Here is a 144,179-nt window from a genome sequence, read left to right on the forward strand (position 1 = left end):
ATGATGTTGCAAATCAAAAATCTATAATGTCAAGAAGAAAAAAATCCAAAAACTCATGAAGTTGCCATCAGCTCAAAGGCTCACAACCATGATATCTGATAGCATCATTAGGAAACTTCCTTCACCACATTTAAGAAACACACACTAGTGGTTGTCTCATTTTGGATGAGTGGAAGGAGGAAAACCAAACAGTAGATGTAAGTTGTTGTCAATGTTATATTTTTATTTTGATATGGTAGTAGTTTCACTGGTATTCTTACTGAACATAATTTAATAAATAAGCGTTTAGAGGGGTGGGATAGGGAGGGTGAGAGGGAGACGCAAGAGGGAGGGGATATGGGGATATAAGTACACGTATAGCTGATTCCCTTTGTTATACAGCAGAAACTAACACAACAATGTAAAGCAATTATACTCCAATAAAGATGTTTTAAAAAATTTAAAAATAAAAATAAAAATAAATAAATAATAAAAAATGGAAATATTTATATAGGTCAGTGATGAGAGTATGTGAAGAAACAATGATTATGATTCCAAAGAAATGAAGGAAGAGAAATGCATTGATAAGGAGAGCAACCCATAGTTCAAAAGGACAGTATGGGATGTTCTGTCTAGTCCAAGGATGAATATGGATGGCTCTGTGATTAAAATGGGATTTCAGTTATCAATATGATATGGAATCCCAGGAGAATTTAAGCCAAAAAACTGCATTTAACCACCAGAAACAAGATGTATGTGGTTACAATAATAGACAGTGTGTATATACATAATACATAATATATGTGCACATATACATATAGAAAGAGAGAGAGAGGATATTTTCACACAGGAATCATCAGATGTGACTAAATGATTTATGGGAAATTTCAGTTGGAAGTGGTTGGGCAGCATTTTAAGGCACTGGCTCTTTGTGTAACCAAAACCAAATCCTCTTCATGGGGAGACCTGAATTGAGTCACCATGATCAAAAGTGGTGGCTCCTCAAACAATTCCCATGCCTAAGTTAAAACAAAGATCCAAAGGCAAATAATTAAAGGGAAGAGGGTAATCTTTGAAAAGACCCTTAACATCATGAGAACATTCACTAAGTATTTTCATAATCATTCCTAATGGGGTCCAATATCGTTTATTTGGTAAATATGCCACTGGAGAAAAAGAATTGTCCATAATATTGGAGTGTAAGAGAACATTGGCTCTGGAGTCATTCTAGTCACTACTGTCCAAACAAATGTGGTCCCATATTCAGTGTGGGGACTTACGGGAATCAAGTGGTAAGTGGATTTGAATGTAAGGCCATCCCTAGGAGTTCAGTGATTTCATTTGGTGTTTATTTCCTTAGATCTGAAATGTGTAGCTTAAACAGACATACTTAGAACTTAGTTGACAAAAATACAAGATACTCTGGATTTCTTGGGGTACAAACATACTGTTCTCTATCTCCACTGTTGAACAGCAACTCTATTTCCCCTTGATACTCAGATAAATTACCCCAGCCAATACAATAAAATGTAATGAACACCCCCTTTTAAGGACAAATACATATAATAACACTAATTTGTCAATGAATTCAAATTTCAAATATTATATTACTTTTATGCTAATTTGATGTTATGAGTCATCTATGATTGTACAATGTAAGTCTCTATGTCATGTTCAGTGTCTGATTCAGACTCCGCTATCCCTTTATGTGAGCATACCACAGTGTTCTAAGTATGGGAAGGAAGAAAAATGACAGATACTACATTAGGTGTTATATTCAGGGTGACCTTGTATCCTTGTTTGCCTGGGACCATCCATCTGTCATTTTGTAGAATTTCCCAGCAATCTATCCATTTTAGCATTTGTCTTACATTTTTCATTTTTAAAGAAAGTATCATTAACATTAAACTAATTATAAATGAACTTGGTGGTCCTCCACATAGTACATGGAACTTCTATCATGACCTCATGCAACATATACTAACCTTTTTCTTACTCTGACTCCTTTCAGATATTCCCACAGAGACCCTGGGAACCCTGTTGATAATATAAAGTTAGGTGCATTAAAATTGTTACAAATGGGATAAGCAGCACCTTGACAAAGCCTCAGTAGTGATTCCAAAGGTAGAAGTCAGGGAAGGCTACATAAAGAATATTGGGATCTGTGGTTAGTCACAGCGAATTTAGGGCAGAAGTTGGTAAGCAAAGTCTGAGAAGAGATTAACTACACGGTTACTGGAATTGCCAGAGATCTTATTTTCGGAATATAGTAGTCGAAGAGGAATTACTGTTGATGTGTCTTATCTTGGAACATTCAGATATGAGCAAGGTGGTATTAAAACAACTTAGATACTTTGTGCTGAACTTTATGATTCGATATAACTTATTTTGCACCTCATAAATATTTTGAAAATTGTGGTTTCTCTTTCATTTCTCTACACAATGTAATGAATAACTCCCTTTTAAGGACAATACATATAGTAACACTAATTTGCCAGTCAAATTCAAACTTCAAATAGTATATAAATTTAGTTGTTTTAGTGTTCTTTTTTTACTCTTAAAATTTCCCATTTTAAAAAGATAAATTATATTTTATCCTACTTATATTGAAAGGTGCTATTCCTATGTTCATCCTTGTTCTCAGATCCATGTATTTAGACAATAGCAGATATGAATGGCATCATACGTCATCATGTACCTCATTCTGTAAGCCAGGATCCCAAATTTTCATGACATTGTTTTCCAGTTGGTATTATAAATGAGGCTTCAAGGGGATATTCCATAATTCTGTAAATCCAGCTTCACCTGGATAATATAGAATATAGATGAGAACATTGAAGGTTGTGGACATTAGCGCATAACCAAAGTTCTTTTTTTTTTAACAAAATTTCCTTGTTCAGATGTCAAGTTGCATCAGATAACATATTAGGGGTATAATTTCAATGAAAATAAAAACAATGGAATTTTTACAAAATTAAAAATGTACTAAGAGTTTAATACTTAAGACAAATCTACAAATATCAACCCAAGGGGAATGGAGCCAGACTGTGGTAAAACAATTCCTTTTATTCTTGATTCCTGGTAGAGCTTTGAGCCTTTATGATCTAGAATTGTCTACTTTACAGAAAACAGAAAATGTGGTCACTTTAGAGATGTGGTAGTCTATTTAGACTAATTACAATTAATAAATTGTAAAAAGAAAAAGAGAAGGTATAAACCATATTAAAGGAAATAAATATTTGTATTTTGTCTAGATTCAAAGAACCTTTTTCACTGTGAGCCAATTATTTCCCATTCCCCTTTCTACCTGTAAGAGAAACCTAAGTGTCTTCTGGGAAACTATCCCACCCCCTACTCTGTTTTTGCTGTTGGTGAAGTTTGAGGTTGACTCTTCCACCATACTAGTAAGCATTGGAATCAAGACAGGCTAGACAGCATCTCATAATTCCTTGGCCTCACTGACTGGTTCAGGAAAGAGGCAATACACCTAACTATTCTATATATTGATAATGGTGAACTTCTCAAAATTTACCATAAATTTGAAATATTTCTCTCCACTCTTCTCTCTTATGCCTTATGACTCCTTTTCTTCCTTACCCAGCTAGTCTAATTTTAGAGGCATTTGGGAAATGTATTAGAGATACTCTCTACTCACATTCAAGGAATAATGACATGTTCTGCTGGAGTCTTTTCTCTCAGTCTGGACAATTGGTGGTGTGCCTTAAAGCAATTATTTCTGATCTGGGCATAAAGTCCTTTGCCAACTTTGATATGAATATACTGTCATTTCAGTTCTTCAAAGAAAATATTTCTCAGATTCTTACTATATGGATAATGCATAATAATTTTTGGAGTTCTTGCGAGTTGTTTTATTTTTCATTTTTCTCATTTCATGAAAAATTTCCAAAAAAGCTAAAAGAGAATGAGCTAAAACATATTTGTACAGATCATCATGAAATCTTTTTACTTTTGCAGTTTAGTAGAAATCCGGTGTTTTATCTATTTATTTTTTAAAATATTAGCATGGTCATTTTCATAGCTTTGTCATATTTTTCTATTTTCTCTATATTTATATTTTATTTTCAACTCAAACCTTATATATTTCTTTTTTCTCTCTTTTTTATTGTTTATATTATAGGAGTATAAATCTATTTATACAGGTTTTACAACTTTTAAAAAAATTTTTCTACTCTATATCTATATTCTGTTATTTTCCATTATCTTATATTTCTCTTTTGTCTTGCTATTACTTTCTATTTCCTATTATCTTATACATTGAAGGCCATAAATACAATAAATCAAATTATGCATTTGTATTAAATCATAAATGTACCCATGTCATTTTTTGCATTTGTTTGTTAATTGATAATACTTTAGTCTCCTTTAATCCATTCTTTGCTTTCTTGGCTGCTGGACACTTTCTCTTACAAGACACAATATCACAAGTCAGTTGGTTGCTGCATTTTGTTCCTATATCAGTTTCCAGTGTCTAAAAAATAGCATTTTGGCCCAAGATGGGATTTGTACATTCTCTGACTACGTGATCTGTATAAACTCTAAATATATCATGTAAATAAAAAGCTATAACATAAAATCTGCCCTGGAAATGGGATTCTTTCTGCCTCTATAACTGCTGTACGTAACACCTATAAATCTTAAAATGTAAATTTGTGCTTCTGCCACACGGCAATTTGGAATATGTAGAAAATAAAAAGACTAATTGGGGAAACATTCTGGATGTGACAAAATGGAGAAATCATGCAGAGAAGAAACAGCATAACAGTTGTCAGTTGAGTTTTTTCTGACTGTCTCCCCATCTCTTAATTATTGGTATAATGTGGATTAAGAATGAATATTTGTGTTTCCTAGCCACCCTGTTTGTTGTAGCAGAGCACACAAACAGTATGCACCAATCCAGGTGATTCATTCTAGTAATAAAAGTGTCTTCTAAATTTTGGCAATAAGATTATTTTACCAAACTTAATTTTTAGTGCTGTTGTTCGAGGTCACCTGCCTGCATCTTCATCTGTATATTTTTACTCACCATTTGGGAGAGACTGGCACCAGGACCCAAAAGCCAGGTGATGTCTTAAAACTGAAATCTCACAATTAAAACAAAAAAATGGAACAGCCAAAGCAAAACAAGAATCGCTTCTTCAATGTAATTCAGTTCAGTTCAAGTTAACATAAATTATATTCAGGAAGTACTTATTGTTCCCCAACTCTAACACAATTTGCATAGTGATTTGATACCAATTTGCAATCAGACATATACTTATATTCATACATCCCAATAAGATAAAAAAGAATACCATATGATCAGATACACATTATTTACTTTCCCATCTTACTTTCTGGAAATTTCTTTTCTTTTCTTCCTTAAACTAACAAAGTCCATTATCATTCGATCTCCCCACGGTGCTTCTTCTCAAAGACTCTTTTCTCATAATCTCACAGAGTAAACCTTGGGCTACTTGACACAACAGCCTAATAAAAGCTGTTTAACCCAGGGATGGACCTTTAACTCAAAACAGACACAACAGAGACACTTGTTCCCAAGAATTAGGAATGAGAACACAAAAGTTACCACTAATAATATGAACTTTAAGAGACAACACGGGTATGTGACTGCTATAAAGGGAGGAACAAAGCAGATCAAGAAAGAGGAGCAATGGGACAAGACAAGTAGCCTCAGATAAAGGAAGGCAGAACTCAGAGAACAAGTCTGGTCCCTGAAGTATTGCCAGTTCCTTAACTAACTACATGAAAAAGCCAGGCTCAGCTATTGTTCTCGGGTTCTCTAACACTTCTGTAACCATCCAACACACTTTCTATTTGTCTTAAGCTCACTTTAGTAAGTTTTTGTTCCTGGTAACCAAGAACCAGGAACAAAAAGAAAGGCAGTAACCTTATTTCCTTATATTTCCTTTATATATAAAATTATTGTATGTTTATATAAAAAAATTCTTATTCTGATTCCTCTGTATTACTTATTGCCTTCAATGGCTAATGATCATTGTTTACACTCATTTCTCATAATCCCACGTGATGGCAAATTATCACTCTTCTTATGCAGTGTTGGCTACTTTAAGATGTCTCTTTCATATACAAAGGTTTTTCTATAAAAATCCTCTTCTTTAATTTTCTAAATAATAATAGAAATATAGAATGTATCCAAAAGTAATTTCTGAAATGAATAAATTGAGGTTTGATAAATAACCTAACCTACAAAAATAGAAATTATTTTGTTTTAACTTGTTTTTACTTTCACATCTGTATTTATATTGAAATTAAAATTTGAAATGAATTTTTACAACATGAACTACCATGTGGGAAAAACCAACAAAATTCTACTCAATAAGTATTTTTAAACTGAGAAAACATGACATCAAATTGCTCCTGTTTGAGTATTATGAAAAAGGTTTCATTTATATATGTCGAGTAATAGTAGAAGAGAGAACAGGCACATATGATGGAGGAATGGAAAGATGAAGGAGAATGCAGGTTAGGGATTGATTGTGGTTGCATTGCCTATACCTCATGAAATTATTATATATTACATTTTATATCTAAAAATACCATGCATGTCCATTTCTTTCAACCTTAAGCTATCATTTTACAGTTGAATGAACTGAGCTTTAGGAAACATGATTTACTTTATAAAGATCACAGAACTGGTTATTAACAGAGCACAGTCTCTTTATCCTTTGTCCAGAGTTTTTCTACTTTGTAATTCTATTGTAACCTAAAAAAATCGTAATTCTACTTTCCAAATTTTCCTGTTCTTACTCTTTTAATCTATCACAGATTTTAAGCACTTGTGACTTAAAGTTCTCATGTAATAATAGGAAAAAAAAACAATGTTGGCTTGTGATTCATCATGCAGTGCATGCAAATTAAAATATTCTATCATATTTGAATTGGCAGTTGTTTTGTTATTACTATAAAATTAGGAAAAATGTATCCACAGCATTTTAGTACTATTGAAATGCCCAAAATCATCATAATAGAAAAGATAGTTATATATTCTTGCTATATGATACTAACAGAATATCTGTTTAGAATTACAAGGCACAGAGAACATAAGCGTAAGTATCAAATTGCTCAGTTCCTATAAATCTATTGCATTTTTGCAAGCATCAAATCAATGCATTTCTTCTTTCAAATCTACTAATTTATGGTAATCTGTACTGCTAGCAGGCTCTCTGAATATCTTTGCATATTAAATGCATTTGGATAATACAAGACCAGTTTTTTCATCACTAAAGTAAGGGAGCTCTTTTTTCTTTAATAACAAAAATAAGATACTTTTCTTCTGGTAAATACGGTTCAAAATATTTCCTAAAAGATCATCCTTCAAGAGGAAAAATGACTTCAACATTCAAGGGAAAAAAACATTCTGAAGATCCCAGGTCTTTCATTTTCGTCATTTGAGATAGCCCATGATTTATATGGAAGGGTGTGTATCATGTCCTCATTTCACATGTGCACTGTTCTTCTGTACTTAGTGCAGAAGCTATGTAAATTTCTAAAGACTGTTACTCTCTAGCAGGAAAATGCCAAGGAATAGACCTTTGACATTCCCTGGGGGCTATAATACATGAGACCCTTCACTCTTTAGGTTTTCTGAGATTGCCTTCTTCAGTCCCAAGAACTCAGGTCAGTGCCTATTCAGCCAAATGCAAACTTCACAGTCTGACATTCTCCAGTGGTAATGTGGCTTGTGGCAAGCAAGACGGGATGCACTGGAAGCTATTTCCCTGAAATTAGGGGATAGTGTCACTGGGGGAAATCTCTTCAGCTATGTTGATGACAGATATATAGATGATAGATGATAGATACATAGATAGATAAATAGATAGATAGATAGATAGGTAGATACACATAAATTGATGTAGTATAGATATAACTAAAGCCAAGAGGTTTTTAAAACTTATTCAACTTAGACAATAAACATGTAGTGACCAACTCAAGAGGTTATTACCTAATTTTCTGATAAAAATGATGATTCTCTTTAGAACTAAACTACCCCATTTCCGTCATCTCCAATATCAATTTGCTGTAAGTATATAAGTTCTCCCTATGATTATGACATAGTGTAAAACCACCAGAGGATTTCTACTGCAGATAATAATTTTCAAATGAACACATAATTAATAGAGACCCACAATGGCCTCCACACTGTGGCAGGCATTATGGAAAGCAAATAAATATATGATTCAATACTTAATATTGAGGAGTAATAATGCAGTTACATGCCAAAACATAAAGACAAAGAATTCCATTCTGAGTAATCAGGAAGATCCCTGCTTTCCCCGCCCATACAATAGGTGAAGACTGAAGAGCTGCACAGAGACTATACTTACACAAAGGTTCAGCTTCACTTTCCTCCCATGAAACCTTCCAACAAACATGGGGGATAATTAGTCACTAAGGACAAATAAGCTATGATGATCATGATCATTTTAACAAGTGAGCATAAATTATAAAAGGAACATTATATTTCAAATTAAAAGTTAATTAAAAAGGCTAAAAGGTAAAATCATTGCTCGTGAAGAGGTTGTTTTATTTATTTTTTCGTATTCAAGAAATGTCTGTTTTTAGACCACTGCAACCATTTTGTGTTTAGCTTTGACTATCACTGAAAATTCTGATTTTGAAATTTCTGCAGTAAATTATAGGGACAGTCTTCTGTATGCTAGGTACTCTTACTCAATTATGTTACTGAGTCCTCAGAATTCTCCCAAGGTTGTACTCATTTTTCATCTTGCTAATACCCATTCAAGAGGATAGTAATAGTCTTAGGTGGGATGTGAGTGTTCAGGATGAGGTAGATGGAGAGATGACATCAGTCGGAATCAGCACATCAAGGAAACATGATTTTGAAGTGTTTACTAGGAAACTCCCAAATCATTCACATACTCCTCTCAAAAAAATTAGCCTTTCTTATCTTCTGCACAAAAGGAAGAAGCCAGAAATGTTATCACAATCAACAGAAAGGACAGCAAAGTTGTAAGCAACCAAGAGACACTAACCTTTTTTTCTTCTCTTCCTTGTCTAAACCCAAGTAATCTAGAAGATGAAGGAGGAAAAGGTGCATGTCTCAGACAATGCACCCTCCCCTCAAAGCTGAGGAGAGGAAAGAATAAAATAAGTCACACTCCTATTCACACCAATGCTCAGTGCCAGGGAGAAGGTATCATATTTAAATTGCATATGAGATTAGAGTTCATAACTAGAAACAACTGAAGTTTTTTACATAACCAAAAACTCTAGGAAAATTATGGTATTTTCCTAAATACTGATAAGATCTTCTACTCAATAAGGAGGCAAAAGTACTCAGAGTAGAGTGAGGGTTAGTGGAGAAAAATAAAAATATTTTTATTTTTGTTTTTATATCTAGCCTGAAGTTCAGACTGTTCAATAAATTGTTATAAAATTATTCCAAAAGAATAAATAAGTGCATGATTTTCTGTTCTAAATTTACAAATATTTGAAATGATTTATGTACTTTCTTTGAACTAGGTTTTAAAAATATTGTTTCTTCATAAATCATATCTGAAGGTCCCGCATAGGCTGTTTAGTACAAAGAGCATTCAATTAGAAGTTGGAAAACCAGTTTCTAACCATAGCTCTGTCAATAAGTAGCTCTGTGGTCTCTGACAAGATTAAACCTCCCTTAGACTCAGTTTCCATATCTTAAAAAATAAGGGTATTGGGTGTAAGGAATTTTCATTGCAAACATTTTATAATTCAAAAAAAAATTATTTGTCTAATGGATACCCAATGATATTGGAGAAATAAAAGCATGAGGCAATTTTAAAACTAGTGGTCATTGATCTTAAATGTGTAGTTTTATTAATTTTTTTACAAATATAGATAAGAAAATATAATTGTCTAGAAATTTATGGGAATTCAAATTAATTACTAAATATTTTGGTTGGTTAATGTATGAATATTGTCTCTGTAGTTATTGAAAGAAAAGAGATAAACATAAAATATAATTCCCTCCCATAAAGAGAAGCTATCATAGCCACCTAAGCATAATTGAGGAATCCAAAGAGTATATTTTAGCACAGTAAAATGGTATAAGCCATATCAACAAGCAGTGTGAGATTACTTCAAAATGGGTTGTATAGCAAAGAATAGATATAAGAATTTACATATAAAATAGGATGGAGTAATCACAAAAAGCATCAAAGAAAATAAAGAATATGAGACTTTTGCTAAAGACAGGTGATAATTCGATATAGCAAAGATAAGGGAATTAAAGCATTGCAAGAACAAAAGCATGAATCCTGGAAGCCAGAGATACACTAAGTGAATAATTTTTTCTTTTATACCTTCATAACTTGGGCAGTTCTGGTTCCAGTCGTGATAGAAGAATGCTTATCCAGACTTAACCATCGTAAACAAAGATAACACTAAACACATTATATGAAACAACAGTTTTTCAGGCCTCGGACACGGAACACTCCAAGTCTGTCATTCATTTGATAAGGAAAGCGTGTAAGCTGGGGTATAATACAGCATGGCTTTCTGCCTCAGATCCTATTTCATACAACAGCACAAAAAGGTGGAATCCTGACTGAGATCAGCTATCTTAATGGCAGAAGAAACATATCAAAGTTTGGGAGTCTGGAGATGAATAAAATTTTCAAATCAGGGTTCTGGAGAGAAAAGAGCAAACAGAATAAGAGTACTAAAATTTTGCATAGAACAAATGGAAGAAGAGTACCAAAAATCCGCATAGAAGTCATTTTAAGTGTTTGGCCAAATACATAGCTGTGCATGTACAGAGTGAAACACTGTGATGCCTGGGAGAAAATTGCTACTGGAGGGCTATGAGCCAAATGGTTGGTTCACACTGTTCAGAAGACATGGGCGTTCCAACCTTCTAGTGTTTAGAGATATCACTAAAAGCTCACTGAAACGATTGCAACTACAAAAAGACTATGCCTTTGAAGTGAACTCATCTTGCCCCAGAATAAGAGCTGGGGCAAGTGCATATATGTATGCATGTCTATATGTATGTGTGTGTGTGTGTGTGTGTGTGTGTGTATGTGTGTATATGTGTGTATATATATATATACACACATATATATACATACACACATTGCAAACTAAATTATTTCAACAAAATTCTGATTTTTTAAAAAATAAATTAAAAGTCACCCTTCAAACTTGAGCAATGACTTAGATGTTGATTAATTTTTGTCTCTTCTAAAATACCTTGAGGATAGCATATGAACATTTGAAAATACTTTGTTTTTCATTCAGATACCTTTAGTCGAAGATGAAATGTTGCTCAGAAAAAAAAATTGTTTTATCTTTTGCCTTATTTTGTTGTGTATGTGCTTTACCAAATCTATAGCATTGTAGGCGTGAGTTTCCTTTATTTTTCTGTTTTCTCTTTTTACATTAGTGAGTTATTGTCACTCTGATTGACTTTTGCTTTGGCATGTACTCATTTATCTTGCTTGGTTAAGAAATGTTTTCTGAAGGTCTAGAATTTTCAAGCTTGTTAGACGACAAGGAAGGCTACTTACGCTTTTCCCTGGAACCAATGCTACTGTCAAGAGTTTTCCTTTTCTCTCATCTTACACCAATCTGATATCTACTTAATGAGGTTACTAAATACAGACATTCATAGATAACTTGAGTCAATGTGACATTGACTTTTATTACAGTATACTTGATTTACAATGTTGTGTTAGTTTCAGTTGCACAGCAAAGTGAATCAGTTATACATATACATATAGCCATTCTATTTTAGATTCTTTTCCCATATAGGTTATTACAGAATACTGAGTAGAATTCCCTGTGCTATACAGTCCCTATGAGCTTTGAGTACTAGCACCCTAACTGCTTTGTTCATTGCTATTGCCTCGGTGGCACAAAGAATACTTTTAATCTAGGAAGGATCAATAAATATTAATTACAAAAAGGGATTTGTAGAATTGTCAATTGTATGGCTCTCTTCTCCTGACTTTTTTGTCCACTTGAACCTATTCTCTTTCATGGTTGAAACACGCGTCTGCTTAGATGTTTATATATGCGTAGAACTGTATGTGTCTTAACAGCTTTGGTAAATCAAATTCCTCCACTGGGTGGGGGGGATCCAGTTCATTAGTGTTGAAAGCCATTACTGAATGTAAGTGTTTTCCTCTGTCCACATATAGAAAACTTATATTTCTTGAGTCAAGCATACATTTGTGTTGGTTACATAGATGTATTAGAATGGGCACTGTATAGTCTAAAAGATGGATGTAACGTATGTTTGGGAAAATACAGGTGAAATTTTAGTATATAGTGATTCAGATCTTGCCCCTACCAAATTATATTATGCCTTAGCTTTTTGCATTTTAAACCCATTAACCAACCACACACACTCAAAACCTGAAAATAAGATGTATATTTGCTTGTTTATTCCATTTAAAAATTCAGCTATGGGTTGCATGTTCTCATCACAGATAAACTATGTTCAATAGTTTATTCAGTATTATTTTGTTTTGTGTGAAAATCCTAAGGGGCATACTGCATAGCTGAGTATTTCTTACAAATTATTGCTCATGTTATTTACCTCTACTTTGTAACATATCTTCAAGAGAAAATATACTTAAGATTTTTTTCAAATTCCTCTGGCAACAATAGAATAGATATATTTGATTTACCTATAATGCATGTAGCCATTTTGCAATTGCTTTAACATATTGCGTTCAACATTTTGAAAGTTCTGTACACTTAGAAATAAATTTTTACTTGATTTTCTCCATTTTGGGCATAACCTGCCATAACATTTGATTTACCAGTCTGTAACTAAATATATTTGACTTCTTTTCTTTACTGCAAATCGTAACAAATTTGCAAAATTCCTACATACCAGTGTACTAGACTATAGATTGAATCAACACCATGGTTTTACCTTTTCCAGCCTCTGGATCTGTTCTCAAAATATAATTTTTTTTTTTTTAACTTTTTGGGTTTTTATTTATTTATTTATTTATTTATGGCTGTGTTGGGTCTTCGTTTCTGTGCGAGGGCTTTCTCTAGTTGCAGCAAGCGGGCGCCACTCTTCATCGCGGTGCGCGGACCTCTCATTATCGCGGCCTCTCTTGTTGCGGAGCACAGGCTCCAGACGCGCAGGCTCAGTAGTTGTGGCTCACGGGCCCAGTTGCTCCGCGGCATGTGGGATCCTCCCAGACCAGGGCTCGAACCCGTGTCCCCTGCATTGGCAGGCAGATTCTCAACCACTGTGCCACCAGGGAGGCCCTCAAAATATAATTATTATTACCACCTTTTATCTTAATACTTGGGTTTGTAAAATTGATGTGTGTCCTTATTAACATAACTGGTCTTACACGTCAATAAAACTTGAACCTTTAGCAGAACTTCCTTTATCTTCTTCCATCCATTACCAACCCTCACACCTAACATCAGTAAGTAAATTATAAATTATACATTATTATATAATTTATAGTTATAGATTATAAATTATAAATCTGATTAGTTTATAAATTGCTAACTGATTAATTGTTCTACACTTTCATACTCCTTTTTAAAAAAGTTTTCTGAGAATAAGAAACAGCACACAAGTTAAGGAGTTTGGGAAATTTTATAGTGTTATGAAACTGTGTGAGCCTGCTTTTTAAAATTCTCTCAACAATTCCCTTTTCTCATCTTCTCAAGTTGTGACCCATTTCACTTTGTCTATGTGGACATAATTGAAACTAAGTAAAACCTTACTTCCTTGTGATAAAGACACTCATCTACTTTTGATGTCAAAATAAACACCATACTTCATACTAGCAATTTAACTTGAAGTTGGAATATAATGTAATTACCCAGGACTGCATATGGATAAATTTGGAATATAATGTACCTTTGGGGCATAGTATGTTTTCTGCCAATATCAGATTTCAGTACCAAGAATGGATGAAAAATGTTGTAAAAATTGACTCTTTTCTATATCTTCTTTTTCTCCACTAGAATATCAGCAATTTTTTCTTGCTCATCTTTGTATCATCAAGATGTAGCACAGAACCTGAACCTAAGCAAAAAGATAAAGAGTGAATATTTATTAAGCACTTTATAGGGTAGTGATTACAGGGCTCTTGAAATGACTTAATAAATGTAGGATTTAAGAAAATTACTTAATCATCTTTGTGTCAAATTTATCACCTGTAAAATGACAATAATAATAGAGCCTCTATCAAATAGTTGAGAGAAAATTTAGAGAAATGACCTGAGTCATTGAGCAGAGAATTTGGCATATAAAAATTCCTTAAACTATAAACCAGCTATTCTGCACCTGATATAATACTTGGAATTTTACCTCTATTATTTTATTTCCTCCTTACAACAAATTTCTGCAAGATAAATATTTTATTTTATTTCCTCCTTACAACAAATTTCTGCAAGATAAATAAAGTAAGGTTTTCTGCAAGGTAAATAAACAAAGTAAATTTATATGACATAGAGCCAGAAATTAACCAGAGAAGGCCTACCCCAAAGCTTCTACTATAACTATATTTCATCCCTGTTTAATATGGCTGACATTAAATGATTAAATAGATACAGAATAGATAGGATAGGATTAGATAGGATTCCTTATGATGCAAAACTAGAATCCATTTATGCAAACCCCACACATTTATTTAATACCCACTACATTTTTTTAAAAATTAATTAATTAATTAATTTTTGGCTGCATTGGGTCTTTGTTGCTGCACGCAGGCTTTCTCTAGTTGCAGCGAGCAGGGGATACTCTTTGTTGTGGTGCATGGGCTTCTCATTGTGGAGGCTTCTCTTGTTGCGGAGCACAGGCTCTAGGCGCGTGGGCTTCAGTAGTTATGGCTCGCGGGCTCTAGAGCGCAGGCTCAGTAGTTGCGGCGCACAGGCTGAGTTGCTCCACCGCATGTGGGATCTTTCCACACCAGGGCTCGAACCCGTGTCCCCTGCATTGGCAGGCAGATTCTTAACCACTGCGCCACCAGAGAAGTCCCCACTACATGTTAAGTATAGGCTAAGGAAGCAAATGTGATTATAAATTATTTTGGAAGGTGTAAATCCATGAAACATAAAGATGCCAAACAGCTTTTCCCACTCTAAGGTTCTGGCTGAGAGAGGACACATACAAAGCCAAAGCAATATCAACATATAAGCTCTATCAATGACCATCTAGTTAGAACAGAATTAGATCATGAAGATGGTGCTATTATTTTCTATTTCAAAATCAAATCACATGACTAGCTATAGATGGATTAGTAAGATAATGGTGTATTCCCCCCAAGTATCTCCAGAAGGACCTCTCTGGAGGGAAAGGGCAGCAAGGCTAGAGCACCTACTGTGTTCAATTTTAAAGGAAGCAGGAAAAAAACACTCCCTGGGTTACATCACCCTAAAAATGGTAGAAATATGAATTAAATTGTATATTTCTCTTACCTTGGGAAAGTGAAAGTGGAAGATGCATAGGGAAAACAGACCCGGTTTCCACAATGACACTCTCAGGGAGAAGAATGGTGACATCTGAAGTCTCTCCTGTGGAAATGTTAAAAGGAGAAATTAACAGCCATCACCCCACAGTCTGATAAACTTTCAATTACTCGTTCAGGAAGTACTGCTATACAGGTATCAGATGAATGAGAGCTCCTGGTATACTGTGATGACCTAAATCGGTTTTGTAATGTACACTGGAAATTGACTTGAAATAATACATGAATTGGGGAGAAAGGGAAGAATATCAAAGCAGAGATAAACCTCACAGATTTAGAAGGGAAAAGGGTTTAACTTGGTTGAGCAGATTTTTTAGGTGAGATATAGATAGAAAAATTTAGTGTAGACAGCAGTCATTTTGGACCAGGCTTTGTCTCTCTCCCTCTCTCTCTCTCTCTCTCTCTCTCTCTCTCTCTATATATATATATACACATACATATATATCATTTTTATACACATATTATTTATATGTTTAAATACACATGTTTTGGGCTTCCCTGGTGGCGCAGTGGTTGAGAATCTGCCTGCTAATGCAGGGGACATGGGTTCGAGCCCTGGTCTGGGAAGATCCCACATGCCGCGGAGCAACTAGGCCCGTGAGCCACAACTACTGAGCCTGCGCGTCTGGAGCCTGTGCTCCGCAACAGGAGAGGCCACAATAGTGAGAGGCCTGCGCACCGCGATGAGGAGTGGCCCCCACTTGCTGCAACTAGAGAAAGCCCTAGCACAGAAACGAAGACCCAACATAGCAATCAATCAATCAATCAATCAATCAATCTTTTTAAAAAATAAATAAATAAATAAATACACATGTTTTAATATTTAATTAATTAATCATTTGTTTATATAATGTTAATCTGTCAAGATTGGGAATAATAGAAGGAGAAATTGGAAACTGCAGGATTTCTTAGGGAAATAACTACTAGAAAAATAAATAAAAGTGTCATGATGCACACCTTATACACACAAGATTTGATGTGGGTATCAGATAATCTTTTATTTAGAAAATAAATAATAAAATTACAGGTGTAAAAACGAAGATTAGAATGAAATAATTTTTGACACATAGATTAGTTTAAACTACATTTACTTTCAATAAAAAGAAAAATTTAACATCATTTGAAAAATATATTTTAGTATTATTTAGATGTGTATGCATTTTAACGCATTTTCCCAATGTGCTATTAATCAAGCAAGATTTCTAGAATGTCAGGAGAATTCTGTGCAATCTAAATATGTAATCAGTGACTAGTAGCAAAGTTTATTTATGTATCCATGTAGTTTCTGGTCATTTTTATCTGGCACTTGTTTGATTGAGGAAACAAGAAGACTTTTGCTTCACTGCTTAATGGCCTCTCCTTTTCCAGTTTGCAAAAAACCCTTTTGGCTAATTCATATCTGCAACTATGAATTATTTGTGTTCTTTTACTTAACTTTCTATAGAATACTGTCTACAAGGATAATGAATGATAATATGGATAATAATAAGGTAATACTAGCATGTATTCTGTTTAATAGTTCATTCTGTATGAGGCATTGTTTTAAGCACTTTATAGGCACAATTATTTTACTCTTCACAACCAACAAGTAAGGCATACATAGTGGTTTTCCAAAGTTCCAAATGCGGAGACTGACTCAGATTCATTTTATTTTGCTTTCAGTGTGCCTATCACCAAGTTCAACAGCTTAAACTTGGCTTTTTTGTACCAGTGGGAGTCAGTTTTCTTCAGATGCCAGGACCATAATTCCACTCTTTGGTTCTAAGTCTGACTTCACTGAAAACATCTAATTAAAAGAAAAATTTTTTTAAATTTGGACTATTAGGTTTATATGCTGGATTTTTTTTGATTTTTGTTTGTTGGTTAGTTTTTTATCAAGCATCATAGTAGAATTCAGAAAAAAAAACGATTAAAATGTGAGAAAAATATTCTTTATAAGATACAATAAGAAAATAGTGTTTACTTTTTATTCCCATTTTATTTTCTTTCTTAATTTTATTTTTAAATGAGCATATTTAAATGACAGAAAATATTATAATTAACTCTCATGTATCTATTGCTTTGATGTAATAATTTAACATTTTGCCATATTTGCTTAATCTATTTTTTTGTTGTTGCTGAAGTTTTATAAAGCATGTTTTTAATATTGTGGCACTTTACTCCACAATACTTGATTATGCCTCTCTAAAAGTATAGATATTTTCTTATAAAATCAAAGTGTCATTATCAACTCTAACAAAATTAACAGCAATAATTTAATAATCACATCTTATACCCAGCCCATATTTAAGGTTTTTTTCTGACTTTTCTCTATGCACACTATACATATTACAATTGGTATAGTCTAATCAAAGTACACATAGTACATTTAGAGGTTATGTCTCTTAAATCTGTTTTAATTTTGAGTATCACCTGCACCCAATTTTCCTTCCATTGACTTGCTGAAAGTCTGAGTCTTCTGAATTATCTTATTGTGTCCTCTGTTGATTTTTGGCCTTTTTCTCTACCCCCATATATTCTATAAACTGTGAATTAACACTAAAATTTTACTTATTATTTTTCCCTTTGTTTTTTTTCCCAAAAAAATTAACAAAACTTCATGTAGAGTGTACTTCATGTTATATCAATCAAGAGGAATAAAGTATCTGGTTGTCTGACTGGGGAAGTTAATTTTGTTGGTGGCTTTAGTTGCTGAAAACTGGATTCCTAGGTGGTAACGTTTCTTTTTCCCTATGACCAACAAATAATCTGTGGGTAAACTTTAGCATGCTACGAAGAACAATTTTCTTACTAACATTCGACCTAAATTTTTTAGCATTCACTCATGCTACTTTTCCACATCAATTATTTCATCAGTTTTTGCAAAATGGTGATTTTGTTAATTTAATTTTTCCTTCCATGTTCATTAACTGACAATATTCTAAAAAGAGAGGCTTAGTCTGATCAGAACATATTCTTTATAAATCATAAGCATAAAAGTAAACAGCTGCTAACATATTTAAGTATATTTGATGGTAAAAAAATTATTTGGACATCTCAAACTAAAAAAGAAAAAACTTATTTAGTTTTTTTATTTTTATTTATTTTTTATTATTGCTAACCAGTTCCTCAAATTCATTCCTTTGAACTCTCTAAATTTAGCACATGTTCTTTTTATAATAAATATTGCAGATTTATATACATAATCACAATAAAATCCATACTTGACTTTATATTCCTCACATAAATAGCCATATATACATTTACAATGAATAAGTGTTGAGAGAGGATATACTTTGAAACAATCTAAGTAACATCATTTTAAAGGATCAATCTTAAAATGCTATATATCTTCAAATAATTATGTTAAAATCTCACTGTGATTAATTATCTCCCGGGAGTATACTTATTATTTTAGAAGCATCTGCTAAAAGGAATTAGATAAGAAAAAATAACTTTCTGAAACCTGCTTTTTATCAGCATCATTTTGACAGATTCAGGCTACCTACAGCCTCAATTCTCCCGAAAGGCAATGATATAACATTTATGTCAAATGTAATATAAGCAAATAATCAGTAGTGAAGCTTGGAAGAGTAACAGGAAAATATAATTTGGGGTATATGATTTTGTTAAATCAAATAATGCCAAACTTTTCTTAATACACAAGAAAAATTGAGGTGATGTTGAAAGTTGGCAATATTAAAGATATATTTGTATAGTTAAGGAGATATTACAACTGTATTTCACTCTAAGTTTTTAATCTTCAGTAATTATGGCTATCAAAAATCACTAGTTATCTTTTTAAGGCATGTAACATGATCATATTTGCATTATATAAATTTAACACATTTGTAGAGAATTTACACATATCATTACCTGGTAGTTCAAATTTACTTCAAATTAAGCATATTTTTAAAAATTCTTTTAGCCATCTATTTCATTAAAATGACTTAAAAATTAAAATCTAGTAAGTAGTAATTAGACATTCACTGTCTAAAAAAACAAAGTGCCACAGAAGCCACAACAGTGAATTAAGCCATGGCAATAAAAATGGTCAACCCATAAAGGATAAGTGATATGTCCACACATCTGCAATATAAAGAAGTATGGGTGTATTGCATATTCTCATAACCAAGGTATATAAAAAATAAACAAATCTTACTAACTAGAGCCAAGTTTCTCATTTTTGGAGTGAGAGATTATAGATAAACTGAATGATCAAGTGGTAATAGATTAGTGCTGGCGACATCAGTATAAACTCGTGTTACTATACATACAGGTAGATACATTTAAAATACTCATGAATATGTGTATATACACAGGTTAGCATATACACATATATTTCCTTCTGGTGGAAGCACATTCTGGAAGCCATGACGTCCCAGCAGCAACAAGCACATCCAGTGCCTAGAATTCTGTTTTTAATGTCATTCTCCAGTGAAAGTGGACCAGGGCTTCTAGAAAAATGGCTAGGATTCTAGGGCTGGGGCAGCAGATAACAATATAAGCCTGCAGTATATTTTAATATCAGAAAGTAAGAAAATATTTACCCCCCCAAAAGTATATCTATCAAAGAAACCAGTGAAAGAGTTGCAAATGGCCAAAGCTGACAATTTGAGCTACAAAATACTGTGGTATTGGATTGTAAGCCAAAGTATACAGTAAATATCCATGAATCTATACTGATATAAGTAAATAATTGAATAAATAAATAATATGAGGGAAGAGTTGGCTGCACATATTACTTCTTTCCAAAGTGTACTGTATGGAAAGGGAGAAAAAAGAGTAATTTTAAAAAGAAAAAAACATAATGAATTCAGTCAGGTGATCAAGGTTAACATCAACAGTAATAAGTCATGTTGATTATATATGTGTGTGTGTATATATATATCTCCATCCTAACCTATATCCTAATATCTGTATCTATATCTATATCCAGCTATCTATCTATCTATCTATCTGTCTTATTTGTTCTGTTTCTCTAGAGAACCCTAACTGATACGAAATGAGAGTACTAATATTGTTATTCTTCAATTTGCCATGGTGTGTACATTTTATGGGATATTCTAATTCTTCAATCCCTGTATCCTTGAGAACCAAGATTTTCAGTTTGGAAAAAAGGAGATACAGATACAATACAGAGGTGTTTCAGTAAAAAGCTTGTAGTTCAGTGTTTCAATTGAAACTACCTGTATGAACTCAAATATTTTAGTGTGTGTGTATCATATATTTTCCTATGTATAACAACTGAAATGCCTAGAAATAGTGATCAACACAGTAGCAATGAACATTCCTAGAGATGGGATTATGGTCATAAGATGCCATCTCATACATAAAGAAAGTAGTGCTTCTTAGAGAAATGACTACTCCGGTTCTGACACGCAAAAAAATGTGTAAGATTAGCCTGGAGTTTCCTGTTAAATCAGATATCAAAAAGCTTTCATTGTGTATTGGGGTACTGTCAAAAGGCTAGAAAACCAGCCTGAAAAGTTTTCTGCTATCAAAGACAACACCATTTGAGCTCATTAAGAATAGTAATTGCAGTGAATTAAAACCTATCAAATGTGTTCAAATCCATCAGTTTATAAAGATATTAAAAACATTAACCTTTATAGAATAATAAGCAACAATTTTAATACCTTCAAATATAGAGTACAAAACATACAAACAAATGAAGTATTTATACTGCCTTTTCTCTATGAGACATACCACTGCATAAACAAAGGAGGATAAGTAATTATTTATAAAATTATTCTGTATATAAATAAAAATATATGACAGGATTACAATATTACCAGTTGTCAACCTAACAAATGAAATAATCTGTCAATGAACACCTATGACTACTAATGTCATAAAAAGAAGGAATAGCAAACCTATGAGATTCCTCATGAAAGAACATTGCATCTCCCAAAATCTGGATAAAGGAATACAGTTGGAGTCCTACGTAACTTCTGGGCCTATATGTCAATGCTCAGGAACTACAAAGGACAGAGGAACATGCAACATGACATGAGTATGTAATCAACAAAACCCAGACCATGGGAAACTCTACAGGCCAAAGGGTACAAGCGCATCATTAGATAAGGTATAAGAAAGAAGTCAAAGAATGGAGGGTGAATCTGTAAATTAAAATATACCTTAAAAATAACAACTAAGAACTTTGGCGTCTAGGTTTACACATTTAGATAGTAAAACTGTAAAGAAATGTAAGAATTGATGACTAAAAAGGACTGGGTTGTGGTTAGTTACGTAGGAAAGGGAGGACTCGATATTGGGACAGGACACGGGGAGGCTTTTCATGGATGGTTGCCAAAGTTTTATTTCTTGAACTGGTATTGGTTAGAGTAGTATTCACCTCATAAAAATTCATTCAACTATATTTTATTGTGCATATTTTTTCTGTATCTGTGTTTTATTAATAATAAAAAAGGTTCATACCAAATAATATATTACAAAGTCAGTGATTATATACAATAATCTCATCCATTTATTCCAAACTGACTTATCCAAAGGAGATGTTTTATACCTCAATGTAATTTCAAAGATAGGGATATTTTATATCCCTCTAATTATTTGATGTTTGATAGGGAATGTTCCATTAAATATTTTAAAATCTTCATGTGCATTTATAAAATTTTAAAGAATACTTTTTATTCTTAACTAATAATTTAACTCTTTTCTGTAATTTAGCATCATTTCTAAGGTGTACTTTCCATGCATTGGCTGAGTATTAAATTATTCACTATAAATACCATTCGTAAGACAGAATACTTTGGTTTGGGCCTACCTAACATCCTCAATTCCTTTTTGGAAATGTCTCCTGTCAGCCCACTCTTAGAGTCCAGAAGAACAATGTGGTTCTCTGTCCCTGGCACCAGGCTTGGGACATGTAATCCACATTTAGCCAAGCCAAGAACCAAATCCTCTTGTCCACAGTGTTTTTATTGGTGAAATACAAGATGACACAGTCTTAGTAAATCTGTATAGAACTAGCTCCTGGCCACAGTGGTAATTTCAGGAATAGACATATTATCCACTTTGTAAGCAAAGTAAACCATGAAAATGTGTGATAATATACTAAAATAGAAGCCCTCCTGGTTTGCTAGCTTGCTACCTACAAAGACTTCGAATTGGGACTGAGGGCAGTAATTCTGCCTTCATTAGATGCTGGAGAAAAGCCAATATGAATAGAAGTATGAGATAAAGAGAAAGGACTCTGTTTCTGGTGACAGTGTTTGACACCCAGATTAAAACAGAACTGCTGACATTACAATTCTTGGCTTTCCATTTAAATAATATAATTGTCTATTTTGCTTAAATCTATTTGAGTTGGATTTTGTGACAATTGCACTATTATATTTGCAATGTTTCATTCAAATAATGGCATGTCCAACTAGCGTAATTGTTTGTTATGACAGTTATCCTTGAATGTGTTTGAACATGTCACGAACAACTGATAAAAACGTTTGATTAAATATTTTGTCAAACACTGTGGTAGATAAATAACATTTGACAAGATTATTGTTACATTTTCTATCCTATATCTTTGTTCATTTATTCAAAAGGCTTGTAATCTCTACTATGTGAAGTACGTGGCTCCAGATATGGGACATGTGATCTGTGTGGGATCACTCTAAGACCGAAGGGATATAACAGCAAGACATATAAAGTTAAAGGTAAAATTCTTGCTTTCAAGAAGCTTAGGAACATACACACACACACACACAAGTCCTAAGAAAACGTGAGTTTGTAATTGTTACTTGCCTAATTGTTAATGTCTCCTTCATTCAACTATCTCACCTCTTCGGCTTCTACTAGTACCTTGAATACACCATAAAATCCAGTCTCTAGGTATCATGTGGGTTTGGTACAGTATGTCTTTGGCTGGGTTCCCTAGAGGCAGAGCCTGAGATAGAAACTATTGTTCAAATATTTAGCAAGATACTCTCAGAAAAAGGGAAGTGAATAAAACAGGGGAGAGCAGGGAGAGAAAAAGTAAGCAGGAATGAGTTCTTGGCTGGGGACTAACTAGGTTGAACCGCCTGAGGTTTATGGAAGACAATTGTTACCATAGACTTAACTCCTTCTTGAAAGCAAGGGGGAAGAAATGTGCACCCTGCGTGTCACTTAGTCACTGGCTGAGGAGGTCTGCTTCCAGAAGTAGGGGTGGATGCAGCTCTGGGGAGGGCAAGGCACAGGGGCCAACTCACTGGACAAAAGAGCATCTGTGAGTGGCTATTAGCCAACACTTGCAGCAACTAGGAATGAATATCGTGGCCAAAGGGGATCTAGCAAGGTACCCTCAGAGTCTACGCCTCCAGATCCATCCAGGCTAACATGGCTGCAGATATGCTGTTTCTCCCCGTCTAGGCTGCCCATCAAAGTCTGCTGTGTCAGAGAAAGTTGAGCACAGTTCATTTGTTGTTTATACAGCACTTCATGACTCAATGATCACTTACCACAGTATAATATAATAATGTGCTTATAAGTGTGTCTTCCCCAGTCTGAGAATTAATTAAAGGTAGTAATTAAGTGTGATTAATCTTTATTTCCCCAGTGCCCAACACAGTGATGTGACCTCATGTTATTATTGATTGCACATATGCTAATTTTTAATTGTTTGAAGGACTGAGAAAACGATAAAGACAAAGCTGAAATTTTGAATACATAGTTCCCTTGATATAGAACGCTTTAGAGCTGGGTCTCTCAAAGTAAACCATTGACCAGACAGATGACCTGGAAGTTCTTTTAACTCTCCAAGCCTTAGTTTCTTAATGTAAAATGCAGGGATGATAAATATTGCTACAGACCTGTTACCAGAACTAACGAAGTTAATGCATATAAAGGGCTTTTCACAATGAGTAATAAATAGTAAGTGTTGAACATATACTAAGTAAGATTTAGCTTGTATTACTGATGATTTTACTGAAATCCACAATGATTGCAATAAAATTTTAAATTTCAAAATCTCGTGCTGAAATTTAATCATTTAAGTGTTTTTAAAGAGTCAACAGAAGGGTGAGGAATGTTAGGCGTGAATTTGGTATTTTCTGTGTACTGTGCTTTATTAGCTATTCAAATTTGTGGCACATGACAATATGTATCATAGAAGTTGCTGTTTTGCTGTAGCTCCTGGTATCATATATCCTCTCATTGCTGAGGCTAGAATTCATCTTCACTGAGGTCAATTTAACAGACTAATGTCATCCTGTTATTGGTCCCCAAAGGAGAGTTTCATCCTTTAATCCCAAGTAGCTCTATTAGTTTATAAAAGATATCTAAGGAGTGACAAAAAACATGGAAAAGGAAGTACATTGTATAATAAAAAACCTATCTCAGCTTTCTTATTTAATTCAGTGTTTTTAATCAATTATCCCATAAGATTGTGCTCACTATATGAGTCACACTGCTAGACCATCAGATTGCTGCTAAAATGGTTTTTTGAATGCTGTTATAACCTAAAAATGTAGTTTCAAGAAATAAAGTTCCCCATCTTAAATTATACCAAGACATTGATTTTAAGACATTGATTATTACAATAAATTATCTTTCTTCTGAAATCTTTACTAAGAAACATTATTAGAAATTTAAACATCTAATTACAGATAAAAGGATTCTAAATATTACACTTTGTCTTTTATACCCTATTTCATATACTCTATACTTTCTCTACAGCTTATTATGAATCAAAATTTGGGAGTGTATCGATTAAAGGTTTAATTTATATGTGTAAATCAGAGAATGGTAAGAACTGCCTAGTTTTCCATTTTCATTAAAAGCTAGAAGTGAATTAAAAATAGAGTAAAATGTGTTGGATTTAACCACAGTTTGTTGGTCTAGAGTACTATAATATGCATGTGTGTGTATGTGTCCTCTATCAGCAGAAATCTAGAAATATTACTGTCCATGGAGCTTGAAAAAAAATGCATGTCTTTGTGTTGAGTCTATCTTTTTTTTTTTTAATTTTTTATTGGAGTATAGCAGATTTACAATGTTGTGTTAGTTTCTGCTGTACAGCATAGTGAATCAGTTATATCAGTTACACATACACATATTCTTTTTCTGGGGGGCTGCGTTGGGTCTTTGTTGCTGTGCGCGGGCTTTCTCTAGTTGCAGTGAGCGGGGGCTACTCTTCGTTGCAGTGCAGGGACTTCTCATTGCGTTGGCTTCTCTTGTTGCGAAGCATGGGCTCTAGGCGCACGAGCTTCAGTAGTTGCGGCACACAGGCCCTAGAGCACAGGCTTAGTAGTTGTGGGGCACAGGCTTTGTTGCTCCGCGGCATGTGGACTCTTCCAGGGCAAGGGATCGAATCCATGTCTCCTGCATTGGCAGGCTGATTCTTTACCACTGCACCACCAGGGAAGTCCTGAGTCTATAACTCTTAATCTCTGTATATCCATAACCATACATATGGTTATTACTGTATATCCAGTACATAGAGGAGAACTGGACTCAGAAGTTGCTCATTGAATCCTTGTTGACTGACTCACAGATTGACTTAATACAACATGTTTTCATGTAAATAAAAAAAATGTAAACAAACCACATTTTTGTTATTCAATCTAGCTATTAAGTCTATTCATATCTTCACAATCCATTGTCTAACGCCTTTTTGCATCATCAGTCTTTGTTTTGGCCTTTTGCAAACTGTAAATTTCATTTTTCATAGCAAAAAAACTTTTTTGATTCATTCATTTATTCATTGAGTCTGGTGACAAATACCTATTGAATATTTATTACTTGCCTGACACTATGCTAAGTGCTGAGGGAAAATTACATAATTCTAAATATTTACAACAAAAACAGAGGAATATCAAGTCATTAACTAGTAACTTTGCAAATTAAAAACTAATACAGATGATTCAGGTCTACTAATGGATGACTCCCATTATCTGATCATATATGCTGGAGTATTTATACAACAAATTGATTAGAAGGCAGAGCCAATGATGCCATGCCTTTTCTAATCCTACTTTCAAAATTCACCAAGGAGCAGAGTGGCTGTTGTAGAATACTTTATCAGAGCTGATTTCCATTTTCTTATCTCACCTACATGATTCAATAAATTAAGCATGCTAAAATAACAGGCGTTGAAAGATATTTTTAAAGGCTCAGTTTTTACATGTGGGCACAATTACAATACTGAATTTACCCATTTTGGCCCCTTCTCTGAATTCTACCTCCCAATTTTCAGGATTTATATTGCATATCTATCTTTTCAAGTTGTTTTTGAGTATTTTTTCTTTCCCAGGCTCTGATCTGGGCAATATTTCCCAGATATATTGTGAATAAGATATCCAAAGTTTCTGGTTTAAGGCAACTTATATTTTAATTGGGAAGACAAAATAAATTTAAAAATGGAAAAGTATCAGGTCATTATAAGCTCTGTGGAGAAAAATGCAGGGCAAACAGTCCGTGTATTGTACGCAGGATGGGGGATAGTGAGCAGGGATGGCGGTAGTGAGGAGTTAACGTTTGATCAAAGACCTGAGTGATGTGAGGGGGAGCATTGCTTGCTGGGAACATAGTGTCTATAGGCCCTAAGGTGGAAATAAACTTGGAATACAAGAGATACAGGGAAAATGTTCCATATGTGAGAGAAGGGAGCCTTAGGGAGAGCAGGAGAAGGACACAATAAAGTTCTCCTCTTGGTTATTGTTGGACCTGCATTTATTCACTTTTTATAACGTTGGCAAGCCCCAGACATACTCTGATATTCTTCCCATTTCTTTATCATCCAAAGCATTTATTTCCTTAAACATCAAGCCTGCTCCTAAGTAGCTCTAAAACCGTTTCATATAAATTAGGGGCTTCTTTTTCACTGGTCTGCTTAGACCTAAGGAACAGTCAGAGAAATGGGGAGTCTAAAGTTATTCCTGGATCCATAAACCTCTCTTTTCTTAGAGATTTAGAATTTAGTAATACCTAAGAAGATCATTCTAACAAATATAAAAGTATGCGTAACCAACTCACTTTAAAATAAAATGCCATGCCAATCTGATACTTACAGTAAGATAATGAGGTTTTCACTTTTCTTTTGCAAGAGGAGGAAATTATTAAACGTTCTTTAGGGAAACTCTCTAAACTTATGCTGCCCTTCATTTTCATCCTCCAAGTTAGATGTTCACAATGGAACTTTAAATAATATTCTGTAGGATGCAGAATAGTATTTCTATCCCTTTAACCACTTTCCTATCACTAGACAGTTATTAGTTAATTATTGAAAATAGAGTTCTTATCCTGAATACTCACAAACCAGGAAATCTTTGAGGGTCCTATCATTCAGCCTTTGTTCTTGAATACGCCATCCACGGCCATAATACTGATACTGTAAGAGTAAATACAAATAGAAAAAGAAAAAATTCTCCCAGTTGGAAATGAAGAGATTCCCCCGCCTCACCTCGCCCTGCCTTCCTTTTATTAAGAGTATTTACTTAAGAACACTTGCAAATGTAAGTTCTTTCTCTGTGAAATGTATATAAATATTTTTTTTAAATTAAATAAACCTCTCCTCGGTTTTAAGACCCAGGGATGTCTTTCTAAAGGACCTAGGAACCATCTCTTTGAAACGCAGTCATTAAGACAGATAGCACCCCAATCTCCCACTTTCTGTGGGAAGGTAGGAACCTAACTTCAGCAGACACCTTGCTCAAGTTGCAAAATGACCTCTTGTCATAAAGGTAAGAGTAGTTTTTCTTTCTCCAGGTAAAGCCACTTAATTAACAGAGATATCACCCCTATTACCAAGTAAAGTTAAGATGAACTACGCGTGACCAGTGGGGCTGTCAAGTCCTCTTACTTGAGGACGGGTTATTATTTATCTTGAGAACATGTGCGTAATGGATGGTATCTGCTTGGCTGTATAAAGGTGTGAGATTTCTTTAGGTCTTTGCAGTCTTAGCGGATTGCCTGGGATGTACATCACATTCTGGTCTAATGCTTCTTTAATAACAATACTGCTTTCTTTCTCTTCTAACTTGGTGGTGAGGTTTTCTTGGTTGGGAGAAGATTTGGGCTTTAATTATATTTCTCCAACAATCCTGACCCAGGTCTGAGATGGGGGAATGGGGTGTTGTTTGATTGCGAGTGATAGAATGGAAGCTGACAGATATTCAAAGAAACAAAGTCGCCAAATTGAGGAAAGGTATTATAAGAGTGTGAATCTAAAAGTGCCGATACCAAGTTCAGGAACTGACAAATGAATCAGACATATAACAATGGATTCCAAATTGTGATTTGAAGACTGAACATAGATTTCCTAAGGTGCTGTAGCCGGGGGTGGGGAGTGGTGACTTCAGCCCTGAGGAAGAGCAGTAATATTGTTCTGACATAGTTGAGGCTTTGCTGGAATCTTGTATCTAAGAAGTACATTTTAAAAAGCAAAGTCCTTATTTTTTTTTCCAGGAATAAAAACCTTTATGCAGTTCACTTTTGAGAGTACATCAGGAAGGAAGACTTCATCAAAATGCCAAGATAGTTTTCCAAATAACACTTGATATACCCAACAGGTAAAATTAAATAAATCAATCTTTGAATTAGTAATTTTATTTTATTCTTTAAAATTAGCAAAAAGGAAAGATGGATTCAACCAGTGGAAATAGACTCGGGGAAATAGAATATATTTGTCCTCATTCTCCCTGACGTGATGGTAATAAAGGAAAGGCAAGCAATTATGTGGGCACTCTGAACATGTAATTATTCTTTTTCTTGCCATTTCTCCTTCTCTCTAAAGGGACTCACAACTTAAGTCCCTTTAATGAATGACCTTAGGGGACTCTTACTAACATACAAGTCAGCACATAATTTTTGGGGGGGGGGAAGGGAAGCGATTATTGCCTGATTTTATACCACAAGAATAAACTTGGGTTCCACTTTTATATAGATGGGATTCTAAGTTCTAAAGGAATATCCTCAAACCATAATATCTCAATTGGCTGTCTGTCCTTACTGGCAGGAGGACTAGAGAATCTAGCCAAAGTCTGGGAGATGAGCAAAGACAGAGTGAACCAGCAGGTCACAGAATAAATAGGATTTGTGGTCTAATAGCTGGGAGAATTTGTGCTCCACTCCAGCTGATGCGCCCTGATGTATCAGTGGGCACAAATTCACAGGTGTGTGCTGTGTGTGTGTGTGTGTGTGTGTGTGTGTGTGTGTGTTTGTGTGTTTTCTCAGCCAGTAAGCAGTTAAGTTATAGTTGTCCTTATTTATAGTAGTGCTGGGAGACTGGGATTTCTTGAGATTTATAATCAAACGTGTGACAGGAGATATAATTGGAACAGGAAAAGTGAATTTCATGTGTGTGTGTGTGTGTGCACATATGTATATAGTATTTATCTTCTTATAAATTGAATAATTTGAAGTTGCATTTAATCCAAGCTCATTACAATTATTTATATGTCTGCCTTGCATGCTAAAGAAACAATTTAAATTTCCATTCTTATTTCTAACATCTCATGGAATAAAAAAATAATTCCGATTGCCCTAAATGACTTTGATTTTCTCATAATGTGAATGTCTTGTATGTATGTTCAATTACCTTATTTTGCATAAATTTGACATAATTAAACTTTATTGCTTGTAATTTACACCCGTGGTTAATCATAGCTCAAAGGCCATGCTTGCATTCTACACAATGATTTAAAATAAAATGCCTTTCCAAATGAATAAATGTTCAGTATTAATAATTGCATTTGGAAGTGCTTTTATCCAAAACTACTGGTATGATTTATTAGAAATAGTCAATGTCAGTAAGCGGCATTTTAACAGATAAATTACTTTCTATAATAGCAAACCATTTACTAAGTAGAATATAAAAGATTTGGGAAAGTAACTCCTGTCAATTAATGCAACTTTTGTATGTAAATTTGTTTATTACTGAAAAAAAACCTTGCCAAGTTTTTCTTTTTAAATATTTGACACCTGTAGTTTTATATCTGACCATTTGTAAAACATAAAAGTATTAGCAAACAGCTACACATCTGAAACACTTAAATTGTGTAAATAATATAGATGATGATCACATTTCAGAAATTTATCCTAAAGCATAAGTCCATCATTTGGCAATTTATCCATCATGAAAAGGATACCACAAAGAAGAAAACAATGCTATTTTGGGAAATATATTTTTGGTTACTCTGGAATATGTCAAAAATGTGTAGCACACTTGATTTTGAAGGCATCATAACACTCATTAAAACACAAACTTAGGCAAGTACTTTAGGCAATCACAACGCAGTTGTGATTGAGGAAAAGCAAGCCGTGGGGGGTGGCCAGGTGCGTCTCTGCCACCACTTCCCTGAGCTGCCCCTGCTTGAGGAAGGCAGCAGTCCTTAGCTGCCAGCAGCAGCACCCTGCTTCTCTAACCGAAGGTGAGGAGGGTAAAGTTAGAAAAGCAGAAATCACACTAATGATTAAACAAAGATAAATTAATATTGGTACAAGGTTAAACATATCAGAGAACTAAAAGGAAAAAAGGAGCACTGAAGCAGCTGCAGATAACCCTAAGAAACAAAGGAAACACGCTGGCATTGCCAGATCTGGAACCGTGGTGGAGGAGACCTTTGACCCTGTTTCTGGGGCAGAGACGGCTGATAGGATGCTGGCTGGTGCTGGCTGGTGCTGGTACCTCTGAAGGGATATGATATGAAGACGACTCTGGCAGGGCAGCAAGAAGCTGTAGCTAGGATCCAAAGGCCGCTTCAAGGTGAAAGTTTATTGCTATGGCAACAGCCACAGACAAAGCAAAAAGGGAGGGCATCTCCCTTATCCCGTCCTCTTCTCTTTCCAGCCTTTTTGTATTGCCCGCACTTAGGCCCCTGACAGCCACCAAAGCAGACATCAGCCTGCAGTCTCCCAGCCCAGCATCACAAAGGGGCATTTAAAAGGTTGGATTTGGAGGAGAGAGGAAATAGCTTAATTATCTGCCCTGTACCTTGACTGAGAATCAATCACCCGAGGGAATTAAATGCTACAGTCTCCAGTGTTACAGTTTTTTGGAAGTGGAATAGATTTAAAATCAGGCTTCCCTAGTCTTACTCACTGCCTTGGGCTATGGCAGGGTTTTTGGCTAAATTGGAATAACCCGACCTGGATGAATGAGAGGCTGTATGCCCACCAGGCAACCCTAAAGCAGTGAGTGCATCACCATGACAGGGTGTTAGCAGTGCTAGGAGCAAAGGTCAGGCACAGGCTGACAGCCAGCAAGAAGCAGGGGCTGAATTCACCCAATAACCTGAGTGAGCTTGGAAGTGGGTTCATCCCTTGACCCCACAAAAAAGGAAGCTGTGGCCCTCTTGACACTTAGTTTCAGTCTTGTAAAACCCAGAGCAGAAAAAGTAGGTGAACCACTCTGTGTCCTAGACTTCTGACTCACAGAAACTATGAGATGATGAATGAATGCTGTTTTAAGCCACTGAGTTGGTAGCGAGTTTTTAGGGCAGCAGTAGAAGCCTAACACTGAGGGCCACCAGGGGGGGTATGTTTGCTTAAATCTTCATCCCCTGCTTCTCGTCACTTTGGAAAGGTTCAAAATTCTAAGAAGAGAAAGAGAAACCTCTTTTGTAGCTAAGAGTGCAGTGGATACCCTCGAATTACAACCTGGGATGTCCCTTCAGAAGAAAAAGCTTCACAGGTCCCACTCAGCCTCGGTTCTGCATATAAATTATTCTCATACTCAGCTGTGAGTCTATTCTAGTAAAATGAAGACTAGGAATAAAGCCGATTCCCTGTTACCCTGAACCGGAATGATGGCTGTGTTCTCCAACTCATATACACCAAAAAAAACCAAAACTGAAACAAAAACAAAAAAACAGAGGTTGCCAGTTTGGCAGGCAATTCTGGGCTTGCTTGGAAAGAAGCTCAAATATCTATTATTCCTAGAGCTAAAGTAGTGCTTTGATAAACAAATTCCCCTTTCAGCATTATAAAATGTCATTACTTTTGGCCTAGAGACAGCAGTTACAATTATTCTGGGGGTCCTGGATTCTTTTATTAGATTGTGATTGATGGCCATTTGATAAATATTATTTGATCTGAGCATTTGGGGGTATGTAAGCCAAGTACAAGCATACAGAGCTGCTACCTGGAGACACTCCATGAACTCCTGCTGGCACGCTCCATAACTGTATTTGTGGTGTATTGCCAGGTACCCACTATACTTATAAAGCTTGTCAACATTATATAGTTGAAATAAGAGAAGAAAAAGTACTCGATCTTTTAACAAAAGATTTAACATAGACAGGGTCCTGTGCAAAACTATTCCATTAACAGTGGACATCACTGATGCTTGGACCCCCTTCTGCGGAATATCAAAGTTGAAACAGGAAAATAGCTACTACTGCACAGACAAGGTCTAATATCACAACTGTGACTGAACAGACTGCTGCCATTATGGTACCCGGGATGAAGCCTTGGATATCGCCAACATTTTCTTTTTTGTTTTCTTCCCCCAAAAGATCAGGATCAATTGGCTTCCACGTGACAAGGCCTGCAATATCTCTGTGCACTCCTTTCACAAAGCTATTTGAATTATTCTACAGTATTTCATCAGTGGATCAGACACGTTTAAACACGATATGAGCTATTGGTAGGTGTTGTTGAAATGTTCCTTTGCATTGAAGGCATTCTGATGCTGACTTGCACTGAGGAAATTGCTCACACTGCAGTGATTAAATGAAGAGGAAATTCAGACCCTGTTGCTCCTATGTCCTCCACTATGAAGTGGAAATGGCACATTCCACCAGGGGCCAACCCAGGTTCTTAAGGCCTTGGTCAATTTCAAGAAGAGGCGGCAACATACTCATGAGTTGCAGAACCGGTTCCACTCACTGTATTACCTAAACTACTTGTACAAAAGGACCTTGCTTTTGAAACTTGCCAGCTGATAAGATAGAATGATTCACTGATAAAACCAATGGCCAGAATGGGGTATCTAGTGGAATGCCATACCTTGAATATAAAACAGCTAAAGCCATCTTGAGACTGATTGAAATATGTCCTCATGTAGACTCACAGATCATCACTAATAATGGCTTTAGCTCTATGATAAGACCATTGGGACACCAAGATAGTGATGACTAAATATATAGTGATATGATGTACATGTAACTTTTAGACACACACTCACTCTCTCTCAGCTGGAATCACTGTGTGTCTTGGATAACAGTTCTACAGAATCCCCGTGCTCGTGAAGGGCATGGCAATATATTCTCATTTTCCATTTAGATTATGAATACCTTGAACACTAAAGGAGAATTTCACATCCTATATAACCTAGAAATGTCCATGCATAAACTATTCATAGGAGGTATTTCTAGATGAAAATTATAAATTTATATGTCACACATTTAAATTTTCAAAAAATTATATAATACCTCTCCAACTTGATTGTATGCACTATGGAAACAGAAACACAGTTTACCTCTGTATGATTTCCTTGAATCGACTACTTCAACTTTTAAATATAGTAGATAATAAATGTACATTGGTTGGCAGGTGCACAGGTTTACCTGTGTTGTGGCCATATTCAGTATATTTATAGTAGAGTTTTATTATTCTAAGTAATGTACTTATTTAGGTGTATATAACACATATACCTGATACAAATAGAATATACCTTGAAAGTACAATAAAAGATCTTCTCTCATTACAGTCATCCAGAGTTCCTCTACTCCTCCCTGTGACCATTCTTTCTGTTTGTATACAGATATATTCCAGAGTAAACTAAATATTTTATCCATCAAAATTATGTTTTACCCAAATAAGAGCATAGAGGCACATTTCCCTGCATTTTCCATTTACTACTGATATATATATTTTTTTCATTCCATGTTAATAAATATAGAGCTTAGAATTGCTTCAGGCTATTTTACCAGCTACATAATATTTATTTTGCATTTCTTGTGTGTTTATTTGTGTGTATAGAAGTGAATTAAACAGACAGAATTCCCACTATCAGGGAGCTAGCAATGTAATTAGGAGAGACAGTCATTTAATAAATATATAGTATATTTGATGGTAATAAGTGATGTTCAGGGAAAACCAGAAAGGTAAGAGGAATGTTCAGAGATAAAGGTGATAGTGGGTTTGCTAGTTGCTGCCCCAAAACTACGAAGGTCTCACTGAGAATGTGACATTTGGCAGAGATCCAAGAGGAATGAGGCAGTGAGCTGTTTGGCTCTCCTGGGGCTTTTGCATCTCCCAAGTGGGAAAAGCAGGTAAGAAGAACCACAAACGTTCATGCTGCAGCCAGGAGGGGAGACTGGGGTGCAAGGAAGAAGAGAAGGATTCTTGGAGATCAGGTCTCAGAATGCACTAGAGTCAGCTCAGGTAGGCTTTTAAATTATTTTATTACAGTAGCTTTTACATTGAGGGATAAGAGGAATAATGGAGTCCTGGATAGGTTTACATGAGAGGAATATCCTGACCAGACTTACACACTGTCAGCCATATTGTGTGTCTTGTGTAAGGATAGACTATATAAAGGTAAGGGCAGAAGCAGAGAGAGTAGGTGGCAGGTAATTTCAGAACTCCAGATGAGAAATGACGGTGGCTTGATGGGGTGTTATCAATAGAGATAGGGAGACGTGGTGTATACTCATCTGCATATATTTTGCAACCAAAGCCAGCAAGAAATAAGGGTAGATGAGAAGTGGTATATGAAAAATAAAAAAGAGTCAAGGATGAGTTCTCAATTTCTGCCCAGAGGAAATGGAAGGATGGAGCTGAGAGGAAGATAAGAAGCCTTACTTGGGGTCTGTAAAAAGTTTAGGGTGACTATTAGTTACTCATATAAACTAGGTAAAAATGGTAGTGAAGGCGTGAGTGTGGTGAGAGAACACAGAGTGAATATACTAAGTTAGCTATGGTTTGAGGAACAGTAGAAGGAATGAGCTAAAAAGAATATAGTGATTGAAAAAGGAAATAGTTGAAATTGAGATTATTAGGGGTTGAAGTTATTGGCAATGAACAGTTTGACTAAATCATTACTGTGGAGGTTGGTATTTGAGGCAAGTGGTGTAACATCAGTGGAGAAGATGAATCTAAAAACTGAAAAGAGGGTATTGGAGGAATCACTTTGAAATCAACAAAACTTATGAAATGATTAATACAAAATTAAGCAATTTAGTTGAATAATGCATGTTCATCTACAATTACAGCTAAAAATACAGTTGATATATATTGAATGCAAACATATATTGAATTCTAATTGTAGTTAAAAGCTAAAAAAAATACTATAGATTTCAGAGAAATAGTGTTTTCTGAAAATGAGTAAAGTACAAAGAAACTTTTTTTTTTTTCCCCCTTCAGGATGTCATTTTCACATTTTGGCATTATCCAAGCACATACTTGTCATGTCTATCTAAAGAAGAGCAGTTCTGATTTAACTCATGTAATCCACCATGGTCTTGCAGTACTTGAGATTAAAAGAAAAAAGCTATGGAAGACCTTTGTTCATATAAAGACTCCTGCTTTTATTGATGTTCATCAGTTAACACAGCATCTTATCTTTCAGGACCACTACTTATCAAAGGTCAGTTTAATAATCTCCATAGTATTGTCTTTACCTAAACTTTCGGACATCATTAATTTTACTTCCTTATTATTCATTTTCCTAATATTCTGATTAAAGTCCCCTGTAGTGACCACTTATTTGCATCCTATTGGTACAGGTGCACACACATGTGCGCACACACAAAAATTTTGTCCACACGCACCACCCGTCTCCAGTTTTACCATGCTGTTCCTTTGTGATAAGGACCTTATTCCTTTCTATCAAATTATACTATTTAGATTTTTATTGCTGCTGTAACAGGTTAACACAAACTTAGAGGCTTAAAACCATGGGTATCTGTCACCTCACAGTTCTGTAACACAGAAGTCCTGGTGGACTCATTAGCTCTGCTGTTTTCTCTGCTCAAAGTTTTACAAGAATGAAAACTGAAACAAAGTGTCCATGTTGGATAAGTGGGCTCTTATTCGGAGGCTCTGGAAAGACTCTGATTCCAAATTCACTTAGGTTGTTGACAAAATCCAGTTCCTCAAGGGACTATTACTAAGGTCCCCATTATCTTGCTGGCTGTTAGCTTGCAGGCTACCCTCTCTGCTCCTGGATGCCTCTTTCTGGTCCTGGCACATGGCCCTTTAACCTTGGAATCTCTCTGACTTCCACTTGGCTCTATCTCTTCTGCCTCCAGCTAGAGATAGTTTTCTGCCCTTGTGATTAGATTGGCTCCATCTAGGTAGCCCATAACACTCTCCCTAGTCCCTATTTGTAGATCCATAACCTTAAATACCTCTGCAAAAATCCCTTTTGCCGTGTAATGTGACCCATTCCCAGGTTCCAGCGATTAGAGTGTGGACATCTTTGGGGGACCATTCTGCCTACCACACATACACATCTCCCTCATAAGCACTTTCAGACTCATCTTTAACATTTCATCTTTGATTAGCACCTTCTGTGCTCTTTACCAATGCCTCTGTGAAATCCAGCCTTAGTAATTTGGATCTAACTAATCTTTGAGCTACCGACCTTTCTGTGTATGTATATGTGTGTGTGTGTGTGTGTGTGTGTGTGTATATATATTTCATTTCCAAGTCTTCATGTTATTAGCCTCTTCCATGTCTATTCCTGTGCTGTTCCCCTTAGTAATTTTATTGACGATAGGAATTGTGCCTTGTTAGTAAACTTTTGCTCTTCAAAATATACAACAAAATCCAGAATCCACATCTGTCTACTACCAGCTTTCTGTGGTCAAGACATTTAATTCCATCTTTGATTCAGTTTTAAGAACTCTTTAAATGCTTTTTGCCTATGCACACTATCATCATTGTAAGTTAGTGATCCTATAGATATTCTCTGTGCCAAACATTCTTATACTTTGGGCAACATCAGTATCTTTCATTTTTTTCTCAATTCTAAACTAAGTTCACATTTCTTTATCTGCTTTCTGAAGTGTGATTTACAGAAAACTTGCCGAATGTGGCACCAGATGTGCAGGACCCAAAGGCGGAGGAGTGCAGAGTGCGCTGCTCTACAGAGTGTATGAGACCTGAAGACAAACAACAGATCCCTCCACGCTATTCATAAGCCTCTCACAGATGTCACTGTGAGGATGACATCAGAAATGCACATTAGGAACAACTTCCAATCTAAAAATTACTAGGAATGTTTTCAGTATCTACATCACTTCTTTACTAGAAATCCTAAATCCAGATCCTACCCAGTTTGATAGTTTTAAAATAGAAAAAACTATTTTTAATTATAAACAATTAATTTTAAAGAGTATTGAGACAACAGAGGTGTATAATATGAACATGAACTAATCACCCTTAATATTTTGATGAGTATATTGTATATTGATATACACTTGTCTATGTACATACATATATATGTGTGCGTGTATACATATGTGTGTACTTATTGATAAGATACATATTTAAATAAGCATACACATAACCACCTAATATGTATATTTTTATATACAATCAGCATATTATATATATATTTTTAAATTAGCATCTATTGTGACAATATTCTTTAGCAATACATCCTGAGATAAATTGCTGTACTTATCAGCTGAGTCGTTGTGCCTGTCTGTAAATATTTTATAGAAATGCAATTTGGGATGCAAGGAGTATGAACATTTAGAATCCATAAATGAATTTCTAAAATCACTTTAGTATCTGAGGAAAAATGAGAGTTTTAGTTTGTTTATTAACTGTAAGACCTATAAGAGGAAGAGAGCAAATATTTCTAAAATAGAGCACAGTATTATGACCACAGAATGTTGAAGTATTTAGTGTGGTTAAATATTGTCTCATCACACTTTTCAATAATAATTATACACTTAGTTCTAATTACCACATCCTCTGAGTAAAGAAACCAATAGAAGTAGCTCTTCATTTTCAAAAATAATTTATTTTACTGGAAAAATAATGCTTATGACAGAGAATTTATGAATTACCAAAATATACCCCCAAAAAGGTAGCAAAATAAAGTTAGTGAAAATCCTATAACTACAAAAATTATCACCACAACAATTTGGCCACTTTAATTTCAGATTCCTTCTTTCTTCCTCTCTCTCTCTCTCTCTCTCTCTCTCCCCTCTTCCCCTATCAACTTCTGATGTCACATTTCCATCTCTATCTCTGACCTTCCTCCTTCCTTGTTATAAGGACCCTTGTGATTGCATTAGGCCCACCCATAGAGTTCTGAATAATCTTCCCATCTCAAGATCCTTAGCTTATAATCACATCTACAATGGCCCTTTGACCATGTAGGGTAAAATATTCACAGGTCCTGTGGATTATTCTGTGGACATATTTAGGAGGCCATTATTCTCTCTACCATGGAGTCTAAATAAGAACAATTTGGAAAGATAATTGGCATTTTATGTCATGGTAACTAATAATACAATCTCTAGAATCAGATTTTTGGTTTCTAATCCTACTTTAATAGCTGCATTACTTTCTGTTACAATTAAGCTATCTAGGCCTTAATTTCCATCACATTATCACTTATAGAATTTATTAAAATAACTTCAAAACACAGTACAGTAAAGGTACCTGACTCATAGTAAACTATCGTTACTATCAATATTAAGCAGGAGCTGAAAAATTCCTATTTTAATAGCCTGGATTTAAGAATGTTTAATTTTTTTAAAAAAAAGAAGAATGTTTAATTCACACCACCTACATGGGTGTGTTATAAAGAAAGAAGGAAAGAAGGATACTTTCAGCATCATTTCCTAGGAATTCACCACTAATTATTTGGAGTCATTACATTAAATGAAACATTTGGCATTGGTGCTCTAAAGAATCTTCACAGGATTTGTTAGAAAATGAACAAAGGCAAAACCAATGTTTCTCTTTTGTTTTCTCTTAATTTTGTGCTAAACAATATATTAAAGATAGGTGATCATCTATTTTATCATTCATTCCAGGCCAGCTTTGAGAACAAATGTGAGGATTATTAAAAGTGAGAGTTATTAAAATTATGCCAAGGTGCAACTCAGGATATTTGGTCACTTTAATTACATAAAAATAACGTAATATTAAATAATATCACTCATCCTATCAATATTTTATTTTCAGTGCATATTAAGGCATTTTTCCAAAAAAAAATTAACTATAAGTTTTCTTACAATGGCTGTGTATTTGAGCAATTTTGTTTGCCATGATTTCTAACGCAATATAACCTTAATTCAAAATTCTGTGCTTTGGGGGCTTCCCTGGTGGCGAAGTGGTTAAGAATCTGCCCGCCAACGCAGGGGACATGGGTTCGAGCCCTGGTCTGGGAAGATCCCACATGCCGCGGAGCAACTAAGCCCGTGCACCACAACTACTGAGCCTGCGCTTTAGAGCCCGCGAGGCACAACTATTGAAGCCCATACACCTAGAGCCCGTGCTCCGCAACTAGAGAAAGCCCGCGCACAGCAATGAAGACCCAACGCAGCCAAAAATAAATTAATTAATTTAAAAAAATTCTGTGCTGTTCTTTACATCCCTTAGCTCTTGTCACTTTCAATCTTGGGTGCCATTATGTTCAAACCCTGAAATTACTTTTATTAATAAGTGAATTGAACAGTAGTGTCTCCATATCCCTATGACATATTAAATAAGACATGAAGTTATTGATCTTATCAAGAAATTGAAAAAGGTTGTTTCAATGTAGCATTATGTAATGTAATATGGGTATATTCTGAATCCCTAATGGTCGTCAGTTTTTACTCATATTACAGAGCAGAATCAAAGATGCTAAAAATGTCTTGGGTATTAGGTATAGGACATAAAACAATTTTTTCTCAGTGATATTGTGGCAGCTCTAATCTATGCACATGTGGATTTTGCTCAACTTTGTATCAAAATACAATAAAATTTTGTATTTTGAAACATACTTTGAACAATCTAACACAGAGAAAATAGATGTTATTTATTGGGCCTCCTCCAAAGCCCAGCCTGTGTCAGTTATTCTCTTCTCCCAATTTGTGTATCTTGGATAAAAATATAATCAAATTTCAGTGTAGATTTTTTAAATTGCAATTTAAAAGTTATAACAGTAAAAGTTTCCATCAATCTAAAGCTTTTTCCTTGAAAATTTACTTAGCTGTTACATACTAGGCTGGATTTTTGAACAAACTTAAATAAAAAGAAATCATAGTGACCATTTTTTCATTGAAACATATTTTTTCATGTATCTAAGACCCTGAGCTTAGTAAGGGTCAGAGTTATGCTTTAGAACTTTTGTGTCCAGTAAACAAATACAATGCTTGACTCAGAAAGATTTATGCATAATAAACAAATGAATGCTAGCTTTCTACAATTATTCTGCTTAAGAAAACCCTACTGTGTGCTGTTTGGGGGACAGTGGTTTAAGCTGGGGATTTTTGATTTGGTTCCACAGCTCCAGCCAAAACAGATCTCTGAATTGAATCTAAATGCTCTCTTGGAAAGATGTGAGAATGCAGTCTGCTTAGGTGTTGAGGTTCAAATCCGCATTTGAGAAAGGATTTTGAAAATTTACATATAAAATACTCAAATAAATCTGCCATTACATGATCATTCCCAATGTGGAAGTCACTTGAAGAAACACATTTATTTCCATGACCTCTCCTATAAATACAAAGATTGCAGTTATACATCAAGATTTTTATTCATTGTGAATATTATCTAGGAGGCAAATGCATTTTTATTGAACTGCAAATCAATGAAACAGAATTAGTTAAAAACTAGGTGACAGATTTTAATTAGCTTTAAATCCAATTATAGATGCTGTATAACAGTTATGATAGATCACCTATTTTTTTAAACCTTAATTCTATTTTTAAGAGAGATTACTAAACACATTCTTTGGTTTATTTTCCTTCATTATTTCTCTCTTTACTTTAATATGGCTAACAATCTTCCTAACATAAAGATTAGAAAAACACCTGTAACGTTTTTATCTTCTGCTAGTTATTTGTTACCTGTAATCTCACCTGACTGGCACCTTTGACTTCACTCTTTCTCTTACACCAACATCTGCCAGTTATGGTTGGCTATACCTTCAAATATATCCTGATACTACCAATTCTCATCGCTTTCACTGCTAGTGCTATGACCATCAATATCACTCATCTACACCACTACAAAAAGCCTTCTCACCGGTCTTTCTCCTTTTACCCTGCTCTCTACAGTCAATTCTCTACAAAACATCCAAGGTAATTATTTTAAAACATCACACTGTAGCATTTATCCAACAAAACCGTACTGTGCCTACTCATCTCATTTAAAGTAGAACCAGAAGTCCTTACTATGACCCTGAAGTCATGACATGACCAAGCCCCACCCTGTTTCTTGGACTACCCCTCACCAACCCCAGGTTTATGACACTAATCTGCTCTCTTTGCCTCCTGTCAGCAGAACTGGGTTCTGATCCCCAAATATCTAACCCATAAAGGTCTTTATACAAGCATGAAAACATCAAACTCTCCATAAAGCAGGAGAGGTAACACTGGACTACAAAATGTTCACCGTGTGTCTTGTGCAATTGGGTGTGACCACATGACTCATCTCACAAGAGAGAAGACAAGAAGAACATACCATACCTAGACACAATTTGTCACAAACTATCACACCTCCCATCTGTTCTTCTAAGGCCCATTCATCTTTCCTAAAATCATTTACTCTCCCCTAAGAGGTCTACCTCCCCTTTCCCTTTCCCTTTCCCTATTAAGATGATATTTAAGCCTGAATTCTAAGCCATCTCAGATAGTTACTCTGAGATGATTTTTCCCTGGGTATCTCCTATGTATACATGAGGAATACATGTTACTAAACTTGTTTGTTTTTGTCTTGCTAATCTATCTTTTATTACAGAGGTCTCAGTATTGTATATCTATAGTACTGATGCATACTTCTCTACTAATATTTGAAAATAGAATGCTATTATTTTTAAGAGACATTGCTTCCTCTATAGGAATCTCTGTCTCCTTTGGGATGAGGACCATTTAAAATGTGGTCTTTCGAATACCTATACTTCTCTACTCTCCTCTTCCTATCAATGAACACTGAAATTATTTTACATATCATCGTCTTCCTCAAAGTCTTAGGTTTTTTTGAGAAAGAAGGTCTAGTATTTTTAGGTATATACCAAGGTTGAATTTTTTTTCCCGTAGAGGGCCAAAAAGTAAATATTTGGGGTTTGGGGGAATATACTATCTATGTCATCACTACTCACATTTGCTGTTGTAATGCAAAAGCAGCCATAAACAATACATAAATTAGTGGACATGCCCTTGCTTCAGTCAAAGGTTATTTATAAAAAACAAGCAGTGGGCAGGATTACTTTGCTGACTGCTGATCCGGATTAGTAACTGAAACTTCCCTATACTACATCTCTTTTCAAAACTTCTTTAGAATTTAAATCACATATTCCCATCTATCACCTTCCATTTATATTTATTATGAGATTCTTTCACAATTATTGTTTATGAGTCTCCTTCCTTAAGTTTCAAGACTATATATATAGTCTTTTTCAGATTCTTTTCCATTACACGTTATTATAAGATATTGAATATAGTTTCCTGTGCTGTACAGTAGGTCCTCATTGTTTACCTATTTTATATATAGTAGTGTGTATATGTTAATCCCAAATTCCTAATTTATTCCTCTCCACACCCTCCCTTGCCCCTTTGATAACCATAAGCTTGTTTTCTATGTCTATGAATCTATTTCTGTTTTGTAAATAAGTTGATTTGTATCATTTTTTAGATTCCATATACAAGTACTATCATATTTGTCTTTCTCTGTCTGACACACATCACTTAGTATAATCATCTCTAGGTCCATCCATGTTGCTGCAAATGGTATTATCAATATTTCATTCTTTTTTTATAGTTGAGTAATATTCCATTGTGTATATATACCACATCTTTATCCATTCATCTGTCGATGGACATTTAGGTTGATTCCATGTCTTGGTTATTGTAAATAGTGCTGCAATGAACACTGTGGTGCATGTATCTTTTCGAGTTAGAGTTTTCTCCATTTGTATTGGCCATTGATATTCAGAATATCAACACATACAAGTTCTTTAGCAGCCAACAGAGTGCTAGATGTATGAAATAAAGTGTCTTTGTATGTGTGTGTGTATTTGTCTGTATGTGTGTGTGTGTGTAAGTTCGTGCTTAGCCTAGTTTATATGAATATACTCAAAGCTTTTGAGAAGCCTCTGTTGATCTTCTATCCATATGATGAAAGGACTTGTTGACTCAGAGCGTTTACCCTTTTGTCACCCTGCTGAAGAACCTCTGGTCCCATTCTCAGCACAGCTGCACCACTGCCTGCTTTACCTTCCCAATATTTCTCCCCACTTCTCCATCTTATTTGTCAAGGTTTTATGGAAAGGATTGGCTATGTAATGTTTTGAGTAACTGAATTTAATTTTTATCTCTTCCTTAAGATTGCATGTACATTAATTAGCTAAATTGTGTTTTTAACTCCCATACTACAATGCTTTGCACATCCTAGTAGATAACCATGTCCACCTTTAAAATAGGAATGGTAATGCCTGTTTTATCAGTTCTCAAAGATCATAATATATAACAAAGATGAAATTAAAAAGAAAAGTGATTTTAGAACTGTAAACTAAAATTTAAATGCAAGTAAGATTTTATATATAGATATTGTAAAGCATTGGTATAATAGGCAATATGAGATTAGATTATAAAACACAAGACTACCATTTGCATATTGTTCATACTAATTTATTATCATGGACTATACTTTTCTCAAAGAAAATGACACTTCTAAATAGAATCTCTTGAACAACTGAAGATATTAATGATATTATTAAAAGAATGTCATATAATATATGAAAACTGTATTTTAAAAGACATTTCAAAAAGTGAACAATAGAAATAACTTTTGGGCAGTCAAAAATACTTTAAAAATCTCGCCAATACTTTTTGAATCTTTCAAGTCAGGAGAAGAGCACACGTAGTTTTAAATTACATTCATTTCCCAGAAACAGGTATTACCTATCATCTTAACTCTCTCTTGCCTGTCAAGACATGTCACACTACTTTTTAAGAGTAAAGCAAAGAGATCTGTCCGTAGGTATCAATTTTTATCCCATAAGTATTTACAAAGAAAAATGTGTTTTTTTAAGAACTCACAGATCAGTCTTGAATCAAATTGCCATTTCCTCCAAGCCCTATGAAATTTTATGGTTTAAAAAAAATGAAACAATTTCAGTCACTAGAGAGAATATCATGTACCTTAAGTGAAAATACATAATTTTTATAAAGATTTTGTTATCCTTTTCACAGAAAGAGAAACTTTTCATGTTAAGATGATGATGAAAAGACAGTGCTGGTATACTTGCAAGGGATCAGAGACAAAATACTTTTATTTATATTTCTATATTCTGAGATAAAGAATATAGTTATATAATTCAGTGTTTTCTTTAACATGGTATAGATGGAAAATCATGTTACTCTTCATCACTTTTTATTATTCCTAAAATATTTAAATAAGCCAGTGTTAGGTAGATTAAGAGAAATAAAATGTACTTTCAGTTACCTAAGTAGAGATGAAAGTGATGATTAGAAGGGAGAAAGTTGGAATGAAACCAAAAGTTATAGGATTTCAAATGGAAATTCTCTTTAAAGTTTCTGCTGTGTAGGAACCTATTTCTTTTCATCCAGCATAGTTCCATTTAACTGTGGATTTTAGAGAAATTATACCTATATCTGTATTAATGTCTGTATCTATAAATGTCTCTTTATCTGTCTATTGAAAGAACATATCAATGATTTTCATGATTTTATGCATGCGTGTGTGTCTTTGTGTGAAAATCTAATAACTGTATGGCAAGAACTGTATGAACTCTTTTTGTGTCATCATAGTTTTCATCACCTAAGTAATCATAATGTAGAACTTGGTGTGCAAGACCTGTAGTGAAGTGGAATACAGCCTATTCTTACATAGGCATAATGTGAGTGTTATTTACTGTAAAATTAATAATGTGTAAGTTTTCTTAATGTTTTATAAATTTGCTTTCAAAGAATTGCATTACCATACAGTTTGCCTTTCTCTCTCTCTCTCATAATTGGAGAAACTGTGTTATCAGCCTATCATCACAGGTTATGTGCTTTTAAAAAATGTAACAATGTTTCCAATACTGTATTGTGAATAGAACTGTAATACTTTATGTCACAAAAATTTTATAACAATTCATTCATTACTGTATAGATTAATGAAGCAATCATATCAATTACACTAGGCTACCATAAAGAAATCATACTGCTGCTTCTTCATTATCAGTACGTGAATTGTTATACTTGTAGATAAATATGAATTTCTTTTTCACATTATCTTTTCAGTTTTGATGTCCAATGTTAGTAATACAGATAACATCTACAGTGTTTTATATCAAATAAGACAATATTGATGTAGGTAATAAAGACAGACAATTCATCTTGTAAACAGATGATGAAAACTTACAGTATCAGTAAATACAGAACAGTATTGTGAATGTATTCTCTCTTTCATGTGATTTTCCTGATAACATTTTCTTTTCTCTAGCTTACGTTGTTGTAAGAATACAGTATATAATACACATAATATACAAAATATGTGTTAATCAACTGTTTATGTCATCGGTAAGACTTCTGGTCAACAGTAGGCTATTAACAGTTAACTTTTGGGGGAGAAAAAAGTTAAATTAGAGTTTTGGGATGCACAGGGGTTGGTTCCCCTAACCCCTGAGTTGTGCAAGGTTCAACAGTAATGCAGTAAATAGCATGTTTTAATGTTTGTTCTTGTTTACATATTATATTAGCTAAAACACCTCCAATCATGATCAACATTAATCCATTAAATATATATCTGGTTCTTAAACAATAGGCAAAATAAAATGTGAGCTGAAAGGATTATCAAAATCATCTAATCCACTGTTTTACAAATTCTATTCCATGGTACCCTAAAGTTAGGGTATTTTTAGAAGTAAAAGTTTTAATTAAGGTAGTCATTGAGGAAAGGCTTGTTGTGTTTCTGTAGCTTAAAATTGGGGACTGAACCTTTTGATATCTTCTGATGTTCTTATTTTACTGTTGAGAAACCTTAAGACTCCAGAACTTCCTAAATCATCGGCTATTGTCTCAAAATAGCCACTTAATAGCTGAAATTTTGTATCAACTTTGGGTCACAAAAATAATAAAAGAACAATTTTTATTCTCAGATAGAGCTAATTGAATATTGACATATTGTCTAGTTCTTAGCAAACAGGTATGTTTAACTATTTTGAAGAAATGACAATTTTATTTAATTTCATTTTTATGTGCATAATTGTGGCTAAAAGCCAAAATATACATTCATTGAAGAAAACATATTTTTCACTTTTACTATTTGGAACCAAATTGAAAATTTCTTAATGCAGCTTTCAAGTGTGCATTTTACTCAGAGCAATAGTCAAGGATCAGCCAATAGAGATTAAGAAATGGTCCTTGAATATATGTACAATGTAAAATGGCCATTTGCAATAAAACAGTGTTTATCTTGTAAATTAAGAATAATATCATGACCTGAATCAGTAGCAGGAATTAGTAAGAATTGTGTAAATGTAACTGTGATTTCTTGCTATCTACTTTTCTAATTTTTGCCAACCACATACTCCTTTGACTGTGGACATCCATATATCCATGCATCATTTTTTCTTAGAATTTTGAGTCGTTATACATGTAATTACATGAGTGTTTGTGTGTGTGTATGTGTGTGAAAAAATTGCTACAAAAGAAGCTAGCAAGCATATTTAAAAGAGTTTGTATGAAGCGCTTTTAAACATAGTCCAAAAACTATTTGGCTGTCATGACTGGTTATTACAACACAAATCATGTGTTGGCCTATAGCTGTTGAAATCCCTAGCTGCTGAATGTCCTAGAAATTAAATTATATTTTTCTTTTTCTGCACTCTACAGAATTTGAGGCTGATCTCTGAGGTTAAATCATTTTTTTGACCTTGAAGATCTTTCAAGAAGTATTCATAAGAAGCTGTCTCTGGAGCCTTCCACTTTAAGGTAACAAATGATGTGAACTATGTCCCTAGTGAAAAAAAAAAGCAAGAAAATGTTCAGCTAACAGAATCCAAGCTAACACGATTTAGATTCCTTTTCCTAAATGTTTTCCCTTTGTTCATTTTCTTATTTATAACAATTACTCAACTTCTTACCAAAATAAAATAATAATAATAGTCCCTAACACTTTAGTACCCTGGAAAGATATATGAGTGCAATTAAAGTAGTAAGCATAGGCATTAGGGGAAATGTCTGTCTCCTACTTATGATTTTCTTGAAAAGAGGTTTTCTTTAAACATCCATAGGCTTGAGTTCCAACATTCATTTCTGTGGATGAAGATGATCTGAATTCTCTTGAAAGTGAGCAGCGATGTTTAAATTTCTTAGTTGGTTAGAACTAGTTTATTAAAAGTCCTGTATGTAGGGTGAATTTGTCTTTTTATCTTTTTGTTTTTTTAAGTAGATACATGTGGGAAGTGATATTGTTAGTAAATAGGTCTTCTCTACAAATTCAATTTTTCCCTCAGAATTTTCCAAAGACTAGACTGGGAATCTAATGATCATATATTTTTTCTCTCACAATAGGTAATTTTAAACTTCAGTTTTATCAGTAATGTAGGTGATATTAGGGTTCTCTAGTAGTTTTTCTCTCTTATTTTTAAAATTAATTCTATACTAGATTGGGGAAGGGGTCTAGTTCTTCTTCACTGGGCTCAGTCATAGAAGTTTATCATAATAATAAAAATAAAATATTTACTTAATTCTTCATAAGTTTTATGGTAAACTTTAAATTACATAAACCTATTCCCAATTTCTCTTATGAAAACTGAGTAAAGAGTTTATATATAGTAAGCTTTTTTCCAGTTTTATTGAGATTTATTGACATACAGCATTGTATAAGTTTAAGGTGTACAGCATAGTGATTTGACTTACATATGTCGTGACATGATGACCACAATAAATTTAGTGAATGCCCATTATCTCATATAGATATAAAATTAAAGCAAATCTTAAGATTTGTTCTCCTAACATTTTTCATATATAACATACAGTAGTGTTAGTTATATTTATGTTGTACATTATATATATATATATATATATATATATATATATATATATATATATATACACACTAAGATTTTATTTCTTCTTTTCTTAGTAAGGTATAGTTAAAAGGTACATGTCCTGGTTAGTACTTGTTGTCAATTCTATTTTTTCTGTTTTACACATAATGGCTGTTCTTACTGTAGATTATATAAGAACAAAAATCATGGAAAGTCCTAAGGGGATTCTTGGGTGCAGCTCACATACCATAAAATAATGTGAAGTTAGTAAACAGAGCAATGAATAAGATAAAGTGCTTATGATGCAGATATGATCCACATTTGTAAATGTAACTATTTAATAAGTGTATATAAACTGATGTGCATTATTATGTTAAAGTACCAAATATGATAATGTACAAAAATCTGCTGAGAAAATCTAAAAGCTTCATGAATCCTGTGTATTTGCTTAAAGAGAATTCACATAGTGGAGCAAAGTATTTTTACCAAAAGGACTGTTAAGTCAATTTCCTGATAGTGGTCAAGGGAATATATCTGGTGAGTGATGTATTTTTAATTTTGTATAAGTGAAATAAAAATTGCTTTTGTATGTGTGTGTTCATGTATGTGTGTCTCTGTGTGCATTGCACTATGAGTGAGACTGCTCTATCAAATCTGCGTGACTTTTAAAATTAAGAATTAAGGCTTCAAGACATGGATTGACCTAGAGAGTATTATGATTAGTGAAGTAAGTCAGATAGAAAAAGACAAATACTATATGTTTCACTTACATGTGGAATCAAAAAAATAAAACAAACAAATGAACATAACAAAACACAGACTCATAGGTATAGTGGACAAACAAACAAACAAAAAAAAAGAATTAAGGGTTCAAACAACTAGAAGAAAAATAGTGACAATGATTTTTTAAAATTCTGACTATATAGAGTGCTCAACTAACAGTACTACTACTACTACTACTACTAATAATAAAACAAACAAAAAAAGAGAGATGTCAAAATGGGCCCTATCTCTTGAGGGCAACATGGTATTTTGTTATTCACTGACATTCAGCTGGGTTTAAACATCAATTTGACTAGCACTGGCCTTCCAAAAGTATTTATGAACCTAATCATTTTATCTTAGTTCAGGATATATCACTCAGGTGCAATTTTTGTCCCCAAAAGAGCATCAAAATGTGGTTGTAATGCCTTCCCTGTAGTGCATAAATCCATCAGACTAAGGACTTTGTATTTAATTCCCCATTATGAGGGGGCAAAAATACTAACAAAAAGACACAAAACCTTCTCAAAACCTTTAGTGATAGTGCTTATTCCCCAGACATCCTCATGTGGCCACAAGGCCCCACTGCATTTGTAGGTGTTGTATAGATAGATAATTGTTTGTCCTTGAGGTATTAATATTTAGTTCTCTGGCTGTGATACTCTTATCAATTTGGATTGCTTATGTGGAAAATATACAAATTTTGTTTCTGGAAATCAGGTCTCAACATTGCTGTCTAATTTATCATCCATTTGGGGAAATCCAGAATTTCAGCTATATTATTGGTTTTTCATATTTTACCCCTGTATTGATCAAGACAATGGAAATCAAAATAAGACCATGGGACTATACCTGTTTTGCGCATTATGTAAAGCTCAGAATATGTTCACTGAAGTTTACTAATTCCTTAATCATTCTTTTGTTTAAAATATATTTTATAATCAAGATCTCTTATACTAGGAAAACACTGACTTAGCAAATACCTGAACTGCTTAAATGATATCAGAAACAATTCTCCTTAAAGAAAAAAGTTATATCTAAATCTAGGTAAAGTAGTGTGATAGGATATTAAAATGAAAGATTGAGCTGAAGCACAATAAATAATATATTTTGAGGTGATGTATTAGAGACTATAAGAAGTATTCCAATATATTTTATTTTTTCTTTATTACTAAAACTCCTAAAGCTAGGCTGTGTTACATTTACAGAATATAAAAGGCCACTTCTCAGTTTCCCTTACTTTTGGCATAGTCATAGAAACAGGTTGTAGTAAATGGGGTGAGTAAAGAACTGCAATGGTGTAACTTTGGGGAAGAGGTCTTAATGGGAGAAGGCATGCTCTTTCCCTTATGTTTTTCCTCTTTACTGCTGGATCTCTGGATACTTACCCCCTAGAAGTCCTCATGTGGCTTGAAGGCAAAAGTGCATTTTGGAGGTAGTTATTGGTAGTTATTTCTAGATTCAGATTCACTGTGGTCCAGGCCAAAAGAGACCCATGTAGATGATAGTAGACAGCTGGAAGAAACGTAGATCTTTGAAGAATCATAGAAATTGACCTTGTGACATTTTGCAAGTGATATAGCACATATCTTAAATCACCATTTAATGCTTCTGGGGGAATGCAGCAGTTAACTGTATTTCCTCCCAGCTAAGCTCCCTTGGTAAAGCCTCCAATCAGTCTCTCTCTGTTTCTTTAGCTCTGATACGTACTTAGGATGATCTTTATTCCTTCTACATTTTCTGAACTCCTTCTTCCAAGATTCTTTGGTTGAGTAAATGAGCTGGAAATTTTGGAAAATACCTCCAAACAATTTTTTTACCACTTCATATCCCCTTAAAGGATTAATTCATGTCTTAGAAACTAATTTAAAAAGTTAATTTTGGTGACTATCAGCTGGTATTAGCCAAATATATATTAGCTCTTAGGTAACATGATAACATTTAAATGGTCTTTCTATTCATTACAAGTGAAGGTCACATTAAACAGTGTGAACATTTCAGGCAAGTGGATTATCAGTCACAAAATGAGTTAAATTTCTTCTCCCATGTGTAAGTATAGAACTGCTATAAAATAGGTGCAAATTAATAACTTTCCAAGGTTACACATCCTGTAAAAATATATATCATTTGACTTTCACCTCAGGAACAGACACCCTTACTCTACAAGCATTGAATTCTCATACTTCATACTTAGACTGCCGACTGGTACTGAGTAAAATGTCAAAGAGAACAAGGGCCCATTTGACAGCCTAGAATACTCAGCTGACGGTGACAAGTAGGCAGCTCTAACATAAATAGCTCCTAGCTATGCTTTGGAAGGGTTATTTTCCTTAGATGGCTCTGTAGAAACCTCAGTGACAAGCTGTTATATCTTTTACAAATCTGCCAGCTACCTTTTATGAGCTTCAGTTGCTCTTTATGACTATAATAAAAGAAGAGTAGCAACCACCTGGGTATCCAATGGTCCCCAAAGCAAGCATCCTTATACAGAGAATGTAATGAGATTTTTGGATGTTCTTTCCCTTCAGCAAACTGGTTGCTATCATAACTCTTCTTTCCAAACCATTCCATTGTTACTTTAATAAAAGTAGTATGTATGAAGTATACTTAACAATTCTCATTATTGTTATTAATCTAATAATTAACATAATAGTATGCCCACTATCAAAAAAAATAAATCAATAAGGAAATCAAAATTTCCAGTAATCTAAACAGTACCCATTAACTAAACAGTAATAAGTTTAAAGGTAATCATTCACAGTGCAATAAAATTATATGATATTTTCAGTAATTATTTTTGTGTCCTAAGTATAAATTTGAGACTGTAATCATTTTAAAAGGACATAGTTAAAATAACACCATGTGTATAAATGTATCAACTCTTATTTCAGATTATTACAATAAATTCATAAATTTGTACCATCCTTTAACTCTACATCTACATAGATGACATTACAGAATTTTAATCTCTCATGGATTACCAAACTAAGTGTTGCCATTAAAAAGGTTGATAAGAAACTATGCCAAAAATTCATTAATTCACTGTATGCCAAATCTATTTTTTTTTTTTTTTATGTGATGATCCATTTATTTATTTATTTATTTATTTATGGCTGTGTTGGGTCTCGTTTCTGTGCACAGGCTTTCTCTAGTTACGGCAAGTGGGGGCCACTCTTCATCGCGGTGCGCCGGCCTCTCACTATCGCGGTCTGTCTTGTTGTGGAGCACAAGCTCCAGACGCGCAGGCTCAGTAATTGTGGCTCACGGGCCTAGTTGCTCCGTGGCATGTGGGATCTTCCCAGACCAGGGCTTGAACCCGTGTCCCCTGCATTGGCAGGCAGACTCTCAACCACTGTGCCACCAGGGAAGCCCCCAAATCTATTTTTTAAAAGTAAAATAGAAGCAATATCCACTGTCTCAATTCCAAAAATTGTGGTTATTTTTTAAAATTTGCATATATTTTATGGATACTATGTTTAAGTTGCTAATGTTTATTTCTTTAGTGCCTAGAAAACTCACAGCTGACTTAGTGTCTTACATTTTGATGACATGCAGGAACTTTATTATGTAAATTTTGAACCCCGCCTTTATTCCTAATCAATATTATATTTTAACTTTATTTTCCTTCCTAATTTCCTGTTTCTCTATTTATATGTTTCCTTTGTTTTGTTGTTTTTAATTATAAAAAAATATAGTTATATGTATTTTTATAAGTCATTACAAATTTTTTCTAAATGAGGTACTGGTGTAAAGCAAACAGACGTATTCAGTGCATCTGACGAGACTTTTTTTTTTTTTTTCTTTCTTGAGGTCAGCACCATGGTTTTTATTTCTCTATCTGCATATGTCTCCATTTTTCATAAAATAAAATCTAAATGCAATAATTGATATACAAGTACCTCTACGACATTCCAGGCATTACTATTTGTTACTAGTTACTATTTGTTACTACTACCAGTTTGAGGCTTGCTTTAGACCTTAGTATCATCAAACTGCTTTTAAATCCTCATACAAAGAGAATTTTTGCCTCCTTATTGTACCCTATACCTACAATTCTTTATCCATTTGTCTTTATTTTCCAGAATTCTACTTTAAGATTTAATTTAGGCATCACCTTTTTCACTGAAGTTGTTTTTGGCTTCGTTTTGAGTTCAGTTTCTTGAATACATTGAGCATTTTTTCACAGTGCTCTTGCCTCTGTATGATCAGTCCTTCCACATTACCCGATACCTAAACAATGACCTCCCGGCCTGGTCTCATCACCATTGCCTTAAATAGTTTTTTTGTTTGTTTGTTTGTTTACTTTCCTTCCTTTTCTCCATCTACATTTTTCTTTAGATCTCTCCATTCTCTGTGCTTCCCTCCATTTTAATTGCCATTCAGGTCTCACCTCCTCTGTAAATCATTCCTCAATGTCCAACATTTTTCTGACCTTCCATTCCTCTGACCACTACAGTCATTACTGGTCATGCCATTCATCTAGTGTTTCACATGTACTGTTGGCTACTGTTGTTAAGTGCTGTTAATTGCTTTAAAAGTGTGTTCTGCATCTTCAACTAGTTTGAAACTTTCAAGTACTGGCTCTTAATCAGGAGTTCACAGCTGATCTGTGGGTGTTCTCCTGAAGATCTATGAACCTTTTAAAATTACACATAAGAAAATGTATATATGTGCATTTTTATATATACTTTCTTTTTCAAAGAAACGGTGTCTAAAATTCTTTATCAACTAAACAAAACACCCATGTCTAAAATCCATGGATCTAAAAGATTAAGAATCATGGTTTACACTGTTTTTTTCTTCTTCCATCAGGCATACAAATGAAATGTATTTGTATTTATATTGTATTTGTGTATTTGTGATTAATTCCCCAAACCCCAGGCTGTCAGTTTGGATCACTACAGAGCCATTCCCTAAAAGCAGAGAAAAACCAGAAACAGATCAAGACTAACAGAAAGTACAATAAAGCCATGGATTAGCTCAAATCCATATTTTTTCTGTCTTGGGTTATATTAGTCATATTATCCTCTCAAGGATTTTTTAAACATTTTATTTTATCACAAGATATAAGTTACAAACACAATTGTGTAAAATATATATGTATAATTTAAGGACTAATCAAAGATCAAGATATAGAAAATTACCTGTACCCAAGAGGTCCCTTAGAAGACACTCCACATAGCAATTCCCTTTTTTCTCTTAGAAATAATATTTATCCTAAATCTAGATACATTAAAGTAGACATAAATAAAAATTGAGATATACTACAATCATAGATTGGGAGATTCCTGTTAGGAACTAATTCTTTTTTGGTCTCTCATGTTTCTGCATGTTTTTCATGCAGAGTCACAGCTCTGTTTTTTCTGGAATACCTTTTCAAGGATGTTTGTGATACAAACATCCTTGGAAGACAGAAATGGAGTGTCTTCCTCCTGAGTAAAGAGAGTTTATCTTCCAGTGTAATAAAGATAATGTCTCCCTCTTGGGCAAAGATTAGTTAGGCTTATATTCCAATTCAAGACAGGTACCCTGAATTAACTCTAGCTCTCCTTGTACATATGCAGCAAAGGTGTTAGAAAAGTTTGTAACAGTATTGTTTATAAAAGCCCCAAACTGAAAAAGACTCAAATTTCCAACAACAGTAGCATAGAAAAATACATTGGTGTATATTGAGGTAATACTTTCTACTAATGGAACTTAATGAAATATAGCTAGCTACACACAACATGAATGTATCTCACACACATATGTTTTGGAAAAAGAAGCGAGTGCAACAGAATACATAATAGACAAGTTCGTCTATATAAACCAAAAATAAGCCACAAGTAAATGCTATTATCACCATGTGTATATGTTTGTGTGTGCATGTGTGTGTGTTTATACGTTAGAATGATAATGAATAAGCTGATAAACATTTGAGAAACTGGCCAAAACCTGTAGCCCATTGTCAAATAGAAATACCTTTGATGGCATTTTGTTTCTTTCTTGATTTCAAAGAGAAGATTCACTTCACAAGTAATAAGATGTTTGTTGTTGGCTTTTGGAGATAACTATTTTCAGGTAGTGGAAGTTCTCTTTTATTCTAATTTGCTAAGAGTATTTTTAAATCATGGATATACATTACAGCTAATCAAAAGCCCTTTCTGCATTTTACGAGACAGATGTAATATTTTTCTGTCGCATAAAATGCAGAAAGGCAGAATATAGACATCTATATCTGAAATGTCTTACAATAATTGATTTTGTAATGTAAAAATCAATCCAGTATTACTGAAATTAAGCAAACTAGGCTATGATGTATTTTTTTTATCAGTTTGCAAAAATTTTGCTTAAAATTTCCATTTTTATTCTTGAATTAGAGTTGCCTGTAATTTGCTTTCCTATAATGTTATGTCGGTTACTGGTGATAAAGTTGATGTAAGCTTCATAAAATGATTAGTGATATATTCACTATTTTTCTATACTCTGCAAGAGTTTATAAGCTAGGTATCTTGCTTTTACTTTAGTATTTTTAGAGTTTTTAGGGAAAATCATATAAGCAAGGAATTTTATTTGTAGTAAACATTTTTAATGTTGTTTTCATTTTAACATAAACATTTTATAATTGAATTACTCATTATTCAATTGTTTTATGATTGAATTAATGTAATTCAATTACCTTATAATTTAAGGTTTTATGTGTTTTCTATTACATCTTTTCTTCTTGCCTAATAAAGTTATATTTTATTTCATTAATAAAAATTCTTCATAATATAGTTATGTTTTACTTTTGGCAGCATCTATAGCTAATGTCCCATTTTCATCGCTGATATTGGTTGTATATGTTCTATCATCTAGTTCTGATCAAGTTTTCTACAAATTTATCAAATTTTTGTCATTTGAAAGTTATATTATAAAATATTTATTTATATATGCTTGGTTTCAATTTTTTTGCTACATTACACGTTAGTTTATTTTCACCATTTTTAGTTTATTTTGAATTTTTTCCAGCACCTTGAGTGACATTCTTTTCAACACAATGATTTTCAGCCTTCCACTTTTATAATATATACATTAGATGTGATGACATTTCTGTTAAGTATCAACTTAGCTGCATTGGTTTGTCATTCATTTCAAAATATTTTCTAATCTCCAATATATTTTCTTCTTGGGCTCTTTTACTATTTAAAAGTATATTTCACAATCTCAGAACACCTGATGGTCTTACTTAGATATTCATAAGTATTATTATTTTTGGTTTATTACAATTACTGCATATGATTTCAGTCCTTAGGAGATTGTTGAAATTTGCATTATGAACTATTAAATAATCCGTATTTACAACTTTTGTGTATTGCAGTTGTTAGGAGCAGTGGTTTATGTATATAATATATATATAAAATTTCATATATATTGAGTTATATTTAATAATTTATATAACATACATATATTATATAAAATTCAAATATATATACATATTAGGTGTTCTTAATGAGGTTCATAACCTGTATATCCTTACATAGTTTTTGTTTGTTTTTCAGATTACAATGATTATTAAAATCTCCCAATGTGATTATGAATTTTTCTGTATCTCTCTCTAGTTCTGTCCTTTTTGATATTTTCATATTTAGGCAGTATTTAAAAATTCATACTAATTTAGAATCATAATATATTTAATTACTAAAAAGGGGTCCTTTTATATCTAATTTACCTTGTTTAATGTAAAATCTCATTGTCTATTAATAATATAGCTACAGCATTTTGCTCTTACATATTGCATGTATATATATTAGATATGTCTTTTCTAATCATGAAATAATTGTGTTCTATTTTTAATTTTAATCTCCTAGCTGGAAACTTTAGTGTATTTATTTTTATAAATTTACTGATACATTTATATCAAAATTACTTTTTTGTGCCTTCTGTTTGTCCTCTATATACTGTTGCTTTTTCCATACCTTTTATACTATTTTTATCATTCTACTCTTATATCATAATATTTTCTACCAGTTTGAAATCTTATCTAAGAAATTACAACATTAATATTTAACCTATAAAAGCCTAATTATAATGTATTTATTACATTATTCCTGAGCCAAAAAAAGAGACTTAGATAACTTTAATCTCCTGTACTACCTAGCTCCACCTAACTTATATTTTATGGTTATTTTACATTATAATTTTATCTTGTTTATTATAGCAAGACATTATTTTTTTATATCTACATTTTTTAAGTTAAACGTGTTCTCTCTCCCTTCCTTCCTCTCCCTTCTCTCTTTCATTCTTTCTTCTTATTATTTTTTTCTAAATCTCTGACCTTCTTTGTGGAAGTAGTATCCTTCTAACAGAGGTAACTTCTTCATATCTTTACTTTTAGTTATGGTTGTTTTGTCAATTTTCTCAGCTTTTTAGAATTAAATATTTATTTAAGTAATCCTAGAATTCTTAAAGGTTTTTTTTTAATCTGTTTATATAATAGAATTCAAGTTTAATACTTATTTTCTTACAACATATTGATGATATTATTTGTCTATCATCTGTTATTTGTCTATATGATGACTTTCATTGCTTCTGAGAAGTTAATTGTCACAGCCTTTAAATTGTGCATGTTTTTCCTCTGGATATTTTTGGATCTTTTAGTTACCTTTACATTTCATCAGTTTCTCTCTTATGTGTCTTGGTGTAGATTTTTTTTTCTTAACTAACTACTCTTTGTATTCATCAAATTTCTTGAATCTACTGATTAGTGTCTTTAACCAATTTTGGAAAATTCTTGGTCAATAACTCTCTCAGTATCTCTGATGCCACATTTCTCTCTCTTCTCCTTCTAACTGCAGTTAAATTTATGTAATCCCTACTTACTCTATTCTCTTTGCCCTTTTATTTATTTTTAAGCAAATTATTCTTCCTGATGCTCCTGAATTTCAAGTAATTTATTTTTCATATTTTCCAATTCAGTGAGTCTCTCTGCAACTTTTCCTATCATGCTGTTAAAAAAATGAATTGTTGGAGAGTAACATCAGGAAAATTGTGATGCAGGTACCTTCAGATTCCCATCCATACACAGAAACAAGGAAAAAAAAAACAAGCAGAAACTGTTGGAACCAACTTTGTCAGAATTCCAAAAAACAGTTGAGTTTTACAACATCCAAGCAAATGCTGAATCAACAGAAAAACAACTTAAAAATGGTTGGACTGTTTTGTTGGGTCCAGTCCAACAAATGGTTAAGTGGTTTTCCCTGCACTTGACCTATCTCCTCCCCAATTTGGCAACTGTCTTAAAGAGACCAGCCCACATCCCTAGTGGGATCCTGTTCACTGCTTCTAGAGGAAGCAGAGAAGCCTTTATTCTCAAATTATTGTGTTGTCTGTTCTAAAATATCTGGAGGCTACCTGAGGGACTGACACAAAGCACTAACCTCTATTTTGCCTACCTTGGAAACCGTTTAGAGTAGAAAAGCTGTGAGCATTTCTCAAAAACATTGTAAGATGATTGAAACTGCAGCACCCAAGGGCAAAATATTATGGTTGAAACATAAAAGAGGCTACATAAGGAGTGGAAGGAAAAGCTGTGGAGAGTTTTATCTGGAAATTAAGGCATTCAAAAGTGTTCTCATACATCTGGGGATTTAGAAAGTAATACACACGTCCAGGATGGGACACATGCTCATAAAAGACCAAAAACACACTAAGTTTTTACCATTGATTGATTTATAAGCTCAGAACAAGCAGGAAGAGCAGGCTGAGGCTGAAGCAGAATTGTAAGTGGTCTAACCAGTGTTAAAGGAGGATCCCACTACTGAACTAATCTACATCGATTGGGAGAGAAGTTTTTGTTTTGGACTATTTTGTTTAAACTTCTGGCATTCAAGGAAATCTCAGTCAAAAAACTGGCTGAACAGAAGCAACAATCAACAATATCAAACCCTGGAGAAGGGGGAGAATCTGATTTATAATGTTACCAAATTGTAATATTCAAACATCTATTTTAAACAAACAAACAAAAATACAAAACATACAGAGAAACAGGAAAGTATAGCTCATTTGAAGAAAAAGTAAATGGACAGAAACTTTCCACGAGGAAACAAAGACGTTGAACGTACTAGATAAACACTTTAAATAAACTGTCTTAGGTGTACTTGAAGAGCTGAAGAAATAAGAAAATAAGGAAAATGATGTATGAACACAATGAGATTGTCAATAAAGAGATAGAAATCATGAGAAGGAACCAAACAGATATTCTGGAGCTTAAAAGTACAATAACTGAAATTAAAAATTTACTAAGGTGTTCAACAGAAGATTTAAGCTGTCAGGAGAAAGAATCAGTTAAGTTGAAAATAAAACAATTGAAGTTATATAGTCTTAGTCGTAAGAAGAAAAACAAATGAAGAAAAATGAGCAGTCTAAGGGATCCCTTAAGTGGACCAACATACACATTGTGGGAGTCCAACATACACAGAGTGAGGAGAGAGAAAGGGACAGAAAGACTATTTGAAGAAATAATGGACAAAAACTTTTCAAATTTGATTAAAGATGTTTCAAATTTGATTAAAGACCACTGAAGTTTGTGAGAATTTATGTTAATAATCCAGGCATCTACCAGTATTATCATTCTTGGAAAAGTATCAAAATCTATGGCTTGTAGTGTTTTGGACCACCTAGGAAAGTGGATTTGGGGCTGTCATTCCACAGGATTCAATTTCTAGTTCTATTTCTCAATGACTCTTTTCTCTTCCTGTGCTCAGTACCAATGCAACTTTCCTTTCAGATTCCTCTGGGTAAGGGAGTAGGATGGTTTTACTTCTGGCTCACATTGAAGTTATAGACCTTTAATGTCTAAACTTAAGTAGAGTCTCCTACTAGAATCCCACCTAGAACAGACCTGGAATTTTCATTTCTGTCCCTTCAAACCTAAGTACTGTTCTGCTAGGTGGTAAATATCCTTAGAGAATAATCAGCTTGGTGCTTCACTTTCCTCTATGGAGTCCCAAAGTCACTTAAGATTTTGGTCAGATAATTCCTTATGATTTGACAGAACTCTCACATTTATAAGAGGATTAAAAACCTATTTTCCCAGTATTGTATCCTAAATTCAGTCTGAGGTTAACCCAAATACCAAAACACCATATTACTGGAAAATTTCCCATTTTCTTTCCTTTTTAAAAGCATGTTCCATCCTCGTGCATTTGATATATGCATATGCATATATATGTATACACATACATATATATATGTATACAGTTACACATGTGTACATATGTATATGTACATAATTATATGAAACCACTTACTTTAATTTCACCTTCATACAATTTACATAAGGATATTTCCTTTCTGTGGATTCCAAATGAGTTTTGGAAATAGCTGCATTTATGTCTGTGTTTGATTGTAATTATACACTTCCTTGGCATTCTAACACTCACTTTCCTACCACACACAATCCCTATCTACATGCCTGGTGCATATCATTTTAGAGGCAGAGGCAGAACCAGAATGTTTGCAATGCCAAGTTGATTTTACGAATTACTGAATGTTTTAAATGTGTTACTTTGATTACAATTATTTAATTTTATACATTTTAATGATATGCATATTTTCTCTATAATTTTCATTAGTTTTCAAACATTTGTTCTTATTTTTATTATTTATAATATAATGCTACATAAATGATATTTATGTTAACTAAATTATTTATAGCCTTCATATATCAAGGCATTAACAATTTAAATTTAACTTTAAAAATTATATTACTTTCAAATTTTCTGACCAATTCCTTGTTTTTAGCCCTAATTATTATTAATATATGGTCCAACAGCCTCAAGCACTTTGATGATGACAATTATATTTTATAGTATGGATTGTTGCTCTCTCTATGTCTCTTTTGAATTACTTTTGTTTATTCTTGCTTTGTATCACCTTCAAACCGTATAGGAATGACTATTTTTCTCAATCCAGCCTTCGTTTGGATGGAGTAGAACAGGAGCTCTTTCTTTTTCCAGTCTTTATGTCTTCATCCAAAAAAATCACATTATATTTATTAATATATGAGGGATCATATTATGTCAAAAGCAGGAAATAGGCTTTACATCTTTTTTCTGATGGATCAATAACAAGCTCCCTTCAACTTTTTTCTTCCATGTAGTAGGTATCCTGGGAAGGTCACCCTGACAACCAAAGCAGGAACTACAAACTATTCTTTTGTTTTTCCACTTAATGATGGGCAAATCTTACCAGACTCTTCAACCTAAGTTGTGAGATAGAAGGTCCTGTCCTATTCTCCACAAATTCTGAATAGCCTCACGACTTTAAACCTCACTTAATTATTCCCTATTTGTCCAAAACTAGAGGGGTGGAGGAGTGAGACAGTAGCTCCATAAAACTCAAACCTAATGATGCGTTCACAGGGAAATCTTGACACAAATTGTGAGATCAAAAAAACCACACCTGGTTTTGCAGGTGCAGTCCAGGTGGGCCTTGGCAGATCATTTTGAACTGATGAATTGTAGTTCTTATTATCAGGGTTGCAGCGATACTGTAGGTTCAGCTAAAGTAGTAAATTATTGGGAGGCATCATTAACTTCCGACTAAGATTCACTTCCAAACAGGTGGCTGTTCAATCTAAAGATATTTTTTCAAGTACAGCTAGATTCCACATGTTTTAAAGCGTGCACTAACACATACCAGTTGTGCATGAATCTCAGAGCCATTGGTAATTAGATTTATGGGAACCACTAGGCAGAAATAAAATCATCCATCTACCTTTCCCTAGTCTTACACAGAAGTAAATGCTACAATTCCAAACTCTGAAAGCAAAAGAATTACAAAAAAATCTTTGTAGACATTCTGCCTCCAAGAAGGTTAAGTATAAGTCCTCACTTATAAAGTGTGGGCTACACAGAGTAACTTCATTCCAAAGAGGAAGGTATGAAAAGTAGGGGAAGAAACAGTAATTTTAAAGTCAAGAAACCTAATAAATATTACTTCAACTCAGTGATCAAGGTTAGCATCAACAGTGATAAGTCATGTGGATAGTGTGTATCCTTGATATGTGAAGAGTATGTCAGTTCATCTCTGTGGCTTTCCTCCCAAAAACCCATATCCCCAGTTTACTCATGAGATAAATATCATCAAGGGACATACTACAAAGTACCAACCAGTATTCCTCAAAACTGGCAGGTCATCAAAAGTGAGAGACTGAGTAACTGTCACAACCAAGAGGAGCCCAAGGAGACATGGATGCATCAATATAATATGATATCCTAGATGGGACTCCAGGACAGAAAAATAACATTAGGTACAATCTGAGGAAATCTGAATAAGGTAAGGACTTCAGTTAATAATGTATCAATACTGGTTAATTTTGACAAACATACGATACTAACGTAGGATGTTAATGATAAGGGAAACTGGGTGTGGGATATTTGGGAACCCTTTGCACTATCTTCATAATTTTTCTGTAAGCCTAAAACTATTCTAAACCAAAAAGATATTTTTAAAAACATAAATAACACTCCAAAAAAAGTGGCTTCTGATTCAGTACGTGTGGATCGGAGCCTGAGATTCTGCCTTTCTTATAAGCTCCTGAGGCTGCTGGCACTGCTGGACTTGGTTCAGTGCAGTTGTTCTCAGGGAGTGGTTCCCAGGTCAGCAGGATCAACAACACCTGAATGCAGATTCAGGTGGAGTTGGTGGGGATGCAGATTTTCCTACCACCAACTTACTGAATCAGAAAGGCTGGGGCTGGGGCCCAGTAATCTGTTTCATAGCAATCGCTCCTGGGACGCGGACCCTGCTAGTGTGGAGACCACAATCATTTTTTCTCCTTGACTATCAGCCATCATAGTGTGACTCCAAGGCCATCACTGGAAATGAAGGCAACAACCTCTCATAGACCCCTGCACCAGCACCTATATGTGGTCCCTGGTTAAAGGCATTTCTCTTATCTTCTAATAGCTTCCTTTTCAGCCTTTTACTTCCTTAGCTTTTGACAAAATAGGTAAGGTCTTATCTTTAAAATAAACCCCTGTTTTACCATATCACTCACACTGGTTCTGGTTCCCTAACCATCTCTAAATGATAGACTTAAATTCCCTGTAATCCATAGATTATTAATCCATGTAGAATTGATATGTTTGTATGAGATATGGTAAGTATCTTTATTTTCCTATAAAGATAAAATAATTGACCGAGCATCGCCATTCAGAAGCATATCTAATGTAATATTTATCTGTATGTTTCTATTCTTTTACATTGTTAATTTGCATTCTGGAACTATTCCACACTGCCTGAATTAATACATTTTACAACTTGTAATTGTGATATATGTTCATATTTAATAGGGTATGTCATACAACATAATTCTTCTTCAGTTATGTCTTTTTATATTTGGTTTGTTGCAATGCATATATATTTTGGAATAAGTTGCATATATAGGTTTATTTCAGGAGAATATATGTCTTAATGATATCGAGTCTTCTTACCCATGACCATGGTAGATATAATTTTTTGTGGAATTTAAAGCAGTAATCTGTCTGTATTCAAATTTGGCATATTTTTATGTTACTTGCATTATTTCAGGATACCTAATGTGGTTCATATCAGTCATTTTACAACCCCCTCTGATACAGCTGTGTGTTCTTTGTTTTAAGTAGATCCTATTATGACAATTTGCAGACCATTTTGAGAGCAAAATGAAGTCTACACACTAGTCTCCAGGCATTTTTTGGTCACAGGAAGCAACTTTATGAAGATGAGAGCAGGGCTCCCTTTACATGTTTCTTTCCCAAGAGATGGCTGTAGGCTTAGATGATGACTTAGTTAGAACTAAACTTGGATACAAGAAGTAATGAAGTCCAAAATAAGTTTTAACAAAAGAGAAGCTTATTCCCTCTCAGGTATATGAGGAAGGGCAGAAGCTGGCGGAAGCAGGCTGAGATTGCGTCTCCCTAATGCTCAGGAACAGTTTCCTTCCAGTTCGTCATCCTGACATCCCTGAGTGTGAACTTCATCATCATGGTCTAGAATGGCTGCTGGGTATTCTGTTATTTCATCTGTGTACCAGGAAATCGGTGGAAAAAGGAAACAGAGCAGTGGGCCATGTGTGATAACCAAATGTTTTTAATGAGCACATGACACTTCCATCCATCTCATTGACTAGAGCTTGGCCATGTGGCCACACCTTCATAGAGAGGAAGGCTGGGAAATCTTGTCTTTACAACAGGTAGTCATTTGCCCTCTTTAAAAGTGGGAGGTCTTTATTAAGGAAGGTAAAGTTTATTTTAAAGATAAGACCTTACCACAGTTTATAGACCACATGGTTTTACAGAACAGATTGAGGGAAATTGGTAGAAACCACATTTTGGCAATCTGGACATATGTTCCTTGTTCCTTGAGCTATAAAGATAAAACCTTCTGCCTTCTTGAGACATTTCTTGGGGGGCGGGGGGGGGGGTGGTTTGGCTGTGGTGCTGAGGGAGAAGAGTCTGTTTCTGTCTTTCTTTGTAACTCCTTTCCATCCCTTTTAATGGAATAGCTAACTTAATTGATAAATGTGATATTCTTTGGATCATATTTTATTAATGTCTACAAAATACTGTTGTTAAAGCAAGAAATAGACTGACTCTACGGTTTGTCTCATGAAGTAGTAAGAAGAACAATGTCATTTTCTCTGCTTTTTCTCCCTGAAGGATAATCACAATGGGGAACAGATCCATTTGTAATTTTCAGATATAATCCAGAGGATAGGAAGAGTAATGGGTATGCAAAATTTCCAAAGTTCACTTAAGTTACAGAGCAAAATTTTGAAGGTTGTCAACCAAATTTAATTCTGGATTAATTTCTCTTAACATTGGTGATTTGCAGTTCTGAATAAACAGGAATTTTAAAATATACACAAAATGAATTCTTGGTATAATTCAAACAAAAGTCATGCACCATTTAATTTCAAAATGAATATGTGGAGTATTATAAAAAAGAAGCATAAGCAATTAAGAAAATAAAATCTGAAAGCAATGAAAAAGCACATTTATGTTAATTTGATGCTGTTAGTTCACTCCCATAGTAGTCATAGCATAAGCACTAAAAATTTTATGAACAGTTTCCTAAACTAAAGATTATATCTTAAAAATTACATTTCATGAAAAAAGTTGTTTTTTATGCATAAATCCAAGCTCATATTTACAAATGAGTGCCTTACTCATAGATATGAACGATGTTGTGTGGCTTCTTGCTGACCATCCATCCCTGCAGTAATTCACACTCTCCAGCTTCTACAGTACAGCTGTGAAGTCAGTAGAGAGTCATTCAATTATCTGTGATTTTACACATCTGTCAGTTAAATCTGAACATCAAATGCAAAATTGTACACAGACGGGCATTATGCGGATTTGTGACTCTCCCTTCTGGCTGCTGAATCTATATACCAACAAAAGAGCCATAAATGACCCTTTCCATACATAAGAGATATAGATGCCTTTTTCACTATTGTTTATGCTATACCAGCCCCAAGAATTTTCAAAACAGAAAGACCTCTAATCATCAATAAGCTGAAAATGGATCCTGCAGATTACTTTGACATCTTCTTTAGAAAATATAAGGTTTCTGAGTGCTGTGTGGCATCATAGTGGTTACTACTCTTTAGTTTTAAAATGTTTCACATGGCCAGAGGAAACAAAATGTAGACTGAACATTCTTCACATCCATATGTGTTTGGGTGGAAGGCTTCAGAATGAGCTGAACATGTCACAGAACTGAGAGCATGTAGTACACCCAAACATACCTCCCTAATTGAACAACATTACATTTTATTAGGGTGATTCTTCCAGTGTCACCTCAATTTCAGGGAGAATGTTATGTTAATTGCTATTCTTATTATTTAAAAACTTCAAATCACATATACTATGAAATCCTGTTTTCTGTATAATTATGAAAAATTATGGATTATTTATTTATGATAACATTTGAACACTTTCAGATTATAATCAGCTTGAAATTTAAAGGATGTCTGGTTTTCAATATATACAATTTAAGTTTTTAAATAGTTTTTATATATTAATCTTTCTTATCTATTTGATTCATTTATCTTTAAATTCTTAGCATCATGCCATAAAATACATCATGGGCCAGAAAATTTTGATTAATATTCTAGCCTTTTGCTTAGTAACTTTGTGCTAATATATTGGAGTCTTTTCCATGATCAGAGTGTATCTCATATGTAGATATAACATCAACTTGCCTTTACTCCAATATAAAATAATCCATCTATAAGAATGCAAAAATTCTACATAGTTTTTAGATTCTTACTAAAGAAAACACAAAAAATTTGTTTTTTATTTTGAATAGTACTTAGTAGAGATCTTTGAACACAAAAATTCTTCTAATAATGAAGAACTCTTTTTTTTTTCCTGTTATCTAATCTAAAATTTGAAGAGAATTTCCACCCCAACCCATTCCCAGTTTTTGTAGAAAACATTGAATTTTGCTGTACAATTCCGTATTTATGTATGAAAACTTTTCCAGTTTGTTGGTGGTGATCCTGAACCTCTTCTCACTTTGCTATCATATGTCGATACCTGTGAGGTGGAAGCAAAGTAGGCTGACACATTCCTATGAAGCAAATTTGACACTTTGACTTTTGTGTTATCTCAGGTTAGCACTATGTCCCAGATTGCCTTTCAGAACCATGAAATATAGCTAAAGCACTTTGTGGGGGGCAAGAAAAAGGAAAGAATGGAAAAACAAAATGAGAAGTTGATGCCAAGATGGCTTCCTTATCATCTTTAATAGAAAGTGATAAAAGCTTTGGGGAAAATTATGGGAGTAAAATCTTATCAATGAAACCTGGAGGAAATAGATCCAAGAGAACTGATAAGGGGATAGATAAGCAGCACATTGCAAACAAGAGATCAGTGAGAAAATAATTCTCTGGCTGCTGTGAGTAGAACTGGTAAAAGCTAGAACCGTCAAGGAAGAGATATGAATAGTGGCAAAAAAGCAATAAAATTGGTTTTCTTCTCATTGAAAAACGTAATTCTTGCTTTCCACCTGAGCGTATGTTATATTTACTCACAAGTAACTCAGTTATGACCATTGGGGGAATTCCCTGGTGGTACAATGGTTAGGACTCCAAGCTTCCACTACAGAGGGCACAGGTTTGATCCCTGGCTGGGGAACTAGGATCCCATAAGCCAGGTACAACAGCCAAAAAAAAAAAAAAATTATGACCACTGGTTTTTTCTTAAAAGTATACAGATAATTGAAGGCCAAGGACATGAGTCTACTGACTATTGAAGGTATTCTGTTAGAGTTAAAACACTTTCTAGAGGAATGCTTGCAGAAGCCTGGTGAACAATTATGGACATTGATTCTTAGAATTAATGATCATGGGAAAACATTGGTAATTCTAGACTGCTAGTGAATTAGATTTTTGGCTTGAGAATTGATCTCCAAGTAGCTGCTTATTTTTGTGAACAGGTACTTTCTGGTGGAATGACAACTGATGGGCTATGTTGAATGAATGAAGGGATTTGTCAGGCTTATTTTCAGAGGGGTAATAGCCATACACCCTTACCAGCCCAGAAATGAAATTTACCTTCCAAAATACGGATGATCTCAGGTTGTCTTTATCATGGCCACATGGGCACATCTAATTTAATGTAATAGATGTGGATTATGACAAATGCTGTGATAAGGACTTCCCAGTCTTAGAGTTTTATGTATTTTGTTATAGGAATAAAAAAAAATTAGGAAATAGTAACTGACACGACAGCTTAGTTACTACCATGGGGCTGATTGATAGAAACAAGACTCATTATTTGAAGAACGAGATAGCAAAAAAAAAAAAGGTTAATTGACAGGATTTCTATTGATGAGTTGAAAGTTCACCATCAGAATTTGTGGGTATGGGAATAAAAAAAAAAAAATTAGAAAATAGTAACTGACATGAAAGCTCAGTTACTACCATGGGGCTGATTGATATAAACAAGACTCATGTCATTTGAAGAACGACATAGTAAAAACAAAGGTTAACTGACAGGATTTCTATTGATGAGTTGAAAGTTCACCATCAGAATTTGTGGGATGGAGGAGCCACTCTGACACCACCTCCACATGTTAAAATGCCAAGAAATTTTTTTTTCTATCTATCCTAATTTAACGAGACCCAAATCAAATTGAGAGGATTATGATTGGGGACAGAAATACTTGAACAGAGGCTGAATTTTTCCCTCCAATTAAAACAGTGGTATCTGAGATAGATTTACTGAGAGGTCAAAATGTGTTCTTCCAATTTCTAATGTAAGCTCTTAGGCTAGATGCGAAGATTTAGGTCAATTAACCTTCCAAAACTTGCAGCAAGTGTCATGCACAACTATTTCGGTTGAGAAAATGGACAAATTAGATTACTGTAATAGAACATCAGACCCATCAACAATGCCAGGAGTGTGCTTAAAACCCTCACCCAGGAAGGACGATTGACATTCTAAATAGCGTGGGAACAAAATGACTTTAAAGGTCAGAATTGCTAAGTGGGGAACAGGAGTGCTCGTTCATGGGAACACTGCATTAAGTCTCAAGGCAGAACATCTCTAAACAATGTATTCTTTATCTTTATTCTCAGATGGCATGGGCAACACAGATTAAAGAGATAATTTGACCTCTTTATGGAGCAATTGGTTGGAACTGGACAGAGAAAAGAACAAAACCATGTTGATATTATAGAAATTGATGGATAGTGATAAATACGCCACCTGGAAGTCGGTGTTTATAAAAGCCTGTGCTAGATATCTGGAATACAGTTATGTTCATAAACTAGTACACTCTATAATTATCAGTTAATGGCATCTGGTCTCTACCCAGTCATTGGAAATATGTAGTTAGTGGCCAAAGGTCATTTATGTTGAGAAAAAATAAGAATGATATAATTTTAATTGATGTACTGTGTGTGAATTAATACTTTTATTTTTCTGCTAAATGTATGTATTATAAGAAAAGGGTTGTAAGTTCATTGCTAGAATTAAATGAAAATCAAACCTATGTACACAATGACTCATAAGAAGAGTTTATTTCTGGAAGCTCATTCGAAGCATCTGATTAATGTAATACCTATAGAGAATTATTGGCCAGAAAAAAAATTTTAAGTGGCTTTAGAAAGATTACACACTCTACTGCAATCTTACACATGTTCAAATGACTATGGATAACAAAACGAAAAAACAAAATCAAAATATTTGATCTTGAAACATACTGTTAACAGGCCTCAGAAGGAATGAAGCTGTTATCAACACGCTTAACAGCAATAATTCAGGATGCTCATTTATATGTTTCAAACCCAGATGGTTACTGGGGTGTTAAGAGGCTTTTTTTTTAAATGAAATACTGCAGAAACTGTTTTAAGACAAATTGTATAAAGATAACTGACATATGTGTCAAGGATATATTGACAGAAGTCAGAGAGTACATTGAGAAGAAGAGAATTACCCAGAGATCTACAATCCATTCTGGTCAAATCCCTTTGAAAATATGCTAATGGCAGATATTTATTAAAAGCACTATTGGTATTTACTAACAGAGAGTGCCTTATTTGGCTAGAATTGCTTATGATAAACAAACATACAACCCAAAGATGGGGGGATGCATAGTTCCCTGGAATACGTCACACAAGCTATTGAACAGATACATTTCATTATGATAATAGCTACCTTTTATGTAATCAATGATGGCACATAGCATTTAGAAAACTCAAATATTATATCTGAACCTCAGTATTTCCTAATGAGTTATGAAAATGGGAAACTAGGTCTATAATCTAGGCATATTACTGCTTCACCTGGTGCCTCATTACTACTTATGTCTTTGAAATTATGATTAAATTTTGACATTATGTAAGATCTCAGATTCTTGTACGTGATTTGATGATCTGAAATTTCATGTTAACTCAATGTATAATTTCTTGAAAGGCAATATACACTTTACCTGAATGGCAAAGCTTTAAATGGAGCACTTTTGTTTTTTGTTTAGTTTTCCTCTTTAAGAAGGAAAAAAGAGAAACTACCACTGCTAAAGGAAAGCATGGAAGTTACCACTCCAGGCTCTAAGTTCAAATATTGACCTCTCCTATCTGAAGTTCATAACGTTTTTGTTTTTTCAGAATGGGGAGAATGGAGTGTAAGAGAATTCTTGTTGGAATCACTAAACAAACATATAATTTACTGAGTCTATTTTCATTTCCATGTTTGGATTATGTGATGTGAGAGTGGGTCATTTTCCCAAAGACTAAAAGGCAATATAAGAATAAACTTTACAAAAGAGTTAGAGGAAAAGAGTTATATCAAAGGAATATTTAACCAAAAATCAAGTATATCTTTCCTAATTGCTATCATCAACCAATAGACAAGCCACTTTTCCTATTTATGAGGTTTTTGAATTTTAGTTTACACAGTTCCTCTGCAACCTTACTCCTCATGGCATTAATATCCATATATACAAATTGTTCAACATTCTGCTCTCTAAATTTGTTTAGCTCACCAACTAAATCATTATTTATTTTCTACCTCTGCTCATCCCTAATCTTATGACCATACTTTCAGACCACTTATCATGATAACACCATTTGTGAAATATCCAGTTGAAGTATTCCACAATTTGAAACTCCCTCCTATATTTCTTGCTCATTTAAGTAATACAATTTCAAAATCTCTTAGCTGCAATTTCAAAATGCTAAAATTGTAAAAGCAAATGGTGTTTTTATAATTTTTGTGCTAAAACTCACTTTGTGGTAAAAACCTGACCTAATTGACTTTATTCATCTCACTTTATAGTCATTGGTTCTCTCACTTGATGTAATTCTGGGTATATTTAGATGAAGAAAAATAATTATCTTTGATTATTGAGTCCTTCCCCAATCTCTGTTGGAGATGTTACACAATGTTAACTTACATGTTACTTAACATGGTAACTTTCTAAAATCTGAAACATGCTGAATTATAAAAATATTTGGTCCCAAGGGTTTCAGATAAGGGATTGTATATCAAGAATTTATTTGATCCCACCCAAGACATAAAATCCTGTATTCAGCCAATTTTTTGTTTTTACTACCACCATTCACCATATTTCTTCTACTCCTTCATACCCTGTTTAGAATAAGTCCATCATTTTAATGAAAAAATTACAAACTCCACAGAATATCCTTGTATTATTAATAAAACAAAACAAATAACAATCCATTTGCATTTTTTCTGCTTGCATCTCAACATTTAAAGTTACATGACCAGGGCTTCCCTGGTGGTGCAGTGGTTAGAAATCCGCCAACCAATGCAGGGGACAGGGGTTCAAGCCCTGGTCCGGGAGGATCCCACATGCCGCGGAGCAGCTAGGCCTGTGCGCCACAACTACTGAGCCTGCACTCTAGAGACCGCAAGCCACAACTACTGAGCTCGCGAGCCACAACTACTGAGCTCGTGAGCCACAACTGCTGAAGCCCGTGTGCCTAGAGCCCATGCTCCACAACAAGAGAAGCCACTGCAATGAGAAGCCCACGCACCGCAACAAAGAGTAGCCCCTGCTTGCCACAACTAGAGAAAGCCCGCACGCAGCAATGAAGACCCAACACAGCCCAAAAAATAAAAATAAACAAAATAAATAAATTTATTTAAAAATTTTTAAAAAAATAAAGTTACATGACCAGTCGGCTTTGAATTTATCATTAAAAAAAAAACGTCTCTCAGCTCATTCCCTAGCAACGGCAAATTCCCTAAACCAAGTGTTTTCTAATTGCTTTATTCTCTTTTAGACCCACATATGTTTTTCCCAGTTACTCTTAAGTGGTTACCAAATGATCATACACCCATCCATTATTGAGGTAATTGAAGGACTCAGAGAGGAAATCCCACACCTTTCCCCCTCCAAACGCATATGTTTGTCCTCAATTCCTCTATCTCGGTTAATTTTAATTTTCTCTTAATGTACATTAACTTGAAAGTGTCTTATTTACTTACTTGTTTACTTCATTATTGTCTATCTTCATTCCAGCCAAATTAGAAGCTTCAATGAAGGAAGGAATAGCTTCTGTCTTATTCCCTCTGGTATCTCCAGGTCTAGAATAGTGTCTGTTATATAGAAGGTGTTTGAACAAATCAATTACCTAATTTGTTCTTGAAAATCTATTTTATTATAATTTACTAAAAATTGACTCCTAGTTGTAGTTGAATGAGTTTAATTCAAAAGAAAGGATTTTTTTTCTTGTGTCAACAATTTTAAAACAGATGCCTTTCATTTTGCTTATCATTAAACAAAAAATTGACACCTAATAAAAGAAGTTGTATTTACTTTTGTTAGAAGAATTTTCATCTGGATTTTACTGAATTACCTGAAGAAGCATAGCATTTTCGAAATGTAAAAATAAAAAATTTGGATGCATCTTTCAAACCAGATCAAAATCCTCTTCTTGATGTGTTTAACACTTTATGAGCCTGCCAAGTATAGGATGTGGTTCTCTCTGTTTGATCCGATAGTTAACTACTGGTTATCCAGGAAAGATGATTACTGTGATTTTTCTTTTCCCAGGAATCACTTGTTTTAAATTTGACATTGCAAGTGTATTCACAAAGTCACTAAATACTTTTAGCAGTGTGTGTTTGGCACAGGGTCCTTTCAGAGCTTGTTTTTGTGATTATATTTTAAAAGAAGAAGAAAAAGGAGAAGAAAGAGTAGAAGAAAACAGAGGAAGAGGAAGAAAGATGAAGATGACAGAAAAGCGAAAAGCATACAATCTCCAGCTTTAGCTTATATACTGTAAAACTAGAGTCATAAAGTTTTATCTCCCAGCCTCTCTTCCTATGCTATTCCTGGAGTATATGAGCCTTAAAACACATTTTAGGAGGTTTTGTTATCTTTCCCCAGATACTGAATTAAGGACCAACACAATTTCACATTGCATAAAACTGCCACCCAGGGCTCCAGACTCTACTTTTAGTGCCCTTTCCTCTAGTCAGTATCTCACATTATCTTCTCAACCCCTCTCTCCACATACCTTGGCTGTCATTACTGATTCACACTTTCCATTCAAAGTATGATTTTTTTCCTATTCTCTAACAAGACTGTGTTTTTCTCAATAATGTTAAGCCTTACTCTAAGATGGGACCTTAGGGTAAAATTGTTCTCATTACTTTGTCCAAGCCTAGGGAAATAGGAGAGAAAGTGGAAGACTCAAAAGTCTGTCTCCATTCACACATAACCATTTCTTGACCAAAGAATAGCAAGAGTGGGTATTTTACCTATTTTTTTTGCATAAGAAACTATCATGCAATAAAAGATCATGTAGCAAATATGCTTGCTATCACACCAAATTATATGCTCATTTCTTGAACAAATGAAGAATAGAAGAAGCTATATAAGCATACTGCTAAATCTTCCTTGTCAATATCTAGCCATCATCAACCACAGGAGCAATTATAACATTTAATATCGCGGTTTCCTATAATGCACTCTCTCTGGAAAGCCTCTCCTGGAGGCACCCATACTTTTCTCAGAGCCCAGTAATTGGGCCTGCCTGGGCTTTTACCATGTTTCATTACTCTGGGTTACATAGTTTGTGGAGCACTCATCTGTGTCTTCACTGTGTTGTGTGCTACTTGAGATCAGTGAGTCTTTTACTTCAAAGAGGGTCACCATTTATGGTTTGATTAAATAATCAAAACTCTTTTGAGCTTTCAGCAATTCGCTAATTCTTTTCTGAAATATTATCCTAGGCAGAAAACCACTTGCCACAAGACACCTTAGATATATGTTGGGATTCCAGGAATTTAGGCTCACTGGTAAAATAATAAAATCAGGCCTTTGTAAATTAGTGAATACAAAGCCAGGGGAATGTGGACAAATGTAACATATTGAGCTGTTATGCGCCCAACCCTTCATAAAGGTTCACTGAAGTGGTTTATCTTTAAGAAGTGGACATTTTACTATTAGTAATGAATGAATTGATTCTCAGAGAGTTAAAGTCAAATTGAAGTTCAAGTCTTTAAATTACTTCCTGGTGTGCCCAATAGTGGTTGGAGGTACAGTTTGAGAATAAAATCACTCTTAAAAAAATATATATCAAATAACTAAAGTTACTTTAAGATAATTTATTATGATTACTGAGACAGCATTTCAACATGATAAAATGAATTGTAAAGATTTGATTGACAAAAATATTGAAGTAAGACCGTTATCTGGCGTATTATTTTTATCAAATGAACTAAATTCAGAGTGCCATCTCATTTATAAACAAAGCAGTAAACATTTTGCCTCTTTTAGGTAATGTCAATTGACCCCCAAATGCTAAAATAAAGTTCACGATTGCTGAGTGAGTAACCTGGGACGTCATAATGCCAAGACTGAGATGGAACTCTTTTTATATTTCCTTACAAACATTTTTGAAAACACGTATTTTTATTCCTAATTGATGAACACTTTAAAACCAATGTAGCTGGTCATTCATAACAACTTCTGTAGCAGGACAATTACTTGCTCAACTTCTAAAACTTAAAGTGGAAAAATATTGATAGAAGCTGATACTGTTGAAGTCTATAATGTCAGGAACCACACTGGTTCCTTCATACCTCCTTCAATTCTATACTTTTCATTTGCATTCTTAATACTAAATACCCTCCAGTGCCACTGACAAGTGTTTAAATAGAAATTCTATAACAGTTATTGCAGACCACATATTCACAGTTTTCTGCACTTTGTTTATCAAACAATTCTCTACAACACTAGGAGCCATTAAATAAGCCACTGTAAAATACACAGTTCTTTTTTTCTTAACTATGGTTAAAAATAGTTTTAGGTTTCAAAGTATAATAAAATTAGATGTAAGAGGTATATAAGTTTATGATGCTTAGTTAGCTTTATGTAAATTTAAAGCATTGCAGGAACAGAATTCAATCTGGATTGAATGCAAGATGAGTTAATTATCTTTACTGTCATTCCAGAATGATACTAAACTAAGAGAATTTTCAAAAAAAAGATACCCACAAAAACATAGTGACTGTGCCATCCATTAATTCTTTCTAATATAGTTTTATATGTTATTAAGAAAATCTAAACAAATGTTGAAACTATAAAACTGAAATGTCCCCATTAGTGATAACTATAAGATAAAACCAGAAGAGCAGACAATAATACATGTTTGTGAGAAACAGGAGAGAGAAAGTTTTAGGTATAGTATTGTAAGGTCATTGAATTGTTTGAAAAGAGAATGAAGAAATTTATTCACTTCAAAATTTTAATGAAATGGACATTATAATTTCAATAATAGCTGCTTTAAAGGGAGAAGTACAGTGTATAAGTTCCAAAATGCTAACATAAGCATGTAACAAATACATATTCTTTATAACACAGAAAAGAAAACAATAAAATAATATGGAAATACAAAATAATATGAGAGAAATAAATCTTAATGTTTAATATTTCCATATTAATGAAAATCACTTAAAACTGAATGATAATGCAAATACTGCTGATATAGACTGTGGGATGAAGCCCAGATGGGCTTAGAGGAACATTTATACCTTTAAAAGCTTCTATAGGAAAAAAATAATTGCACTTAAATGCAATAATCTGAAAAGCAAATAGGCTAACATATTAATGAAACAGGAATCCAATTTAAAGAGAAAAAAAAAGACAGATTAAACCTAAAGAAAGAAGTAAGAAATTTTTAAGTGAATTATTGAAAACTAACTGAAATAGAAAACAAATACAAAATAGAGATGATAAGAAAGCCAGAGATTTTTCCTTGAGAGAAAAAGAGCAACCAGTGTGTGTGACCAGCAATTTTATAATGCCATTGTCAAATATTATTCTGCTAGTATTCTTTTGGACACAAATGTAACAATAACATTTTATATTCTTCCATTACTCATGCTATATATGTCAATATATGTCAGAGTGATGTAGTCCATCACTTCATATATCTTTCTTTTCTACCCACCTTCTGAATCAAAGTAATAACTTTCCCCACTTTTCTTCTGGTGAGATGGATCAAGGAAACAGAGAGAAACCATAAATATATAATGTTAGGAATGAAAACATAGAAACAGATAGATCATGACTCAAAAATATTTAACCATTAAAAAAAATCTGGTATTAGCATATATCAGCAAATCAACCAATGAAAAAGAATGGGAAGCCAAACTCAGTCTTTGTAAATGGCACGTTAAAGTTTGGACAGTTCCACAAATAGTACTGAAAAAAAAGGTCAATAATGTTGAGTCAAAATGTATTACAATCCCAAGCAATACATGCAAAAATTTTTGAGTGTATTAAAGACCTGTATTTGAAAAGAAGATCCTTAAATTTTTGTAAGACTAGCTAGTCATTATTTTTATGTTTTGGAGATTATGAAATTAAGTATGACATAAAAGCAATAAAGGAATGATTGATAAATTTGACTACATCAACATTTTAATTTTCTTCACTTCAAAAGATGTTCTAATCTGGAAGAAGATATTTTCAAGGCATAAACTAGATTATTATTCATCAAACAAACATAGGGAGAATCTATAAATAAAAAGAAAAAACAAACAATTCTACTTTTGTGTATACATCTAAAAGAAAAATCTTACACAAAGTAAGAAGGAAATAAAACAGCCTAACATCCAAATAGTTTTTGCATAGCAACATAATGGAACAGTAATCCACAATGAAACTGGGTGAACTGAAGTTACGTATCTCAAAGTGTCAAATGGTGTTAAATTTAATCAATGTAAAATTTAAAAAGCAGGTTTACAAATACATAAAATAAGATTTATATAAAGTACAAAGTGTAAAACATGGTTAGGCTAAGAATATAATATGAAGAGTAAATTTTTTTTAAGTTACAGGAATGTTCTAAAGCAAATTTGGACAGAGAGAAAGAGGGATGTTATCAGCCCAGGAAAATGGGAGCTTCAAATGCACATATTAGTTTTATTTCTAAAATGGGTTTTAGGGCCTAAATATTTAATTGCATTATTATTCATAATTTTTGAATATTAAAAACATCACGATTAGATTTGAACTGTACTAATTATATCTTCTTGGGTTATTCTGAGGATTAGTGTTATAAAAGTATGCATGAAGCACGGTATCTGGTACAAATGCTTTTACTGTTATTAGAAATATTATAAGTACATTATTTAACTATGCCTCCCAATAAATGTACAGATATGGTATAATATCTCCAAACCCACGTATAGAAAATTGTGTTTCAAATATAAAAAATACCTTTGTTCATCAGAAGACTATTTCCTCACAACCTCAGAATGTAGCAGTATTTTTTTAAATAACAATATGATACCAAATTTATGAAAACTTCTGTTTTCTGTTTGTTTTAAAGATTATTTTCCTTTGCTCTGAATTTAATTGTTAGTGCTTAAATTGATATCCTTAGTTAATAATATATAGATTTTCACTGATCTCTTCATTGAAATACGTTGTTTGCTTTCTAGTAATGATGAGTATCAAGTTAGAAGGTAAGAAATAACAGAAAAATGTAATTAATGGGAGCATTTATGTTAAAGAAAAATCATAAAAAGCTAAAGGGAAAAAATATATGGTTATAATCAAAGATAATAAGCCAAGTTATATTAAATAGATACCAAGATTTCATAATTTTTCTGTGGCATTCTCATTCATGTGCCTTCATATTTCATATGATTTTTAAATTACTTTCAGACCATCAGAATTCAAGGGGATAAAAAGACTGATTGTGCATATTTATTTGTCAGCCTTTTCTTCTCATCATTTACACTACGCGGGGATTATTTTCTTGTATGGGTTTTGCATTGGACGTGCCTCTTCAGTTAGGACAAGAATAACACACTTTGAAATTTAGATATTGTCACCATATTGTACATTACAACTCCAGAAGTTATTCATCCTATATAAATGAATCTTTGTACCTTTGACCAACATCTCCCCGTCATCTTTCCCTCACCCACCAGCCCAGGGCATCCACCATTCTACTTTCTGCTTTCATGAGTTCAAATTTTTACATTCCACATACAAGTGAGATCATGCAGTATTTCTCTTTTTGTGTCTGGCTTATTTCACTTAGCATAGTGTTCTCCAGGTTCATCCATTTTGTCCCAAATGACAGAATTTCCTTCTTTTTTTAAGGCTGAATAATACCATTGTACATATATACCACATTTTCTTTATCCATTCATCCATCTATGAACAATTAGGTTGATTCCACATCTTGTCTATTGTGAATTATGCTGCAATGAATGTGGGAGTGCAGATGTCTCCTTAAGATAGCAATTTCATTTCCTTTGGATACATAACCATAAAAGAAATGGATGGATCATATGATAGTTATATTGTTAATTTTTTGAGGAACCTCCATAATGTTTTCTGTAATGGCTATACCTGTTTACATTCCCACCAACAACATACAAAGGTTCTCTTTCCTCCACATCCTTATCAACTGTTTGATGTACTCTCATTTCTCATTTTTCCTAACATACACATTAGCCAGATAGGACTGATCATTTTTAACAGTAAATGCATTTAGGCAATTTTAGACAATGTTTTTGTTATACATTGCTGTTTAAACAAATAAACTGAAGGGCTCAAAATTGTGCTTTTTAAAATATTTTTTGTTTTATTTTGAAATAATTATGTATCCACAGAATATTGCAAAGAAATGTACACGTTTACTTTGCACTCTTCACCCAGCTTTCCCCTCTGTTAACATCCTCCATAACTATAGTATAGTATTACAACCAGGAAACTGATATTGCTTCAATAATTTTATCATATGTATAATTTCATGCTACCCCTAACCCCTCTCTCTCAAATCTTTTTTATTGTTTTTCTTTTTTGGCCATGCTGAGTGGCTTGCAGGATCTTAGTTCCCTGACCAGGGGTTGAACCCGGGCTCCCCGTTAGTGGAAGCGCAGAGTCCTATCCACTGGACCGCCAAGGAATTCCCTATCTCTAATCTGGCAAACACTAATCTGGTAATCTGCTCTCTATCTCTGTAAGTATGTTATTTCATGAATATTAAGTAAATGGGATCATGTAGTTTGTATCCTCTGAGCTTGGCTTTTTATGTAAAATATAATTTCTCAGGTGTTGTGTTAGTTTCTGTTGTACAACAAAGTGAATCAGCCATATGCATACATATATCCCCATATCCCCTCCCTCTTGAGCCTCCCTCCCCCCTCCCTATCCTACCCCTCTAGGTCATCGCAAAGCACCAAGCTGATCTCCCTGTGCTATGCTGCTGCTACCCGCTAGCTATTTTACATTTGGTAGTGTGTATATGTGTTGATGCTACTCCCACTTTGCCCCAGCTTCCCCCTCCCCCCACCGTGTCCTCAAGTCAATTCTCTATGTCTATGTCTTTATTCCTGCCCTGCCACTAGGTTCATCAGTACAATTTCTTTTTTTTTTAGATTCCATATATATGGGTTAGCATATGGTATTTGTTTTTCTCTTTCTGACTGGTCAGAGTGGCCATTATCAAAAAATCTAGAAACAATAAATGCTGCAGAGGGTTTGGAGAAAAGGGAACCCTCTTGTACTGTGGGTGGGAATGTAAATTGATACAGCCACTATGGAGAACAGTATGGCGGTTCCTTAAAAAACTAAAAATAGAACTACCATATGACCCAGCAATTCCACTACTGGGCATATACCCAGAGAAAACCATAATTCAAAATATACATGCACCCCAATGTTCATTGTAGCACTATTTACAATAGCCAGGTCCTGGAAGCAACCTAAGTGTCCATCGACAGATGAATGGATAAAGAAGATGTGGCACATATATACAGTGGAATATTACTCAGCCATAAAAAGAAACAAAATTGAGTTATTTGTAGGGAGGTGGATGGACCTAGAGTCTGTCATACAGAGTGAAGTAAGTCAATGCTTTAATTTTAATTAAAATTAATTTTAATTAAAATTAAAACTTATTTAAATTAGTGATTAAAGGTATTCAGAACTCTGAATACCTTTGAAGATGATGCTTTCAAAGAGTCACAAGGAAAGCTTCTGGGATGCTTATAGTATTCTATTTCTTGATCCAAAATACATGAGTATGTTCACTTTGCACAGATTCACTGAGCTGTATATTCATAATCTGTGAACTTACAAATATATTTTATCTTATAAGAGTTTAAAAAGGAATGGAAACATTTGAGGCCAGTCTCTCATATAAATATAGATAAAAACATCCTAAATGGAACATTAGCAAATAAAAAGCCACATGCTCCAAAATAATTTTAATATCAAGTTGTATTTATTCATGTAAGCTTAATTTAAAATTATGAGATGTTAAATGGCAGTCACCAATTAAACAAATTAAGAGATTTTAAAATATTATTACCTAATAGAGAAAAACCATTAGGCATGATTAAATCTTGCCATGCATCAAAGGCAAAATTCAAATCTCAAAGGATTAAGGATTTAAATGTGGCAGGTGAAGTTTTAATAATTTCAGAAGAATGTTTAGAAAAACATTTTATCACCTTGGGGAAAGAGTAGAATTTCTTAAGATGCAATGCTAATCTTAGAAGAAAAGGTTTATAAATACAACTGCATTAAAATAAAGACTATCTATTTATCAAATACGTCCTGAAAAACTTAAAAGGTAAGTCATAATCTGGGAGGAAATATATGCAATGTAAATAATTAATGAAGGACTATTTTCAGAGAAAAAGTGTTATTTTAAAGACAAATAAAAATCAGGAAAAGATATGATTGATAAATGGGAAAAATACATTACTAGTTCACAAAAGTGAAAAAATGAATGAAAGTTTTTAGGCTAATTTTTACAAGTGCAAACAGCATAGTTTTTTACACACACATCAAAATTCAAGCACATTTACTTAAAGGAATAGATCCAAGATGAATTTGAATCCAGCAGCCATCCACTGCCAATAACTGGCTGAGTGGGATACAGACTAAACCGCCTTATCAAGCATTAAGAGATAAAGTGGTCTAAATCTGAGCTTATAATTAGGACACTGGATTTTGAATTCTACAAAGAGAATAGTTACAAAATAAACTGGTGAGAATGCAAAAAAAAAAAAAAGGAAAAGGAAAAAAAATACAATTACAACATTGGCAACAGTAGGGACCAAAATTGTTGTTGGTTCTGACTGCTAAGTTTTTACCATGCACAGGCCTCCAAGAAATGGAACAAATTGTTTAAGACGGCAACCAGTCATTCACAGGAGCAGGATTCGAAATCAAATCTATCCAACAGTAGAGACCTTGCTTTTTCATATGAAATACCATTAGAGAACAGGAATCTAATTCTCATTTTTGGTATGTTTTGACTTGGTCTCACCTTAATGACTCAGATTTAGAAGCCTTCCCTTTTTAAGATTTCCAAAAAAGAATGCTTGACAAGTTAGACAGCAAGCATGTATCTCATTAGCTCCTAGGAAATGTCAGATTCATTCACACATTCAGAGAGTTAATGATGCATTTCTAGATGTTTTCTTATAAGTAACTATTTTCTAGCTAATTTTAGAACACCTAGAAGGTTCTGTTATTTTGTGAATTGTGAAAATTCAATCTTCTGCTAATGTCAGAAAACATATACTCTCTGTGAATGTGTAGAAATTAATATATAGATATATATGATATACTTATGAATACATAGAGAGTAATATGTAATACTTCTCTATCTACTGTTCTACTGTATGTACTATATACTCTTTACCAGCAGTCCCCAACCTTTTGGGCACCAGGGGCCGGTTTCACGGAAGACAATTTTTCCTCAGAATGGGTTGGGGGGATGGTTTCGGGATGATTCAAGCACATTACATTTATTGTGCACTCTATTTCTATTATTATTACACTGTAATATATAATGAAGTAATTATACAACTCACCATAATGCTGATAAGAGGCGGAGCTCAGGCGGTAATGACAGTGATAGGGAGCAGCTGTAAATACAGATGAAGCTTCGCTCACTTGCTCGCCGCTCCCCTTCTGCTGTGCAGCTCGGTTCCTATATTATATAGAGATTGGGGACCCCTGCTCTATACTATTTACTATATTATCAATTTATAATCTATACTATTTATACTTCATATATACTCTAAACTATACTATATACTCTATATTCTATTGTACATACACATATTTTTTCTGACAGTTGGAGGAGATATCTATGATAAAGTTTCATGACTAAGTCTTCCTCTTATAATTCTCATTAATAGCTTACTTCCTAAGCATGTGTGAAACTATGTGACGAAAGAACAATAAGTTAGTTATTTCCACACAATCCATCTGTCTCTTATCCACTTTAAAGATGAGTCGATCTTTTTTTTTATCGTTAACAACTCAATTTACCCATTCACTTTTAAAAAGTAGCAATCAGCCCATATTCTTCTAAGCAGTTTTATTAAGATAAAGACTAAACTGCTGAAAAAAATGCAAGGGCTTAAAATAGATTGAAAGTTATCTCATGCACATGGAACAACTTAAAAGCCCAAAGAGCCTAGGTAGGTGAGGCAGATTTGCTCTGTGATTTTTTTTCTTCAGGGATTTGTTTTCTTCTCATTTCATGCTCCATCGTTTACACAGGTGTTGGCTTCATAAGCATGCTTGACATTGTACTTCCACCACATCGGACATTTCAGCCTGCAAAAGGGAAGAGGGGCAGACCAGGGCAAGAAATCTCCTTTTAAACAAGCACCCTTCATTTCTGTTCATATTTCATTGGTGAGAACTTACCTGCAGAGCCATACCTGGCTGTAAGTGTGAGGATGACAAAAGTCACTCATACCTATGCAGCCATGTGCCCAGAAAGTAAATAAAATCTTGTTTTGAAAGTAAGTAAAATATTGCCTGAGGTTTTTACTTTATTGTAATAAATTGCATAAATCAGTAAGAATAAGGCATTATTCATTCACATCATGGCTCTTTACAACCATTTCCCCAGAGATACAGACTCAAGAGCCACATGTTCTGCTTTACAAGTTTTCAAAGATGACAGTTCACTAACTGTGATGACATAACAAGGGTCACCAACTTTCCAACTTTATGGGTCCATACTGCCTGACCACTAATCCAAGGCCTCATATTTTAGGTTTATGTTGTAATTTCTGTTTTATCTTGATTAAAGTTTAGGCTGCAGTAGCAAGAAGTTCCCGAATGTAAGAACTATATTTTGTAGGCTCACCAGCAGCTAGATGCAGCCAGGAAGACTGGGGGAATGTATTTTGGGATAACAACTGACACAGCATTTTAACTTTAAAAACTGAAACGCCACTATCACTCTAAAAAGCACTCAATAAAGTTCAATAATGGTCACCTAATGATTAAATTAAATGGTATCCCTTTGCTTAAATACCTTCCCTCAAACCCCCTTTTCATTCTTTCATTCCTCTTCCTTACAACACCTCAGCATCGGACAACAATCTTCATAGCTTGAACACCCATTCTCTTTTAGTTCATCAGAGATTCAATTCTTTTAACTTTTCCTCTCTTTTTCATAATATCTTGCCCTCATTTTTGCAAGCTCTACATCTCCTTGGTTGCCTACTTTTCTTATTGTATGTTTTATGGTCAATCTTTAATTTTAACTCTACTTCCTAGATTTCTCTGCAAAACTCCACTCCCAATTTCTAACTATGATTATATCTCCACATTAAATGTCCATTTATCTAGTTTATCAATTAAAGAACTCCGTCCACTCTTTTCTAGCTCAGGCTTGCCGTTGCTCATGGTATGTCCTTTATTTTGCATGAAATCTTTGTTTTACTTTCTCTTTTTTTTGTCACCATTCAACTCATTCTTCAATGTTTATGTCAAATGCTGAAAATAAAATACCCAAAGGAATTCTGTCTTATATAAAGATTTCATCCATTAAGCTTCCATACAACTCTGTATCTTTTTATGGGACTCATTCTTTAACTAAAGTTCTTGTCCCTATTCCTTGCTTCTAAGATCATCCTCCCACAAACTGTACTGTGGAATACTAGGATTTATCTGACATCACTTCGGGCACCTGCTATTTTGAGTTCCATGCACTTCTTCCCTGTTTCTGTCTCCATGGTAGGCGAGTCCATTCACAGCAGATACATTCAGAGCCCGCTCGACATGAGGCTGATATCTCTAAAAAGACACCAGTGGAGATTTCGAAGTGGTCGGGCTCAATTTTTTTTTATGTCCCTACAATTTTACTGTCCACAGTAACAATGTATAAGTTTGTGATATGTACAATTTTTGAAGTGGTTAGCATAATTCAGGAAAATTCAATCATAAGAGAAAAACATTTTAAAACTGTTCTAAATTGCCTTCGTAGTCCATGAAAAATACAAATAGACTAAAACGTTAACAATGACTGTGTTGTCAAGCCCCAATTTCAAGACTTGTTTTTCTTTCCTCAGGATCTCCACCTTGTACACAATTTATTTATTCTCTCCTAGGTGATGTCTCATCATTGGTTTCTTTTGTCTATTTGTAAGCTTTTTTTGTTGTTGTTTAATTCAAGGACTACGTTTTCATTTACAAAATTTCCAGTTTTTTGTATGCCTGCTATTTTTATATGATGCTCTTTTTTCTCACAGTTTCTAGTCCATTTTTTACTTTGAACACTGTAAACATGCTCTCTTTCATAGTTCTCTATTATCTTTAGTTCTTTGTCCATTATTTAATATGTATTTTGAAAGTTGTTTTCTGGTATTTAAGAGACCTGGAATGAAAAGATTTCCTATAAAATATATTATTTATGCCTTGTAATTCATATAGGTTGTCTAAATTCAGAACACTTTTAAAATTAATTTTTGACCTGGAGTTTCTAAAACTCGTTGGTGATTTATAGACATCTTGCTTCCTTGCTTCGTATCTAAGACATTGGGGTAAAAACCTATAGTCTCATTTCAAAGATGAGGCAGTATTCCCTCAATGTTGATTTAATGCAAGACGCTCAGATTCATCTCTCTGTAGCTGAATGTGATGGTCTATGGCGTGGCAATCTTTCTTACTGGGACTTATGTGTGTATTACCTTTTCATGCCCGCTGAAATGTTTAGTCAACTCCTACTTGCAGTTTTACTTTATCCTCTTTTAACTTGTAACTTAGAATTGATTTTCTTTTTATTTCTTTTGAGCTTAATTATATATTCTTAACATATTAACTAGAATTTATATATTTTTCAATGTAGGGACCTACCCCCATTAGTTCAGTCCACCATGTTGACAAGAGTCCTCTCAATCCCGTCAGAGTTCATCCTTTTTCAAACATATGGCTACTTATCATGGTTCTCCTTTCAGGAGAAATCTATCCCTTATCCACATGGCTTTATCTTACCCCAGGCCCTAGACCCCTACTCTCAGCAAATCTGAAATATACACTCAAGAATCACACATTACGAGGTATAGTAGCACTAGCCAGGACTTGGCACTTCAGGAACCACAGAACATTTTAGGATGGGTGAGGGTATTCCAAGTCCTGTCTCTTTAAAGACTTCTCTTTCAGTAAGACAGCTCAGGTGCTTTATGACATTTTTGGAGATTAGACAACAATTAGATCAAATAACCACACACACAAACATTAGAGCACAAATACTTGACTTCAGATGCACTGCCATATAAAACCACAATAAGAGAGATATTTTATCTATCCATAGCTCCTGCTATGGGAACATGATGCAACTTTATTATTAAGAAATGAGAAAAGTCAAAGTTCTCCTTCTCTTTGTTTATTGATGTTTTCAGGCTATGTCACTGGGCATAGGTGTCCTGAAATCATCTTTTTTTTTTTTTAACCTACCAATTGGTAACAAAAAGTTGGGATTTTCAAATTAACCACTTCATGTCATTCTGGGTCAAACCAAAATCTAAGATCAAGTACCATCTTTCCATACAAAGATTTTGGATACTACAATGAAAACAGATACTATTAGTCAATAGAGCTGGAGGAGGGAAATCAGCTTTTTTATTAACCCTGATCTTATATGTAAAAATGGTATGTTTGTCTCAACCAAGCTACTAGATTATAAGCTTTAAAATATAAAGAAAGTTTCCTAGACATTGTGTCTTCTAGATGTTAGGTGCTAATTTTTAAATCTGTTAATTAAATTTTAATTGTAGTAGTGTTAGCTTAGAGCCACATCAATTCCACAGGACTGAGAATTCAAGCCCCACAAAGAGTGTGTTTTAACATGAAAAGTTCAGAGACTTTCACAGGTAAAACCAGACACATTCTCAATGTCTATTTATCAATTTGGTAAATATCTATAAGTTACATAGTTGATCTAAGAATGTATTACTTTTCCCACAATTTTATAAAGTCTAAAAGCTTATTATTAGTATATGTGACCATAACTTGCAATCTTTCTCTATCAGCATGTGAAACAAATAGCTATATAAAAAGGAAAAAAGCTAATTTCCTGGATGTTTGTTTTTAACAAGCTATGCTATATTGTTGAAAAATATACTCCACTGGGTTCAAAACAAGCACTCATTTGATATTACTTTTTGTCTTGTACTTGTTTTGGTAAAAATCAATGAAAATTAATTATTTAGAGAGAAAAAGCCATAACTCTTTACTGCAATAAAAATAATGATATTTAAGAAGAATAAATAGTTAATGTTAGTAATTCTTTAATGGTCCCATAATTGGTGATATTAAGTTTGGTCACTTGGTTAAGGTAGTGTTTGCCAGATATTTCCATTGTCAAATTAAGTTTTTGGTTTTTTTTCATTAATTAGTAATCTGTGAGGTGATAATTTTAGACTCTTTGTATCTCCTAACATTTATAATCTAGAGATTTCTCATTAACTTATGATTCTTGCTTAGTCATTTACCACTACTTTAGTCATTAGTCATTTACTACTAAAATCAGCCTAGTTGTTCACTGCTGATTTTTCTATTTCTATCATTTCCTTTTAATCAGCATTCTTATATAAATAAGAATTTTTCTCTCCCTCTTTTAATATTTTTAATATTAAATGTCAATACGTTGCTAAGTGATTTAGTGCAAAACTTGAGTGTAACATCAGAATATAGGCACTTCCTATTAAGGAGTGAAATAAATCCCTCAGCTGTACTAAAATTAAAAACTACCATTGAGTATAACTTATTGAACCTGAACAACTACAATCAGACATATAGCTGAAAAAGAAGAGGTATGTTTGTTAGGGAGGCCACAGTCTTCATGAATTAGACTTTTATTTTTCTTGGACTTAGTTGAATGCAACAAAATATGTTTAGCTATTTCCCTACACATTCCCATTCCAGTAAATTTTCAAGCAGCCTGCAATGTTCCTTCCTTTACAATATTCACCGTGAGCACGTTCATGGAGAGGATAGTCCTTTATATAGTAAGGGAGGTTTTCATTCAGGAAATGCTAAGAGGCCTGACAGCCTGCCCTGTGAGTGATCTTGGTGTGCTCTCTGACTACTGCCACTCCATTAGCAGGGACATCACAAAGTGCTGGCATAGGTCACTTTGGGTTAGAGTTGAGGACTACTACAGGCCTTTGTAATATTTTTAAAGTTTTGTGAATAAAGATAACAATATTTGTTCAGGTTTTTAACAAATACTCTTTTATCAGGTGAATGAACCTTTATGATTTGTTAAGTGTTTGTTTCTGTTTTTAATTTCATTCATGAATGAGTGCTGAATTTTTATCAAATATTTCAAAGCAACAACTGAGATTAACTTGTTATTTGCTAAAATATCTAAACACACTCTTATACTTTCTGATACTAAAGCTCTTTTTTTGTTGTTGCTGGAACAGAACAAATTTAAATGTGATATAGTTTATATACATACCTTGCAGGCTTCAATTTGATAACAGTGTATTCATGCTTTCTGCACTTATGTACCTACGTGAGTTTCTTCTACAATTTTATTTTCTTGTATTTTTCCTGTGCAGTTTTATAATTGAGGTCACACAGGACTAATAAAATCTGTCGGGGAGTCCTTTTTTCTTTCCTATTCTCTTAAGAACTTTCATAAGATAAGGATTGTTTGTTTCTTGAAAGGCTTGTTAAGACATCTCCAAACCTACTTGAACCATATTTTTTTTTTTCTAAAACTTTTTATAGAAAAAAATTTTTTGGCCACTGATTCATATTTTTATATTAATCATTATATATTTCATTAATATTAGTTGAAAATATATTTTCTAAAATATCATCTCTATTACTCTTTTTCAAATATATCATCATTAATGTTTTCACAAGTCTGAAGATTTTTAAACAGCTTCTACTAATTTAACTCTTCTATTTTTTTTTTTTTTTTTTTTTTAAATTATTTATTTATTTATTTTATTTATGGCTGTGTTGGGTCTTCGTTTCTGTGCGAGGGCTTTCTCTAGTTGTGGCAAGTGGGGACCACTCTTCATCGCGGTGCGCGGGCCTCTCATTATCGCGGCCTCTCTTGTTGTGGAGCGCAGGCTCCAGACGCGCAGGCTCAGTAATTGTGGCTCACGGGCCTAGTTGCTCTGCGGCATGTGGGAACTTCCCGGACCAGGGCTCGAACCCGTGTCCCCTGCATTGGCAGGCAGACTCCCAACCACTGCGCCACCAGGGAAGCCCTAACTCTTCTATTTTAATGCTCATTGACCTTCTTTGTGCTTTTCTTTTTCATTTTTTCCCTAGTTTGTCCTAATGGATTGTCTTGTATTTTTACTCTGAAAGAATCAATTTTTGTTTTATTATCTGTATAGTTCTTTTCCCCATGATTTAATATGTGTTTTATTTATGTCTGATTGTTATAAATTTCTTTGTCCTTCTTTTCTGTTTACTTTGCATATTTTTCCTATTTTCTTGAGTTAAAATTTTTTAATTAACATAATTTCATCCTTATTCTTTAATTCATACACCCTCCACTATAATTTGCCTCTAATCACCACTTTGACCAGATCTCACAACTTGTAATATCTATTACTTTCATTTTTATTCAGTTCTAAATAGCATGTAATTTTCCATGTGATTTCCTGTTTACCACTTATCATTTAGAAATGTGCTTTATACTTTTCAACTGGATGTTTGCTGTTTTCTGGGTTTTTTTAAATTTTATATTGAATTGCATTGTGTTTTCCATGATATAAGTTTTTCAATTTTTAAAACTTCCTTTGTCAATACATTATGACCAATTTTAAATATATTCTATGTGCCCTTGGAAGTAATTTATTTCTTTATTATGTGTTCAAGGATCAACATCTATCTATTAGATTGGATAGGTTAGTTGCATTGTCAAATCCTCAATATCCTTCCAAATATTTTATTAACTTTATATTTTTAGTTTTTGTGAGATTTTACTTTAAATATTTTAAAACTATGTTGTTATATCCTTATACATTAATGACTTTACCTATCTTCAGTGAATTGTTGAGGTTGTAGTTATGCTATTTATATAACATCCTTAGGATGAGTGTCCTTACATTTTGACTGTAATTAATATTGTTAGATTAATGTTTTCTCTCTTTCACTCTCTCTTGTTTCTTTCTCTGATATATCTGTATATTGAGCTTTTATGCTCCTACATTTTATGTATCTCTCTGAATAGTAGATAGTATTTTTAAATCAAATCTGATATTCTTTGTTAGTAAGATAATCACATTCCATTTTAATAATAATATCATATTTGGAATTATTTCTGCTCTCTGTGGGTTTCTATTTATTATATCGTTTTAATTTTCTCCTTTCCTTTTTCTTATTGAAATGATGAATATGTCTTTAAATTTTCCCTTGCTAGTTTTGAGTCTAACAATCAAACAACATATTTAAAGTGTAAGTTTTTTACATTAATTGGTATATATTTAACAGCCTCATAAATCAAACCCACACCTGAACAGATTTCACTAGATACAGAACAGTTCCTTCCATCTCACTTGTTATGATTCTCTTAAATTAAGACATTTATTTTGTTCAGTTTTTATTCTTAGAAATAAATTGACATATCAGTAAGTCAATAGACAGATGATATACAATGGATAGATAATTAGTCAGGGTTCTCTGGAGAAACAGAATCAATAGAATAAATACAAATATAAATAGATTCATTATAAGGAATTGGCTCATACTATTATGGAGGCCAAGAAGTCCTAAAATCTGCAGTCAGCAAGCTGGAGACCCAGGAGAGCACACGGTACTGTTACTGTCCGAGTTCAGAGGCACGAGAACCAGGAGAGTTGATATTGTTGTTCCAGGCTGACTCCAAGGCCTGAGCCAGGAGACCTGATGTCCTAGCTTAAAGATAGGCAGAGAGAGTGAATTCTTCCTTACTCCTTCTTTTGTTCTATTCAGGCCTTCAGTAGATTAGATGAGGCCCACCCACATTGCAGAAGGCAATCTGCTTTACTCAGTCTACAGATTCATGTATTAATCTCATCCAGAAACACCCTCACAGACACACCTGGAATAATGTTTAACCAAATATCTCAGTATCCTATGGTCCATTCAAGTGGACACATAGAATTAACCACAATAGATAGAGAGATGGATGGATAGATTCGCTTACTGATGTATTTCACCACTTTGACTCCTATCTTCCTTTTTCCATCTAACTCCATCACTCTGTGCTCTGCTCCTTGTCCCTGAAGTAAGTGCTTTGGTGATTATTCCGTTGTGGATCCACAGGTTTTACTACCCTCCTTAGATTTTATATCTTAAAAAGTCTTTGCTTTTCATATATGAATGAAATTTAACTGTGTACAGAATTCTCAGAATATGCTTACTTTGCCTCAGTGCTTTGGAGACATTCCCCTCCCCATTCTGACACCTCTTGCTGAGAATAAGTCCACCGGGTGGAATCATGCTGCCGTTAGATGTGATCCCTTTTTCCTCCGGGAATCATAAGGGATTTTCTCCTTGCCTTTCTCATTCTGCCATTTCTCAATGATAATCTAGGTAAAAATGTCCTTAACATGTTCTTCATGTTTGTTAATTCTTCTCTTATAATTTTTTTCTTCTAATACTTGTTGTGAGCTGAATCTCCTCTGAATGCCTCAATACAAATTTTGTCTTTGGCTTTGTCCAATCTAGAGCTTCCTGTGTTTTGAATTGTTCTATATCGCTGTCTTTTATTTTGATTTCCAGAAATTCTAATTTGTTCCTTACTACATTCATCTAGAGACTTGTCATATTCTAAAGACTTGCTATGGAAAGTGTGGTTCTCCAATGACCACTGTCAGTATCACCTGGAAGCTTGTGAGAAATGCATAATCCCAGACCCTAATCTAGATTTACTGGCTCAGATTCTGCATTTTAACAAGATCTCTCAGTAATTCTTGTATCTGTTGGACTTTGAATATCTCAGAATTTCATAGGCATATTCATATTAAAGTCACCTTAATATTATTCTCTAATTTGCTTTTATCAGAAATGAATTCATTTCTTAATAATAATGCTGTTGATTGTCTCTTCTAGTGCTAGTTTTCAACTTGGACTTTGAATACTTATTTTTCAAATCCAACTCGAGGGTTTAGGTCTTTCAAAAAATTATTTCTTGCCTGTGTTCACCCATTAGAGTTGTCAACTTCATGCTGTCTACAACCTATGATAAATATAATAACAACAATAATAATAACACAATAATCCATTTTAATGAATATTTGAACACCTACCATGTGAAGACATTGAGGTGTGGGAGCACATTATTTTTGCAAGAAGAAATTAGCACTAAAAAATTAAACATACATGTCGAATTTTGTCATGAGCTGTAAATTAATACCATGAAGGAGAAAATAATTAGTTGAGATGGAGGGATGCATAGAAAACTTTATTTAGGTAGGGAGGTCAAGGAAGTCTATGAAGAGGAAGATGGGAAGGATGACTGGGCTATCTGAAGGGATGGAAGGAAGGGCAAGATTTTGCTGGCACTGGGAACTGCATGGAGGAAAGAGCGTGTCATGAGCCAGGAGATGACCTCAGAGACTGGGGAGTCTGCAGCAGAGTAAGAAGAAGGGAAGTGGCTCAGCAAGAAGATGGAGAAATGGGCAGAGGACAGATCAGGTAGGCCAAGGCAAAGGAATTTAGATTTTTAATACTACAATACAAAGCCATTGAAATGTTTAAGCAAGGGAGTTAAACATGACCTAAATTATGCTCTGAGAAAATCAGGTTTCCTGTTTTCTGGAGACCAAATAAGGGCAGAGAAAGAATAGGAGTGGTACACCAAAGAGAAAGCTGGTGCAATTATTTGAGACCAATGGTTGGTTTGGACTAAGGTGATATCAACAGTTGAAGGTGAAAAAAAAGATTTGAGTAATATCTTGAAGGTATAATTGGTAAGACAGTATTCATATTTTACAAAGCTGAACTCAGTGGTGTGCAGTGTATGAAAAACTTATTCCTTTTTCACCCCTCACTTTAAATAATCTCTGTCAGATCTTACCTTCTTGCCCCTAGGTTAGTATATTTAGATGCAAAAATCACTCTTGGTTACTTCCACGTATTAGAAAACTTATTTTCAAGTATATATTTGTTAAGTCTACCTAAGATTAGTATCAAAATTGTGACTTGTTATCCAATTTAAGCATGTCCCCTTCTCTGGCTCTGGCTCTGGCTCTGGTCTGGCCCGAGGAGTCTGCAGGGCAGGGGGAAATAGTGCCCTGTGGCTTCCTGTCCTCCAGGGCTTCTCCCTACTTGACTGTGCTGCCCTCTGGCTCCTCCATCTAGGAAATGGCAGGGAGGTGAGACAGCGGGGCCGGGAAGGTAAGGCATGACTGGTGTTTCGTAATCTAGCTTTGATGTCTTCTGCATGCCAAATACACTCAAATGTTACTTTTATTCTTTCATGGGGTACATTGTAGCTTTTTGGAGGCAAACTTCCTCTGTCATGGAGCACCCCAAAACTGCCATTTCCTTGCAAACGTGTTGTCCTTTCAAGTTAGCCAGAGACACAGCTTTTGTTTCTTCTCTAGAGCACGGAAACCCAGCACAGCCTCCCCTTCACAGCACGGTCCCACTGCTCTGCAAATGCAGATGAGGCCAGCCAAGCCAGTCTAGCACCTGGAGACTTTTCTAAGACACAAGTCTGTGCTTGTCTTGATTAAACTCTTCAGAGGGACAGACTGTATGCTCACAAAACCCCTCTCAGCACATCTCTCTTCTCTAGCAACTTAGAAGAGCCGGGATTTGCCAGCTAAGAAAGCATCCAGCTGGAGGGAGATGTCAGTCTTGTCTCCTTGTAACCACCCCTTCCTGTCTCATCAGATCTCTTGAGACTGCCTGAGCTAGCCTTGAAAGAAGGGAAAATCCTCACCCACATAGAAAGCAAAGGGAGGTAAAAAAGAGAAGACTCTAACAAACCTTTATTAAGTCACAGACATCCACCTCTCTATCCACTGTCTTTTTTTTATATATATAAATTTATTTGTTTATTTTGGGCTGTGTTGGGTCTTTGTTGCTGGGAGCGGACTTTCTCTAGTTGTGGCGAGCAGGGGCTACTCTTTGTTGCGGTGCGTGGGCTTCTCATTGTGGTGGCTTCTTTTGTTGCAGAGCACGGGCTCTAGGCGTGCAGGCTCAGTAGTTATGGCTTGCAGGCTCTAGAGCGCAGGGCCAGCAGTTGTGGCACACGGGCTTAGTTGCTCCGCGGCATGTGGGATCTCCCCAGGCCAGGGCTCAAACCCGTGTCCTCTGCATTGGCAGGTGGATTCCTAACCACTGCGCAACCAGGGAAGTCCCTATTCACTAAGTCTTTACTCTTCTCCATATAAATGTAGAAGTGGGTGGTAAGCGAAGGATGGCAAGTCTAGTTTTTGGATATCTTTTAGTAAATATTGAATATTTTTTTTCTAACACCTTTTTTTTTAAGTTTTCTTTTTTTCTTAAACAATGTTTGTCCCTTAGCACCTTTCTTCTCAGTTTGGAGACTCAATACAGTCATCAGAAGTAGCCCAAAAACTTCTTTAGTATTATCATTTAGTCCTCAAATTAACTCTACAATTTAGTTTATTTTTCCAATTTTTCAGAAGGGGAAAATGACATACAGGAAATGTGAGTAACTTATGCATGTTTACATACCTAATATGTAGTAAGCAAGGATAAAACCAGACTCCTCGGTTTTTCTGACAAGAAGATGATAACTCAGAATTCTACAAACTTGAACGGAAACATTACTGTGACTTCTCTAGAATATGAAGGCCTAGCTTTAAAAAAAAAGTACATTTTTATTTGCTTAAAATTCATGTGGTCTCAAAGTGAATTCTTGTTTTACTATGCATGTTACTCATACAAAAATAAAAATTGACCCTAGTTTTTTTTGCTTATATATTGAATCTAGTCTTCTGTGAGGATGAAGAACTATTCCTGACTTTATAGATATCCTCTCCATAATCTTACATGTGCTTTCCTCTAAGTAGAATCCAAGAGAAGAAATATTTTTTTAGACTTTGACAAATGTATTTAATGATAATCAAGACTACAATTGAATTTTATCTTATCCTCAGAAAGGAGAACACATAACGTAATGCTTGTCTGATTGAGCGTTTGGGGATTATTCTCCAAAGAAAATAAATTATAAAGAAATGAATTTTTATAGAGGTTACCTATAGCCAAAGTTCATATAGTACTGTTTTTGTTTTCTTTTTTGAAAAGGAGCTGGAGTTTAATTCTGAAATGCTGTATGGTGACCAATCTAAGAAAAAAAGGGGGGAAAAAAGTAAATCCAGCCATTATACATTCTTTGTTCACAAGTACTCAATGTTCTGATCTGAAATGCTCACCACCCACTCTCACATGTCACTAGAAAGAAAACGTCTGCTGTACTGCTAGAGAAATACTTGTTCTGCTAACCAACAATCATATTTTTTTCAGAAGCCCTGGACAAAGAAAAATACAATTTATACCCTATTTGACCACATGTATTTTATTTTCATTCAATCACTATCATATTTTCAAATGTGAATTTCAAACACTTCAAGGTATTTCTTCTTGGCATTTCCCAAATGATACACTAAAGTTTGCTGGTTTAATATATAATACTGAGAATATTTCCTTCTCTCAGAAGAGGACTTAAATGCCCTCACAGACATGAAACTAGAGGAAGCTGCATTATAGGAACCATCCTAAGACAACTGTCAGAAGGTCTGGATGTAAAATTTCCAGCCCTGTCACTTGACAACCAAGGATATTTTAGTAACAGAAAATCTTTTAGAGCTGTAATATCGTTATTTGTAAAATGGAGACAGCAATAGTTATCTGTGGGGTTTATTATGGGTACAAAACGGTAACACTTCTGCAATTGCTTTGCAAACTATAAAGAATTTAGCGTTATTAAAATATTTCAAGACAGTAAATTACATAATTTTTGATGTTTTGTTAACTATTTCTGGAGACTGAAGAATCACTTTGTGTCCTAAATCAGCAGTGTACTAAATGGTACTTTAGTGGTCTGTTTCTAGGGAATAACTTTCACATGGGTATTATCCAGTTGCATATAGTGAAATGTGATATATAATCGAGCATTACACATTTAACATCATCTGGGAAATTGGAATGGTCAGTCCCTGAGAAAATAATTAAAACATGTGCTTCCCCAGAAATATATTGAAATGCATTTCTTGGGTAAAAGATACATGTGGGAGGAAAAAAACGATAAAATTGCTTTCTCTTTCCTTTATGTTCAAGAATAAAATCAAATCCCTGGAAGAATACAGTGTAATGTGTAAGGAACCAAACAACTGTTGATGCTGTGCTTGAAAATGTTATTTCAGCCGCAATTAGAAAATAAGAGAACGTTCTGAAAAATGCTCTGAAAAGTAAGTGTAGGTTCTAAGAATGAAAACAAAAACAAAAAGCTCAGTTGAAAATATGGTGATTGATGAACTACTAATCCAAAGGACCCTTGGCCATGTGAGGTCATATTACTTTGTAGACTTCCAAACAAAGGTGGGTTCTCTGACTAACCAAATATGCCTATATTCTGTCATAACTCCCAAGGTGAGTTACCTTTCTCCCAGGACTGTGGACAGCACAAGAGTGGGGGGGGGGTCATGGTGAATTAAATCATGAATTAAATCATCTGGTTTTCTCCCCAGTTCTACTGCAAGTTAAGTTAGGCATGGCTATAAAGAGGCTGGGTTGCATCTTGGCCTCACTACTTTACTGTAATTTATAATGTAAAACATAAATAAATTTACATATAACAAAATAATTAATTGTTTTTGTGTCACATAAGTAATTGTTTTGATAACTAAGTTAATTATGCAAAAAAGCAGTTAGTTTTCAAATTCTTGGTTGTTTTAAACACAGCTTATATCTAAGTCTAATGAAACTATTTGGTTTTCTTTGCTTAATTGTTTTTTTTCTTTTTTTTATTAGTTATCTATTTTATATGTATTAGTGTATATATGTCAATCCCAATCTCCCAATTCATCCCACCACCACCCCCCTCCCACTTACCCCCTTGGTGTCTATACGTTTGTTCTCTACATCTGTGTCTCTATTTCTGCCTTGCAAACTGGTTCATCTGTACCATTTCTCTAGATTCCACATATATGCGTTAATATATGATATTTGTTTTTCTCTTTCTTACTTACTTCAGTCTGTATAACAGTCTCTAGGTCCATCCATGTCTCTAAAAATGACCCAATTTCGTTCCTTTTTATGGTTGAGTAATATTCCACTGTATATATGTACCACATCTTCTTTATCCATTTGTCCATCAATGAGCATTTAGGTTGCTTCCATGACCTGGCTATTGTAAATAGTGCTGCAATGAGCATTGGGGTGCATGTGTCTTTTTGAATTATGGTTTTCTCTGGGTATATGCCCAGTAGTGGGATTGCTGGGTCATATGGTAGTTCTATTTTTAGTTTTTTAAGGAACCTCCATACTGTTCTCCATAGTGCCTGTATCAGTTTTCATGCTTATTTGTTTTTAATGCACTCTTTGTATTATTTCAAACCAAATAACTTCCATTCAGACTGTTCATCAGATTATCCAGGAAAACAATTATATTAAAAAAATTTAGGTCACTTATTTAAGAAATTAAGGGTTATCCTGTAACTGACACCTTGACATCCATATATCTAGGTTTTAAGTCTGCATAATTACAAGTAACTACTGAACAGTAAGGATCAAGCAGATGTTCAAATTATAATGGACATTTGTAATGGAAGGAGACCCTATTTAATAAGATTTCAACCTCTCCTATTTAATCACAATCTTTTCAAATACTCTCAATTTGGCAAGGGAGAAAAATAATTGTGTGGCTTTATTCATAGCAGTAATTACTTTATACTTATCTTCTGTATTAAAACACACACACACACACACACACACACACACACACACACAAAGGCACTTTCCTCCAAGGTATTATGTCACGAAGCTACTATCCCATTTCTCCTTCTCTCAGTCAACATTCTTTGTAGCTTCCATTTCCATATCCATATCCATACAAGGCACATAAATTTTACTTTTTTGCAATGCTGAGTCTACATTTCTGACTTTAATACAAACTACCTATTAAAACTTAACAACCAGTTCCTAATAAATGCATTCTCTGTCCTCATTCTTTTATTCTCTCTGCAAAACTTTCTCTCTAATTTGACTTCTTCTATGACACCATACAGTCCTGATTTCCAATCTACTTTTTTAGGACATTTTTTAGAAGACTTTATTTTATAGTAGTTTTAGCTTAATAGCAAAATTGAGAGGAAATTACAGAGATATTGCATACCCACTGTGCCCAGGCATGCATAGTGTCCTTGGTAATCCACTTCCCCCACAAGAGTGGTACATTTGTTGCAACTGATGAACCAAATCGAGACATCATTATCATCCAAATGTCAGTGTTTATATTAGAGTTGACTCTTGGTATTGTACATTCTGTGAGTTTAGACAAATGTATAATGACATGTATCTGCCACTACAGCATCATACAGAGTAATTTCCTTGTCCAAAAAATCCTCTGCGTTCAGTCTATTCATCTCTCCTTTCCCCCAACCCCTGGCAATCACTGATCTCTTTGCTCTCTCTGTAGTTTTGCCTTTTCCACAATGTCACATAGTTGGAATGATACAGTATAATTCGAGATTGTCTTCTTCCACTTAACAATATGCACTTAAGATTCTTCCATGTCTTTTCATGGCTAGTAGATCATTTCTTTTTAGTGCTAAATAATATTCCACTGTCTGGATGTATCACCATTTATTTATCCATTCACCCACTGAAAGACATCCTGGTTGTTTCCAAGTTTTGATGATTATGAATAAAGCTGCTATAAACATCCACATGCAGGTTATTGTTTAGGCATAAGATTGCAGCTATTTCGGGTAAATACCAAGGAGTGTGATTGCTGGATCGTATGCTAAGAGTATGTTTAGTTTTGTAAGAACAGTCTATCGTTCTGAATTCTGCTTCTCTGTGTTCTTTCCCAGTTTTTTCCTTTATTTGCCTTCCATTTCTTTTGAATACATAATATAATGATTTATCATTTATAATTTAATTTAGTTTAATTTATAATTTAATTTTTCTGACCCAATCAAGCTGGTATTAAGATATGGGTAACAATTTTAAAAAGTCTTCCAAATAGTCTTTAGGCTAATCTCATAAGCATGAGACCTCTGAAACACTATTTCCCAAGTTTATGAATTCTCTTTCAACATTCTGAGAAGAATGAGTCTCTTCTTTTTCCTCAGTGTCCTTAGGTGTCTTGCCATACATGTCTGAGTTGTTCTCCCAAATACAAAAACATTTTCCTGCACTCTGCACTCTAAGCAAAAGTTGCCACATGTATGTTTACTCTGTCTGATCTTAGTTTCTAATTATTTCTGATGATGCTAATGCCAAAGATCTACTTATGGATTGTGTTTCCTATAATTTCATATGACTAAATAATTTGCTGCCCCTAAGAACATAATAACACTGCCTAGGTGATAATATGAGCTCCAACACTTGTCAACTATGTGGTCTTGGGAAAAAAAAAAATAGCACCTACTTTTTTTTTTTTAATTTTTTTTAACATCTTTATTGGAGTATAATTGCTTTACAATGGTGTGTTAGTTTCTGCTTTATAACAAAGTTAATCAGTTATACATATACATATGTCCCCATATCTGTTCCCTCTTGCGTCTCCCTCCCTCCCACCCTCCCTATCCCACCCGTCTAGGGTGGGATAGCTGAGCTGATCTCCCTGATAGCACCTACTTTGAAGGGTTTCTAGAAGAAGTAACTAAAGTAACTAAATTAATACTTTTCTACATTGGTCAAGACAATAGTTAGAACACATAAAAGACTAAATAAAGATTAACTACTATCATTTTGCCTTTTGTTAGTCATTATTATTCCCTCTCTTAATAATACGAACATTTTTAATTTACTTTAGAGTTTGTAGCTGTTACAGGTTGAATTGTGCCCCTTTCATAAAAGATATGCTGAAATCCTATCTCTTGATATCTGTGAATGTGACCTTATTTGGAAATAGGGTTTTGCAGATTTAATCAAGTTAAAATAAAGTCATTTTCTTGGGCCTTATTCCAATATTATTGGTGTCCTTCTTTGAAAATGGAAATTTGGACACATCATAGAGAGAATGCCACGTGAAGACACAGAGATACACAGACACAGAAGGAAGACAGCCGTGTGAAAACAGAGGCAGAGATTGGAGTGATATTGCCATGACCAAGAAATGCCTAGTGCTACCAGAAGCTACAAGAGGAAAGCAAACGTCCTTCTCAAGAGGTTTCAGAGGGAATATGACCCTGCCAATAATTTGATTTCAGATTTCTAGCCTCCAGAAGCCTGACTAAATTTCTGGTGTCTTAAGTCACCCAATTTGTGGAACTTTGTTATGGCTTCCCCAGGAAATTAATACAGTAACTTTGTCACGAAATAACACTCGTCATTCTCTGAACTTTATTTCTCTAAAGCATTTGTATCCAAAATTGTCTAATAGAGAAGAAAAAGACTATCTTCCTACCTATGCAACAAATCTTTCCTTTGACTTATTCTTTTATATTTTCACGGTGCCCAGACTTCTTTTGTAATTTGATCATGTGTTTTAGAGACAGAATGACACCCCACAAGGAAGTCTACCCTAGTAGGCTGAGTATTTATCTTTGCAGTACCACTATCTCCGGAGCTGAATGATGCATCTAGATTCTCTCTGTTTTCATGACAAGATCCTTTAACACCATACATTTCTTGATGGAGTTAGAGATAATTCAGACTCAGTCTCATCACTTGTTCTGGTCTCATAACTGGGAGCTAAATGTTAGCTCCAACTTGTTCAACTGTTGCATTTCCCAGAATGCTCGTTGGCCATTATTCAAACAGAATCTGATCCAGTCTACCCTGGAGTGCCAGAATTCTCACTGTTGTAACTTTCAGGGTCCCTATCTATCACTATTTCTCACCAAGTTCCCTCTGCTGCAGTCTTATTAAAATCGTAATAAATAATAACTAAATCATAAGACTGCTTTGCCTGCTTCCATGTCTTTGCCCATTCTGTATCCATTTTTTAATTTACATTTTTATTGAGGTAACATAGTCTATGACATTATGTGTTTCATGTGTACAGCATTATATTTCTACTTCTGTATTCCCTATACCATGCTCAAAACCACCAAATACTTAGTTTCCATCCCTCACAATACAGTTGATCCCCTTTACCTATTTCGCCCTCCCTACCACTGCCTCTTCCCCTCTGGTACCCACTACTCTGTTCTCTGTATCTTTGTGCTTGTTTCTGCTTAGTTTGTTCATTGATTTTGTTTTTTATATTCCACATGTGAGTGAAATCATACAGTATTTGTCTTTCTCTGTCTGACTTATTTCACTTAGCATAATACCCTCATGATTCATCCATGTTGTCACAAATCTGCTAGAGTTTTGTTGTTGTTGTTCTTTGTTTGTTCTTTTTAGAGGGAGGGGAGGATTGTTTGTTTCTTTAGGGATTTTTTTTTGTAAGCGACGATATTGCAAAATATAAATTAGAAGGTAGAATTTTAAATTCCATTGAATGTTCTACATATGAAAGCATATTAAAGAACTGAAATCATATATTATTGACCAGTAATTTGTCACTCTTTTAATACTACTGCAAATAAAGCTAACACAACTTAGGATGTGATAGAGGAAATCCAAAGTGCAAGCCAAGTTGATTGGACATGCTCGTGTAACATTATGTTCCATGTGATGTCTTAAGAAAGCATACTGCAATCCCCCTTCATATCATGTATCATTATGTAATATCAAGTAACTATGTATGAACTTATTTGATGATAGTTGTCTATCTACCAGCCAGACTGTAAGCTTCATAAGAGAAAAAACTACATTTGAATCTTCATCATTTTATCAGCACAATTCTTGATAACCCAGAGCATACAGACAATAAATATTTCTTCTGGGAATAAAAGAGTCCTAGGGAATTTAGTCAGATTGTTAAAGGATGTATACATTTTGCCATATCAGAAAACCTCAGAGACAGTGAGTCATTTATTTAGGAAAGAGTAAGGAAAAGGTGAGAAAGAATCCATAGCAGTTTGCAAATGTTTGAAGTTATTTCACATAAAAGATTAAATGGACCTGTTTTAATCTCTTCCAGGTGGGCAGAACTGTGATAATAGACTAGAAATTTCAGAAAAATACACTTCAGGTAAACAAGAAAGAAGCCTTTTCTAAAAAGTATCAGCAGAACGTTTATAATACAATATGTTCACCAAGTGATGCACAGCAAGCTCCTTAATAGAGACTGAAGCAGAGGAAGAACCGTCACAGTTCAGGCTGAAGAAATTTTCCAGGATTGGCTGCTAATTTAAATTAAATCATCTAAAATCATTTATAGCATTAAGATTTTATGATTATTTGATGCCATTGTCTAATGCCAAACAAGAAATAATTGACATATTCAATGAACTGAATGTTTTGTAGACTGTATTCTAAATTTAAAATATTTTGTAATTTATTTAACATAATAGTCTAGAGTTGAAAAGACCTCACAGTACTGAAAATCGATTAGTAAATCCAACTGTAATTCTATGTTTAGTTAAAATAAGAAGTCTCACCTTGATAGTGTTCAAATCCAGTAGTGAATTGCAAATCTCTGAGTCTCCAGTCAATTCTCTCTCTTGCGTTTCAGACAAGGGTCCTGAACTCAGTCAACATTTTCTCCCGCAATGATGTCCTGCCTAATGCATTTGCTAATTGGTTCTTTTCACTTTTTTCTTCTTTTAATCTGGGGACATTCACATACTCTATCATGGCCCCTTACATTTGGTTAAGAATACCTGACAACAACTCTTGTGTAGGCAACTGTACCGAAGGAGCTGCAGTAGTCTCTTGTCATCATTTTTCTCTGTCCTTCTGGAGCTCATATTTCCAAGATATATTTTGCACTGCCTCTGCCATTCACACTTACCATCTAACAGAAATTTCTTTCAAATCGACAACCTAATTTCAGAGGAATGATGATAGATTATGCCCTGCATATTTCCAGATCAACTGAATTTTCTTCATCGAAATGCATACAGAAGTTCTGGTAGTGGTGGTAGTAATTGTGGGAAGGTGGTAGATTACATTGCTGTTGGCCAAGTAGCTTGGTGCCCTTCCCTCCGTGAACATGTAGGAAACATACAGCAGTGCCCCCTTATCCGTGGTTTTGCTTTTCTAGGTTTCAGTTGCTCACAGTCAATTGCAGTCTGAAAATATTAAATGGAAAATTCCAGAAATAAACAATTTGTAAGTTTTAACTTGCACATTGTTCTGAGTCATGTGATAAAATCTGTGCTGTGTGCTCAGTCCTGCCCAGGATGTGAATCATACCTTTGTCCAGGTATCTCATCCACTAGTCACTTAGTAGCCACGCTCAGTTATAAGATTGACTGTCATGGTATTGCAGTGCTTGTGTTCAAGTAACCCTTATTTTACTTAATAATGGCCCCAAGCTCGCTGGAAATTCAGATATTCTCTTACTGTGCCTAATTTATAAACTAAACTTTATTATAAGTATGTATGTATATATAAAGTTCAGTACAATCTAGGGTTTCAGGCATCCACTGGGGGTTTGGAACTTATCCCCATGAATAAGGGAGGACTACAGTATATCCTTATACCACTGAACTCAAGCATTGTCATGTGACTTATCATATGTGAGCAGAAGTGGCCCTTGTCAGTCTGAACAGACATTTTACGAGCCAGCACATGGTTCCAATGTCCCTCTGCCACAGACTTACAGGGCTCTATCCAGAGGCTACCCTGTCAGCCTCGGACCTAAAGTGAAGACACCATGCATTGACTACGCAGGCAGTAGTCAATCTGAGACTGGCATTTAGGAAAATTTGTCCTTTGTTGTTATGAGCCACTGAGATTAGGGGGTTGTTTGTTACCACAGCATATCCTAATCTATCTTGATTGATGCAGGCATACAGAGCTTGAAAGTTTTTCATCCCAGAAGTATGGCAACAGTTATAAACAAATTGTGTCTGGCATTGAGAACAATGTGGAGAAGCAAAGTGGTCAGAAGGAGAGTCTATTGGACAATCTGAAAGGGAAGCCCCAGGGTGAGTCCGCAGGAATTCAACTTCAGTTGTGTCAGAAGTAATTTGCAAGAAATTTGATGTAAAATGTGTAATCAGCTCGAATGGAAAACAGCAACTTTATTTGCCAATTTATGTGGTTTAACCACAGAATAAATTTGGGGTTGAATGGGAGAACATGTTGCTGTAGATAAAGATGTTAGGATGAGGCTTTTTGGCTTCAGGAACAGAGAGGAAGTGACAGCTTTTAAGGACAGGAACAGGAAGAAATAACAGAATTTTGAAATGTGTTGGATGAACAGCCTGGATGTGGGAGCAAAAAAAAAAGAGTAAGGTTGGTTAGTGATGCCAAGGTAAAGTGACTGAGAAGTGAACATGCTACCACAAATGGTGAGAGAAAAAAAAATAAAAGAACACAGATAAGAAAAGACAGATGAACACAGGAAGGAGATAGGATGGCAGATAACATTTGCTTGTGTGCAAGCACTTGGCATAATGAGTTTGTCCTAGTAATTCATATGCAATCTGTGGTGCTCCTTCTCTCCTTGGCATATAGAAAAGAGGGAAAGGTCACTACTTGGTATCACTTTGAAATTATTATTTATTTAGTTGTATAGTCAAATTAGCACAGCATTTGAAAGAATTCCAAGTAGATATAGAGAAATTCGTTTATGGATCAGTGGAAATATTAAAGAAATATTAAGAAAATATCAGTCTTCATTATTTCTAGGGGAATCATTTCTAAAACAGTAGTAGGAATGAGGTAAATTGAAGGTTTTTAGACTATTAATCTGAATTTATCTGCATAGTTCCTTATGTAAATACAATAGTCTATATTTTTATTTGAAATTAAACATACATATTACCTCAACCTAGAGAATAATAGCCAGAGGAGTAAAATAATAGCTGGGGAGGAGGAAGAAGAGAAAAACTAGACTTTTTAATAACTATGTCAAAACAATAACATGTCAATAATGAAAGTTAGATCTATGACTGTCAAGGATTGCAAATCTTTTTTAGGAGAAGCATCATTTTCAGAAATTTTTAGAAATTTACTAGTCATATATGACATGGAAGAAGAGCTGGAGACAGGGATGATCTCCCACTTTCTTGCTGCATCATCTTCCTCTTCATTATTTGGAAAACTGAAGGAGATAACAGAGTGTGTATAAATAATGAGAGTGTCTGATGGAATGAGACAGCATCTACTTGGTCATCAGTACTGGATTTGAGACGATAAAGAAAACTGATATGAATAGCAATCCTATTTGGGGACATCCCATTAATCATTTATTCATTCATTCAACAACTCTATCATCAAACAAGTACTACCTACAGGGCATCAGTCAAGGTATTGGGAACAAAGAAGTACCCAAAATAAACAAAATTCCTTTCTCTATTGGAGCTTACAATCCAGATCAGGAAGACAAGTGATAGAAAAAATATGTAAAATATAGTTTATGCCAGATGTTTTTGAATAATATAGAGAAAAAAACGAAGTGGGGAAAAGATAGGAAGTGTGTGGCAAGTGGGGCCAGTTTGAAATATTTTGATCAGAGGATACTTCGTTTGAGCCACCTGTGAAAGATGATCTGTGAATCTCAAGCGCTTGGGGCAAAAGAGGTGACCATATAAGAAAGAATTAATTGTATGAGGCTAGTCCTGATGGTTTCAGGGATGGGCTAGTGGCTTTGCCAAGAGCACCAGAGCTCAGGACTCCCTTTTACTCTTGTTGGCATTAGTCTAGAGGGTGGAGAACACCGATCTCCAGGGACCCAGGTCACTCTTAGAATGAATGAAGTTGCATGACCTTCTCTCACTTCTTCAGTTCAAATTCCCGATAAATATGAACGTGAAGATATTAGCATTTTTCAAATGGAAATAAGTGTTGAATCTACATTCTCACCATGCTTGATATGAGGCCAGCCACGGCATGAACTATATACCTGGTAAACATGTCTGCATGAAGATGGTAGCTCTCCAAAAAGTGTAAGCTGTTGGGACACATTTCAGATCATGCACTAAAGATAATTTTTGGCAGCTTTGTTTGGGCCTCATCTAAGTTTAATAAAACTTACTGCGGTAATCATTTTGCAATGTATGTATGAGAGGTCATTATGTTGTGCACAAAGCTGTGTGTCAATTATATCTCCATAAAATTGAAAAAAATACCAAAAAACAAATAAACAGACACCAGATTAAGAAAAACAAAAAACAAATCTGAGGACACAGCTCCATGTGTGGTGATAGCAGAGCTGCAGGCCATTTGGCCCCCTTGAGCTGATAGCAGTGGGACACACAGAGACACCTATCCTGGATCTGAGGGAGGAAGTCAGAGTATTTTCATGCAAAGCAATGGATGTTAAACTAAGTTGCAAAGGCATCTAGACAAAGCTTTTTTGTTGTTGTTATTGTTGTTTGCTTACTTTTTCATTCTCAATACTCCATTGTTTACAGATACAGATACAATATTTCAGGGTTTAAAAAATAAAATAATATGCCCTGATTCACATGACCAATTTTTGGATATTCTCAAGCTCTTTTGTTTTAAAAGGTATATATTCTACATTTACATTAATACTTTAAAATTAAAATTTTGGGGGACAGAAGAAAAGGAATAACAAAAATATTGTCTTTACAAATATATAAAGCATGGATTTACATCTATATTATTTTAGTGAAAAATTATGTTTATTTTTATAGTAGGGATTTATGGTAGGGAGTTTCTCCCAATAGTTTGACTCTGATATTAAAGGGTCTTGTTATTACAAAATTAATTCCAAGTGAAAAATCTATCATATCAAAAAGTGGAATCCAATTTTGACACTGTACAACATTTAAATTTAAATTGATTATATTTTGAAGGTAGATGAAATATAAAATCTAAAAATAAAATATAAATAAAACATTAAATATTTTTAAAAAGAAAAGTAAAAGAAGATATGTGTGCCATAGGATATTTGGCAGCAGCCGTCCTTATTCTGTATTTCATGGAATGTAGTGTTCTGTAAATAGATTTGGGGGGAAACTGAACTTTGATGAGACAATTAGTATATCTTTATTTCCATTAACCTTTAATGGAAATTATCCTTCCCTTCCTTTATGAATATAGGCAACACACCATGGGAGATGAGCACTGTCTGACATTGTAACAATAGTATTCACAGATATTATCATTTCATATTGCAGTGATAGCAGTTGCTTTTAAACGTCATTTTCACTAGCTATTGTCTTGAAATTGTGATATTTAACAGCCCTCTCACTAGATCTTTTTATTTAATCCTTTAGTAAAGAAGCACATATAGCATTTAATTACAAAATTTTTTCTAATTAATATTTTGATGACTACATTTCAACATAACTCATGTTGTAATCTACTGTATTTTAATACAATATATTTTGTGCATTTAATTTTTCATTCTAAGTAGGACAACATAGGCTTCAAGAGGTCCAAAACATTTAAAAAATGCCCATTGCCTTTTCATACACATTTTTGAGACTAAATAGCAAATCATCAAAATTGTCTCATATTAGAAAATTCCCTTTTCTCTGAGAACTATGGTGGTACAAGGAAAAAGCAGTCTCTATCTTAACTTCTGTGGCTTGTTTATCATTCGTACTTGTTCAAATTATTTAATTCAGTTACATAGAATATGAATGTGAAAAGAAAGAGATTTGGGGCTTGGAAATTTGGGCACTCATATGATTATTAAAATATATTGTCAAATTAATTTGTGCGAGAAAACATGAAAGTTGGCAGAAAAACTGTAAACATCAATCTAGGAGTTAATGTACTCAAATTATTTCACATACATCCTCAGGTTCTAATACAAGTTTAAAGGAATGAACTTGGAAATTTCATAGATTGCATTAGGGGTGTATTTAATTCAAGAAGCACAAGGGACCCCAATTCTCAGATTGCTAAATTAGCTCATATATGGCTTCACACATTCATTAATACAGTATTATTAGTGTATGCTATGTGCTGGACTGTCTTTTAGATGCTGGGTATAATGAGATGAAAATATAAAATAATGTTATGGAAATTACAGTGTAGAGATAGAGATTCATAGACTAAACAAGTAAAATATCACAAATGTTAACATACTTTTATATAATATGAGCAAAAGTAAAGCTAGCTAAGAGAAGAAAGTGGAGGGGAGGCATTTTAAGTAGTTTGTCCAGGAATGGCATCTTTGCTGTGCTGATGCTAGCGCCCAGACTTCAAATTTCTGACCTTATTTATTTGGTGAAGAGAAATTATTTCTGGCAGAGCACGGAGCGAGTGAACCATTGTTACCTGGGTGTATTTGAGGATGAGCAAGGAGGCCATTGCCTCTGGAGTAGATTGGTTGTTGGAAGGTTTGGGAGATACTGAAAGGCTGGCTGGAGGAGCAGCTCATGTGGAGCCAGGTAAGGGCTTTTGATGTATTGTAAATTGACAGAAAGCCATTGGAGTGTTTTAAGTACAGCAGTGTTATGATTTGATGACTCTAATAACATAAAAAATTACACAATACTAAAATAAAATTAATACAACCAAAACAGATGAATGAAAACTGTATGGCTCTACATAAAGATATTTTAAATAAATTTATGATAGTGTTTTAATTTAAAATATAATATTTAAGAGGGGATTTATGCATTCTTATTTTAACTGACATTTGTTTGTTCGACTCAATCAACTAAACTGAGGGGATTAATGCTAAAATTACTCAGACATAGTCTATGAAAGAAAATTGATATCATATTAATAACAAAAATAATAGAGAACGCTTTTGAGATCTTCCTACGTATCAGGAATTTTGCTCTGCATTTTACATGTATATTCTAATTTAATCTTCATAAGAGTCTTACAAAAAATGTACTGTATCAGTTATATGTTTGGGCTGTAGACCCTAAAGGCCAAGCTCTTCATTATTATTATCCATTTAGGCAAACCTGACCTTGAATAGTTGATTCCCACATTATAAATTCTCATAGCAGTTCATTTGGAACTTTACAATCCATGGATGTCAATAAAGAATGGCTAAAAAAACTTTCCTCCCTACTTCTTAAAAGATTAGAATGACTATGTAGCAGAAATGAATATCCTCAATATTTGTATGTTCAATAAATCCATAGATCATCCCTATACAAATAAATACATGTTATGAGTAACAAAATCTTTATACTAACTCATGGCCCCATGATCAAAGTTCAACTTCTGAAAACTGAGATCAGTGTACCAATTCAACGCAATGAAATATATGCTTCTAAAGTAGGCTTGAAAAATATTGTGAATTACCTGACTGTTGATTTGAGAAAATGGGCTAACCAAGAATGGATATACTTAACAAAACTGTGAACATAAAATGAAAATAGATGTTCTGATTGTAAAGAGAATTATTAATCTGATTTTCAAACTGGTGTACAGATTTCCTGCAGTTTCATAAAGATCATTTAGAAGACAAATATGGTTCAATCTTTTAAATTCAATTCCAGCTGACCCTTCCCATTTATTCATTCATATATCTATATGACTATGGATATATTAATATAGAAATTATACATATAAGTATATATAAAATATATATTAATATAGTCACATATGTATTATTTATACTTGTTTTATAATTATTGTTTACTTCCCTTAAATTATATATACTGGATTGAAGTTTGTATGAATAACTCATTTATTTCAAAATATAACAAATAATATAATGGTGAAAATTTTTGAATTTCATTAGTTTTCAATTTAGATTAACTAAAGTTTTGAATTGGAATTTTTCATATTTTTAAATGTATTTATTTACTCTAAGGATGATTTTTTTTGCAATAAAGTTCATGATATAGCTTTTGTTTGCCTTGATATTTGTATAATTTGTTTCCAATCCAAATGATTAAATATGTTTCTTTTTGAAAGCCTTGAACTCTTATTTTTCTGTTTATTTTTAGGTGTTGCAAATGAAGAAAAAAGATATTGAGTCATGTTATCTGTTCTGGAGAACTATATGGAATAATCTATATAAATAGAATGTGAGATTATTGAAAAGTATGCAAACCCTGATGTAACATCCAAGTTCGTGATTATTTTTAAATGTGCTAAGGGTAGTTAGTCACACCAAAGGATTCCTCTGAAAATAAACATTTTCAAGAAGGTATGCTTTAGATTTCTATTTAAGTTAGTAAAATATTAAACAAAGCAATTTTTTCCAACATTAAATAAAGGATGCAAAAAGTAGCTTTAGTAGTGAAAAAGCTGATTTGAAAAATATATTCAATGTATTCTTTTTCATATTCAAATATGTATACTACACATTTGTGTCCAAAGTGAAATCATATGACAATCATTTCTTCATATAAATAAAAATTTGAGATACACAACTTTACATGATTTCTAATGACACACAAATGATGTACACAGAACTCTATTACTGCTATTCATGTTAATAGCTTAGTGGAAATGCTTTGGAATTTTTATTTCCCCAGAAAACAAGAATATTTGTTAACATTGTTTAGTAGTCTCATGAAGTAAAGATGGAGCTAGTTGAGAACACTGGAAAAGGATGAAAGTTTGTCATTTATCAGTGGCTATATAAACAGGTCTGATTTTTTTTTTTAAATCAGTCATATAGGTTTTATGTCCTAGAACAGAAAGACTACAATATTTATGCACTTTAAGTTACAAAAGCAAGATCCATATATATGCTGTCTACAAGAGACCCACTTCAGACCTAGAGACACATACAGACTGAAAGTGAGGGGATGGAAAAAGATATTCCATGCAAATGGAAATCAAAAGAAAGCTGGAGTAGCAATTCTCATACCAGACAAAATAGACTTTAAAATAAAGACTATTACAAGAGATAAAGAAGGACACTATATAATGATCAAGGGATCGATCCAAGAGGAAGGTATAACAATTGTAAATATTTATGCACCCAACATAGGAGCACCTCAATACATAAGGCAAATACTAACAGCCATAAAAGGGGAAATCGACAGCAACACAATCATAGTAGGGGACTTTAACACCCCACTTTCACCAATGGACAGATCATCCAAAATGAAAATAAATAAGGAAACACAAGCTTTAAATGATACATTAAACAAGATGGACTTAATTGATATTTATAGGACATTCCACCCCAAAACAACAGAATACACATTTTTCTCAAGTGTTCATGGAACATTCTCCAGGATAGATCATATCTTGGGTCACAAATCAAGCCTTGGTAAATTTAAGAAAATTGAAATCGTATCAAGTATCTTTTCCAACCACAACGCTATGAGACTAGATATCAATTACAGGAAAAGATCTGTAAAAAATACAAACACATGGAGGCTACACAATACACTACTTAATAACGAAGTGATCACTGAAGAAATCAAAGGGGAAATCAAAAAATACCTAGAAACAAATGACAATGGAGACACGACGACCCAAAACCTATGGGATGCAGCAAAAGCAGTGCTAAGAGGGAAGTTTATAGCAATACAAGCCTACCTCAAGAAACAGGAAACATCTCGAATAAACAACCTAACCTTGCACCTAAAGCAATTAGAGAAAGAAGAACAAAAAAACCCCAAAGCTAGCAGAAGGAAAGAAATCATAAAGATCAGGTCAGAAATAAATGAAAAAGAAATGAAGGAGACAATAGCGAAGATCAATAAAACTAAAAGCTGGTTCTTTGAGAAGATAAACAAAATTGATAAACCATTAGCCAGACTCATCAAGAGAAAAAGGGAGAAGACTCAAATCAATAGAATTAGAAATGAAAAAGGAGAAGTAACCACTGACACTGCAGAAATACAAACGATCATAAGAGATTACTACAAGCAACTCTATGCCAATAAAATGGACAACCTGGAAGAAATGGACAGATTCTTAGACATGCACAACCTGCTGAGACTGGACCAGGAAGAAATAGAAAATATGAAGAGACCAATCACAAGCACTGAAATTGAAACTGTGATTAAAAATTTCCAACAAACAAAAGCCCAGGACCAGATGGCTTCACAGGCGAATTCTATCAAACATTTAGAGAAGACCTAACACCTATCCTTCTCAAACTCTTCCAAAATATTGCAGAGGGAGGAACACTCCCCAACTCATTCTATGAGGCCACCGTCACCCTGATACCAAAACCAGACAAAGATGTCACAAAGAAAGAAAACTACAGGCCAATATCACTGATGAACATAGATGCAAAAATCCTCCACAAAATACTAGCAAACAGAATCCAACAGCAGATTAAAAGGATCATACACCATGATCAAGTGGGGTTTATTCCAGGAATGCAAGGATTCTTCAATATATGCAAATCAATCAACGTGATACATTATATTAAAAAATTGAAGGAGAAAAACCATATGATCATCTCAATAGATGCAGAAAAAGTTTTCAACAAAATTCAACACCCATTTATGATAAAAGCCCTGCAGAAAGTAGGCATAGAGGGAACTTTCCTCAACATAATAAAGGCCATATATGACAAACCCACAGCCAACATTGTCCTCAATGGTGAAAAACTGAAACCATTTCCACTAAGATCAGGAACAAAACAAGGTTGCCCACTCTCACCACTATTATTCAACATAGTTTTGGAAGTGTTAGCCACAGCAATCAGAGAAGAAAAAGAAATAAAAGGAATCCAAATCGGAAAAGAAGAAGTAAAGCTGTCACTGTTTGCAGATGACATGATACTATACATAGAGAATCCTAAACATACTACCAGGAAACTACTAGAGCTAATCAATGAATTTGGTAAAGTAGCAGGATACAAAACTAATGCACAGAAATCTCTTGCATTTCTATACACTAATGATGAAAAATCTGAAAGTGAAATTAAGAAAACACTCCCGTTTACCATTGTAACAAAAAGAATAAAATATCTAGGAATAAACCTACCTAAGGAGACAAAAGACCTGTACGCAGAAAATTATAAGACACTGATGAAAGAAATTAAAAATGATACAAATAGATGGAGATATATACCATGTTCTTTGATTGGAAGAATCAACATTGTGAAAATGACTCTACTACCCAAAGCAATCTACAGATTCAATGCAATCCCTATCAAACTACCACTGGCATTTTTCACAGAACTAGAAGAAAAAATTTCACAATTTGTATGGAAACACAAAAGACCCTGAATAGCCAAAGCAATCTTGAGAACAAAAAATGGAGCTGGAGGAATCAGGCTCCCTGACTTCAGACTGTATTACAATGCTACAGTAATCAAGACAGTTTGGTACTGGCACAAAAACAGAAATATAGATCAATGGAACAGGATAGAAAGCCCAGAGATAAACCCACGCACATATGGTCACCTTATCTTTGATAAAGGAGGCAAGCATATACAGTGGAGAAAAGATAGCCTCTTCAATAAGTGGTGCTGGGAAAATTGGACAGATACATGTAAAAGTATGAAATTAGAACACTCCCTGACACCATGCACAAAAATAAACTCAAAATGGATTAAAGACCTAAGTGTAAGGCCAGACAGTATCAAACTCTTAGAGGAAAACATAGGCAGAACACTCTATGACATAAATCACAGCAAGATCCTTTTTGACCCAGCTCCTAGAGAAATGGAAATAAAAACAAAAGTAAACAAATGGGACCTAATGAAACTTAAAAGCTTTTGCACAGCAAAGGAAACCATAAACAAGACCAAAAGACAACCCTCAGAATGGGAGAAAATATTTGCAAATGAAGCAACTGACAAAGGATTAATCTCCAAGATTTACAAGCAGCTCATGCAGCTCAATAACAAAAAACAAGCAACCCAATCCAAAAATGGGCAGAAGACCTAAACAGACATTTCTCCAAAGAAGATATACAGATGGCCAACAGACACATGAAAGAATGCTCAACATCATTAATCATTAGAGAAATGCAAATTAAAACTACAATGAGATATCATCTCACACCAGTCAGAATGGCCATCATCAAAAAATCTAGAAACAATAAATGCTGGAGAGGGTGTGGAGAAAAGGGAACCCTCTTGCACTGTTGGTGGGAATGTAATTTGATACAGCCACTATGGAGAACAGTATGGAGGTTCCTTAAAAAACTAAAAATAGAACTACCATACGACCCAGCAATCCCACTACTGGGCATATACCCTGAGAAAACCATAATTCAAAAAGAGTCATGTACCAAAATGTTCATTGCAGCTCTATTTACAATAGCCAGGACATGGAAGCAACCTAAGTGTCCATCATGGGATGAATGGATAAAGAAGATGTGGCACATATATACAATGGAATATTACTCAGCCATAAAAAGAAATGAAATGGAGGTATTTGTAGTGAGGTGGATGGAGTTAGTCTGTCATACAGAGTGAAGTAAGTCAGAAAGAGAAAAACAAATACAGTATGCTAACACATATATATGGAATCTAAGGGTAAATAAAGGTCATGAAGAACCTAGTGGCAAGACGGGAATAAAGACACAGACCTCCTAGAGAATGGACTTGAGGATATGGGGAGGGAGAGGGGTAAGATGTGACAGGATGAGAGAGTGGCATAGACATATATACACCACCAAACGTAAAATAGATAGCTAGTGGGAAGCAGCCGCATAGCACAGGGAGATCAGCTCGGTGCTTTGTGACCACCTAGAGGGGTGGGATAGGGAGGGTGGGAAGAGGGAGATGCAAGAGGGAAGAGCTATGGGAACATATGTATATGTATAACTGATTCACTTTGTTATAAAGCAGAAACTAACACACCATTGTAAAGCAATTATACTCCAATAAAGATGTTTAAAAAAAAAAAAAGTGCGAGATGGTAAAAGAAGGCAAAAATTGGGAACTATTATTTCAGCACAATTATTTACCAAACGATTATAATCTGAAATATATGAAGAAACTCCTTTAAAAACATAAGAAAAAAGAGGAACAGGAAAGTATAAACGTAAGCAAACCCTTCCAAACGTTTTACAGAAGAGAAAACACAAATGTCCTGTGAATACAGCAAAACTGCAGGATTTTAAAATAATGAGGGACATGTAAGTTAAAATAGTTGAAATATATTCTAAACCAGTTCCGTAAAAGGAATGCCTTTTTGGCAAAATACCACTGTATAATTTGATTAGGTTGGAAAGGCTAGTCATACGTTATTTAATAATAAAGTAGATCAATCCTAATTTATTAATGATAGATGGTCTGTCAGTAATTATTTTTAGGCCAAAACTCGTTTTGTTGCTTAGGAAACCTGGTTAATTTTGGAGAAGTGGTTAAATAAGTGATGAAGTTCATATAATCAGGCACTAGAAAACAGGAGTGGAAAAAAATAGGTCTCTTGACAAGTAATTCACAATGGATTATAGCAAACTTGATAAGCAAGAGGACAACTTTATATTTAAAATAAGCACCAGAAGTCATATTGAAAAAATTATCAAAGCAGGAAATGTTTTTAATCACACAATTTAGTTTTTTATTCATGTCTAAAACTCATGTATTTTGATAACACTGCTAATTGATAAGCATAAGATACAGCACAGAAACATTTCTGTTTGGTATTTCATCTCACTTCTTAAGCAGAAAATGTAAGATTATAGGATTTTTATACACATTACTTTCAAATTTTCTCCTGAAAGAGCTAATAAAAATGTTATAGGTTGTAGAAGTTAATTTATGGATAATTCTGCAGGCAGAAAAGCTCTAAATTAACCTTGCTGTAAAGGAGAACTCAGTGTTCTTATTCATTAAGGCTTCCAGCTGTGCTCCAGTAGAGTGTGGAAGATGTTCCCCTTCTTTCAGCTTCGGACTTACACTGCAAACCTCTTTTCAAAGTCCTTTTATATATGTATTTATTGTTCTGTTTCTCAAAGGAAAGGAAGAAATTGCAGTTGATATAAAATTATTTTTCTCTTGATAACATCTAACCGATTAAATTCAGAAATTTCCATCAATAAGCTTCAGCTATACAATGTTCCTTCCAAACCAGTAGGACAATTTAGTACCTATGAAATCAAGGCAGAAGCCTAAGATATAATGCTTGGGAGCGTCTCATTTTATTTTTGTAATTTAAATTTTCTCCTTGGTAGATTAGGCTAACAACCTATTCTACCAAGGAACGTGTTTGTCAAGAGAATGTCACCATCAAAAAATAGTGTTTTATATAAGAGGAGTTGATATGGATTTTTACATTTGGGTTTCTATTAAATGTGGCATAATGAAATGCAGTCTTCAGTTTAAAATATTTTCCTGTCTTTGCAGAAGAAAAGTATTTTTAAAATCTCCTAGACTATGGTTAATAAAGTGATGGGAATTTGTAAAACTTTTTCTGTGGAGAAGAGTAAGCCTTTATCTTACTCCATTAATTGATTGGAAATACACTTATATATAATTTATAACTAACTCATATTAATATTTGACCTCATGTGCCAAATACTGTGCTAGACACTGAATATAAAGCAGTAAACAGTGCATACATGATCTTTAGCATTTAGAGCATTTACTGAGGTCAGCATTGTCATAATTTAGTCTCATTTATGGAATAGAATTTAAAAAATACTTTCTGACTCACAAATCTAAATAAATGTATCCCAAAGGAAATCATCAGAGCTGATAGGTAATTTCACCATGATTACAATAAAAAAGTAAGCAAGCAAATATTCAGTTACAAAGCAAGTTAACAGGATATGTGCAAAATAAATAAGGTAAAGAGTTGGAGAAAAATTGAAGAAAAATTGACAGAGATGAGGTAAAGTATTTCTGGAGTGGCAACTTTAAAACAAAGTCTTTTAACAGCTTTATTAACATATAAATGATATGCAATAAACTGCACATATTTAATGTATACAATTTGATGAGTTTGGACATATGCACACACAAGGATAGAAAACAGCCATGGAAAAATCTGGGAAAAGAACTTACCAGGAAGGAACAACCTCATATGTGAAGGCCTTAAGACAGGAAGGCAGTGGCTATGTTTAAGAAATGGAAAGAGGCCAGACCAGTTAGAACTAAATGGGCAAGAAGAAGAATGAAGAAACTGTAGGCTTTGTAGATAAGTAGGAGCTCTAACAGGGGCCATTTAAGTGAGTTTTAATTTTAAATCAAAATACACTGGAAAATCAGTGCAAAATTTTAAGTGGAGTAATATGATCCTCTTTATTTAAGGTAATTTTGTATATCCTGTAGAGAATGGATGAGAGGGGTACATGAGAAAAAGGGTGACAAGTTAGGGGAAAATGCAGTAACAAAGACAATATTGAGTGACTTACACAAGATTAGTGGCAGTTGGAGATACAACAGCAAATGTATGTAACCTCTCTAGAGATTGTACATAGAGGAATAGAGGACCAAGAGCCAAACAGAATCTCAGTTTAGGGGCTTGGGCAACTAGGTGGATTTGGTATCATTTACAGAGATTGGGACAAGTGATGATGTTAAAGGCGCTGATCTTAAAGATGATGAGGTTAAATTGCTGACACTGACTGGTTTCAGCAGTGCACAATTATGTGTTTGATGCTTTTAAGAGAGCGGTTTCTGTGGAGATTTTCAGCAAAGGCTGATGGACAGAGGAAAAACAGAGGTAGGAAGCTCTTAAATTGATCAAGAGAAACAGAAACAACTTAATACTTGGAGCAGTATTTGGAGCTAAGGGAAATGTATTTAGTTTTTGTTTTGTTTTGGGTTTTTTTTCCCTCTGAGGTTCATATATGATGATGGTGATATGATACTGATGATGATTATAATGATGGTGATGATGATGGTAACGCAATGACTATGATTATATAATTCACATATTGAGATGGCAGTTTTTCTTGTTTAAATTGAAAAACAACATATAATCTACATCAAGCTCTCATTTTCTTCCTTGTGAGAGACTCTTGTCCTTCCTTCCTTCACCTTCACTAAATAATTACCCACAATTGTTCAAAAATTATAGAGAATTGTATCTTTAAATGTTTTAGAGCTATTTAGAAAGTTGAGTACAGCTTTTATATAGTTCTCTGGTCCCATTTTATAATTTAATCGCAAGTCTTGGTAATTCAGCAGTAATCATTTAAAATTTGAAATGTCAGTGTCACTGGCATTAAAAATATGTTTCATCAATGGAACAGAATTCAAAATATATTCTAACTTATAAAACTAGAAATGAAAATGTGGTCCACAGGAAACCTCCAGTGTGGATAGGTAATTTAACCATAACTTCAATTGTTTTTCTTATTTATCTAATACACTTACTTAGAAAAATTGTTGGCAGAATATGTATCTTCTGTAAAGCAGGGAATTGAATCTTTTGTTTTGAGGTACAATTTGTCTAAATGAGAGACCATCTGTTCATATTGAATGAAATATAATCTGGCAAGTAGGGGCAGCCTTTGAATCATTATGTTGTGCATTAAGATAGCAATGGGTTTAAGTTCAAGATCCAAAAACAGTAGTGTATCTGCACTTTTCTATAACGATTAGACATTGGTCTACATTAAGTGCTTATCTATCTTGGTCTTTTGTGACGTCTCATTATAACTATTTGCGAGTCTTTTTAAACATTAAACAGCAAGACTGAATTACCAAGATGGTCATATATTGGAACTTGAACTTTCTTCTCACATGTTTGGCTATGTATTTACTGTGGAAATCTTCATTTTTGTTGTTGTTACTGGCTTTTGTTGTTTCATTTCCAGTTTTGTTTTCTAATCTAAAATATAGCTTCAAATATGTATTTTGAAGGAGAAAATTGACCAAGGCATCCTTACTCTTCCCCTTAGCCAGATTCTTTCAGACTCTAGGCCCCTGACATCACATTTCCTGGAGCACTTAATTTAGAAAACTTCCAATTATAAATTTTTTCTCTTCCCCTTTGAGAGATAAATCTTCTCCCAGCCTCTTGCCAGTTTTATAAGCCATGTCTTTCTCATGGATCTGAGAACTATCTTTTTGAATGTAATCATCAAGAAACATAGCATCATCAAGAAAGATAGCACCCATATTTCCTCATCTTTGTGGGAGGAGAGGAGCCTAACTTCCATAAGTACTTATTAGGGAACATGAATGGCCTAATCACATTGACAAACTTCCCCTAGTACTTTTCCACTAGCTTACCCAGTGCTTAAAACTCTCCTTTCTGTTAAGTGGAGTTGAGTTCAGTCCCTCTCCCATATTGCAGTAATCCTGACGCCTATTGCAGCAGTCTTGAATAAAGTCTTCCTTGTCTGTTTAACTCTATCTGGTGCAAATTTCCTTTGAGAATATAAATAACATATTCTCTACATATATATATTTTTTTGGAAACCCACTGTTTGGTACAATATGCTTTCCTTCCATATCCCAGGACACCTAGAATTTTTTTTAAGATGGTTTTTTTTTTTTTGGCTTAAAGCAAAGAAAAATTGTCCTATCTTTAGAGGTACATAGTGTATTTATATTTTACTTTTCTGGATAATAATATCTATATATAGTCAATATATGTGGGAAACAATACCATTTTAATCTATAAAATAATGAATGAAGGATCAAGGCACTAAATAAGTAAATAAATACATAAATGAATTTAATTTAATGGAGTTATGTACCAGAGCCAAAGTTTTTTAACTACATGTAACACTTTCAGGAACTGTCATTCATATTTATTCTCTCTCCCTTTCTCCCTCTCTCTCTCTCTCTCCCTCTCTTTGCTAGAATGTAAACACTATTAGACTTCAAGTACCTTGAAGACCAGGATTATATCTTACACTTTTTTAACTCTTCTGGTATGAAGTAGTTACTTAACAGTTGAATGATTGTTTAAATGAACGATTAGCTACTAAAATCAAATGTATTAATCTCCTTTGCCTGCATTATATTTTTATAAACAAGTTATGTTACTCAGTATTGAATCATAGAGATTATCAATAAAACCAGGTGTTAATACAACTTGAAATTCTGAAGCAGCAAGTCATATGTTAGAAGAATTGGTTAAGAATATTTGTAATAATAATAACATTAATAATGACTAATCTTAATGTTGTATGTAATACCTTCCAGGTACTCTCCTAATTGCTGTACATTAATTAACTCTTTTAGTCTCCACGACAAACCTAAGAAATGAAAACTATTATTATTGTATTTTACAGGGCCTGATACACCTTGTCCAATTTTATCATCAGGAAGTGACAGAGCCAGAACTTGAAATGAGATCCTCTGTTTCAAAGTCAGTGTTTTATTGTAATTTAATATTGTATTATAGTACTGAATATTTAGCTTTTTAAATTTACTTCTCTCAAGGCACTTGAACAATTTACCTTTATCTTAAATCCACAGAAAATAACAAATGGAACTTTTCTTTAGTTGGGAAAGCAGGAGAAGGCACCAGCATAACAAATTACATCACAAAGCACTGATCCCAGCAGACTGAAGCAGGCAAGCACACAAGGGCCACCAGGTACTGTTGAGAAAATCACAGCCGTGAGTGTTGGAAATACGGGCCCAAGTGTGAACACACAACACAAAACCCCTTTTGTTGCTCTGGATTAAGAATGTTTGATAGGCTGGTCTGGAAGGAAAAGCACAACCCCAGGTGCACAACTGCCTTCTCTCTCATTCCTTGGTCAGCAACACCAAAATGTAAGCCTGCCTCGTATATAAAGTGATTCTTGGGAGAAGGGGCTACAAATAAAGCATTTACCTCAGGACAGCAGCTTCACCAAAAGCCAAAGGGGGAAAAGAAAACCCTTGCGTGTAAATGGAGTTTTCCTCCTGGGAAACATTAGTCTCCTGATCACTGGACTGTTGAAGAAATTCACATCAAGTTGCAACCTACCTTAATATTTAGGACGATTCTAAAGCAATGTGATGGCTAATGATAAAATGGAAGCTGAAATTGCCTTATGGGCAAAATTCATGTTGTCCATGTTGAATAAATAGAAAATTAAAACAATAAATGATACATGTGATGAAAATTGCAAGAACAATGATAGACCAGCAGGTCAGATACATTAGAGGTTTATATGTGTTCTTTAATTTTGAATGCGGCAGCTATAACTTTAACAACGATATCGGAAATCTACTCTTCAGTCTGCTACAGAAAACATATGCTTTCACAATCTCTCTATTTCTGTGTGCTCCCTTTAAACATAATCTTCAATAGATAGGACATTAAAAAGTGAGGCTATTCCTGTATATTTTGTGCTTATGTTTGGCTAAAATCTGGCATGTTGTCTTAATTTATAAAGAAAAACTTCTTAAAACGTCATATTTATGGCACCTGTGTGGTCATATCTGAGTAAACCAGCTCTTGTAAATAAAGTGTCTTGCTCACTAGGTTACATTTTTATCAACAAGATTGTTGTATCAAGGCTCTTGGACAAACCACATGAGCAAAATCACTTATTTCATTTTCACTTTTCCTTGGGAACATCATCCTAATAATCTGAGTTGTTTTTGTTTTAGATTTATAAGTATTTCAGTGCTATCCAGAAAGTGAACAAGTCACCAGAGAGCTTTAAACAATTTTTCTAAGTTTCTACTTTTCTACAATAGTCTGTTTTATCTTATCACTGGATGTAGTCTAAAGTTCCTTGCCATTGACTTTTTTTTTTTATTTTTAATACGTTGAATATTGGTGAAAGAGCTTAAAATACAGTAATAATTCTGATTTTCCAAAAAACTTTTGTACAAAGAAGTTAAAAAACAATTTCAACACTATAGGCAATAGATTATGTAGTGTTAGTCTCATCAGTAGAAATAAATGCAGTGTAAAGTCTGAATATGACCACTGTAAAGGTCAACAAGACTTTGGTAGAATAAATTCTCTTGTGTTTATTAAAATTTGTCAGGACTTTAAATGTTATTATTTTTATTTTTAATGATACTATTACAGTATAACAAAAGAAATGAATATAAGTTATAAGTGTACAGTTCAGTAAATTTTCATAAAGTTAACACAGCTGCATAACTAACATCCAAATCTAAAAACAGAATATCATTAATATTCTCAAATTGCTTTCTATGTGCCATTCCAATCATAAAACCCCTATCCTGAGCTTGAACACTTTAAATCAAATTTACCTTCATTTTAACTTAATGGAAATGGAATCTAAATTATGTACTCTTTAGTGTCTGGCTTACTTTGCTCCATATTATTTTTGAGATATTCTTCTATGTTGATTTGTGCAGTCTTTATTCACGTATTCTCATTGCTTGATAGTATACTATTATTAAACACTATACCAATTCTACAGTAAAAAGGCATTTTGTGTTGTTTCAACTTTTGAATATTATGAATAGAGCTCTGTTGAATATTTTGTATACATCTTTCATTTAATACATGTTAAACAAGATACCAAGGTGTCGAATTTCTGGATCAAATTGCATCTGTATTTTCTGCTCTATAAAATACCATCAAATAGTTTTTTTTTTAAATGATTGCAACTGTTTATGCCAATTGTTCCACATGCTTAACAATACATCTTATTTTCTGACTTTTTCTTCTTATTCATGATGGTGGGTGTGTAGTGTTAGCATCTTGTGATTTTAATTTACATTTCTCGTACGAAAAGAAAGTTGACAGGTTTTCATATGCTTATCGGTCATTTCAAGACCCTCTTTTATGAAGTGTCCAAGGTTTTTGTCTATTTTTCTGTTACCCTGTCTGCTTCTTTCTAACCAATTCTTTTTTCATAGATGCCAGTGTTCAGGTGAAATTCCCTATTTTTTTCCTTTATTTTCTGTAGCATATTTATCAAAGCTATTTTAACGTCCTTGTCAGCTAATTCCAATATGTGAATCACTGCAGATCCGAGTTTACTGTTTTTCTCTTCATTTTGGTCATATGGTTTGGGTGTGCTTAGTAATTTTGTTTTAATGAGAGATACTGTGTTTTTAAAAGTCTGCAGATGATGTTAACTTGCCTGAGTGATGATTAAGGTTTCCCTCCGCCAGATAGAGAGCGGAGGCTGATCACCTCAGCCTAAATAGGACTGTGCTCAGTCCACACAGAGAAAGACCCAAGGGAAGATGTCCACATCTGACGTGCACTTGACCACCCAGAATTTTTAAACTATCGATCTAGTGTCTAGGGCCCCTCCCCTGATCAATATCTGACTCTAACATTTTGTCCCCAAATTGAGAGAATATTGCCTGATTTTAGAACGTGGCTTAGATTTTTTTGGTTCCAGTCCTATAAAATCCCAGATTGGAACAGGCCCTGCATTCTTGAGCACAAATTCCCACCAAAAGCTCTCTGTCCACTGCCAATAGTCTTCTGCCAACACAAAGGTCCAGTTCTTGGACACCGGTGCAGAATTAGAAATAGCTAAGTTCTCCAGAAGAAAAGTGGCTGCAGATGTCTGCTCACCTCTCTGAAGGTCTTTCATCTCTGGAGTTTTAGCCCCTCTAAATACCATTGCCACTGCAGATCTCTGATAGCTTCAAAGAGATGACTTCTCTATTTTATCTGGGTTTTCTAGTTTTCTTTGGTTGGAATGCTGGCTTGACGCAAACTACTCCATCCCATGGAGAAGCAGAAATTCTTGATCACAATGCATTTGTAAAAAAATATATATTGTATTTATACGTGTGTATTCATGTGTATATAGATAAATATGAATTTTAAATGTCCTGGACTAATTAAAATTACATTTAAACCTAATATTTGAGCTTTGAAACCTTAAGAATCGGGAGAAAAATGGACACACATGTAGTACAGATGCTCCAATTAGAGTCTTTCCATGTGCAAGTTTGAAATAGCCTGTAACCTGTATTAAATGAATGCAGATTATGTGGCATGCACCCATAGATTCTGCTTGACTTTTGCAATAGGCCAATGGACATTCCTTCTGTTAGATTCTTTCATAACCTCATCAGGCAATTTTTGCTTCTGGGAAAAGATATAAAATTGGGGGAAAAAAGAAGAAAAAATTATTTGGTTTATCCTAGTTTGGGAAGAAAAACAGAAGTAGGAAAATAGAATCAAAGTTAAATCTTAAAGGCAGACAGAAATAGGAATATAGGTGAAGTGCGGGGAGGGGGGAGTAAATAAGCCCATAGAATGAGAAAATAGATTGAATTTTTTTTTAAGGGAAGAAAAAATGTCCTTAATTAATTGTTTCTTCTATGATGTTAAATAAACTTTATGAGGTTCTAAGGATTGATTTTCATGTTAACTTGAAATTGGCAATAAACAAACATCTTGTGATTTTTTTCATTCTACATTTTTAATTTAAAGTTCAACTTTATCCTTTACTTATATTTTCATGCACCTTTATTTTTTCTGATACGGTTCTCTGCCTTCCCTAGGTTTCCTTTTTTTCTTTTCAAAAATTGTAACATTCTTAGGTTTCATGTGCTACTTATCTCTTCTGTCTGATCATTAATAAAGCTATTATTGAACACTGTGAATTATTTTGAGCTACAGGGCAAGTTATGTATGTCCTACTTTACCTTCCAAATTGTAATCTATACAATTCTCACAATGTGTTTGATTTCCCACAGAGTCACCATTTGATTGTGATAGTTTCTTTAAATGAATACTGCCTACATGTTTATAACAAGCTTTAGGCTATAAGAGTTAGAAACAAAATTCCTTGTTCTCCCTAATCAGAATGCTGCTAGGCAAACGTTAAAGCATATTGCCTTTGCTTTCTAATCCATCAGTTATTTCCTTCTACTTGTTAAACATTAAGAAGAAAACTTAACCTAAAGCCATATATTTGAAAAATATATATTATAATATATATCTATACAAATGTAATATACTTAATTGATGTTTGAACATAAATGTTATATTCTGAAGCTACACATCAAAAATATAACTATTTAAGTATGCCTGATTTTAGTATACTATTATTTTCCATAAATGCATTTTAATATTAATATTTTACTGTTATTATTATGATGATGATTCTGATGCATGATTTGGTGCTGATGATACAGGCACACCTCAGATATATTGTGGGTTTGATTTCAGACCATGCAATAAAGCGAATACTGCAATAAAGCATCAGACAAATTTTTTGGTTTCCCAGTGCATAGAAAAGTTGTGTTTACGCTATACTGTAGATTTTTAAGTGTGCAATAGCATTATGTCCATAAAAACTATGTACATAATTTAATTTAAGAATATTTTATTGCTAAAAAATGTTAACCATCATCTGAGCCTTCAGCAAATCATAATCCTTCTGCCGATGGAGGGTTTGAAATATGGCAAGGATTACCAAAATATGACACAGAGGCACAGAGTGAGCAAATGCTGTTCGAAAATGGCACCAATAGACTTGCTCAAGGCAGGGTTGCCACCAACCTGCAATCTGTAAAAAAACCAAAATATTTGCCAACCACAAAAAACAAGGTATGCCTGTATTGTAAAAGCCACTCACATAACATTTTACAGCCAAAACACCCATATTTACACATGGTAAGAGTAACAATTTGATTTTACTAATATTTTCATAAGATCAATTCTGAAACGTATATACCATTTCGGAGTCCATATCCTTATTTTTTTCGTTTACAGATACTACAGAATAAATTAAATAAATAGAAGGAAATTTCTTGACCTAAGAAGTCTCCAATTTTGTATTGTGACACAAACTTTATGCAATCAATTAAATAGAATCTGTTTCTTAAATGTCTAGTTATAACTAATTCACAGATATGTTTTACAAGATAAAAGAAAGTGAGTCCTTGTATACTATTTATAATTTTACTTTCCACTTGTATGGTCAGGCCACCCAAGATGGCTGTTCTCTTGCTCTCTGTACACCCCCTGCTTGACCAGTGCCTGCTTCACTTATACCCTACTCACATGACTGACCTTCCTACATACTTGCCGCAGACCCCAGCTAATTATTAGAACAGAACATCTCCACTATGATAGCTTATCAAAGGGGCAATGAAGGGCATGCCCCCCTGCTGGTTTTCCTGGTAACCAATGAGCCAACCTGACTTAATTCCCTCTCTAACTGGTAACCTCCCCTTCCCCCCAGGAGCGAAGACTGACACCATGTCCTGCCCTCCATTTCCACCCACGGTGGGGGGTCGTTCCAGGAGCTTGTTTCAGACATGTAAGATCCCCCTTCCATTAAACCGTTGGTGTCTCTGTTGCTGACTCCAGGCTCTTTCTTCCATCTGGAAGCAGCCCAACACTTCCAGGAAGAAATCTCACTGTGTCCTAGAATCCGTAATGGTGAAGCATACGTTTTTTCTAGTATAACAAACATAATCTAAAACCTGAAAATTCCTGAATTTTGAGTTCCAGAGTCTGTTTTAAAGACACTACCCTTATATAAGAATGTGCTTTCCTTGCCACAGTAAAAATGATTTTTTACAGCTAAAGTTGTATTATGAGTCATTAGGATGAATCTAGAATCTACCTAATGAAGTTCCTATATATAGAAACAACATTTACATCTGCATATATGATACTCAATGATAATTTTTAACAAACAATTGTAGTTTTCTCCCTGAAGCAAAATAAAGAATTGCAGAAATAATAAAACAAAAACTATTTGGTATGTTTTACATGTTTTTATTGGCTCTTGAAATGCAGTACATTTAGTTTATGACTCAAACTAGAAATTCCCTGGTTTGGCAAAGCCGTCCTATTGGATATTTATCATGGTACTAACACAGCATTAACCCCTCAACAGAGACAATTTCTAATTAGTCCTTTGACTATCCTAGTGTAGTGAGTCGAATAGCATTCCCCCAAAAGTCATGTCCACGCAGAACCTCAGATTGTGATCTTTTTTAGAACTAGGGTGTTTGCACATGGAGTCCATTAATAATCTCAAGACTAAACCATTCTGAAATTAGGGTGGTGAGCGTAAATCCAATAATTTGTATCCTTACAAGTAGAAGAGGACAGAGAAGTTTATAGAGAGAAAATGGGGGCAGAAACCTGGAGTTAGGCTGCCACAGCCAAGGAATGCCCGCGGTCAACAGAACCTAAAGGAGGCACGGAAGTCTTCTTTGCCAGAGCCTTCAGAGGGAGTATGGCTGACACCTTGATTTCAGACATCTAGCCTTCAGACCTGTAAGAGCACACATTTTTGTTGTTTTAAACCATCCAGTTTGCTATTCTTTGTTATGGCAGCCCTAGGAAACTAATACACCTGGTACTGATGGCTTTGAAGGGTAACCTCACAAGAGACACTCTGGAGAGTTGTTTTATTGGCGTTACTATAGGAACTTACCCAGCCTGTGTGTGATAGACAGGGGAACCAGTCATGGACAAAGAGAAAACAGCCTGTCAGTAGATGTCTGAGCTAATAGCAGTGGGACCAAAAAACAAGATATAGAATTATGCAATCGTGTATTCAATCATGAATATTCATAAAATTAATATTTCTAAGAACCTAGTATATGCCAGGCAATGTGCTGGATACTAAGGATATAACAGACATAAAAAATAAACAAAAACAAAAAATTAGTCTCTGCTCTTAAGGTGCCTCCAATCTATTCCAAGAAAATGTGGATTTCCTTCATGGAATTAACTGCTATAAAAATAGTAAGCACAAATGGTTAGAATATACTAAAGTCTGTAATTCTATCCAGAACAATGGTTCTCAACTTTAACTTAACATTAATATCACCTAGGAAGCTTTGCAGAAAAATATCAGCGTGTTCTCCTTCCTAAGAGATGCAAATTTAACTGGTCTGATTTTTGTTTACTTACTGCTTTTCTTTTGTTTTGGAAGCTCCCTAATTGCTTTAACTGACAGCAGAACTCTGGAATTCTCTTGGCGTGCTGGCTTTCAGGACTAGTGCTTCTCTTACCTCATGGTAATAAGGTGAGAAAATAGGTGCTCTTCCCTCCCAGTGCAGAATAGACTGCTGGCTGCATTGTGCGCCAGCTCATGGCGGCTCCCACAGCTGGTGTGCGGTGGCGAGGTCTAGCAGCATGCCGTGTCCGCGCCCACTGGATCCGGATGAGTAGCCTGTCCCCTCCCATTCAGATGAAACTGACTCAAATTCCAACCCACTTTTGGTGGGAATCCCATGCCTTTCCAGTTTCATTAAGTATCCAGGAGAAGTGACCTGTCTTTTTATTCGTCCCACCTGGCTCCAGGCTCTTGGCTTCAGTTCTCTGTTTATTACTATTTCACCATCTTTGACAGAAGTTATGTTGTCACAGATTTATCATATATACCCTTATCTTCAATCTCCCTACAGAACATTTCTGTGGAAAGCAGATTTTCTAAAAGTTTTTGTGCCTCCCTCTGTGTCTCTGTTTTTCTCTCTTTCACACACACATGCATACACATAACACACACACACAACATGCATTTGTTACAAAATTTTATTAGGAAATTAATTTTAAAGGAAATACTAAATAGCATATGCCAAATATAGAGTGATAATTTGCAAAAAGATCCTGGATAGCACAGATATTTTTGTTCCAAATCTTACTGGGATTTTTTTTTCTTTTTTTTTCTTGACTGAATATGAAAAACCTGATTATCATCCTCATTAAACTCATTAGCTCCTTGAAATGTACCTGCTTCCATGTTGAACTTCCAATAATTTCTCTAAACCTAACTAAAGCCCTGATCTTGGAATTGACCAAGAGTTCCCTTATGGGTCTGCCTCATCTTCAGTGCTAGCTCAGACTCAGGTTATAAGCTTGTGAATACTGTTTCAGTTTACAACTTTGAAGATCCAAAGGCGTAATAGGAGAAAATGTTCCTGTATTGTTTATGTATGTGTCCAATTCATCCTTCCACATTGCCAGAGGCAGAACAAAATGAACTAACTGTGCTAGCATTTGCCATCTGATTTCACTTTTCAAAAGAGCTGTTCCTATTTTCTCTAAAACATGTCACATCACCATATCAACTTCATCAACTTCTCTGTGAAGTGACTACACCATGTACTATACATTCTTTTTAAAGTCCCTTTCTTATGATCTTCTTCCCTGTCTCATATGACCAGCATACAGATGGCATTTCACAAACATTAGTTCCCTGCTCCCTTCCTCTGGCCAAATCAGAAAATTCTAGGGATTGGTAAAGCAAATTTTTAGAAGTAAATTGATATCCAATTAGTTATGAAATTGAGAACCAGAGCTATTTAGGCCTGAAGTTGTAGGGAAAAAATGTCACCGTAGGGTTTCTGAATGCAGTATGTAGGTAAGTATTATAAATTGCCTTGAAGCTAGGATATCATCAAGTGATATTGTCAAAGTAAATCTGGTATGAGCTAATGAGTACCGGGTCCAGTTTGATGGAAATGAAAATAAAGGAGAATGTTTGACTCTGAGAGTAGATTGGAAGTAAAAATCAACAAAAGTGAGTGAAGGACCTGCTAGTATCAAATATAATTCACTAGTTTGAAGTCAGGAACAACTGGGAGACCACTAATGTCAAGGTCAGACACCAGAAATGAGAAGAATAGCGAGTTTTAAGAACCCCTGCAAAATTAGTGTTAATATTCCTAAGATAGTAGTGAAGCATTCAAGTTCACATCTCCTAAAGATAACTGTAAGCATGGAAGTGAGCTGAACTTGGCTGTTCCAGATGTTGAAGCTAAAATTATATGAATGTGACACACTGGTTTTCAATGGAAAATCTAGACATCAACTTCCCGTAGCACCTAAGATTAGACGGTTAGAACCAAAGGGGGAGAGAGTTTGAGGACAAAAAGAAGTTCCCCATCAAATGTTCTAAATTCCATTACAGGGAAAGGAAGAGAGAAGGGGTGGAGAATCGCTGAGCAGGAAGGTTGTTCTTCAAAGAGCCATCAAAATATTAAGAGTAGACTCCATTGGCGTTAAAAGGAGTGAATGGGAAGAAAATGGATAACAGCTGCATGGCTTCACTAAGAATGGCATGTTAACCAGAAAAGAGAGAAGACAGCAGGACGAAATGGGTGCATCTTCAGTGTTGACTGACACTTGGAATTCTTGAAAATCTCCAGTTGAGCAAGACACTTAATTATAGTGACTGTCCATTTCTCTATTTATAAAAAAGGCATTGATAATATTTGGGTTCCTTATTTCACAGAATAAGGGAAGAATATAATTGTATAAATAAATGGTAGAAGAGAGCCTTGTATAACTGTATAGAATGTTATTAGTAAAGCCATGGTTAGCTATGTTGTTAATAACTAGGTATATCATAATAAAGTCTTATAATTGTTTAGGATAAAATGCTACATTTTTCTCTCCATGAAGCATCAGCCAAATTAAACAGAAATTGCAATCCAAATTGTTATAGTAGACATGTGTTCTCTGCTTATTCAATGTCTCTTCAAGAACCAGAAGGCTCTGGAGGTATCTTCGTCCAAGACACCATCAGTTCTCTCCTAGATTACTCAATTTCCTACTAACTGATCTCACTGCTTCTCTGCCCATGTGCCAGAGAAGTCTCAACAGAGTAGCCAGAGTGATCTTTTTAAAAACATAATTTGGATTATGTCATTCCTCTGCTCAACACCTTCTAAAGGTTCCACACTTCACTCAGAATAAAAGTCAAAGTCAAAAATGAGTTGCAGTTTCTGAGATCATGTCCTCACTCTCCCATTCTAACCACACTAGCCTTCACACCATTCCTCTACCACATCAGAGAGGTTCCTGTCTTAGGCCTGGAAAGAATGATATCTCCATGGCCACCTCCCACTTCCATGCAAGTCTTGCCGTGGCAGGAACTTCTCAGTGAATCCTACCCTAGGCACCATATTTAAAGTACCAACCCCCCATATACCAGTCCTTGTACTCTCAAGCCCTTTCCTTCAACATAACTCTTTATCATTTTTTGCAAAGTATCTATCACCTTCTAAAATATTATATAATGTATGTCTTTTTATGATTACTATTTATATTCTGATTTCCTTAGCTCTATGAGAACAGAAATCTTTGTGTCTTTTTTCACTGATGAGCCGATAGCAGAGTATCTGGCCTATTGTTGGTGTTCACTAAATATTGGCTGCATGTAGTCTTTGAACTGCTAGTGGACAGCAGTTTATTCTATTTGTGGATAGTCATTTATCTCACTGTTCCCCCACTCTCCAGTGGTAAAAGTACAGGCATACTTCATTTTATTGTGCTTTGCTTTATTGTGCTTCACAGATACCATGTTTGTTTACAAATTGAAGGTTTGTGGCAACCCTGTATTGTCAGATGATGGTCAGCATGTTTTAGCAATAAATTATTTTTTATTTATTGTTTTTTTAGACATAATGCTACTGAACACTTAATAGACTACAGTATAGGGTAATATGCTATATTTTATATTCATTGGGAAACCCCCCCAAAAAATCTGTGATGCATTTTGTTGTCCCATTCATTTCACATTCTTTAATTTTTATTTTATATCGGAGTATAGTTGATTTTAAATGTTGTGTTAGTTTCAGGTGTACAGCAAAATGATTCAGTTATACATATACATATATCCATTCTTTTTCAGATTATTTTCCCCTGTAAGTTATTACGGAATACTGAGTAGAGTTCCCTGTGCTATATAGTAGGTCCTTGTTGATTCTCTATATATAGTAGTGTGTATATGTTAATCCCAAACTCCTAATTTATTCCTCCCACTCAAGTTTTCCCTTTGGTAACCATAAGTTTGTAGACTTACAGATCAATGGAACAGGATAAATAGCCCGGAAGTAAATCCACACACCTAAGATCAATTAATCTACAACAAAGGAAGCAAGAATATAAAATGGGAAAAGACAGTCTCTTCAATAAGTGGTGCTGGGGAAAATGGACAGCTACATGTAAAAGAATGAAGTTAGAAAATTTTCTAACACCATTCGTTTTATTGTGGTGGTCTGGAACCGAACCCGAAATCTCTCTGAGGTATGCATGTAACAGACAGAACTACACTAGGTGAAGAACATAGGACAGGAAGTTCCTATCCCTTAGTTAACAATTTACATGGTGGTATTTGTCATTTTTGTTGTATTTATTTTCAGCATCTTTTTGTTCATGAACCATGGAGAAAATGCTTGATTCTGAAGGTAGGTGTATAATCCCACCATATGGAGAGAACTGCCTAGAAAATGAAGGCAACACAAACAGGAGTAAGCTCAGAGGCTGAGAGAGGTAGGTACAGATCCTTAATAACATTTCTTTAATATCTGGGTGGAACTTTGCCATAGTCTAATTCGACCTCCTTTCAAACCACTTAAGTGAATGATTAAATTCACATTTGTTTTTTTCAGTCACAACAACTTAATTTGTGTTTCTGGCAATTATATCCAAAAAAATCTCTAACTCTGTGGAGAGTAGGGAAGTATTATGGCTTTGTTGTTGTTGTTTATTTCATAGCAGCTTGGATAGTCATAATGTGTCTAGAAAGTTTATTTTTCTGGAATATATAAATTAATTGTGAAAAATCACCTCTAATTGATTCCATATTCCCTGTGAATTTTGGGATGACCCAAAGAGCTCATTAAAATGATTTTATATACTGTTTAGATACTTCAAAATCAAAACTTCTTCTTGATCTGGAACACTTTCAAGCTCAGGTTTCTATGCTCATTTACCTCTCTTTGATCATCCATCAACTTTTTATGATCATTTTCACTTAGAAAACTCAGCTCATCTCCACTCATTTTGCATATATAATCATGTCTGTGGCCACCTTTTTCCCGTACTCTAAAAGGTCTGCTTTTTTTTTTTTCCTTGACTTTCCTTTTAAATTCACATTTTGTTTGCTCTGAGGTAACATGAACAAATCTCCACTTCTCATTTTCTAAATTCTGCAGGAGCTTTTTGTATGAATTCATATTACACTAAACCTCATGCTTGCCTTCTCATTTATCTCAGATTTCCTTTGGCTCCCAATCCATTTCATGATCCAGTTTAAAATGCCTATCTCTCTGAAACAGAGAGAGAGATGTGCAATCGCATTTAATTTCATCCACCCCTTTGCACAATGTTACAACTATTGCTTATATGAGAACATTTTCTGCCACCTCTGATTACTTTCAACGTCTTCTGTTTTATCAGCATCCTGTCACTTAAAACTCAGTGAAAAACAGTTTTTTCTGTGTTTCCTTAAAATTCCCCCTAGACAATTTTATTTATAGTTTTCTTTCTAAATTAAAAACTCCATAACATGCAAATGTTCTATATAATTTACACAATTTAATTTACACAAAAATATTGATCTTAGTCTACTTGCACTTTAAATAAAAATGTGCACAATTTACTCTCATAATTCTCCACATTAACAGAGAAGACATCATTATTAACAAAGTTTTATTTTTCACACTTTAATCAATATTATTCATATGTTTTTGTCTTAGTCTTTGATAGTCCTACTGCATTAATTCACAAGGTACTCAGCATGTCTATAAATTGCTATTACTTACTGCCATAGCTTTACAAACACATTGCCTTTTGTACATTCATTTCTACAGCACATGTTCAGATTATATATTGCTCTAAAGTAAAAAGGAGAAAATTAGGCAGTTTAATTGTGAAAGTTTTACAAACTTAAATACACATGCATACTTATAAATAGATTTCTGATAACTAAGCATAATTTTTCCATTAAAAGTCAACCCTAACAAAACCTATTATCTATTGTTATTATTAATGGTAATAGACTTGGTGTGGGGAGGTCTAGTTGTAGTAAGGGATATAACACATTCTAGCCTCACCTGATGGTGAAGGGATGTGACTAAAATAAGGAGAAACAGGTGGGGAAAAAGTCTGAGAAGCATTTCGAAGCCTACCTCCACTCAATGTTACTTGAAGGAGTGAATATCAATAGAATGTTTTGAATCTGAAAGATTTCTGGAATAATTAAATATGTAGTATCATCAAAAAAAAGGGGGGGGACCTTCAAGATGGCAGAGGAGTAAGACGTGGAGATCACCTTCCTCCCACAAATACATCAAAAATACATCTACATTGTGGAACAACTCCTACAGAACACCTACTGAACACTGGCAGAAGACCTTAGACTTCCCAACAGGCAAGAAACTCCAAAGTACCTGAGAAGGGCAAAAGAAAAAAGAAAAAACAGAGACAAAAGAATAGGGATGGGACCTGCACCTCGGGGAGGAGGCTGTGAGGAGGAAAAGTTTCCACGCACTAGGAAGCCCCTTCGCAGGCGGAGACTGCGGGTGGCGGAGGGGGGAAGCTTCGGAGCCACGGAGGAGAGCGCAGCCACAGGGGTGCAGAGGGCAAAGCGGAGAGATTCCCGCACGGAGGCTCGGCGCCGAGCAGCACTCACCAGCCTGAGAGGCTTGTCTGCTCACCCGCCGGGGCGGGCAGGGGCTGGGAGCTGAGGCTCCAGCTTCTTCAGAGGTCGGATCGCAGGGAGAGGACTGGGGTTGGCGGCGTGAACACAGCCTGAAGGGGGCTAGTGCACCACAGCTAGCCGGGAGGGAGTCCGGGAAGAAGTCTGGACCTGCCTAAGAGGCAAGAGACCATTGTTTTGGGGTGCATAATGAGAGGGGATTCCTTCTCTGTCTGCCCGCAGAAGGCAGAGAACCTCCTAAACGAGCTCCAGAGATGGGCGCGAGCTGTGGCTATCAGCTTGGAAATCAGACACAGGCATGAAACACTAAGGCTGCTGCTGCATCCACCAAGAAGCCTGTGTGCGAGCACAGGTCACTATCCACACCTCCCCTCCCGGGAGCCTGTGCAGCCCACCACTGCCAGGATCCCATGATCCAGGGACAACTTCCCCGGGAGAACGCACGGCGCACCTCAGGCTGTTGCAATGTCATGCTTGCAGAGGCCAGCAGGTTTGTCCTGCATTCCAATTATAACTACCGTTCACCCCGCCCCCCACCTGGCATGAGTGAGCCAGAGTCCCCTAATCAGCCGCTGCTTTAACCCCATCCTGTATGGGCGGAACAGAAGGCTGAGAGCGACCTACATGCAGAGGTGGGGCCAAATCCAAAGCTGAACCCCAGGAGCTGTGTGAACAAAGAAGAGAAAGGGAAATTTTTCCCTGCAGCCTCAGGAGCAGTGGATTAAATCCCCACAATCAACTTGAGGTACCCTGCATCTGTGGAATACCTGTATAGACAACGAATGTTCCCAAAATTGAGGTGGTAGACTTTGGGAGCAACTGTAGACTTGGGGTTTGCTGTCTGAGATTGACTTGTTTCTGATTTTTATGTTTATCTTAGTATAGTTTTTAGCATTTGTTATTATTAGTGGATTTGTTTATTGGTTTGGTTGCTCTCTTTTTTTTAACACTTTTTTATTATTTTATTTTAATAATTTTTTTAAATTTTAATTATTTTATTTTTTTATTATTATTTTTTCTTTCTTTTTTTTCTCGCTTTTTTTCTGAGCCGTGTGGTTGACAGGGTCTTGGTGCTCCGGCCTGGTGTCAGGCCTGAGCCTCTGAGGTGGGAGAGCTGAGTTCAGGACACTGGACCACTAGAGACCTCTTGGTGCCACATAATATCAATCAGCGAGAGCTTTCCAAGAGATAACCGTCTCAAAGCTAAGACCCAGCTGCACTCAATGACCAGCAAGCTCCAGTGCTGGACGCCCCATGCCAAACAACTAGCAAGACAGCAACACAACCTCACCATTAGCAGACAGGCTGCCTAAAATCATACTAAGTTCACAGACACCTCAAAACACACCACCAGACGTGGCCCTGCCCATGAGAAAGACAAGATCCAGCCCCACCCACCAGAACACAGGCACCAATCCCCTCCACCAGGAAGCCTATGCAAGTCACTGAACCAACCTTATCCACTGGGAGCAGACACCATAAAACAGGGGAACTATGAACCTTGAGCCTGCAAAAAGGAGATCCCAAACACAGTAAGTTAAGCAAAATGAGAAGACAGAGAAACACACAGCAGATGAAGGAGCAAGGTAAAAACCCACCAGACCAAACAAATGAAGAGGAAATAGGCAGTCTACCTGAAAAGCAATTCAGAGTAAACATGACCCAAAATCTTGGAAATAGAATGGAGAAAATACAAGAAACATTTAAAAAGGACCTAGAAAAACTAAACAGCAAACAAACAATGATGAACAGCAAAATGAATGAAATTAAAAATTCTCTAGAAGGAATCAATAGCAGAATAACTGAGGCAGAAGAACGGATAAGTGACCTGGAAGATAAAATACTGGAAATAACTACCACAGAGCAGAAAAAAGAAAAAATAATGAAAAGAATTGAGGACAGTCTCAGAGACCTCTGGGACAACATTAAACGCACCAACGTTCAATTTATAGGGATCCCAGAAGAAGAAGAGAAAAAGAAAGGGACTGAGAAAATATTTGAAGAGATTATAGTTGAAAACTTCCCTAATATGGGAAAGGAAATAGTCAATCAAGTCCAGGAAGCACAGAGAGTCCCATACAGGATAAATCCAATGAGAAACATGCCAAGACACATATTAATCAAACTATCAAAAATTAAATACAAAGAAAAAATAACATACAAGGGAATCCCCATAAGGTTAACAGCTGATCTTTCAGCAGAAACTCTGCAAGCCAGAAGGGAGTGGCAGGACATATTTAAAGTGATGAAAGGGAAAAACCTACAACCAAGATTACTCTACCCAGCAAGGATCTCATTCAGATTTGACAGAGAAATTAAAACCTTTACAGACAAGCAAAACTGAGTGAATTCAGCTCGCCAAACCAGCTTTAGAACAAATGCTAAAGGAACTTCTCTAGGCAGGAAACACAAGAGAAGGAAAAGACCTATGTAGCAAACCCAAAACAATTAAGAAAATGGTAATAGGAACATACCTATTGATAATTACCTTAAATGAAAATGGATTAAATGTTCCAAGCAAAAGACAGACACTGGCTGAATGGATACAAAAACAAGACCCATATATATGCTGTCTACAAGAGACCCACTTCAGATCTAGGGACACATACAGACTGAAAGTGAGGGGATGGAAAAAGATATTCCATGCAAATGGAAATCAAAAGAAAGCTGGAGTAGCAATACTCATATCAGACAAAATAGACTTTAAAGCAAAGACTATTACAATAGACAAAGAAGAGCACTACATAATGATCAAGGGCTCAATCCAAGAAGATATAACAATTATAAATATTTATGAACCCAACATAGGAGCACCTCAATACATAAGGCAAATGCTAACAGCCATAAAAGGGGAAATTAACAGTAACACAACATAGTAGGGAACTTTAACATACCACTTTCGCCAATGGACAGATCATCCAAAATGAAAATAAATAAGGAAACACAAGCTTTAAATGACACATTAAACATGATGAACTTAATTGATATTTATAGGACATTCCATCCAAAAAACAACAGGATACACTTTCTTCTCAAGTGCTCATGTAACATTCTCCAGGATAGATTATATATTGGGTCACAAACAAGGCTTGGTAAATTTAAGAAAATTTAAATTGTATCAAGTATCTTTTCCAACCACAACGCTATGAGACTAGATATCAATTACAGAAAAAAAAACTGTAAAAATACACACACATGGAGGCTAAACAATATGCTACTAACTAGCCAAGAGATCACTGAAGAAACCAAAGAGGAAATCAAAAAATACCTACAAACAAATGACAATGAAAACACGACAACACAAAACCTATGGGATGCAGCAAAAGCAGTTCTAAGAGGGAAGTTTAGAGCAATACAATCCTATTTCAAGAAACAAGAAAAATCTCAAATAAACAATCTAACCTTACACCTAAAGCAATTAGAGAAAGAAGAACAAACAAAACCTAAAGTTAGAAGAAGACAAGAAATCATAAAGATCAGATCAGAAATATATAAAAAAGAAATGAAGGAAATAATGGTAAAGATCAATAAAACTAAAAGCTGGTCCTTTGAGAAGTTAAACAAAATTGATAAACCAATAGCCAGATTCATCAAGAAAAAAAGGGAGAAGACTCAAATGAGTAGAATTAGAATGAAAAAGGAGGAATAACAACTGACACTGCAGAAATACAAAGGACCATGAGAGGTTACTACAAGCAACTATATGCCAATAAAATGGACAACCTGGAAGAAATAGACAAATTCTTAGAAAAGCACAACCTTCCAAGACTGAAGCAGGAAAAAATAGAAAATATAAACAGACCAATCACAAGCACTGAAATTGAGAATGTGATTTAAAATCTTCCAACAAACAAAAGCCCAGGACTATATGGCTTCACAGGTGAATTCTATCAAACATTTAGAGAAGAGCTAATACCTATCCTTCTCAAACTCTTCCAAAATATACCAGAGGGAGAACACAGCCAAACTCATTCTACGAGGCCACCATCACCCTGATACCAAAACCAGACAAAGATGTCACAGAAAAAGAAAACTAGAGACCAATAACACTGATGAACATAGATGCAAAAATCCTCAAAAAAATACTAGCAAACAGAATCCAACAGCACATTAAAAGGATCATACACCATGATCAATTAGGGTCTATCTCAGGAATGCAAGGATTCTTCAATATATGCATATCAATCAATGTGATACACCATATTAACAAACAGAAGGATAAAAACCATATGATCATCTCAATAGATGCAGAAAAAGCTTTTGACAAAATTCAACACCCATTTATGATTAAAAACTCTCCAGAAAGTAGGCATAGAGGGAATTTACCTCAATATGATAAAGGCCATATGTGACAAACCCACAGCCAACATCATTCTCAATGGTGAAAAACCAAAAAAATTTCCTCTAAATCAGGAACAAGACAAGGCTGCCCACTCTCACCACTATTATTCAACATAGTTTTGGAAGTTTTAGCCACAAAACTAGCCACAGCAGTCAGAGAAGAAAACGAAATAAGAGGAATCCAAATCAGAAAAGAAGAAGTAAAGCTGTCAATGTTTGCAAATGACATGATACTATACATAGAGAATTCTAAAGATGTTACCAGAAAACTACTAGAGCTAATCAGTGAATTTGGTAAGGTAGCAGGATACAAAATTAATGCACAGAAATCTCTTGCATTCTTATACACTAATGATGAAAAATCTGAAAGAGAAATTAAGGAAACACTCCCATTTACCACTGCAACAAAAAGAATAAAATACCTAGGAATAAACCTACCTAGGGAGACAAAAGACCTGTATGCAGAAAACTATAAGACACTGATGAAAGAAATTAAAGATGATACAAATAGATGGAGATATATACCATGTTCTTTGATTGGAAGAATCAACATTGTGAAAATGACTCTACTACCCAAAGCAATCTACAGATTCAATGCAATCCCTATCAAAATGCCAATGGCATTTTTCACAGAATGAGAACCCAAAATTTCACAATTTGTACAGAAACACAAAAGACTCCGAATAACAAAGCAATCTTGAGAAAGAAAAACGGAGCTGGAGGAATCAGGATCCTGGACTTCAGAATATACTACAAAGCTACAGTAATCAAGACAGTATGATACTGGCACAAAAACAGAAATATAGGTCAATGGAACAGGATAGAAAGCCCAGAGATAAACCCACACACCTATGGTTACCTTATCTTTGATAATAGAGGCAAGAATATACAATAGAGAAAAGACAGCCTCTTCAATAAGTGGTGCTGGGAAAACTGGACAGCTACATGTAAAAGAATGAAATTAGAACACTCCCTAACACCATACGCAAAACTAAACTCAAAATAGATTAAAAACCTAAATGTAAGGCCAGACACTATCAAACTCTTAGAGGAAAACATAGGCAGAATACTCTGTGACATAAATCACAGCAAAATCCTTTTTGACCCATCTCCTAGAGAAAAGGAAATAAAAACAAATATAAACAAATGGGACCTAATGAAACTTAAAAGCTTTTGCACAACAAAGGAAACCATAAGCAAGACAAAAAGACAGCCCTCAGAATGGGAGAAGCAAACGAAATAACTGACAAAAGATTAATCTCCAAAATATACAAGCAGCTCATGCAGCTCAATATCAAAAAAACAAACAACCCAATCCAAAAGTGGGTAAAAGATCTAAATAGACATTTCTCCAAAGAAGATATACAGATTGCCAACAAACACATGAAAGGATGCTCAACATCATTAATCATTAGAGAAATGTAAATCAAAACTACAATATGGTATCACCTCACACCGGTCAGAAAGGCCATCATTAAAAAATCTACAAACAATAAATGCTGGAGAGTGTGTGGAGAAAGGGGAATCCTCTTGCACTGTTGGTGGGAATGTAAATTGATACAGCCACCATGGAGAACAGTATGGAGGTACCTTAAAAAACTAAAAATAGAAGTACCATATGACCCAGCAATCCCACTACTGGCTATACCCTGAGAAAACCATTATTCAAAAGGAGTCATGTGCCACAATGTTCATTGCAGCACTATTTACAATAGCTAGGACATGGAAGCAACCTAAGTGTCCATCAACAGATGAATGGATAAAGAAGATGTGGCACATATATACAATGGAATATTACTCAGCAATAAAAAAGAAATGAAACTGAGTTATTTGTAGTGAGGTGGATGGATCTAGAGTTTGTCATACAGAGTGAAATAAGTCAGAAAGAGAAAAACAAATACCATATGCTAACACATATATATGGAATCTAAAAAAAAAATGGTTCTGATGAAACTAGGGGGAGGACAGGAATAAAGACGCAGATGTAGAGGATGGACTGGAGGACCCAGGGAGAGGGAAGGGTAAGCTGGGAAGAAATGAGAGTAACATTGGCATATATACACTATGAAATGTAAAATAGATAACTAGTGGGAAGCAGCTGCATCACATGGGGAGATCAGCTCGGTGCTTTGTGACCACCTAGAGGTGTGGGATAGGGAGGGTGGGAGGGAGATACAAGAGGGAGGGGATATGGGGATATATGTATGCATATAGCTGATTCACTTTGTTATACAGCAGAAACTATCACACCATTGTGAAGCAATTATACTCCAATAAAGATGTTAAAAAAAAAAACAAAGAAACATGGGTATGGAAAGCTGAAACCTCACACTCCTTTTACTTCTCTTTTCTTTCAGAATGCTGAAAGCTATACTTAACTCTCTGAACCAAGTTTGAAGCAAACAAGAGTTTGCATCTCTTCTATGCAAAAATTGATGAGTCAAGAAGAACGAACCAAATAAGCTGAGATGAAAAATCACCCACTAAACACCCCCACTTATATCAGCCTACAGTGAACGCCAAAGTTATCAAGATTCACTGTGTGTTCAGAATTTGATGTCGGGTTTTAAAAAATATTTTTAGTGTTAAATATAAACTGACAATCAAGAATTATCAGACATTTAAGGAAAGCCTCTAACCTAAAAAAATAAAAAATAAAAATAAACAGAACAGAAGCAATATGGAAACAGAACTTACTCAAGGATTAAAAAGCTGTTGTTAATATCTTCAGAAATATAAAAGAAGATAGTGCAACCCTGATGTCATAATGTAAGAAATATTTCAAGAAATAAAAAGAACTCTTGGGATTTATAACATGATAATAGAAATGAAGACTCAATAGGAGCATTAATAATAAAGTTGAAATATTAAAGAAAATCAGGCAAAAAGAGATGGAGAATATGAGATTAAAATGAATTATATTAGAGGAGCAGCTCAGAAAATCCTGCATACAGAACTTAGCACTTCCAAAAGGAGATTAGAGAAAAAAATATAAGGGAGAAAATTATAAACAATTTTCCAGAACCAAAGAATGCATATTGTCAGATTGAAAGCCATCATTGAGTGATTACCACAATTGATGAAAATAAACCAGCACCAAGTTCTGTTGTGAATAGCACATGATTCGGGAATATCAGAGCACTATGTACAATGAGAACAGTTAAGAAGCTTCTAGAGGAAAAATTTAAGGTCACAAAGAAGGATCGGATCAGAATGACTCTGGAAACAAGAAAGCCATGGAGTGTTATCTAAAAACTCTGATGGAAAAGGATTTCAGGTATATCTCATACCTGATACATTGCCAGTACATCATACAGTTAGGTGTTATTATTACATTATTATACATGACCAAAAAACTAATCATAACATTTTTCTACTTAAAACACTGCAAAGCCTCATCTAAAATTACTTGTACTACCACCCCATTATACATAAGCTCTTCGGGGTATCATGCAGGAACTTCCATGCTATGGACTCTGATATTTCTCCAAAGATGTCTCCCACTGCTCCCTTATCATACATGACTCACAGGGAAGGCTATACTGATTTTCCTGGAATATCATTATTTTCCCTTCCATCTCTATAAGCAATAATTGTACCTTTTAAACTCAGGTCAAACATTCTCATTTACAAACATCCCTCTCACACCCATATGAACCCAAGTTGGATGAAGTGCCCATAAGAGTTCTCATATGCCCCGTGCTAACTCTTTCCTGTACTTATGGCATCCTGTTATAATTGTCTATTTTTGCCACCAAATAGAGCTCACTAAGGGCCAAAAGACTGTCCTATTCTTTGCATTTTTCTCTCTATTTTCACTTTTTAGTTGATTTCAACATATATTTATTTGGTGTATCCTGTGTTCCAGGCTCTCTTCCAGTTATTAATTTTTAAAGTGTTTCATCTGTTGTGAAAAATGTATCCAGGCATTTTTTTTTAACATCTTTATTGGAGTATAATTGCTTTACAATGGTGTGTTAGTTTCTGCTTTATAACAAAGTGAATCAGTTATACATATACATATGTTCCCATATCTCTTCCCTCTTTTTTAAAAAAAAAAATACAGACAGTACTTTTAAATATCCTTTTCCTCTTTTTACTATCTAATTGGTTGCAGTTCAAATCCTCCTCTGTATCTAGAGCTGGAGGTCAGTTGATCAGTTTCCAGCCCCAAACACTGGACCATTAATCCCTCCTGCATTCTTTTATGTACTATCCACATGTGTACAAATAAAATAAATGAGAAACTTTAAATCCCAGACTGCACCACTTACTTTTGGCCCCAAACCTACACACCTGGCTTTCCTAGTGGACTCAAAAGGTCCTGTTTCATACTCACAGATCTACTCTTTCAACCAGTCTTTTCCTTGGAGTTACAGTCTCTGAATAAATGCATAACAGTTTCTGATATATCAATAAGCATATGAATAAACTTGAGGTCTTATTAAAAGGCAGATTCTGAATTAATAGATCTAGGTGAGCTAAAGTTCTGAATTTCTAACTAGCTTCCAGTGACACTCATGTTGACACAAGCTTAAGAAGTAGGGGTCTGCTAGAGAGATCAGGAGTTTGAGGCATGATAGTAGTGGTGGTGATGATGGTGGAGATGATAATCCAGATGCCTTCACTGAATTCCTATCACTGGAGCAACAGAACTCTAATATTCTGGTGTTGAAAATGTGGCTATCTTAGCCAAGAAGGAAGACATTGAAGAAAAGATTACATGCCTTAATATCTTTAAGCAAATTAAAAGTTCTGTTCTATAATAACATGATTCTATTAGCCCACTTTTATTGAGCACTTGCTTTATGCTGAGTCCTATGCACTGTATTTTAAGCACTTTATATGAGCTTCTGATTTGATTCTATTAATACCCTTCTTTTACAAATGAGGAAACCAAGGCATGAAGATGGTACATAACTTGCCTCAAAATCAATAATGTAATACATGGTGAATCTATGATTTTAATCCAGAAAGTCTGACTACTGTGCCGATACTCTGAACAAAAGTTCTAGAAATTACAGAATTTAGAGTCAAAATATGAGTACAGCCATGAGGAAAGAGAGACTTAATCCACCCAGTTTAGCCAAATAATTATTACAGGTTTAACTAATTCTAACAATTGGTTGTTAATCAATTTTCAATTTTGTTGCTTTCATCTCTGTTTTTGAAGGTCTTTATCATTTTTAAATAGGAAGTTCAAGCTGGTTATTTCAGAGATGCCAGCCATATGGCATTAAATCAGAAGCCTTATGAATTATTTGGAAGCGTCTTTTGATCTCAGATGTGAAAACAGCATGATCCATTTTGTGTCGATCCTCGGGATTTATTTTAGAGCTGTAACCTATTTAGAATAAGTTTTTTGTTTTCTTGCTTCCTAAATGTCAGTTTTAAAAGGCTCTAAAATTCTTGATACTTGACACTTGACAAAATAAGGGCCTCTGATTTTTGCTTTGGCAAAAAAATACACAATTAAAAATGGAAATATACATTTGATTTTTTGTGAAACATGTTTCCTCAGAAAAGGAAAAACATTGGATTCTGCATCAATAAAAATATAGAGCCCCTAACAAGGCAAGTGCTCTCCTATTATATCCTCAGCTGGTGAGACATTACCTAAAAGTATTATGTTCTACTGGGAGCACACACTTTAAATTTGTCATTTGAAACTGAAAACTTCCAGAGAGATGTGTCAAAGATGCCAAGAGAATTAGAAACCTGTCACATTAAAAGTATTTAAAACCATACACAACCTTTAAAGTGAAGATTTAAATGAGACAGGACACTGGTTTCAAATTTTTGAAGTACAGTGGAAGAATTCTAACATGTGGAAGAATTCATTGCTTTCTGTGTGGCCTCAGAATAACAGAATGGGAACACACATACCTGAAAGCAGAAGGTTTTCTGATTTATGACCATTTAAGAAAAACAAAGATGACCCCAAAATTAAAGCTGTCAAAAGC

The sequence above is a fragment of the Balaenoptera ricei genome, chromosome 18, assembly GCF_028023285.1.
Source record: "Balaenoptera ricei isolate mBalRic1 chromosome 18, mBalRic1.hap2, whole genome shotgun sequence".
NCBI classification, from domain to species: Eukaryota; Metazoa; Chordata; class Mammalia; order Artiodactyla; family Balaenopteridae; genus Balaenoptera; species Balaenoptera ricei.